The sequence below is a fragment of the Protopterus annectens genome, chromosome 7.part1 (genome assembly GCF_019279795.1).
Source record: "Protopterus annectens isolate FY-2018-M chromosome 7.part1, PAN1.0, whole genome shotgun sequence".
In the NCBI taxonomy this organism is placed as follows: Eukaryota; Metazoa; Chordata; order Ceratodontiformes; family Protopteridae; genus Protopterus; species Protopterus annectens.
This window is the reverse complement of record NC_056740.1, coordinates 473,466,571-473,610,749: the sequence shown is the minus strand read 5'-3', so window position 1 is coordinate 473,610,749 and position 144,179 is coordinate 473,466,571.

Genomic DNA, 144,179 nt, shown 5'->3' with positions numbered 1-144,179 from the left:
ACCTACAAACCTGTTACATTGCATCTATAGGACTTACCTACGAACCTATTACATTGCATCTATAGGACTTACCTACAAACCTATTACATTGCATCTATAGGACTTACCTACAAACCTATTACATTGCATCTATAGGACTTACCTATGAGCCTATTACATTGCATCTGTAGGACTTACCAACGAACCTATTACATTGCATCTATAGGACTTACCTACGAACCTATTACATTGCATCTATAGTACTTACCTACGAACCTATTACATTGCATCTATAGGACTTACCTACGAACCTATTACATTGCATCTATAGGACTTACCTACAAACCTATTACATTGCATCTATAGGACTTACCTACAAACCTATTACATTGCATCTAAAGGACTTACCTACGAACCTATTACATTGCATGTATAGGACTTACCTACGAACCTATTACATTGCATCTATAGGACTTACCTACAAACCTATTACATTGCATCTATAGGACTTACCTACGAACCTATTACATTGCATCTATAGGACTTACCTATGAACCTATTACATTGCATCTATAGGACTTACCTACGAACCTATTACATTGCATCTATAGGACTTACCAACTAACCTATTACATTGCATCTATAGGACTTACCTACGAACCTATTACATTGCATCTATAGGACTTACCTACAAACCTATTACATTGCATCTATAGGACTTACCTACGAACCTATTACATTGCATCTATAGGACTTACCTACGAACCTATTACATTGCATCTATAGGTAGCCCTGAAGCCTAATGAAAAGGTTAACGGACTTCTGAAGTGCATTTTCTGAATAACAGCCCTTATCTTTGTTTGCTCTTTTAAGGCTTACTGAATGCAAGGAACTGTTTTTAATCTGCTAAGTACTTTATGTATTTATTTTGTTTCATTGAATTTGTTAACCGGGAAAGACCACTGGGCCTAAAAGAGCCCATTTTCAGTGGCGGCCTGTGGAGAAAAGCTCCTGCAAAAACATAGATAAAGAAAAAAATAAACATTTATTGGTATAGAAGTAGAAAAAGTGTTACACATAGTAATTACAGTAATATACATACATAGAAGCAGGAATCTAGTTGGTTTGATTACAGCAATATCTACAGAATATATACATAAAAGCAGGAATTTTGTTGGTTGCCAGGTGAATTTAACCAGAGAGGTATAACTAGAGATATATTAATCGGTATTACTGTACCAGTATCAACAAGTGATGAAAAATAATAATTATGGAGAAAATATCATCAGTCAGCAGTAGCAAAAAGCAAAGGAGTTTAGTTATAATATAAGGAGAGGGAAGAGGTTAGGTTATAGAGCAGGTACATAGCCAGGAAGGGTTGTTATAGAGCAGGTACATACCCAGGAAGGGCTGTTATACAGCAGGTACATAGCCAGGAAGGGTTGTTATAGAGCAGGTACATAGCCAGGAAGGGTAGTTATAGAGCAGGTACAGAACCAGGAAGAGCTGAGAGGATTTTTCAGTATTTATTTGAAGGTGGTAGTGCTGCCTGTGTTGCTTGTAGAAGGTGGAAGTGAATTCCATAGTATGGCGATGGTGAAGGAGTAGAGGAGTTGACCAACAGATATGGTAGGCTTTTCTGCTTTTAGAAGTAGATGATTTTCAGATCTTAAGTTGCCTGTTGGGTTGGTATTTGGTAAGTAAAGTCAAGAGAGAAGGACAGTCTGTGGATCTGTAGAATATTTTGCGCAGCGTTGTCAGCTGGGTGAATGAGATATGGTGGGGGAGTTCCAGCCACCCTAATTGTTTCAGTGAGTTACAATGATGTTACGAGAATTTGGCCTTGGTGGCAAATTTGGCTACTCTGTTGTAACACATATCAAGTTTGGATTTTGTAGAATTTTTGATATTAGTAAGGAGGCGGGCACAATAAAGGAGAGAGGGCAATAAAAAAGTGGTTGCAGGGGTTTATCTAGTAGAAAAATAAAAAAAGTGTTGGTGCCTCTACAGCAAACTGAGCTTTTGGTGTGATTTTTGATGTCATTGTTTATGTGTAGGTCAAAGTTAAGGTTTTCATCTATAATAATGCCTAGTAATTTAGCATCTTGAACAACTTCTATAATGGTACAGTCTTGGGCTTGCATAGTAAAGTGTTTTTATCTAGTGGAGTAGTTTTCTTAGTGGAAAAAAGTACTAGTTTAGTTTTTTCAGATTTAGGACAAAATGATTGTTAAGCATCCAAGATTCATTAGAGGTGAGGGCATTCTAGGTAATTTGCTGATGTTCAGAGCTGGAATTTGCAGTAGAGTCATCAGCATACTGGATTACTGAGCACTGTGGCAGAGTGGAGTGAAAGCTGTTAATAAAGATGCTAAATAAGAGAGGACCAAGTGTGGAGTCTTGGGGTACCCCTGTGGAAGTACTGAGGAAGGGAGAGTAAGACTGTTGCCATTTGGTGGATTGCTGCCTATTGGAGAGATAGCTATTAAACCACTGTAAGGTAGGTGGGGAAATGTGGAGGGTGGATAGTTTAGCGAGGAGGATAGTGCGAGAAATGGTATTGAGCACTTTAGAGAGGTCGAGGAACAGAGAAGCGATTATTTTGCCAGAATCCCATGTTCGGCTAACTGCATTAAGGAAGGAGAGGAGGGCGGTAGTGGTGCTGTGTCCTGGTCTGAAACCATGCTGAGTGAGTGATAAAATCTGATTTTCAAGCAGGTGGTTGAGGAGTTGGGCATGGATGCATTTTTCCAACATTTTAATGAGGGGTGAGAGAATTGCTATGGACCAAACATTTGTGGTGTCTGTGTTGGTGCTGCCTTTGTGTAAGGGGAGAATGAATGCTTTTTTCCAGATGTCTGGGACAAGCAATTCTTTAATCGATCTGTTAATGAGTATGCTGATGGGATAAGCTATAGAGTTACTTACTTGGATTCGGCTGCAAAATGAATTTTGATATAGTGAAGTTTACATTCAGCAGAATTCATGTCATCGCCAATAATGTTAAAGCCACTGAACAAGATTGCCTTAACTGGTTCTCCACATTTTGAAGCTGACTCTTTGTAACTAAAAGGTAGGTGTCAGAGAAATATGTATTAATATATATGTTTAGCATTTATTAGAAGCTAAAAGAGTTAACACATTTCATTCTATTTTATGTATAGCTTAATTCTGTATGAAATTATAAGATGCTTTTTCAAACTGCAGTATGCTTTCTGAAATTGCAAGATGCACCCTGACCTAGTATTTGCTAGCACAGCAAAATTCAGGTTTATGCCTTTTGGAAATGTACTGAGAAGCAGGTGATTATCTGCTAGGTCAGGGAAATGAATGAATAGTGTATGAATAGAACAATACTGTTTTCTATAATATGATTGAATATGAACAATCAGCTCTGTTCGTGTTATGAGAACATGCACAGCTGCGGGAAAGAAGAGATACATGAAACAAAAGACTGCTTGAGGAATCTGTACTTACTTTGTGCTCGAATTAGCTATAGTACCTTGAATGGTAACATAACATAGTGAGAAGCTGTTTCTAACCGGTGGTCACCAAGGCCACGTTGTTTTTATTAGGAAGTTTTTCATAAAATTGATAGTGCAAGCAGAAAATCATAGACAAACAGCTGCTATGAAGTAATGATGTTAAAACTTGTGGTCTATTACGCCAGCTTGGTAGGCAATGTCTTGTTAGAAAATGTATAAAGATGATCTTACTTCCTGATTTTAGTTAGACAAACTCTGTATTAGCAAGTTTTTGTCTCCTTGCTGCAAGATTAAAGTGCCTTAACTTGAACCTGCCATGTATTGATCATTTTGAAGTTTATTTTTCCTTTGACAGATTGGTCCTTCGGACTGGAAACTCTCGCTTTAGCTCAGGTCAGATGGGCCCGGTGGCATGAAACAGTACGGGGAAGAGGCCACATCGGTTCTTCTGCTCTGAAAGACCTCCGACTGAATTGTTCAAAAGAGGCCAGCCACTGTTTCTGATCTGCGATTGGAGGACGAGTCAACGGTTCCATCAGTGAGATGGTCAATCACGGAGGCTCAGGTAAGGAGGAATTTACCTTTTCTCTGTTTCAGATCAGGGACTTGTTACAGTATTTGTTTTTGTCAGGGAGATTTTGTATAAATCAGGGACAAAAAAGATTGCTGTCTTGTCATAGATCAGGGAAACAGGATAGGTAGGCAGTTATTCTAGATAAACTGTGAAAAAAGAAAATCTTAACAATTTCTAACTAAGTTAAGACAACATGGGAAATAAGTGCACAAAAAGATCCCGAGATCCACCATTAACCGAAGACGCGAAATATATGCAATTACAATGTGCCGATAACATTAGGTACTATACAAAATGGGTTAATAAATACAAATTTGATGGCAAATTAGACAAACCTTCACTTATCAAACTTGTCAAACAACTTAAAACAGACACAAAAGGTCAGGTGAAAAAGCAACGCCAATTAGGCATTCCCCAGACACACAGGTGGCTTGAGGAAGCAAACCGCAGGGAACAAAAGATTAAAAATTCAAAAGCAATGTTTTTAGACAAAGAAGACAATAACCTAGTAATAGCATCAGCCCCTCCACCCCCTCCGCTTCCCTTACCAGAATATGAAGCGAGTGGACTACATGAAAAGAGACATAGAGGAGCTCTCTGATCATGTAGCCCAGGCTGGTATGACCCTGACCTTGAGCAGCATCTTACCCTCACCTAGAATTATGCCACAGTACAAAGACAAAATGATCGATTTTATCAATTGGCTAAAATTTTGGTGTCATTCAAAGGGGATCCAGGGTCTGTCAGCCTGGGATGACATGCTCGACAAGCCACGTTGCTTTGCTAGGGATGGCTTGCACCTGTCACCACTGGGCTTTCGGATATTGGCAAAGGCTCTTGCCACCCCCATAGTGCCTTTTTTAGGCAAGGCTCAAAAGTCAAACCCACCCCCATAGACAGCACAAGGAACAAGAAACTAAGGGTAATGCTGCTAAACGCCAGAAGTCTTAACCTCAAGATGCATGCACTCGAAGCTCTCCTCAGTATGGAGAATATCGATATCTGTGCAGTGACAGAAACCTGGTTCAAAGCTCCAGAGAGCACCCCAGCACTACCAGGCTATACCTCATATCATGCTTTTCGGCCCCAAAACCCGGACCGAACCACAAAAGGAGGGGAGTTTCCATATTTATCAAGGATATCCACACCTCCAGGTTAGTGGCATTGCACGAAGTATCGGAGACCATCCATGTGCAACTAACAGTGGGCAAGACTGCTTTTCAGTTTATAGCATCCTACAGACCACCCTCTCAAAGTCAGGAATCCCACTCGGCTTTCCTGAAAACATTGGAGAACATGAAGATCTCTCCGAACACCATTATATTGGGTGACTTCAACTACCCAAACATTGACTGGGAGCACTACTCAAGCCCCAGCACCTTAGCCCAAAGCTTCCTGGAAATTATAAACTCAAATGCTATGGAACAACTAGTCACCACTCCCACAAGAGGGACAACATACTAGACCTGATCATTACCAACATGGGGACTCTATGCTCCACACCAGAAGTATATCCCTCATTGGTAAGATCAGACCATAAATTAATTTCACTGGATGTCCACATCCCGACCCCACCCCCAGCCCAGAAAACCACAGTGAAAAACTTCTCAAAAGCAAACTTCTCACTTCTCAAAACCAAAGTGGAATCCTTCAAGGCCCCAGGGCCAGTGGAAACTACGGCCCAAACTGCAGAATCCTATATAAACACATTCTACGGACATCTCCAGGAATGCATGGATCATGCTATCCCAAACAAAACCAAGACCCAATCATCCAAAGGCAGGCATCCAGTCTGGTGGACCCCTGCCATAAATAAACTGTACAACAGGAGGAAGCTACTACATGATAGAGCAAAATCCCTAATAGGGAAGGCATCTCTGATCAGTACTAGCAAAAAATTACAATCCCTCATAAAATCCTCCAAGGCCAGCTTCGAGAGAAAAATTGCACAGGACACCAAAGACAATCATAAGGCTTTTTTCAGTTATGTTAGAAACCTGGGATGCAACTCCCAGACTTGTTCTGAGTTGATTCTAAACGACAAAAAATACACTGAACCCACAGACATCGCCAATATCCTGGCAGACAGGTTCAGTGCAAACTTCTCCACCCCAAAAGAGCAAGTATCTATCCCGGCAGAGGGCTGCCTCCCAAACATCTCTGATGCTCAGGTGAAGGCTGCCCTCTCCAAAGCAAAAAACACTGCTTCCATGGGACCAGATGGCATCCCAGGTTGCGTCCTACATGAACTCCAAGAGGAACTAATCCCTCAAATAAAACAGCTATACAATCTCAGCCTCACTACAGGATATGTGCCCACAGAATGGCGTACAGCAACAGTGGTCCCACTCCACAAAGGTGGAGCCTCTATGGACCCAGGAAACTATCGCCCCATAAGCCTGACTAGCTTAGTCTGCAAGGCTATGGAGAGGATCATCATGGAGCTCATAAACAAAGACATTGGGGACCTACAGACACTAGATCCTACCCAGTTCGGCTTTGTCAAGGGCAGATCCTGCCTTTTGAACCTGGTTGACTTCTTTGAAACAGTCACCAAAGCCATAGATGAAGGGAAGGTAGTCCACACAGCCTATCTGGACCTTGCAAAGGCATTTGACACAATACCCCACTCGGGCATCATAGATAAGCTATCCAACTTAAATATAACCCCCTATGTCACAAGATGGGTCGCAAACTGGCTCAAAGACAGAACCCACAGAGTGAGAGTTGCTGGAGCCATGTCAGACTCGAAACCGGTCACAAGTGGCATCCCACAGGGTTCTGTCCTGGGACCACTCTTGTTCGGTATATACTTTTCCGAGGTACAGGCAAACGTGGGAGGACTATGGCTCACCAAGTTCGCAGATGACTGCAAACTGGGCGCCATAATCAACTCTCCAGCTGACACAAACAGCCTTCAAAAAGGTCTCACAGAGACAGATAACTGGTGCCAGTGCCATGGTTTAAAGCTAAATGCCAAAAAATGTATAGTCATACCCTTTGGCAAAAACAATGTGCCCACAAATTACCACATAGGTGTAAACCCATTAAGTACAGAGAAAGTTATTAGGGACCTGGGGACCCAAGTTGATAGCAATCTCTCCTTTGAAAACCACATTGCCAAAGTGGTTAGAAAGACCTTCTACATAGCCCACCTCATCACAAAGGGTTTCACATTTAGATCAAGAGAGGTAATCGTGCCCCTTTATTCATCCCTCATCAGGCCCATCATTGAATACAATGCCCCTTTTGGGATGTACCTTACCCGACACCTGCAGCAATTAGAAAGACCCCAAAAGTATCTCACCAAGAGGATCAAGGGTCTCAAACAGATGCCATATGCTGCTCGGTTAAAAAAACTCCAGCTCTACTCAGTTGCATACCACCTACTTCGAGGCGATCTATGCCTGACATACAAAGCTATGTCAAATCCAGAATTAATGGACATGCTCCACCTCAGTAAATCTAAATCCCTTAGAGCCACACGCTCGAGGGACTTGAACCTCAGCACAGAAATAAATATAACTTGCTGGAGGGACAGGTTCATAACCCAGAGGCTCCCTTCGCTCTGGAATAGAATTCCAGTTCATGTGAGGCAGAGCACCTCACTGAATCTCTTCAAGAAGAATCTCGATAGGTGGATGGGGGATCGTAGGTTTGTCCCAGGGATTACTCCCGTGTCACTATTAGACAGAGGCACAGTAAACTAAACATTAAAAATGGCACAGTATACTCAAATCAAGGGGTGGCGTAAGCCATACAGAATCGGGCTAGGCTTATAATTGCCCCAGGGCAGATAGCCTAGTACGAACCTATGAACCTATGAACCTATGGACAAGCTGATCCACCTCCGCTATACCCAACTGTCCCTGCGAAATCAAAACCGTTTGTCAGAGATCCTGTCGAGACTAGGTCTCGAACACGTAACTTAAGAGGGGATATTGAACTATATGAAATAAATAAAAATTCACGAGCTATGAGTGAAGAAGAGATATGTCCACTCATAGAAGTACTAAATCCACAGGCAGGACAGGACCCAACTCTTCTAGTGTATAGACCGTGGACACCGGAAGACATCCGGAAAGCCACAGAGGGAATTCCCCATCCGAAAGTTAATTTTAGAAAATTCCTAGAAGACTTACAGGGTATGAGGTTAAGTTACCATTTAAATGGAGAAGAAGTAGAGAAAGTAGTCAGACAAATCATAGGTCCAGATTGGCACATGATCAGTGGCAACTGGTATCCCCGTGACGCAGAATATAGGCCACTCCCACATAGCAACGCAGAACTGGATAACAGAGTGAAAGGTCTGACAGACCGAATCTCTGAGAAATGGAAGCCTAGGGCTGACTGGACTTGCATTAATCAATGCATCCAACAGGAAGGTGAAACTGTTGATAGATATTTTGCTAGATTATTAGAGTGTTTTAATAACCATTGTGGAATGCAGGTACCTGAAGACCAAACACATGATTCCCCATATGAGCAACAACTAAAGAATGCATTTTTGAAGGGTAGTATTTCACCCATAAGTAGTTTCATTACAAAGCACATGGTAGATCACCGTACGAGTAGATTACAGTCATTACTTGAATATGCGAGACATGCCGAAAGGCATTTTAATAGCAAAAAGAAAAAGAAAACTCAAGTATTCGCAGTAGAAGATGGAGCAGAGGTCTTTGTAGTACAGTCCGGGAAAAAGGGTATGAAAAATGCCCAGGGAAACAAACAATCAGATAAGCAATCAGAGGAGTTTGAAGAGAGAAAGATGAGGGGTGAATGTTTTAAATGTGGGAAAAAGGGACATTTGGCAAGGGATTGCAGGCAAAACAAAAAGGTAGCCACGGAAGATAAGGAGGGTGAGGACTGACTATATAATAGTCAAGAATCACTAGAAGAGAATAACCAAGAAAAGACAAATGCAAATGTGATAGAAGGAGTAGAGAATGTGATAGAAGAAATAGAGAAAGTACAAGAAATCACCGATAGTGAAGAAAATGAAATTTTAGACTTGGCATTATTGAGCCTAGAGCTCTATTTAGCAGACACAAAACTGGAAGTTACACTTCTGGTAGAGGGGAGGGAATTTAAATTCTTGTGTGACTCAGGGGCTTCACAGACCCTGATACATCCTTCCAAACTACCAGAAAATTCAGAATCACTCGATTATATATTAGTAAAAGCAGCTAATGGACAGTTGTATCGGGAGCCACTCTCCCATAGCATAGCAATAACTGACCCTGTTTCAGGGAAGACCCAGAAGAGCAAAATTGTTGTTTCTGAAAAATGCCCAGTAAATCTTTTGGGCAGAGACCTTATGCAGATATTTGGCATAGCAGTAGTTCCAACTATGCAGGGTATGGAAGCACAGCGACAAATGGATACTTTTGTGGTGCGACCGGAGGGTGAAACATTTTATTGGTACAGCCAGGACTTAGTTACGACTGGTCCAGGGGTAGTAACCGAAGAACTGATAAACATAGCCATCAGTAAATCCCCCTCCCTTGACACTGATAAACAGCATTTGTTGCATTGTACTCTATATTACTGTAGCATACCAGGACCTGATAAAGAATATGAGCAAGAACTGTTTAGAAACCATGCCAACAGATTAGTATTGCGAAATCTGTACTGGGACACAGAAGGGAACAGTGTAGTTAGCTGTTCATTGCCCCAGGAATTCTTAGCACTTTATAAATCTAATCGATTACCACATGTTAGTTTAACTAAAGACAAGAATGTGAAGCGGGCAGACCTAGGAGAAAAAGTCACAAGGTGGGAAAAACAGACAGAATTGGAACTGTCAGAACAGGGAGTACAAAAGCAGAAGTTGAATTGGATAACCTAGCTGTGCACTGGCAGGCAAGTGAGGACAGCTGAGTAGCACTCTTACTAGAGGAAAAAGAAAAAGCCTTACGAGGCATACCAGAGACTCTCTGGTCAACAGGGAAATCAGATGTAGGACTTATTCGTACAGCAGGACCAGTTACTATCACGCCAAAATCAGCATTTAGACCTCAAAAGAGACAGTATCCCTTAAGAAAGGATGCAGAAGTAGGAATCAAACCTATAATAGCAGCCTTACTTAAGGAAGGAGTATTGATAGAATCTCCCGATTTGCCATGTAATGCACCCTTATTTCCTGTTAGGAAAGCAAATGAAGAATGACGTATGGTCCAAGATTTACAAGCTGTAAATGATGCCGTAATACCTAGAGCACCTACGGTGGCAGATCCACACACCTTATTGAATGATTTAAAGCCTCAACAGAAGTATTTTTCTGTGGTAGATATTAGCAATGCATTTTTCTCGATACTGATACACCCTGACAGCCAACATTGGTTTGCATTCACGTTTCAGGGGAAAAGGTATACATACACGTGACTACCACAGGGATATTGTGAGAGCCTAACAATATTCGCACAGGAAATGGCAAGTAACTTGGCGGGATTTATCCCACCGAAAGGCAGCCAGATTTTACTTTATGTAAATGACATTCTGCTGGCAGCCCCCACCCAGCAAGAATGCAGAGAAGATACCATAGCGTTATTACAATTTCTAGCCACTCAAGGACACAAAGTAAACAAAAACAAACTGCAGCTTTGGAAAAAGCAAGTTAAATACCTGGGATATGTAATATCCAAAGAAGGTAGAATATTAGATGAAGACAGGAAAACAGCAATATTACAAGCACCCAAACCGACTACCAAGAAGGAAACGATGTCCTTGCTAGGTACGACTAATTTTTGTTGGAGTTGGACTCCAAACTATGCCTTGGAGTCTGCTCCACTGACCAACTTAATATACAAGAAGCCTATGGCAGCACAAGATTCATTACAATGGACACCAGAAGCAGAATCAGCTTTCTGCAAATTGAAACAACTGATAGCATCCTCATTAGTTTTAGGATTACTGAACTATCATAAGCGATTTTTCCAAACTGTAGATTGTAAGCAAGGCTATATGACATCAGTGTTAACACAGCAACATGGGGACAAACAACGCCCCATAGCTTACTATTCATCACAACTAGACCCAGTGGTGCGATCCTTGCCCCACTGTGTACAAGCAGTAGTCGCAGCTGCAATGGCAGTACAGGCTTCAGCCTCAGTAGTGTTATTCCACCCTCTCACATTGAGAGTGCCTCATGCAGTCGCGATTATTTTACTGCAAGAAAAAGTGGCATATCTTTCTCCTGCTAGGCATTTTTCCTGTATGACTATACTGTTGAGCCAACCTCATATGACAATTGAACAATGCACAACTTTGAATCCGTCAACCTTGCTCCCAAACCCTGCAGATGGCAAACCACACTGCTGCCTGCAGGAGATTGAGCAAAAGACACTGCCTAGGAAAGATTTCATGGATGTTCCCTTGGATGATGCCGAGGTGACATACTATATGGACGGCTCATGCAAAAAGGGTCCTACAGGACAAAATCTAGTAGGGTATGCAGTAGTTTCTGATACTGGTATTTTAGAAGCAAAATCTTTACCACACAACTTATCTGCACAAGCAGCAGAATTGATTGCTTTAACAAGGGCATGTATCTTGGCAAAGGGTAAATGTCTGAACATTTTTACTGACAGCCAGTATGCTTTTTCTACTGTACATGTTTTTGCGCAGCAGTGGAAAAATAGAGGCATGATAACATCTACTGGTAAACCGATTAATCATGCGCAATTTATTTTAGATTTGTTAGAATCTATTCAGTTACCTCAGAAAGTAGCTATTTGTAAATGCGTAGCTCATACCAAGCAACAGGACAGGATTTCAAAAGGTAATGCGAGAGCTGATACAGCTGCAAAGCAGGCAGCTTCAGCTTCAGAAGTATTTCTTTTAAGTGAGGAATTACAACCTTCTGAGATTTTAGATTTAGAAATGTTAAAAACAATGCAGACACTTACTACAAATGTAGAAAAACAGAAATGGATAAAACGAGGAGCAATTCTTGAGGAAGGGCTGTACATCTCCAAATAAAGAAAACCAATTTTGCCGTCTAACTTGTTTAGATATGCAGCTTTGTTGAGCCATGGGCAGTGCCATGTCTCAACAGGGGGGATGGTACAGTTAGTGAATCAAGTGTTTACAATGTATGGATTTACAAACCACACAAAAAATTTTTGTGCAGCATGCCATGTTTGTAACAGGCATCATGCACAGGGGGCACGGAAGCCTAAGCAAGGGAGTTTCCCTACACCACCGTACCAGTTCCATACTATCTGTATGTATTTCATAGAACTAAACAAATGCGAAAATATAAAGTACTGTTTTGTCATTATAGATATGTTTTCCAAACGGGTGGAAGCTTTTCCGACCAAAAATCCAGATGCAGCTACTGTTGCAAAAGTCCTTGTTAAAGAAATTATTCCTAGATTTGGCATACCGGAAAAGATCTATAGTGACAATGACACACACTTTGTAAATCAAACTATACATCAACTGAGCCGTTATTTTGGGATTTCCTTGAAAAACCATTGTGCATACCACCCCCAATCTGCAGGATTAGTAGAGAGGCATAATGGGGTTCTGAAAAATAAGCTTAGGAAATTGATTAGTGAGACGCAGAAGAACTGGGTGCACTGTCTGCCTCTGGCACTGTTGAGCATGAGAACAGTTCCAAATGCAAAGGGGTTAACTCCTTTTGAAATACTGTTTGGGAGGGCATATTGTATACCTCAGTGGAAACTTCTCATGCCTGCAGACCAGGAGGCCGACAGTTCACTTGCAGTGTATATGAGGAGACTTCTGAATAGCAAACAACTTCTGCAGTTAAATTCTGTTTCAGATAAAGAACAGACCAGACCATCGGAAGCAGTAGTACAACCAGGGTCGTGGATCTGGGTGAAGGTCGTGAAGAAGAAAAATTGGAGTTCTCCGAAGTGGGAAGGACCGTTCCAAGTTTTTCTGGCAACACCCACTGCGGTCAAGATAGCTGAAGGTGTGTCCTGGGTCCATTTGATGCACTGCAAACTGGTCAAGAACTTTGAACTGGACAAAAACCTTGTAATGTTATACAACGAGAACAAAATGACCAGGTATAGAGTAAACAGGGATGCAGAACAACCTCAGAAAAATTGCATTATCATCCTGTTAGCTATACTGGTAACAATAATCTTTTTGCTGTGGCCTTTCCTTTTTCCAGCCACACGAGTTGAACTGAACAAATGTGATGCATTACTCATAGACTGGCACCCAAACTTTAACACTTACCGAGCAATTAAATATGTGCATGCTGAAACTTTTAATGTCTCGAACTGTTGGATTTGCACAGCTATACCAACAGCATACAGGGGATTATTAATGACTGCTGTCCCCCTAGGGGTCAATGAGACCTGGAAAAATTTGATTTTTGATACTACACCTGTAAAATCACAAGACAAAATAGCATTGTACCTACCTGTTACACAAAAAGGAATTGTATGTTTTTATAAAAATGACACTATTCAGGTGGGTTGGAGCAATTGCAATGTGATTGTTTCTTATAAATGTTATATCAAGGCTAATAAGGCAGAAACTATTTGTGATACAAACTATGACTCATATCTTGAGAAAATGCAAACAACTGTTAATGAAATACAGCATAATCTTGTTCTTTTGAAGCAACTTTCTATCATTGATAAGAAAATGTTTCATGCAGGGCAAGCATATATCAATACTAAAGTAGAGAATTGTTATTTTGTTTGTGGGAAAAAGGAATACAAATGGCTACCTGAGAATTGGTCCGGCAGTTGTTTTTTGGGTTACCTGGTTCCAGCCATATGACACACTGCAGCTTTGCCTCGAGGGAAAATTCGAAATGTCAGAGAGGTCAGCAGTAAACCTGGAAATCCATTCAAGAGACCCAAAAATCCAGTGGGACGAATCAAAGCAGGATGGAGAAACCATAATTCCGTAAAAAAAACAATGATAAACTGACACACATGGACTTGAGTGACACTATTATATCATGGGCAGGCATAGCCCCTGCATATAGTGCAGTGAAATCAATTTGGGAGCTGAGAAAACTGTCCAAACTTCTCGAAGTTATGAGCAATGCAACTTTTTCTGCTCTTGAATTAATGACTGATGAACTAAACGCTATGAGAACTGTGGTACTTCAGAACTGCATGGCTCTCGACTTCACCCTAGCAGCGAGAGGTGGTACGTGTGCTTTAATCAAAGAAGAATGCTGTTCGTATATTCCTGACAACCAGCATGAGATAAATGACCATCTTGAGGTGATCCAGCAAGTATCGGCCATGACCAAACCAGGCTCAAACCCTCTGATGGACTTTTTCCAGAATTTGTTTGGGGGTGGGGTTCCATCCAAATGAACATCCTGATTGCCATTTGTGTGGGATTACTCCTATTAGGAGCATGCATCTGTTATGGTATTCCCTGCATGAAAAAATTAATCAAAGATTTTATAGACATGTCAGTTTCTGAGACTTTGTATCAAAGTACTGAAATTGAAGAGTTGTTGAGAACTGAAATGCTTTCATAAGTCTAAACTAAATGACTCTCTTAACTACAAATCCGAAATGGAAGAGGTTAGGAGAAGAAGCAAACTGTTTATGCTTTTGAAAATAGAATAAAAATTATTAACAGGGGGGGAAATGTCAGAGAAATATGTATTAATATATATGTTTAGTATTTATTAGAAGCTAAAAGAGTTAACACATTTCATTCTATTTTATGTATAGCTTAATTCTGTATGAAATTATAAGATGCTGTTTCAAACTGCAGTATGCTTTCTGAAATTGCAAGATGCACCCTGAACTAGTATTTGCTAGCACAGCAAAATTCATGTTTATGCCTTTTGGAAATGTACTGAGAAGCAGGTGATTATCTGCTAGGTCAGGAAAATGAATGAATAGTGTATGAATAGAACAATACTGTTTTCTATAATATGATTGAATATGAACAATCAGCTCTGTTCATGTTATGAGAACATGCACAGCTGCGGGAAAGAAGAGATACATGAAACAAAAGACTGCTTGAAGAATCTGTACTTACTTTGTGCTCGAATTAGCTATAGTACCTTGAATGGTAACATAACATAGTGGGAAGCTGTATCTAACCGGTGGTCACCAAGGCCACGTTGTTTTTCTTAGGAAGTTTTTCATAAAATTGATAGTGCAAGCTGAAAATCATGGACAAACAGCTGCTATGAAGTAATGATGTTAAAACTTGTGATCTGTTACATCAGCTTGGTAGGCAATGTCTTGTTAGAAAATGTATAAAGATGATCTTACTTCCTGATTTTAGTTAGACAAACTCTGTATTAGCACATTTTTGTCTCCTTGCTGCAAGATTAAAGTGCCTAAACCTGAACCTGCCGTGTATTGATCATTTTGAAGTTTATTTTTCCTTTGACAGTAGGTCACCTTTTAAAATAATTAATAATTCTGAAGCCCCACCCACATGTGCTGCTTAATAAATGTTAAGCTATAGTCATACGACGATTTAGGTTTATCATTTATCATAGTTTGAACAGTCCTGATTTGGTTAGTGGAAGGATATTTCTACATTTGCCATACATCTTGCAAAAGCAAATAGTGTGCTTGAAACACTTGTGGTAATAAAGAATTGAAGCAAATAGGATGATATAATGCCATACCATATTTTTAAAATAAAACTGAAGTAAAAAGAAGTGTTAGTGTGCCTTACAGCCTCAGAGCACTCCGTGAGTTGCATTGCCTATCATAGGGGTTGACAGCAGTTCTGCATATGATAAGAGCACAGCAGGACACACTATGGGTCATCACTGTCAGGACAGTATAGGAGAATGTGCAATTCAGAAACATGTAGAACTTTGTTCTTGTTACCAGTTATTGTATAGTTCATATTCATACTTACAATCCTCTGTATGTCAGTGACATTTCTGGGCTGCTGGGAGGATGTATGCAGTGAATTTATGTACGTATATGTGTAAGTATACAAGTATGCATGAATGTAAGTACATATGTATGTATGACTGATTATATATATATATATATATATATATATATATATATATATATATATATATATATATATATACGCACAAGTATATGTTGCTTAGTTCAAAAAGCATCATATAGTACCTAACCTAATCAAGAACAAATGCTGAAAAACAAAAATATTGGGAAAAAAATACTTAATGTTTTTGCAGGTAGGCAAGCTGCTACACCCCCTTACTCCCTGTTAATTATATATCTACCAACTCCAAGATTGCACTACAGTGGGAAAAGGGAAACATTTCCAATCTCTGCTGTTACATGATCACAGGCACACAAAAAAGATATGTTATCAGCTGATTTTTCTCTCACACGTACCAGTTTTTCTCAGGATGAATAAATAAACTTTGACCAAATGCATGTATACAGTATGCACATATGTGGGTATATCACATATATATGTACAAATGCATGTATATGCACACGTGGTTATATCGTACATATAGGCACAGATACATGCATGTATATATTTATATTTATATATATCTAGCTGTCTAACTATGAATATATTTATCTGTCTGCAAAGCTGTCATTCTAATATTGATGTCAAATTTCTACTTGCATTATACTGCAGTGTCACTTGACAACCTTGGTGTTATGCATATTTGTGTCTAATTTGTGGTAATACTTTTAACCATACTATGGTACTTATTTGCCTTTGTGTTTTGTATCAGCTACCATTTGTGTGCCTTATTAATTAATAGAAACTTCACTTTGTATTGCTTATGTCTTTCAATCCCCCTGAATTAATCCAAGTTTGGGAAAGAGCTTCTGTTCAAAGGGACTAGTTTTCTTAACTGGCAATATTATGAAAAGAAAAAGAAAGTAAGAAAGATGAAATAAGGAGGGAATGAATGGAGAAAAAAAAGACAGAAAGACATAAGGAATAAATATGAATTAATTTTAATGTAATTATTTATGTTTCTTGATGATGGCACTCAGCCATCACTCTTTTATCCAATTCAGATTAACCATCAATGCACATGACACAAACCACAAAACTCAATGATTTAATGCTTGAAATTCTTTCAAAGGAAAATCTGTTCTTTCTGAACTTTGATTTATTCATTTGGTATAAAGCTTAGTAGATGCCCTATCATATGTCTCATTCAAATACCATCAGTCTGGTCTTCATAATATGGAGATCATGGCTTTCCAAAAGAGTGCTGGAATCAATCCATCAAAGAGTGAAAGGAAAAATGATTCTGATGAAGTCTAAATGTGCGATGATGCATGAGGATAGAAAAAACACATCATCTGCTCAATTTGGAAGGCGTGAAGGAACAATTGAAACCAAAATAAGTCACAAGTCAGCTGAACCCATGCACTTTAGTTGGACTTTAATAAATAAACACAAAAACTGAGTGCTTTCATCTAAAAAAGACTTCTTCAGGGTGGCAAACCAGAGAAGTCATTTCAAATAAATAAAATTAGTGGACCAATCAAAAGTAAAGCACAGTTAATCAAATCAGTCTGATCCAATTGTGTTAAAACAGGCAAAATCTGAATGTAGGTACTCTGCTCATAGAAAGAACTGCCATCCCAATGAATTATAAATGATAAATAAAAAATAGCAATCAATGTAAAAATGTGAAAATCGTCCATATAAACTTTGTGGAACAATAAGGATAGATCAATAGGTGGACAAAATACATTCAAGTAATCAAAACGTATGTATGCTTACAATCATGTGTAAAAAAATCTATGAAAACTGTCCAACATGTCTAGAAAAAACTAAAATATATACATATATATACACACACACACACACACACACACACACACACACACACACACACACACACACACACACACACACACACACACACACACACACACACACACACACACACACACACACACACACAAACACACACACACACACACACACACACACACACACACACACACACACACACACACACACACACACATATTAAAACAATTAAAACTAATTAAAGCAGGTTATAACAGTGAAACTGTAACATTAGAACTAATGTTAGCTGTTCTTATTCTTAAAAGACGTGAAATAGAAGTAGTCTCATTAATAGCAGGTGCACAGGAAGTATTAAGTTTAATCTGCCAACACAGTTCCTTGAATTCTAATAAAATGTCAGCATCCCCAGAAAAAGGTGTCACAAGGACCTGGCCAACAACAACAAAGTGAACTTATTGAAATCTAAGCACGTTAAAGAATGCCTAAATAAAGCATTTGTGGTTTTCTTCCTTTTAATATCATTTATATATATATATATATAATATGCTTTCTAATGCTATTTCTAGATCTTCTATTGGTTTTACCAATATAAAAATGCATTGTAAGAATTTCACAAAGCCAAATAGACTACATGTCTTGAGTTACAATTAACTTTACCTGAGCAAGGAATTGTCCTCATATATTTATGGACAGCAGCATAAGGCCCCTCATGCATGTACCGGCACCATCTACAAAAGCTACATTTAAACATGTGGCTGTGACTCCAAAAGGCTTTCCTAGACCTGTTTTCTAATATCTCCTTAATACCCTTCCCTCTGGAGTAGGTGATCACGGGTGTATCACTGAGAAGCTTCTTGAGATCATCATTAAAAACTAGCAATGTTGACATAAATATAAGTGGAGTCACTGAAAGTGATGTTAAACATACATAGATTCTTAATGTCAAGTAAATGACCATTGGAGGTGCTGGGAATCACTACAAGTAATGTCAGTGGTGCTGGGGCAACCTACAGAAGAAGACTTACGAAGGATGGGAGCAAACCGATCCTTCCTATGACCTACCACCTCGGCCTTACTATTGTTCAAAAAGTCAATGGCATAACCCCTGTCCAGAAATAAGCACATCTGATGGTGTGATTAATCAAAGATGGAGTCACAAGAGACCGGGAGAGAAAGCCTAAGCATCCATCCCTTGATTACTGACTTCTTCTGGTCTGTTACTCTGAAGAAGTCTTTTTAGACAAAAGTGCTCACTTGTGTTTATTTATTAAAGTCAGACTAAAGTTTACAGGTTCAGTTGACCTGTGAGTTTTTTGTTTTTAGTTGTTCTGTTGAATCTTTGTTTTGATTAAATGTGTGAAGGAAAATTATGGGTGGAGAATATATCATATACTCAGCATCTAAAAGTGTGAAGATGTCTAAAAGATGGAGCAAGATGTCATCTGCTCTACTTTTTAAAGCAGGGAAGCATCTGGGAGATGGAGCAGCATGTCATCTGTGTAACTTTTGAAAGTACATAACTGTTAAAAGAGGTGAAACAGCAAGCAATCTGTTTGATTTCAGAAGGTGTCAGAGCTTCAGGTCCCTATTCTACTGCTGTTCAAAGTGTGCTTTTATTTGTTTTAGCAGCATCGCCAGACCAAAACATAACTGTCACAGAAGTTAAATAAGCCATACAGTTATACTAGAGGTGGTGTGGTTGCCCCTTCTAGAAAGGGCAAAAACTACCAAAAAACATTCTCTTCCTTATCACTTACTCCACCCATTTTGCTAATAAACATACACAACATACACAACATACACAGCTTCTTTTCATAATTACATTGGCTACCAGTGTTATGGAACAGCACAGTGAATAATGTTTTAATGCACTGCTTAAACTATCATGCAAACACTGTACACACCTTAAGAGTTACCCATCCTATGACCAAATGTAATGACTTGAATGAGAATGTTAGGTACCGGTACAGTAATGAGTCTGATATGCCCCTCGGTTCTCCTTTACTTGTCCTGCAGCATAGATGATGTCCTCTCTCGTAGCCTCACATCTTACTCACCCATTTCTGCTTTTCTCAACTGGTTGATAATGGAACCTCACAGCTGACAGCAGATGTGATTCTTTGTTACCAGCTTCTCCCAACTCTCACATGAGTAGAAGGGTCCCAACCAAATTATCGGGTCACTACAGATGCAGACATATGTGGATCCTAATTAAGTTTAGATTGTAAGAGTACTAATGTATCATTGTATTGATGAGAAAGAAAAAAAGTTGTAAAATAGTACCTGCTGGTCTTGTTTTATAAGCAGTATCCAATGATAACTGTAACAAAAGGCAACATCGGTTGAGTATATTTTTAGGTGATGTTAGTATCAACTGGTTGGACATAATCTCTATCTCTCCTGCATTAAGCATGAACGTACACAGTTTCACATGTCTAATTAATAGCCCCGCACATCATAGTAAAGCATCAAGTTCCTTAATAGACTGTATCCTAGTACTGGACCCTAGCAAATTCACCACCACAGGTGCAGTGTCAGACTCTTTCAACAACCATCTCCCAGTCTATACAACCAGGCATTTCACACATCCACTTAAACAGCATCTTTATTAAGCAACACATAACCTAACCAAGTTTAACCCAAAAATATTCATTACTATCCTGTCATCTATTAAATGGAACATCCTAAAAATCCTCCCTTAGATGATGCTGTAAATGAATTCAATACAACTTTCCTAAATATCCTTAATAGCTTTGCACCTCCTAGAAGGAAAACAGTAACTCTGCCTGTCCAAAATGAGTAGAATACTAATGCAGGGTAGAGAAAAACATGGAAAGAATGCCAAAAGTATAAAACAAAACAATTTCTGAAACTTCAGAATACTTAGCAACTGTACTAAAAAGCAAATATATGAAGACAAAAAATAAACAGTAATAGTAATAGTAAACACAACCTTAAAATATTCTGGTCAACCATTAAACAAAACTTACATCCCAGCCAAAAATCCAGTCCTAACCTCTTTCTTGAAAACCAACCATTCCAAATTGCAATAGAATTCCATTCTTATTTCATGGATAGTATAGCTTTCCTAACAAAGGATTCCCCAACATCTAATCCCAGTCCTCCCCAACAGCCACATGTCACCACATCCTATTTCACCTTTAAACCTGTGCCCACATCTTATATAAAATGACCTTTAAACAAACTCAGACTGTGCTCTACTTCAGCTGATGACCTTCAAAGCAAGTACCTTTAAATAGCAGCCAATAGCATTGTCTATGCTCTCTCAAACCTTATTAACAGGTCAAGTCAGGAATTCTACATTCACTGTCTCTGGAAAAACATCAGACATTCCCCATCTACACAAAGGAGGAAATTCAACAGGCATTACTAACTTTAGAACTATAACAATCTTATCTCCCTCTCCAAAAAATTAAAAAATGTATAAAAAATGTTAAAACTATCTCCCGCAGGAAGAATTCCTATCCAACACACACCATGGCTTCTGTCCCTCACACAGTACAAAGACTACAATTGTAACCGTTATTAGACACTGTTAGTGAAGTTAGAGATAATGACAAACTAGAGTCTCCTCCCCATTTCTAAATTATCTAAAACCTTTGATACAGTTTGTCACAGCAAACTTCTACTTCAAATGTCCTCACTACATCTCTCTCAGCCCACCCTTCTATTGTTCAAAAGTTAACTGTCCAATAGGTATCAGTGAGTAAAATAGCACTCTACCTTCTCTACTTACCTCCCAACCACCAGCAGTGTACTATAAGGCTTTATCCTTGGTCCTCTCCTCTTTAACATTCTCAACTCCACACATCCACACAACAGACCTCCTTAATATAGTACACAGAAGACTCCACACTCATTTGCACATCTGACAACATGGCACACCTCCATAAAATCACTCAAAAATCTTTAATTGTTGCTGAGAGAACCGAGTGCATGCATGATTTGGTGAATCCTAGCACTGGACAGGCAGCTGCCTGTGACTTTCTCCTTGTCCAACCTGGTGGTGAGTGGGACACCCATGAGTCTCACTATTGCATTTCCAATTACAAGAAAATTTGTTTTTTGAATGCTGTGCCTTACGGGCTTGGTGGGTGAGACATGGGTGTTGCTATGTGTCATGGGTGCTTGGAGACTGTTGGCTGTAGCAGACTTGTGTTTTGGAGATCTCTTCGTGTTTTGGTAAGTTTTTCGAGAGAACCTTTGCATATGTGGATTAATGTGTTTGTGTACTTTGTGAATGTAGTAGTGGGTGAGTTGGCAACTTTCTCAGTGTTACTGTTTTGAGTGACAGACAGAGCTTAGATTCTAGATTGGTGGTGTAAGTACATCTCTATCAGTCTGTACTAGACTGTGTTAATAGAGGATTGTTTGTGTATATGAGGCAATTGGTGCGCTGCCTCAAAAGACCCAAGTCAACAATATAAAGTGCAACTATACACAGAAGCACATATTATTTAAACAATCTTTGAAGTAATCTAGAGATTACCAGTCTATGACATCACTATGTACAATTGTGAGTTTTGGGAAATGGCTAAAAGGATAACAGTCATCAACCTAGCATTATGGACAGCTGGACTACCCTTGTTTTTCCTGACAACCTTGTTGACTTGGGTCTCTTGAGGCAGCACAACAATTGCCTCGTGTACACACACACCTGGGCAGTTACTTTTTAAATTGATCCTGCATTTGATCCACATAAGCAACAGTGTTCTCAGGGGCTTGAAATTTAGATGTTTGCCTTAGAATAATTCCTAAAAATTCCCTGGTTAGCCAGTGTCCCTGGCTTTAGTTCATAGCTTCATAGTTTCATAGGTTCATAGGTTCATGTTCAACAGTTTTGCTGTTACTTCAAGGGAGATGGCTTTTTGGTCTGACCTGACTTATGTGGACATTGCACTACAGAGGGTGCCATGTTCAGCCTTGTCTGTGCGGACCAGGTTAAGGATGTTTGTGTCCTTAGTGGATGTATGTGCTAAATGGAGTGTAATTATTTTTTTTTTACCCTCCCCCATTGCATTATTGACCGTTAATAGAAGTGAAAGAATTAAAAAACTGTTACTTCAGCATTGTGTAGTTTGTGGGAATTCTGCAGATATTTTCTTGTTAGTTTAGTTAAGTTACTTGGTTGGATAAGATTATTTTCTATTACGAGTGCTGACTAGCACAGTGAAGCTCACTTCTGGGAGGGAGCTTGAGAAGTCTTTCTCTCTCGGCTTGCATCTAAGTGATACCCATACTTCATTTATTTGTACTGTAGAAGTTTAATTAAAGGCTTACAATGTAATGTTTCTGGTTTCTATTAAATTAAGTATTTCTAAACAGAAATTAACATTCATGTTTGAAGTGTGATATTACTGCTGTCTAATGTGCCTAAATGGTAGTAGACTGGTGCTTGCATGGTGAGTGAGTGGTCTCATGTTAAACTCAAGAAGTGGGCTCAGTGAGGGAAAGCAAGAACAGTGTGCATCTCAATGGGAATGTTTAGAGAAACTTATCTTGTCTGAGGTTGCAAAATTGTGGACCATGAATAGCTTTGCAAATTTCCTAGGTTATGGTAGTGCAGTTATCTTGTCTGAGGTTGCAGAATTGTGGACCATGAATAGCTCTGCACAGTTGCCAGGTTACGGTAGTGCAGTTATCTTGTCTGAGGATGCAGAATTGTGGACCATGAATAGCTCTGCACAGTTGCTAGGTTACGGTAGTGCAGTTATCTTGTCTGAAGTTGCAGAACTGTGGACCATGAATAGCTTTGCACATTTGCTAGGTTATGGTAGTGCAGTTATCTTGTCTGAGGTTGCAGAATTGTGGACCGTGAATAGCTCTGCACAGTTGCTAGGTTACGGTAGCGCAATTATCTTGTCTGAGGTTGCAGAATTGTGGACCATGAATAGCTCTGCACAGTTGCTAGGTTACGGTAGTGCAGTTATCTTGTCTGAGGTTGCAGAACTGTGGACCATGAATAGCTCTGCACAGTTGCTAGGTTACGGTAGTGCAAATATCTTGTCTGAGGTTGCAGAATTGTGGACCATGAATAGCTCTGCACAGTTGCTAGGTTACGGTAATGCAGTTATCTTGTTTGAGGTTGCAGAATTGTGGGCCATGAATAGCTCTGCACATTTGCTAGGTTATGGTAGTGCAGTTATCTTGTCTGAGGTTGCAGAATTGTGGACCATGAATAGCTCTGCACAGTTGCTAGGTTACAGTAGTGCAGTTATCTTGTCTGAGGTTGCAGAATTGTGGACCATGAATAGCTCTGCACAGTTGCTAGGTTACGGTAGTGCAGTTATCTTGTCTGAGGTTGTAGAATTGTGGACCATGAATAGGTCTGCACAGTTGCTAGGTTACGGTAGTGCAGTTATCTTGTCTGAGGTTGCAGAATTGTGGACCATGAATAGCTCTGCACAGTTGCTAGGTTACGGTAGTGCAGTTATCTTGCCTGAGGTTGCAGAATTGTGGACCATGAATAGCTCTGCACATTTGCTAGGTTACGGTAGTGCAGTTATCTTGTCTGAGGTTGCAGAATTGTGGAGCGTGAATAGCTCTGCACAGTTGCTAGGTTACGGTAGTGCAGTTATCTTGTCTGAGGTTGCAGAATTGTGGACCATGAATAGCTCTGCACAGTTGCTAGGTTACGGTAGTGCAGTTATCTTGTCTGAGGTTGCAGAATTGTGGACCATGAATAGCTCTGCACAGTTGCTAGGTTAAGGATGTGCAAATATCTTGTCTGAGGTTGCAGAATTGTGGACCATGAATAGCTCTGCACAGTTGCTAGGTTACGGTAATGCAGTTATCTTGTTTGAGGTTGCACAATTGTGGGCCATGAATAGCTCTGCACATTTGCTAGGTTACGGTAGTGCAGTTATCTTGTCTGAGGTTGCAGAATTGTGGACCATGAATAGCTCTGCACAGTTGCTAGGTTACAGTAGTGCAGTTATCTTGTCTGAGGTTGCAGAATTGTGGACCATGAATAGCTCTGACAGCTGCTAGGTTACGGTAGTGCAGTTATCTTGTCTGAGGTTGTAGAATTGTGGACCATGAATAGCTCTGCACAGTTGCTAGGTTACCGTAGTGCAGTTATCTTGTCTGAGGTTGCAGAATTGTGGACCATGAATAGCTCTGCACAGTTGCTAGGTTACTGTAGTGCAGTTATCTTGTTTGAGGTTGCAGAATTGTGGGCCATGAATAGCTCTGCATATTTGCTATGTTATGGTAGTGCCGTTATCTTGTTTGAGGTTACAGAATTGTGGACCATGAATAGCTCTGCACAGTTGCTAGGTTACAGTAGTGCAGTTATCTTGTCTGAGGTTGCAGAACTGCGGACCATGAATAGCTCTGCACATTTGCTAGGTTAATTACGGTAGTGCAGACATTGCTGCTTTTATGGTTTTGCAAAGTCTGTCATCCCTTGTTTGTATTTGGTTTATAGTGCCTGTTGTGCACTGTGGGGAAGGTGACCACCTTCAGGGCTGTTAAATGTTTGAGGAAAATATGCTCATTACAACTTATTTTGGAGTGCTGACAGCTGCACCTTAGGAGCTTGTGGTGTGTGTTTGTAACCTGTAATGTTAAACTGCAGTTTTAAGACCTGTTTTGTAACCATATTCCATGGTAGACCTTGCCACTTTGGCATGAAAGAAACTCTTGGGGTGATTGTCCTGTATGTTGCTGTGACTCTGCTTTGTAGTCCTTGTTTGTCACCATCTGTTGTCAGTACCAGGGTTGACGTTAGCTCTGCAATGGTTGGGGTTGTTAGTTTGTGCAGTAGACATGATGCAAGAGTGTCAGAGGGTCCCACTTCCCAAAATAATTTAGGTTAGTGTATTTTGACAGCATAAGCAGCATTTCTCAATGAGACATGAGCTCCAGGAGATATTTCTACAAGGTGTTGGCCTGACATTTCATCAAAAGGCACAGTTGGGATAACTGGTGCAGAGTTCCTTTGTATGTTTTACATGTGGTGAACATGTGGTTTGGTAGAATTTAAAAGTACTAATCCTTTTGTGGAGATTTTTCCTTTTAACTGCATTATTTTGGTGGGTAGGGTGTCATTGCGAACTGTAAAGATTGCATTGTAGGGTTTTGCAGTGTTACTGTAATGGGGGAAAAACTGCATTGTCAAAAGTAGCACTGTTTATCAGGTTCAACTGGCTATATTTTAGTGGTGGTCTGCTTGGAATGCAGTCCTGTAAAACTCTGGTTTAACTGTAACTTTGGCTGTTTGAATTCATTTAGAATTTGTGGGACTTTGAGGAGAACGTTGGTTCTTGATGTCAGCAGCTCAAGTTTAAATTCTTTCTGTACTGCCTACTGGGTGGTGATCATGGCTGATGCTGTTTGCTAGTAACTGGTACTGAGCCCATTTAGCAGTAGTATTAATTGGTCACTGCCCACACAAGCAGTCAGGAAGACTGTATGAAAGGTGAAGGGCAAATGTGATTTTTGTAGATAATGACTCAGCTGCAAAATGTTTGTATGTATTGGATCAATTCAAAGAAATTTGTCTGCTTGGGTCAGAATGAGAAGGGCTACAGAGTTTTCAAACTCTGCTTGTCTTGAATCAAAGTAAAATGCAGCTGTGCATAAGGATTTTTTTGTTTATTACCAGGTGATGTGTGGTGTTAATGACAACTGCTTCTGGAAGCATGTAATAAAACAACAATCGAAACATGGCTTGGTAAATCACAGCACATGTTCAACCCGCAACCCCCCCCCCCAAAAAAAAAATACTTATTTTTCCACCAAATTCCTCTCTCATGAAAAAACAACATTTAAAATCCTCTCTTAATAATACATACATTGAAGTTACTTCTCTTAGGAAATTATTAGGGATGATAACCAATGATAATAATCTTAAATTTGGGCTTCATATACAGAATTGCATAAATAAACAAAACTGGGGATGCTTTACAAAGCCGAAAACTTTCTCACCAATGTAACTAGAATAGCAGTTGTCCATACGTACCTCTTCCCCTAATAATTTATGGTGCTCCCATTACTATTAACCTTCAGACATTTCAAAAATTAAAACCTGACAATGTTATAATAAAGTGGCTAAATCTGCAGCAAAGGCCCCTTTCAGAAGCCACCACAATATAGTACTAAAATACCTAACTTGGTTAGAGCTACCCCATCAATTAACATATACACAGCTTCTTATTACCTATAAAATTACCCAACATCCATCTTTTTTCATCCATAATCCCTTTTCCCAGTTTTGCACATTGGATCAGGGTGTCACTTCAACAGAGACAATCATTTAGAGCCAAGATTCACACTGCTGAGTGGCTATAGAATCTGTTGTTCCAAACCACACACTCACACACATCCTCACACTTATGGTCAATTTAGAGTGCTCAATCCAACTACTATATGTTTTTGTATTGTGTGAGGAAACCAGAACACTCAGGTAACCCACCTGAACACAGGGAGAACATGCAAACCCTGCACAGAAGGCATTGCAGCTGAGTCAAACCACAGAACCTCATGTTGTGAGGCAACAGAATTATTTCCTGCCCCACTGTCATGGCCCATATCCATCTGCTTGTCAGCACTAAATACCATTCTATGCAACTTTGTGACCAGTCGGTCACTATAATCCAGTGACAAAAAAAAATCCCCTCTGCCCACAAACTTATAAAATTTGATGGGCATGGTATGTACTTATACCATGTTACTAAGGCCTGAAACTCCTTCCCTGTATCCATCAGGTCAATACCTTCCCTCCAGTCCTTTAAAATCATTCTGATAGACTTCCTAGACAAAATACAGCTCTGTTCTTGCTCAACAGGATAAGCTATTCTGCTAAATGTGAGCGATTCATACCTTACACCTTCATACCTTACACCTTCATACCTTACACCTTCATACTCTCCCTTCTTCACTCACATCCTTACTTCAGTCATATTCTTTCCCCGGCTCTCTTTCTAAATATGCCATAACCCTGTTTTCTTTTCTCTCACTTCATATTGCAATTCTTGTTTGTATTATACTAGCTTACCTTTTATTTCCCTATAAAATGGCTAAAACTTTTCTAAATTTTAAGTCATTTTTATATGTTGTATCTATTTTTAACCATGTTTTCACATTATGCTAATTTGATATAATTAAACTGTAGATGTTTTTATATTATTTTTGAAGATTGTAAAACTACTGTTCTTAAAATGTTTTTGTAATACTTTGGAGTTTTTCTCCCCTGGCCGCCACTGAAGATGGGCATCTATCTAGTCGGATTTTCCTGCTAATCAAATGTCACTAAGTAAATAAATAATAGGGTCTTGAAGTGTAATAATACTATCTAAGCAATCTAATAAGTTGTATATCTTGTCAGGAATATGCCCGTTTTTTTGAAACATAGCCATTAAAAATAAATAAATAAATAACATGCACTCTCTGCTATCTTCAATAACTTCTCTTCATTCAGATAAGGAATTGTGAAGTCAGACGTGAACAAGACCCAATGGTATGCATGTTCAGGAAGTTGAATTTTATAAATATATTTATTAGAGTGTTTAACAATATTTTTAAATTTAGTTCTAAAAACTTTTTTCTTTTGTATTCAGTATTTTTATTAAAGGGGAAAAACAGCTTATAATAAATATATATCAGCAAATAGCAAATTTAGATCAATGTTTCATCAGCTAATACTTTGGGTAGGATTCAATAAAATACATGTAGGCTTCATGCGAAGTCTACATGGAGTTCATGTGTTTGCATGCTGGGCAGCAATAGTAATTACATATTCATGTTGCGCACCGTGTTTAAATGTATTAAATGTAAACAAATGCAGTTTTGTGCCTGGCTGTGTAAAGCAACATGGATAGCAAACTTGTTTACCTATAAACAAACTAGGTTAGCGGGATTGCACGGAATGCCACAATGATTTCCAGGGTTTATCATATAGCAATGTATATGGACCAAACACAGTACAGGACAGCATATACAGGGCAGGGTACTGTGGAATCCCATTCCAGGCATTCTGTACAAATGTGCAAATGATCTCTAAGGGTACATGAACTGTCATTTAAAATAAATAGTCAGGGGAAGTTTGTGTATTGAATAATGGCATACAGATGAATTGTAGGAATGAACACAGGGAAAGAGGACAGGTGAAAAATAAAATGTACAGCAGATGAGGGCATGTAAATGGAAGACAGTCATAGCAGGAACACTAATCGCATATCGACATGGGACAGTACGGATTGCACAGTGAAAATATATATTATGTGACTGTCAGACAAGGTGTCATAACACTGGAGAAGATGTCTTTGTGATATAAGCATCCTGACATGAACAATGGAGAGGACATCTATCAGGGATGTTATATGCAATCAGGGTTTGGTGCATATTGTGAAGGTCTGAAAACTGATTTGCCTGAATATGAGCATGATGTCAGCAGAGGTATCCAACAAGTGGGACACAGTTACAGGCTCATGGACAACAGTAAACAGAGGCATGCACAATCATGGACAATATCAGAATAAAACCAACAACAATCCCATGTCTATGACATAACATATGTGATTCTGAGTGATCATAGATGGTTCTGCCTGAACACACTTGTACAACTATTATGACATGTCAACAATCTATGAGGGTAATCAAGCACACCGTCCTGACACTGTAACATCTGCTGGAGGTGTTAGGAGGGACACTGCTATACCTGTATGAGACATTGCGATCAGTACCGGCTAGTTGACTAGTGTGCATGTTTGTCGATGTTGTCAAACAGCTATGTATGTACTGTGTGCATCACTGGAACAGGTATTACATATGCATCTGGTGTGACACCTTGATGGGGTTCTGCACCATCAGACAGTAATGTTTATACAACAAAAAGAATACCTAGGTATGGCAAATACAATGTGTGAGAGCTCAGTGTGGCAAAGGTGGTATACTTCAGTTACACACCACTGGAAGATGTGTAGGGAGGTGCATGAATAAGAGTGCATTGCACTCAGTTATTTGTGTGATGAAGGCTGTGAACTATGGTGATATTATGGCCTCTGATGTGGATGTCATGCACATATTCAGTAGTTGTGCTACATACAAGTAAGTAGTCACCACTGTGGCCACATGCTGGTGGATATTCCACTTACCATCTACCCAGGACACAGGTCACATACCTATTTGCCTGATTATAGGGTGTGATGTCCACATTATATGTAGGTTGTGTGTTTGTTTTCCTGTTGTAACAAATCCCCCCCATATTTTCTTGTCATTGCAGTTGTTGTCATGGCTGTGCCAACAATCTTTGATGTGTCTTGATACTGTCTGTATTATACTAATATAACAGTTGGAGTCAATGAATGCCTACAATCTGCAGCCCTTCAGGCAGCTGTTTGGACATAGGATCTGTTTGTTATTCTTGACGTCTGTGACTTAAATAATGAACAGGAAAGGGCCTATCAGACAGCCCTGATCACCAGACTCAGGCTATAAGTCACTTCACACATTTCAACATATTTAGATGCCACATATGTGATCCAATGGTCTACCCACTTGGTGATATAGGTGTTTATGGCCACATCTGATAGTGTTGTGTGAATACCTTAGTGTGGATTTGTGTCAAATGCCTTGGCCTGGTCAGGATCCATAGGATGATAGTGCTGTCATCATGCATGCCCTTGATGGCCTCTTTGAGGACATCTAACAGATGTAACAGACATAATGTAGCATTAACAACTCACACAGGTCTGTTGCACACAGCTGGCATATTACTAATGTCCATTTAGAAAAGGCCCATGATGACATGTTGGTCTACCTCACAGATGAGGTGAGTCAGGTTGTGTCTCTACATGTACGCATCAGGTGCTGCTCCCCCCACTCTGATGGATGTATGTTGTGGTACACCCTTTTATGGGAACATATTCTGTCTGGTAGGTGTGTTGAAGTTTGTATTCAACCATGTCAGGTACGTATATGTTCTGAGTCATGCTACAGGTGATCTGTGATGTTGCCCCAGCCCATTGATTCTGTGTGATAACCCTGGATGAAGGTAAGACAGTGCATACTGCCTATCTTGATCTGTCTACATCATATACAGCCTTGGCCAGACTATTCCAAGCCACAGATTTGTGCTGGGAGCCAGAATAGTCCCCCTGCAGAAGCCTTTGGCTGTGGTATTTTACCAGGAGACAATAATCTGGACTCCTAAACACCCCACCTCTGTACTCTAAATTGGACACCTTCCCTCTACCACCAACCATGTCTAAACCCAAAGCAGTGTAATAGCAAATAATGATTTCCCACCAATTCCTGTTATCACATTTACTGGTAGTGTACAAACCTGAGCAACAATGCCAACAGCATTTATGTGATGTTAAGCAGAGAGTGACAGTGCCAAACAGAGATGAAAGCAATTTTTTAAATTGAAAGGTTAATCTGACACTTGACATTAGTTTATGGGGTGTCTGTTGCTGTAACTGTTACATGATTTAACTTTGCAGACATGCACTGGGGCATACATTTCATGACCTGACACATTTTTGGCTTTACACACTGCTAAATTTTATTTTTACAGGGTGGGATTCAAACCTATGCAAAAGGGACAAAACATTTTCTTTCACAGTGATGATTTTTTATCTTTGCCAGAGATGGAAGTGCTTGTCAGACATAGTCATGAATCATTCATAAATACGGATGAAAGATCGAGGTGTTAACCATGTATGTGTTCGACCTGACAATGTCCTTGTATATACATTCATTTGTATATGTGTCTTATTAAAGTGTGAAGGTCATGCAAGTCCAGATATCAGAATTATGTTTGCAGAAACATAGTAGAGAGTATACCCTCAGTTATACAGCTGAACCTTCAGAACACAGTAAGGGTGTCTTATCCCTCATACATATAATTCATATCAGCGCCACTATTAATTATTATGTATAAATTGTTATAAGTGATATTTAATATAATGTGAAATGGAACAACAGTAAAAATGTCTGGAATGTCCTGTATTAGAAATCCACAGAATTCCGACAAGTAACTGTGAGCCGATGTACTTGTAAAAATGTACTGTTTTATTCTAGTAAAATGAAGCGCTTTTCGTTGGCACCAGTGTGTCAACTTCTTCAGATACAAACAATTTTCTAAAAACCATTATTTAAAACACACACCGCTTAAATCAACTTGTTCATATCACATGATCAGCATCAGCTGGAACTAAAATTCTAATACCTACATATATTTAAAGTGGTATTACATATAGAGAACAAGTTTGCGTATATCCAATATTTTGCAACATTCAACAAACCATAAAAACTGATTAAACTAACGAAACTAGTTTAGTTCGCTATTTTTAACAAATAATGTTAGTTACTTATAAAAAACAATCAACAATCCAATACGACAAGTGCCTCATCATAGTTCTATTAAGGTAACTGTCCTAAAAAGTCAGAGGTTTTTCATCCACACAGACCCAACCAACTTCTGTGGTGTCAATTAATACTATATAGTGATACGGATAAAACTATTGCATATTAAAATTGTAAAAATGTTAAGCTATTTGGTCCATATTGATAACCAATGCTCTTATCCATTTTGTACCAGAATGTCGGTTAAACAACAATCACGAGAAGTCAGAAATTACCGTCATCTACTCCATTCTTTCAAGAGGTTCTAAATAAAGAAAGTCATTGAAAGTTTACTATTAAAGGCAAGATCACCCAATAGAAGTTAATAATAACTTCTAGTTGTAAAGACTAAACTACTAATAACCAAAATAAAGGCACATAGAACTCTACAGTTCCCTACAAAACGGAGTCTACAGGGCTGCAAACAGTTTCTCTCAGCATTTAAGCAGATTGAACTCTACAGTTCCCTACAAAATGGAGTCTACAGGACTGCAAATAGTTTCTCTCAGCATTTAAGCAGATTGAAATCTACAGTTCTCTACAATACAGAGTCTACAGGACTGCAACCAGTTTCTCTCAGCATTTAAGCAGAGTAGGTTGCACACAAAAAGCATTTGTTAAGCTTTCACTTACAGTGCTGTGTAATTAAGCAGGTCACCATTTTGGTCAGCCATAGGGCTCTTTTTCTACTTGAGTGTTTGCCTCCTTTCCCTGTAACTTAAGTAAACTGACTCTTACATTAAGAACTATAATACTTACCTTATAGCTTTAGGACACCTTAGGAAACCTTGTGAACTGCAATAACCTGACATTTGAACAAGTAACCCTTGTAAAAATTCCCAAAATTGTATACTGTTGGTCTGTCTTTCTTGCTAAGCATAAGTGAAATTACAGTGCTGAGTGGAAGTAATATTAAAATTAAATTACCGAGTGCAAATAACATTATAGTGCTGAGTGCAGATTTTAGGCCCTTACATTCAACGTACCTCTGGTGTGGTGTCTTGAGTCAATCAGGGTATTCCCTGTAACCACTCCTACTGCCTTCTCTTTTCCCCCACACCCCTCTGTCCTTAAACAGGTTAAACTGCTACAGTTCAGTACAGGCATCATTGTCAAATCTAGGTGCCTAGGATTTCACTCTCTCTTCCCCCCTTGGCTGACCTGGTGTGACTCAGTGTAAGTTTCTTCATTGTATGGATATTTTACTGGTTTTTGTGTAACTGAATAACCTGCTGCTAAATTCTGGTTCTGCACAGAATGTTCTCTTTTATTGCAGAGGCTCTATAAGTAGCTAGTGACTTTACTGAATTTCTGTGGTAATATTTGTGTTTAAACTGAACCTGTACCTAGAGAAAGTATATAATCAGAGCTCCTACTTGTTGCATGTGTTTTTAATGTTTAAATTGCACACACACATTGAAGAAGTGCTTTTATGACTTGAATAACTTGGGCTAGCTATACCTGCAGTGCTTTTACTGGCAATTTTCCAGTTGTACAATTGTGAGCAATTGATTTAGTTTTTCTAGTATATCTTTAAAATCTGACAGGTGTTTATTTACTGCATTGCTCTCTTGCTTAGGTTTCTTAGCTATAAATCTTAGTTCATTCTGAAGTATGCTACTTTACCCCCCCCCCCCCACCCTCAAACCTTTCTGAATGTATTATTATAAAATAACTGCCAGTTGTTGCCTTCATGCTTACTCTAGAATCTCTGCTTTTCTCTTTTTCTAGTTGAACTCTACAGTTCCCTACAAAATGGAGTCTACAGGACTGCAATTGGTCACCATAACAAAATCAGTTTCTCTCAGCATTTAAGCAGAGTAGGTTGCACACAAAAAGCATTTGCTAAGCTTTCACTTACAGTGCTGTGTAATTAAGCAGGTCACCATTTTGGTCAGCCATAGGGCTCTTTTTCTACTTGAGTGTTTGTCTCCTTCCCCTGTAACTTAAGTAAACTGACTCCTACATTAAGAACTATAATACTTACCTTATAGCTTTAGAACACCTTAGGAAACCTTGTAAACTGCAATAGCCCCGCTACATTGACCCTGCCTGCACTCAGGCTCTCTTCACTCCCCTCCCTGCCCCCGATTTCCTCCCGCCCCAGTACCTCTAAATTTATAGTACTATAGCCACTCCCCCGCTTTCTAGATCCTATCTGCTTTCATCTGGGATAATTCCTCCCTCCCCCATTCTTCTACCTACATTTCAATAGCACCTATTATCTTTCATCTGGCATTCTCCCATCCCCCTTCCAGTACCTTTACCTCACCACTCTATCTTCTGGTGTTGCATCACCAGGTAAAATAGTTCCTTAACTCACTAGCTGAATCACAGATAATGATATATTCCTCTTTACTACCCCTCTTGTTCACACCATACCTCCTTACCTTGTATGAAAACCAGTTTCTCATGGGATTTCAGGTCCCAAAAGGCCATACTATCACCCCAGCTGTAAATCCTCCCACCTTCAACCATACTTACAGTACCAGGTCCTATCCAACATCTTGCTCAGTCTATCAACATCTCAACCCCAGGCACATTAGCTCTAGATCCAAACACTACCACAAACTAATAAACAAATTCCTGAAGTTCATCACCAAGTATAGTCTTAACCTAATACTTGGTGGTGATATTCACCCCAACCCTGGCCCACCCACTTCAGATACACATACCCCCCCCCTACTTGCAATCTAAGCTACAAACCTACAATTAATAGGTCAACTAACTCTCTCCTAGCCTGTCATATCAATATTAAAAGCATTAATAACAAAGTACATGAATTGCATGCACTTCTGGATGTCCACTCCCCTGAGATTCTCTGTTTATCTGAAACCTGGTTAAAACCTAACACTACAGACAATGAAGTGTTACCACCTGGGTACAACATACACAGGCTGGATCATGCTTCAAGGAAGGGGGGTGGGGTAGCTGTACTCTATAAATCTGAGTTGAATGTCACCATAGATGTAATACAACCATCTCAGATTAATAACTCGGAGATTCTTGCCACCAAATTGCAACTTAATAAAAATAAATGCATTAATATCATCTGTATGTACATACCCCCAGGTAACAATATATCTACACTAGAAGATGTCCTGCACTGACTATGACGTCACTACCCCCAAGAAACCCTACTACTTGGAGACTTTAACATAGACTGGGGCACCTGTTCCTCAGAATCCCCAACCACTCATATTAACCTGCATGCATTTACACAAATCATATCCACCCCTACCAGAATAGGTAAACCCAACCAAAAAGAAAGCATACTTGACTGGGTACTCATAAATAGTCACCCCCAACTGTACACCTCTGGTACCCTCCCTAATGGCCTAAGCGATCACCTTTTCACATATGTAATTAAGCACAAAGCCATTAATTCCCAACAACCCTTACTCAAAAAGATTAGAAACAATATAAACTTTGACCCTGCCAAATTCCAACAAGAACTAAACTCATGTAATTGGTCTATTCTAAAACACCTCCCCTTAGAGGAAGCAGTAGCATACTTTAACAACAAATTCCTTGAGATCCTTGATTTGCATGCACCTGTTCGTTCAAAGAGAACCAAGGCAAAAACTGCACCATGGCTTTCTATAGAGTCTAAACTCAAAATTACCCTTAGACACAAAGCATGGGCTTTATGGCGTTCTTCTAAAGACCCTCAAGATCACATTAAATACAGGCAATCCAGGAACGAAACCAAAAAGTCAATTTTACAAGACAAAAAAACAATACTACTGTAATTTACAGACAGTAAATCAAAATAACCCTCAGAAGTTTTGGGCAGGTTTAAATAATCTACTACATCCTGGACAAACTTCAACCCCAATCCCTGCTGCTACTATTGATAAAACCCCTGAAGATATTTCTGACAGTTTTAACCGATTCTTTACTGAGACAATTCAAGCCCTAGCTAGCCAACTACCTCCTAGCTCCCCTGGTCCTGAAAGTAGCACCCCTAGAAACCTATTCGCATTCAGCTTCCAACCAGTCGCCACTTCAGTTATCTGTACCGTGATCAAAAAATTAAAACCCACTACACTTTCTGCTGATCACCTCCCTGCCGAGTACCTACAAAAATCAGCTGATGCTATTGCTTACCCCGTCTCAATACTAATCAAGCGAACCATAGTAGAAGCTAAAATTCCCAGCATCTGGAAAATATCCTATGTAATCCCACTTCAGAAAGGAGGCAGCTCTACTGAATTATCCAGTTATAGGCCAATAGCTATACTCTCTCCACTTGCAAAGATTATGGAAAAATGTATTCAAAGACAACTCGTGCACTACCTAATCCAGAATCACCTTATGGCAGACACTCAGCATGGCTTCCGTCCTCATCACAGCACTACTTCAGCCCTCCTAGCCTTTACCAACACCATAAACCATAATCACAACAATAATTATATATCCTTAGCCCTCTTCTTGGATCTTTCCAATGCATTCGATATGGTTGATCACCAACTTTTAATTCACTCACTGCAAACATTCTGTCTAGATACTAGAGCCTTTCAGTTGTTTCAATCCTACCTGAATGGTCGACAGCAGGCTGTCCTCTGGCAGAATAAACCCTCTAACCTTCTACCTAACACCCTTGGAGTACCACAAGGCTCTATACTAGGGCCCTTGCTGTTCTCCATCTTCATTAACAACCTTTATACTGTCATCCCAAAAGTCAGCTGTATCCAATATGCTGATGACTCTACTCTGGTTTGCTCGGCCACATCTCCAATAGAGTTATGGTCAACTACTCAGACCACCTTTAATAAATAGAAAACTGGCTTTCTGAATGTTGTCTGATCCTAAATCCCCAAAAAAACAAAAATCCTGTTATTTTCACCAACACGTAGGTCTACCGCTTTCACCTTTACCATAAATTCAAATGATGGCACAATAATTTCCCCGACCCCTCTACAAAACTATTAGGTGTCATCATAGATAATAATCTAAAATTCGACCTACATGTTAACCAAACTATCAAAATCATTAATAAAGAACTAGGGTCACTTTACAGAATAAAAGCCTTCCTAACCCCTCCAGCTAAAATTGCCATAGCTCGCTCTCACCTTCTTTCAACCCTTCTGTATGCATCCCCTCTCCTCTTGAATTTAAACAAGACTGTCCTTAACAAACTCTCAATTTGCTACAACCACATTGCCAGGTTTGCCACTGGGCTGCCATTTAGGACACATCATTGCATCAATCTAAACCAGCTTGGGGGGCTTGAACTACCCAGCCTAATCCAGTATAACCAACTGATTATGGCCTATAAAATCCTCTATAATCCGGACAATACTCCTGCACTTAAAAATATTATCACCCCCTATAACAATCCTAGACCGCTTCGATCCTCTAACAAACTACTAATTCAGACTAGCAAAATTAATAACACAGCTGGTGACTCTCTCTTTGCAAACTCTGTAAGTAGATCCTGGAACTTTCTTCCAGCTGATATTACCTTACTTGCCACCTTAGGTCAATTTAAAACTAGACTCAAACAACATCTGTCACTTAACTGGCTATGTCACTGTATCAAGCCTGGCTAGCTCTCTCTAGAATGTGTAAAAATCTGTTAGCCAGTTTACTGTGTAATTTAATTTAATCCTGATTTACGCTCGGTATTAACTCTAACCTGTGGAACTTGTTTAACTTGCTTACTTATGTAATCTCTGTAAATAGTCTGTTTGTAATATGTAATGCTGGTATTATGTAATGCTGTGTCTGCTTACCCTTGGAGCTTTTCTCCCTGGGCCTTCGCTGAAAATGGACATGCATCCAGTTGGACTATTCCGGTCAACAAATGTAAAATAAAAATAAAAATAAAATAAGCTAATCCTGGAATATTCAGTAAGTACTCTAAGGCTAACTTCCTGCTATTAAGTGATAATCTGTCAACATGTCAAGCCCCATAAACCCTGGGAACACTTCTGCCTATGCAGAACTATTCACAAAAACCCTATACAAGCATGTTAATAGTTGCATAGAAGCAGCAGTACCCACCAGGAAGAAGTACCAAACTAACTCAAAAAAACAAGCCACCCTCGTGGAATCACAAACGAATAAACTGTATAACAGAAGGAAGAAAATCAGGGCAAAAGTTAGGAGGTGCAGCACTCAGTGGAATAAAAAACACTCTTATCAAACTAAACAAACAACTCAGAGGACAAATAAAGTTTACCAAAGGCAAATTTGAGGTAAATTTGGCCTTCCAGGCCAGGGACAACCACAAGGCTTTCTTTAGCTATGTCCACACCCTCAAAGGCAATACACAGTTGTGTACAGAGCTCATTGTAAATGGAGCCACCTATGCTGAGCCAGAAGATATAGCAAACCTACTGGCTGATAGACTCAACTCCAACTTTACCCCTCTCTCCCACTAAACCTTCCCTCAGGAAATACCATCAGATATAACTCCCCCTGCTATCTTTAGGGAACAGGCTGCTGGTGCACTCTCTAAGGCCAAGAACTCTGTATCAATGGGCCCAGACAATATCCTGGGATGCCTTCTAAATCTCATGAAATCCTCTGGGATTGTTATGTAACTGTAGCCTCCAAATAGGCGTTACGCCTCATGAATGGAGAAGAGCAACAGTCATCTACAGATCATGGAAACAACAGACCCATAAGTCTCACAAGTCTTTTATGCAAAGCCATACAAATAATTAGCATGGAAATGATCAGTGATGATATAGTAAATCTCTAGACACTGGACCCAACCCAGTCTGGCTTTGCCAAGGGCAGGTCATGCCTACTCAATGTTGTGGATTTCTTTGAGAAGATCATCAAAGCAATAGCTGAGGGCAAAATGGTTCATACTGCCTACCTTGACCTGGCCAAGCCATTTGGCACAATACCTCACTAGGGTATTGTTGACAAACTCAAGAGACTAGGTACAAACTCATATGTAACCCAGTCGATAACCACCTAGCTCATAGACAGGACCCAAGAAGTTAGAATTGGGGAGTACAACTCTACAAAGAGGCTAGTCACAAGTGGAGTCCCTTGGGGATCGGTCCTTGGACCGCTCCTTTTTCACATTTACTTCTCTAAAGTCAAGGCCAATATCAGTGGCCTCTGGCTGACCAAATTTGCAGATGATTGCAAATTAGGAGCTGTCATTGAATTGCCCACTGACACAAATGTTATGCAGGAAGGGCTGACACAGACAAACAACTGGTGTCAGAGACATGGACTAAAACTAAATGCCAAGAAATGCATAATAGTATCCTTCAGGAAGTCATCCACCCCTGGTAACTATCATGTTGACAACACACCCCTTAGAGTTGACTCAGTAGTCAAGGACTTGGGGACACACATAGACAGTAATCTAGCCTTTGATCATCACTTCTCTACAGTAGTCAAGACATCATTCTATGTTGTGCAACTTATAAACAAACATATGGCATCTAGGTCTAAAGAAGTAATTGTTCCACTGTATTTGACATTCATCAGAGCTATCATTGAGTACAGTGCCCCCTTTGGTATGTACCTAACCAGGCACATCCAACAACTGGAACATCCACAGAGGTTCCTCACTAAAGAAATATAGGGCATAAATAAATTGTCCTATGCTGACCCCCTCAAGGCTGTTGAGGGGGAGATGTATGCCTCGCATACAGGACATTGGCAGATGAAACACTGATGGACCTCCTGCATATCCACAAAACAAACAACACCGGAATTATCCATTCTAAAGGCTTAAACCTTGCCTGTGATATAAATAGGACCTGCTGGAGAGACAGGTATGTGTCCCAAAGACTACCCCATCTGTGTAACAGGCTCCCCATCTATGTGAAGCAGAGTTCCTCCCTAACCCAATTCAAATGTAACTTGGGCAATTGGATGGGACACAGGAAATTCATCCCTGGTTTGGCACCTGTATCCGTAATGGACACAAGTGACCTCTAAATGGTTCATCTGCCAGGCCCCTGCTTGTAAATGTTTCATCTTTCAAGCTCCAGCCTAAACTTATCAAGGATACCAGAACTTGTCAAGATTTGGGATGCATGGCTAGGCTTAAAAAGGCCCTTGTGGTCATCTATGAAACTATGTAGCTATAAGGAGTCTGAAGAAGAATCACTAGAGACAGATGCTTCTGGCAGATGTACATGTGCACAATTTGCCATGGCTATGGCGAGGAGGCAAAGAATACACACACTCTGACTACACAAGTGAAAACTTGCAAATAAAAATATTAAAACTGATGCCTAAAAAACTGCACATTTACTTAACCATGTAATGGTTGCGTTCTGTTAAGATCAAACAGTGAGAACCCCTAATGACACATCTTGTAGCTACAGTATTAACAAGGTAAATCTGGAACCTTTATGAAAAAATAAACAGTATATAATTGATTACTGTCATATGCAAATTCTTATATGTCCCCAAAGTAGAGCATGTTCTTGGTGTGCATTAATGTCAGCAATATTGTATGACTGATGTTTGAAATATACGCCTATGAACTTTGCTCACTAATGTGCATCAGGCATTTCAGTTGATCACTGTATGTAAGCCAGTGAGCAGGTCAATGTCAGCATTATTTGTCCAAGTATACCAATAAGCAATACATACCTCTCAGAATGTCCAGATATTTGCCTCATATTTGTGGTCCAATTGCCATAATATTGGTAGGTTTCCTGCAAATCATTGAGAGTTAAAGTCAGAAAATAATGACAATCGTTTCAATTTCAGACTTCATACGATTCAGAATATTCATGCTAATGCAAAGCCTGTTATTGCATCAATTTTTCTAAGTTTCTAAGAGCAATATTTAAAAAGTGTCCCTATTTTGGGGCCTTTGCCCCCTATTATTGATGGCTTTGTCCAGATTTCTTGCTCCAAGAAGTTGAGAGGTATGAATACTAAAATATGTACTCTGTTTGCATTACTAAGAGTATTAATAGAAATACAATGAGGGGCAAAAGTTTAATAAGCTGATTATGAACAATGAATAAAAGCATTTCTTCTGAGTAAACAAGCATGAGCTATCGGCTATGTACCTTAGACATATATGCACCCCGAAGTTACAAAGAAATGTGCAAAGGGCAGGGCACAGTCATCATCACTTGCACAGGTTGGGGATGGAGTACAATAGGGCAAGCCTAACACTAAAAAGAGGTGAGTGTGCAAGTAAAAAAAAATGTATGCCTTAAGCATAAAATTGTCAGGGCCAGTAGCAAGGTATCTATTACTGTGAATACTACTGCTTAGATTATGTGTGTATTTGAGTGTGTGTGTGTGTGTGTGTGTGTGTGTGTGTGTGTGTGTGTGTGTGTGTGTGTGTGTGTGTGTACGTGTGTGTGTGTGCCTACAAGAACACAATCAACCACTGTGCCAGCACTATATCCTGGCACATTGTACATGTGTGAGCCATGCATGCTAGACTTGTCAGATCAGCATCTTCACTGCTGACCATATCTGCTAGTTCCATGGCCTTGGCTAGAATTTGTGGTGCTACTTGAATAAGAGTGATATCTGCTGGATGAACTGTCATCATGACTATGTCCAGGACCATGATCACATGGACTACCATGGCTGGGTGTGGACACTGCAATCACTGATGGAGCAATGAATGTATTGCCAGTGAGGGAGAAGGATCTTGCATTTTCACATTGGCTAACACCAGAAGATGTTGCAGCTGTCTAGCCACATGGGTGCCCACCCTCTCCCAGAAGAATTTCCATTACAGACACTGCCCGATCCAGTGTGCCATTCTTCCTGTCTAATGATTTGCCCATATCGTTCAGGCAATCCCACACATCAGAATACACACTGTTTAGTATTCACACTAAATCTTCTGAGGCCTTGTGGAACATGTCTGTGTCTCTGTGATGCCCCTACACATGCACTGTGTGGCACCTACTGACACATCAGTAGGATGGTGGCCTGTATGGCACTTCACCCTTATAATGGCTATTAGAAGAATCAACCAGCTCTATAAGCGGAGTAACCACAGTATCCTGATCAACTGTGTTGTCCTCACCCTGTCCTATGTCAGAGGCCCCTGTGTCATTGGTATATGTGGGCATACTGACTGTGTCCGAATAGGGACAGGGAATGGTGAAGGCACAACATCGGTGTCAGACTGACCCTCTGCACCTCCAGACTGGGACTTTTCATTGTTGCCATCATCATCAGAGGCTACTGATGTTCTGACCTCAAGCAGTAGGATTTCCACAGTGCTACAGGCAGGGTCACCTGTGATAACAAGTAATCAGAACAACAGAGAGAGAGAAATGGAATAAAAACTGATCAAACTTATGTTATGTGAAGTTTATAGGAAAAATTAAGAGATGCTAATGCAATGAAACCAAATTACTTTCAGTTACTCATACATCTACCACATGTACATTAATAAGAACACAAAAGGTGTTCTTTCCATGTGCAGATGTTCATGGAAAATGATTACTAGATGTGCCTACATATAAGAAAGGGAGATGAAATACAAATGATAAGCACTATAAATCAAATGACACAAGAAACATAAAACAATTTCCTCCACAGCTGCAGAATAAGACACATCTTATACAAGCGTTTACTGTCTAGCTGACTTCCCATCCCTCCACAACTGCAGAATAAGACACATCTCATACAAACATTTACTATCCAGCTGACTTCCTGTCCCTACACAGCTGTAGAATAAGACGCATCTTATACAACCATTTGCTGTCCAGCTGACTCCCAACCCTCCTCTGCTGCATAATGTTTGTTCTGAATTAATGGTACCACTTACATTTATTCTGCTGACTTAGCCAACCTACTAGCTGATAGGTTCAGTCAAATTTCACCCCCTTATCACTCGCAAAGGCCCAGTCAACATTCCCAATTCTTGTCCCACGCCTCACATCTCCATAGCTCAAGTGTCAAAGGCCCTATTCAAGGCAAAGAACACAGCCTCCATCAGGCCTGCTGGTATCCCAGGCTGTATTCTGCACCATCTCCAGCAAGAACTAGCTTTGCCATTGAGCACCCTGTTCAACTACAGCCTAATTACAGACTTCATTCCAGCAGGGTGGAGAAACACCATTGTCATTCCCTTACACAAAGGTGGTTACTGACCCAGGAAACTATTGTCCCATTAACTTGACGAGTCTGATCTGTAAAGCCATGGAGTGTATTATTATGGATCTCATAAACAAGGACATAGGCAATTTCCAAGCACTTGACCCCACCCAATTCAGATTCATCAGGGGCAGATCTTGCCTATTGAACCTAGTTGACTTCTTTGAGACTGTCACCAAGGCCCTGGATGAGGGGAAAGTCAGTATATAAAGCTTACCTTGACCTGGCCAAGGCCTTTGACACATTCCCCCACTCGGGCATCATCAAAAAGGTAACACAACTTAGTGTTAATCCCTATCTCATCAGATGGGTGGCCAGCTAGCTCACAGATAGGAACCACAAGGTCAAAATAGGTGCCACCACCTCCAACAGCAGACCTGTCACCAGTTGTGTTCTTCAGGGATCAGTCCTGGGACACCTACTATTTGGCATCTTCTTTTCAGAGGTCCAGGCAAAGACAAAGGGCCTCTGGCTGACCAAGTTTGTGGATGACTATAAGTTGGGTGCTGTCATTGACACTCCAAATGATGTTAACATACTGCAAGAGGGTCTCACAGCTACAGATAACTGGTGACAAAGTCGTGGCCTTAAGTTAAATGCAAAAAAATGTATTATCATACCATTCAGCAAAAACACGGGCCCTACTGATTATCACATCAATATTAACCCCCTAAGCACACAACCTGTGGTGAGAGCCCTGGGTACACAAGTTGACAACAATCTCACATTTGACCATCATGTAGCGGCAGTGGTCAGAAAAGCCTTTTATTTGGTTCATCTCATAAGTAAAGGGATTGCATCCAGAACAAAGGAGGTTATTACCTCTCTGTACTCCTCCCTCATTAGACTTGTAACTGAGTATAACGCCCACTTTGGTATGTACCTCTCCAAATACCTGCACCAACTGGAAAGCCCAGAGAAATACCTCACAAACAGAATCCATGGCCTCCAACACCTCTCCTATGTGGACAGGCTCAAATCACTATCACTTTACCCCGTATCATACAGATAGCTCAGAGGTGATTTGTGTCTCACCTACAAGGCAATATCAGACCCTGCCCTACTAGAGATGCTCCATATCCACAAGTCTAACTTCTCATACCTTACCCACTTGACAGGCCTAAATATAATATGAAACATCAACAAAACCTGCTGGAGAGACAGATTTGTCTCCCAGAGGATGCCCCGTCTCTGGAACAGACTTCCCATACATGTTAAAAAGAGTACTTCGCTGACCCTCTTCAAGAGCAACCTTGATGAGTGGATAGGAAGCCACAAATATGTCCCAGGGGTTCCACCTTTATCCCTCACTGACAGGGGTGACAGGTGCTGACTGAGGTTTCTTTTCTGGTGATAAACTCTTGACTAGGCTTGTAAGGGCCCCAGGACCATTAGCCTAGTAACTGCCTATGATAAGACACATCTGATATAAATATTTACTGTCCAGCTAACTTCCCGTTCCTCCTCAGCTGCAGAATAAGAAACAACTCATATAAATGTTTACCATCCACTGGACTTCCTATCCTTCCACATCTGCAGAATAAGACACATATCATACAAACGTTTACTGTCCAGTGGACTTCCTGTCCCTCCTCAGCTGCAGAATAAGACACATGTGATACAATCATTTACTGCCCAGCTTACTTCCTGTTTCTCCTTCTTTCTCTCTCCCTCCCTCCCTCCCTCAGTGTTTCTCCTATCCAACACTTTCTGCTGGGTCTCTCTCTCTCTCTCTCTGTATATATATATATATATATACACACACATATATATATATATATATATATATATATATATATATATATAAAAATAACATGATATATATATATATATATATATATATATATATATATATATATATATATATATATATATTCACACACAATGAGAATTATTTAATTATATTGCATAACTGAAAGTTCTGCATTCGACACTCTTTGACATCAGTCCCAACATCAATGATTCTGTTTGAAACCTGTGCTGAACTGTCTGGACAGAAGCCCCTCTGTTTTAGTCAGTGGTGGTTCATTAGCAGGACATCCCCCATAGCCCTACATTCCTGGGCAATTGCAGCTGCCCTCTGTCTCACCTGTGTGATAATATTATTGCCCTATGTCTTATTTTTGAATATGTATGTCCATGACCTCTAACTACATTAATGTCATTGACCACCTACTCCTAGAAAAGGTCACTGGAGGACTTGTCACCGCTGAATCTCTCTAAGAGGAATGACCCATGGCGATGTACAGCCTGAAGGATCACTTAATTCTCAACATCACTGTATGGTGGTTTACTGAGTGCAGATGTCTTGGGTGCCATAGCCCTGTATGAGAGGAAACATAAAAGAAAAAAATGTACAAGTAACACCAAAAAAATTATTGTTAACAAAAAAATGCCTGTGAATGTATCCATCCATTATGCACAAAATAAATGAAAAAGTAAGGTTCCATATGGATACACATGACTTAATACAGATTACCCCACCCCAGCAAACAAAGAAAGCAATTAAAAAATGCTAAAAGAACAAGTATTTGAGTAACTCTGTTGTACATTGCAGCATTAGCAAAAATAATGTACACCTTCGGAGAAAAATGGATAAAACTTTTGTGAGATATCTACTTCCATGGAAGACAGACAGGTATACATCACAGGCTTAACACAATTTTGTGTGCTAATAACACAAAATCTCTGACATTGCTAATAAGAAATACCACACTCTTTAGCACTAGCAGGTTAGCTTCCAAGATTAAACTTTCCAGTATATGTCAGATAACATTGTTTAGAAGTATTCTGCTGGTCAAGAAATAACTGATATACGTGGCTATGGCAACAGTTAGTAAGAAAAATGCAGACAGTAAACCAATAGGTGTATTGTGAAATGCAATCCATCAGTAAGGTTAAAATACACCAATCTATAAAAATAGTGTAACAAAAGGAGATACTGCCAGCACGGCTATCTGCAATTTTGTAAATAATTAGATGTAATTTGTGAATATCAACATGATTTATATACTTGTGTTACAAATGTATTAGAACTGTATGTTATATGTATATATCAACTCATTCCCTCCAGTACAGCTCTTTTGAGTGCGTACCTTTAACTCTCAGTGGGGGTAGCTTGAGCCTTTAAAAAATAAAGTTACCACCTTACAATCCTAACAAATACTCCCTGACAGAGGTTAAATATCAATAGAATTGTGTTTGCCATCATTCAAGATAAAATATCCTGATATCATGTATGTAGCATGGTTTTGGAATTATTAATGCAAATATGAACTAGCAATATTTGATGTCTGTAGGCTCAGTAGGAGGTAACTGCAGGAATGCTTGGAGGTGTACACAGCTGCAATGAGTTAATTTAGGAACTTTCTGAGAGAGACTGAGTATTCTGTATTTTTCTTTGACCTGACAATATCAGCTGGAAGACCCACTCACCACATCTGCCTTGCTTGCTCTGTAAGTAAGTTAGCTAGGATACAATAATTCTCTAGATATAGTCAGGAAAATATTTTTCTTTATTTATTTGAAACTGTCCTGCAATGTTTTTAAATATTTCCTGTGATTTTGAACTCTGATGTTACTGTGATTACATACGGAGTTTTAGTCTTGTTCTTTTATTATTTGTTATCAGATGTATTTAAACCTTTCATTGTGGCTGATATTTGTGAGACATATTTAAGTTCTGAGAGTACTTGCATATTTATTTGGTGACACTGTGTAGGCCACTCCATAGCCTTCTTTTGGTTAAAGTACCATTTGTATAGTAACATTACACAGTAAGATTGGACACCCTTTGTTAAGGGCCTTAAAGTAGTTGATAGAGTTGGCTGATGGCAGGAATGACTACCTTATAGTGTGGGCAGAAGGGAGGCATAGCTAGTAAACCTATGCCAGCCTTTCTGAGGTGCTTGTGTATAAAACAAACCTCAAAGAGTGTGTGCGTAAGCTACTAGGGCAGGAACAAGAAGCACCGGTTGGACATAGAGGGTGCTGGATGACCACTCAGTTGAGATCTCAACTCTATAGCTGTGCCAGTGGGGAGTCTTACTTGGGATCTGGAGAAAAAGGGAGAAACCAGCCCCGACTGACTGTGGTCTATGTGTGCTCTTAAGGGGAATTTCACTTGATGCAGAGAGCTGCATCTGGAAATACTGTGTGTGTACTTGTCATCCTCCCAATGTATGTCACCCACTGGTGCTAGTGGTGAGGATTGAGGCTCCATGATTACTGTTGCAAGAGGTAGGGGGGGTCAAATATATTGGTGGCAGTGGTGGGATATCCACATCACATATATTCGTGGGCAGTGATGGGATATCCGCATCACATCTATTAGTGGGCAGTGGTGGGATATCCACATCACATATATTGGTTGGAAGTGGTGGGAAATCCACATATTAGGATTCAGTAGTGTGGATATTGAATTCCTGTAACATGTAAACAGTGGTCACTAAGGAAGGTGTTTGTACTCTCAATCAGCCACACAGTGAACATTCAGAGTTTCATATCACAATATTTTTTTGTTTTTTTTGTTAGCTTAGTTAGTCAGGGAGACCAAGCAAGGATGCCAGCAGAGGAGTATGGCAAGCTGACAAGGAGCCAGTTGGCTGAGATGTGCCAAGACTAAGGATTGGTGCATGCCAACCTGACTAAAGCAGAAATTATTACAGCTTTAGTCACAGCTGCATCACAAACCAGCAACCTGGAGGACAGTCAGACTGGCCTTGGGAATATACAACTCTGAGAAAATGGACAATTCAACCTTTCCACAGAGGACTTAAAAATACAATTGGAGTTAAAGAGACTTGAACTGGAGGCCAAGCATTTTGAAACAGAATCAGCAGAGAGACTGAAACATCTGGAGGCTGAAGAAAAGGAGAAAAAGAAAGAAATGTAATTAGAATCACCAGAGAGACTGAGACATCATGAAGCTGAAGAAAATGAGAGGAAGATGCAACATGAAAAGGAAATGCTGACTCTTCACCCGGGTCATGGAGGTAATGGGGGAGGGAGTAAATGAACCCCGGAAGCAAAAAAGGTCAGTACATTTCTTTCACAATTTACAGAGGGTGAAAATGTTGATAGTTTTATTCATATATTGGAATGGGTATGTAAACCGTATAATGCAAGGGCTCTGAATACAGTTCCTGACCCCTTATTTCATGGTAAAGCTTAGGGTGGGAGGGTGGCATAATGGTTAAGGCGGTTACCTTACATGCACAAGGTGCAGGGTTTGATTCTCACATGGGGTAATTGGCTAGGTTTAAAATGGCCCACAAGGGCAATTAGCCTAGTAGTAATCTATGAACCTATGAACTGCTATTTCTAAATTGTCGATACTGATTGGTTAAACTACAATACTGTTAAAATTGTTTATTAGAGTGTTTTAAGTTAACACCTCAAGCTTATAAGAAAAAGTTTTGTGAGCACAGACGCAAGGCAGATGAAAGTGTGTATGAATATATTGTTGAGTTTTCATAGATAGGTGAGTGGTTGTCAGGTCACCACTTTTGAAGGGCTGACAGACCTTTTGGTGAGGGAATAAGGCCTTATCACTTTGTCTGAGGACCTGCAAATCTTGTTGGCAGATAGGCAATGTAATACTGCAGAAGAGTTGAGGAAAAAGGGAGACCTATACCTAGCAAGCATGGCACCACTGCACAGGAAAGGGATACCCAGTGCTACTCATGGGTCTAAGGGAAGCTATGGTGGGCAGCCTAAACCACCCCAACAAAATCCACCAGTAGTAGAAGAAGCCACTAGTCCAGGTACATGGCCAGGACCAAGGGTTAAAGGTTTTAAATGCAACCAGTGGGACCCGGTAGCATATAGATGTCCACAGAGTCAAGGTGGAGAACAAAAGGTGGGAGAGCCAGTAAATGGGAGTGACAGAATGCCAGCAGTAAGTTGTCTGGAGACAACAAGAGTAACAAACTACCACAAGAGGCTACATCCTATCTTAGTTCATGGGAAACAGGCCACTGCTAAGACAGACACAGACTCTGACCTAACCATTGGGAAGCCTGCAATGGTTAAAAAGGAGCATTACTTGCTTGGGCAATCTACTCCAGTCAGAGCTTTAGGAGGGACCCCATGACAAAAACATTTGGCTAGGGGTCACATTGACTTGGGGGGTGGAAAAAGAAGCAAGCAAGTAAGTGTGTTTGAGAATATCCTTGCAGATGTCGTGATAGGGAATGATTTTGATAATGCAGTACCTTGTGTGCATGCAGTTACAGGCAGTCAGGCTTGCAGACAAGCACGTGGGTCTGATAGCTGGGGAGGATCCAGACAGACCACACGCTTGAAGCCAGGACTGGTGTGGTGGTTACTTCAGGGAGGGACCTACCCTGTTGCAGTGAGACTGAAAGTGAGCCACAGCTGCTTGTGGGTACTGATGTTCCCTTGGACAGAGTGACTGCAAGGGCAGAGATGAGTAGTAGTAACCAAGCTGACAGTGAGACACCACTGTCAGTGAATGCCAGACTTCCTGTGAAAGGGGAGCTGGGAAGGGTTTCAAAGAGGGAGTTGAGACAGGCTCAGCTCTCAGACTCTACATTACAAGGCTTGACGGAGGTAGCCAGTGAGGCACCTGATTGTCAAGGAAAAGGGGAATGTGTATACTGGGACAAAGGGTTACTGTATAGAGAGTGGACCCCAGAGGGAGGGCTAGAGGATGTGAGAATACAGCAGTTGGTCGTGTTCAGAGCCTACCATCTGGCACTTTTAGCCATTGCCCATGTCAATCCCTTTGCAGGTCATATGGGCATAAAGTGTACAAAGAGACGTAGTATGCAGAACTTTTAATGGCCTGTGAATTTCCAGAGGTGTAACAAGGTACTGCAGGACCTGTGAGCAGTGCCAAAAAGATAAGGTCAAGGCTCCTTTGATGCCTTTGCCTTTGACTGAGGAGCCATTTCAGAGGATAGCTATTCATATTGTGGGATCTCTGAGTACCCCAAGTTCCACAGGGAAAAAGTATATCCTAGTAGTAGAAGATTATGCTATCAGACACCCTGAGGGGGTGGCTCTGTCCGCCATCAAGGCAGAAAAGGTGGTACATGCTTTGTTAGAGATTTTCATCAGGGTATGTTTCCCAAAAGAAATACTGACAGACATGTCAGACCTGCTGGCTTGTCTGTGGAAGGACTGTGGGGTGAAGCACCTAAAGACCACCCCTACCTTCCCAGACTAATGGTCTGGTTGAGAGGTTAAACTCTACACTAAAGGACATGCTACAGGCATTTACAGACCATTTTAAGAGGGAGTGGAACAAATATTTGCCCCAAGAATCCACAGGATTTTCATCCTTTGAGTTGCTATATGGGCATAGGGTGAGGGGACCTCTAGATTTGATTCATGGTGAGTGGGAGGGTGAGTGTGAATCCCACAAGGAATCTGTTGTGGAATATGTCCTAAATCTCAGGACAAGGTTCAGGGAACTCATGGGTTTGGCCCAGGAGAACATGGCAGAAGCCCATCAGCAGAACAAGGTCTGGTATGATAGGATTGCTTGTACTAGAGAGTATGCTGTAGGGCAGGAGGTAATGGTTCTCACTACTTCAGACACAGCAAGCTGCAAGCAGCTTGGGAGGGAGCCTTCAAAGTGGTAAGGAAGGTAAGTGATGTTAACTACATGTTAGAACAGCTAGGTAGGAGGCAAGGGCACAAATTGTACCATGTTAACATGATGAAATGTTACCATGATAAGGAGGCTCTGGTGCTAAGTAATTGCAGTAAGATGCAGGAGGAGTCTCAGGGGGATCTATTGCTATAGAAAGCCAGCCAGTAATGCCCCACATTACTATGGTGGAGCCTAGCGTTCCAGGCATATGATAGAACAGTGCAGCATTGTACTGGGGTCAGCAATGCCAAGGCAGCTGGAATCTCAAGAAAGGGAATGGAGTAATGTATTCCCAAATGGGCCCATCCCTCTCAAGCAATATTTCTCAAGGGTCACTTGAAAAACAAGCTTGGGTCTTCAAGGGGGGAGAAATGTCACAAAAGGAAATCCTGCCAGCTCAGCTATCTGGAATTTTGTAAATAATTATATGTCATTTGTGAATATCAACATGATTTATACAGAAGTGTGACAAAGAGAGATACTGCCAGCAAAGATGTCTGGAATTTTGTAAAGGGACATGTGTCATTTGTGAATGTCAACATGTTTCATGTAAGATGTTTGTGTTACAAACATATTAGATCTGTATGTTATGTGTAAATCAAACTACTGGTACAGAAGTGTGTGTTGTAAAGGGTGGTAAAGTACTGAGCTTTAAAATGTATCCACAGTGTACCCTACGGGAACAGAATAGAAATGTACATATACTATTGTAACTGTTTATGTATATATTTTAAAAGGGCAAACTGGAATACAGAATATTAACTTGCAAAACTTCAGAAACATAGTTGAAATTAAATTACTTTATAGCCACACCATAAAAAAGGATGTTATCTTTCAGTTTCTGTGAAGTTACAGACACAATGTCTAGAACTATAGGTTCAGTGTATTGTCTTGAAGTGTTTTTATTATTTTATGACTTCCAGGATCTGCCTTAGAGCTAAGAAAAGCCTGGTTTATGTATTTTCACAGGTAGATGCTAAATGCTACCAGCTGAATCAGTGAGGGGTTTACCTGGAATAGAGTCAGATGACAAGAAGTAATGTCATCCTGCAAGCAATCCCAGCAGTAATATTTGAGATATTAATTTAAAAACTCTCTGAGAGCGACTGAATATTCTGTATTTTTCTTTGACCTGACAACATCAGCTGGAAGATCCACTCACCACATCTGCCTCATTTGCTCTGTAATTAAGTTAACTAGGATATAGTAATTCTCTAGATTTAGTCAGGAATATAGCAAAGCTTAATTCTGACGCTTTTCTTTATTGATTTGAGATTGTCCTGCAATGCTGTTCTAAATATTTCCTGTGATATTAAACTGTGATGTTACTTTGAGTATATACTTAGTTTTTCTTGTTCTTTTATTATTCATTATTAAATAATATTATTTTACATTAAGAAGGTTCGTGGTCTGCACTCTTGTGGGAGGAGAGGCTGGACTCTGCCCTTCTGAGCTGGAAATTTCTGGTTAAAGGCTTATAGTGCCTGCATATTTGAACTGTTTCTTACTGAAATTGGTAGACCTTGTTTGCTGCAGCATAGACTAGATCCAGGCCTGCTGAATCTAGCTTTGTTTGTATGCTTGTTGTTTGTTTGCTTGTTATTTCCCTGAAACGCTAATTCCACCTAAACGCGGCTTTTCAGCCCATCTGTGGATCCCTAGTGATATCTGCATTGCTTACTGTACTTATTTCCTTGTTTCACTTGAAAGAAAGTTACTGTTTGTCATTTTTGCATTTAAGTTACCTGTAGCACATTGCGTTTAAGTTACCTGGCACTTGCTCACTAAGTTAGCACTACAAAATTAAAAGCACTACACCCTCACAAACTCTCCTTGAGGACCTTGTTCCCCATTGGCCCTTTTTTTCAATTATAAAGGAATTCCCAATTCTATTCTAGCATGTACAAAGGTCAGTTGTCAATCTCCTCTCAGGTCCAGCTGGTGAATCTGGGAATCTTGAGGCAATGTTACAACTGCCTCATGTACACAGACAACCCTCTACTCCTCCCAACAAATTCCAACACATGTGAGAGATGCAACCATATAGCCAAACTGGAGGCTAAGCTCTCTCAACTCAGTACTGGCGTAACCAGTTAGGAGGAGAAGGAAACCACACTCACTACAATTCCAGTCTCACATAGACCTACCATGACAGCAAACCAAACACATAAACACACAAAAACATACTCAGAGGCTCTAAATAAAAATCTGCCTAAGCAGCAGAGACCTCCAAAGCAGACACCCAAGCAACCACTACCACAAAACAAAACAAGTGCAACACATAGCTCACAAAGCCAGTGTGCTGAACAGTCACAGCCCTTAAGGCTAAACACCACACCTGATACACTTGTAAGAGGTGACTCTATCATCAGGCACACTGACGTCCCGCTCACCAGGCTGAACAAGGAGAAGGTCACGGTGAGCTGCTTGTCGGGTGCTAGGATCCGCCACATAACACAAGCACTCAGGTCACTCCAAGGCAAGTACAAATATGACTCAGTCATTGTCCATGCTGGTGTGAATGACCTGAGACATACCTCCCTGGACTACATGAAGAGAGACATAGAGGAGCTGTCTGAGCATGTAGCCCAGGCCGTTATGACCCCGACCTTGAGTAGCATCTTACTCTCACCAAGCATGATGCCACAATATGAAGACAAGATGATCAATTTCAACAATTGGCTTAAGTACTGGTGTCATTCAAAGGGGATCCAATGCCTGTCAGCCTGGGATGACATGCTCGACAAGCCAAGATGCTTCGCTAGGGACAGCTTGCACCTGTCACCCCTGGGCTTTCGGATATTGGCAAAGGCTCTTGCTACCCCCATAGTGCCTTTTTTAGGCAAGGCTCAGAAGACAAACCCACCTCCATAGGTATCACAAGGGATAAGAAACTAAGAGTAATGCTACTCAATGCCAGAAGTCTAAATCTCAAGATGCACGCACTCGAAACTCTCCTTAGCATGGAGAACATCAATATCTGTACAGTAACAGAAACCTGGTTCAAGGCTCCCAAGAGCACCCCAGCACTACCAGGTTATACCTCATACCATGCTTTTCGGACCCAAAACTTGGTCCGAACCACAAAACGTGGGGGAGTATCAATATTCGTCAAAGATACTCACACCTCCAGGTTGGTGGCACAGCACGAAGCATCAGAGACTATCCATGTGCAACTAACAGTGGGTAAAACTGCCTTCCAGTTTATAGCCTGCTACAGACCACCCTCCCAAACCCAGGAACCTCACTCAGCCTTCCTGAGAAAACTGGAAAATATGAAGGTCTCTCCAAACACCATTATATTGGGCGACTTCAACTACCCAAACATAGACTGGGAGCATTACTCTAGCTCCAACACCCTAGCCCAAAGGTTCCTAGAATTTATAAACTCAAATGCTATGGAACAACTTGTTACCACTCCAACAAGAGGGGAAAACATACTGGACCTGATCATCACCAACATGGGGACTCTATGCTCCAGACCAGAAGTGTATCCCTCACTGGTAAGATCAGACCATAAACTAATCTCACTGGATATTCACATCCCGACCCCACCCCCTGCCCAGAAAACCACAGTGAAAAACTTCTCTAAAGCAAATTTCACACACCTCAAAACTGAGGTGGAATCCTTCGAAGCTCCCAGGCCTGTGGAAAATACGGCCCAGACCGCAGAATCCTTTATAAACGCATTCTATGAACACCTTCAGGAATGCATGGATCATACAATCCCAAATAAAACCAAGACCCAATCCTCCAAAGGCAGACGTCCTGTCTGATGGACCCCAGCCATAAACAAACTATACAGTAGAAGGAGGAAGCTACTACATGATAGAGCAAAATCCCAAAAAGTGAAGGCATCTCTGATCAGTATTAGCAAAAAACTACGGGCACTCATAAAATCGTCTAAGGCCAGCTTCGAGAGAAAAATTGCACAGGACACTAAGGATAATCACAAGGCTTTCTTTAGTTATGCTAGGAACCTGGGTGGGAATTCCCAGATATGCTCAGAATTAGTCCAAAATGACAAAAAAAATACACTGAACCCACAGACATTGCCAACATCCTAGCTGACAGGTTCAGCGCAAACTTCTCCCCCCATCCCCACCAAAAGGGCAAATATCTATCCCAGCAGAGTGCTGTCCCCCTGACATCTCAGATGCTCAGGTAAGAGCCGCCCTCTCCAAAGCAAAAAAGACAGCATCAATGGGACCAGACGGTGTCCCGGGCTGCGTCCTACATGAACTCCAAGATGAGCTAAACCCAAACATAAAACTACTGTTCAATCTCAGCCTTACTACAGGATATGTACCCAAAGAGTGGCGTACAGCAACAGTGGTCTCTCTCCACAAAGGTGGTGCCTCAACGGATCCTGGAAACTATCGCCCCATAAGCCTGACTAGCTTGGTCTGCAAAGCTATGGAAATAATCATCATGGACCTCATAAATAAAGATATTGGGGACCTACAGACACTGGATTCTACCCAATTCGGCTTTGTTAAGGGCAGATCCTGCCTCTTAAACCTGGTCGATTTCTTTGAAACAGTCACCAAGGCCATTGACGAGGGGAAGGAGGTCCACACAGCCTACCTGGACCTCGCAAAAGCCTTTGATACCATACCCCACTCGGGCATTATAGATAAGCTCACCAGCTTAAATATAAACCCCTATGTCACTAGATGGATTGCAAACTGGCTCAAGGACAGAACCCACATGGTTAGAATTGCTGTAGCAATGTCAGACTCCAAACCAGTTACAAGTGGCGTCCCACAAGGCTCAGTCCTGGGACCTCTCTTGTTCGGTATATATTTCTCGGAGGTACAGGCCAACACGGAAGGACTGTGGCTGACCAAGTTCGCAGATGACTGCAAACTGGGCGCCATAATCGACTCTTCAGCCGACACAAGCATCCTCCAAAAGGGCCTCATAGAAACAGACAACTGGTGCCAGAGCCATGGCCTCAAGCTAAACGCCAAAAAGTGTATAGTCATCCACTTTGGCAAAAACAAAGTGCCCACAAATTACCACATAGGTGGTAATCCATTAAGTACAGAAGAAGTAATTAGGGACCTGGGGACCCAAGTTGATAGCAATCTCTCATTTGACAACCACGTGGCCAAAGTGGTTAGAAAAACATTTTATATAGCCCACCTAATCATGAAGGGATTCACATCTAGATCAGGGGAGGTCATCGTTCCTCTTTACTCATCCCTCATCAGGCCCATAATTGAGTACAATTCCCCTTTTGGGATGTACCTTACCAGACACCTGCAGCAACTAGAAAGACCCCAAAAGTACCTCACCAGGAGGATCAAAGGGCTCAAACAGATGCCATATGCTGCCCAGTTAAGGAAACTCCAGCTCTACTCAGTGGCATACCACCTGCTCAGAGGCGATCTGTGCATGACGTATAAAGCCATGTCCAACCCGGAATTAATGGACATGCTGCACCTCAGAAAATCCAAATCCCATCGAGCTACGCGCTCGAGAGACTTGAACCTCAGCACTGAATTAAATAGGACATGCTGGAGGGACAGATTCATAACCCAGAGACTCCCTTCACTCTGGAATAAAATCCCAGTCCAGGTTAGGCAGAGTCCCTCATTGACTCTCTTCAAGAGGAATCTTGATGAGTGGATGGGAGATCATAGGTTTACCCCGGGTATCACTTCTGTGTCACTGTTAGACAGAGGCACAGTATACTAACCTCGAAAAAGGGCATAGCAAAATTCATTTAAAATGGGTAGCGAAAGCCAAACACACTCTGGCTAGGCTTATAAATGCCCTAGGGCAGATAACCTAGTATGAACCTATGAGCCTATATATTAAAATCTTTCATTGTGGCTGATATTTGTGAGACATATTTAAGTTCCGAGAGTACTTGCATATTTATTTGTGACACTGTGTAGGCCACTCCTAATAGCCTTGGTTTTGGTCAAACTACCATTAGTATTAACAGTAACATTATACAGCAAGATTGGAACCCTTTGTTAAGAGCCTTAAAGTACCAGATAAATAGTTGGCTGGTGGCAGTAATACTATGTATAGCCTGGGCAGAAGGGAGGCATAGCTAGTAAACCTGTGCCAGCCTTTCCCATGTGTGTGTGTGTGTGTGTGTGTGTGTGTGTGTGTGTGTGTGTGTGTGTGTGTGTGTGTGTGTGTGTGTGTGTGCAAAACAAACCTCAAAGAGTGTGTATGTATCAGCTACTTGGGCAGGGACTCAAAGCACTGGTTGGACAGAGAGGGTGCTGAAGGTCTTGGTTTGGCCACTCAGGTGAGATATCTACTCTATAGCTGTGCCAGTGGGGAGTCTTATTTGGGATCTGGAGAAAGAGGGAAAAAACAGTCCCAGACTGACTTTGTGCTCTGTGTGCTCCTAAGGGAAATTGCACTTGTTGCAGAGAGCTGCATCTGGAAATACTGTGTGTGTACTTATCCTCCTAATGTACATCCCCCGCTGGTGCTAATGGTGAGGATTGGGGCTCTTTGATTACAGTTGCTAGTGGTGGGGCGTCACATACAGCAACATATTTTTGCAATTGTTAGTTGCTACACTAGAAACAAGTCTTTAAAGTAATTAGCAGTATCAAGCTCTCTGGATCCAGACAGTGTTTCTTGCTATGATATAAGTTCCTTACCTACATGATTCCCTTTATATACTACAGAATCAGCACTCTGAGCATGGTAAATTTGTAAATAAAAAGTGAACACATGATCATTTATGTATTCCACAATCTGTACTAAGTGCAGGTTAGGTAAACATGGTGCAATGACCAACATGGTTGTATGCACACACCATAGCAGGGTAGGGTTGCCACCTTTTAAGCAGGCCAAAGTGGGACATGGGAGTGTGGCCAATATGACACTTGTCACACCTTCTACCATGACATTACCACAAGAGTGGTGAAGAAGACGGCAGTTATGGTTACAACAGTGTGCAATTATTACAGCATATTGAAATCTCACAAACCATTTAAATTATGCAACTTTAACATTAAAATTGAAGCATTACTGCAGACTCACACATTACTCAGTTGTAACAGTAAGTAAATGTTACAGAAAAACAATGCTCATATTAAACAGACAATTATGTTAAAAAAGCAAAAAAAAACACTATAAAAATACCCAAATAGTTACAGCCTAACTTCTTGAAGACATTATTAAAAATAAATTACACAGGTCTCCACCCAAAAAGTGCAAACTGTACCAAAACATTTCTATCTGTAAATGCAATGTACCCTAAAACAGTCACAATAAAATTAGAAATATATCAAGAACTCTACATTTATTTGTGAAGATTGCCCCTAGAAATAAAAAAAAAACACTTCTATACACTCATTTTAACCTTCAAAACTACTACTTCGAAATCATCACAATATCACAACAAAGAACTATAAATTAAAATAAAGTATATATATATATATATATATATATATATATATATATATATATATATATATTATATACATGCACAAACACACACACACACACACATACATTTTTGTGCCTTTAAAAACTACAACTTGCAAATCTCAAAATAACCACTAGACACATTTAAATACTGCACAGTGTAGGCATTTACTTCTAAACATTAAAAAGTTAAAAATTGAAATAAAACACAACATTCCAATTTTTTGAAAGAGCTAGAGCCATAAAATACTATTTCATCTTACTTACTACAACAATCACAGTCTTTGCTGGGCTGGCTTCTCTGATGGAGTGGCTGGCTGGCTGGATGGATGCTGAAGTGGTTAGCAAGCTGACTGATTGGCTGGCTGCTGAAATGGCTAGCCAGCTAGCTGGATGGCTGCTAGCATGTCTAGCTGGCTGGCCACTGGAGTGGCTAACTGGCTTGCTGGCTGGCAAACCACAGAGTCTTGTTAGAGAAACATAGATAAGAAAATTATGCTCAATAAACAGAAGAAAAGAACTGCAGGTCACTTTTTCTGTTTTATACATTATGAGGAAAGATCAGCTTAACATTTTCCAATATCACAGTCATCCACACATCTAACTGCAAACAGCAACTTTCAGAACTTGTTTTTTCTTCCTGAAAAAAAAAAAAAAAAAATATATATATATATATATATATATATATATATATATATATATATATATATATATGTGTGTGTGTGTGTGTGTGTGTGTGTGTGTGTATGGGTCTACTTCAGAATGTCGACCATTCAGAATGCAGACTTTCATATTGCTGACATCATATGATCGACATTCCGAAAGACCGACATCCTGAAATAGCACCATTTACCTACCTGTAAACACAGTAAAACTGTGTTATGCAGGGGGGCAAGCCCCCCTGCACCCCCCACAAGCAGGGCTGCACCCCCACACCCCCTGATACTTAAATATTCTCACTGTGAGATCACACTACAGTGCAAGAAAGGGAAATCTCCCAGTCCCGCACTGTAGCGGGATCTACGCTATCATTTGTCAGCCTTTCAAACGTTCGCTCATATGGTGTCGGCCATATGAGTTTTGAACATTTGAAAGTTTGAACAAATAAAGGGCTCCTATATATATATATATATATATATATATATATATATATATATATATATATATATCTACATGTGTGTCTGTGTGTGTCTGTGGAAAATACTGATAATAATATCAGGTGTGGGTTGTAAATGCCTGGATATCAAGGGGTTCAAATGCAAAGAGGGTGGTGTCTGTGTGTATATACTGATGTTTCAGGAGCGTATGTTCATTTTGCAAGGCAACTAAGTCCTGGAAACATCAATACTGTACATTTTAACAACTTGTTTCATAATGTTTTCTCTTTTTAAGCATTGTTTCCTTTCTCTTCATCATTTGCAAACTGTTTGACATTACACAGTTTTTATTGGCAGCAATGCCTAGAAATGAGCAAAAGTTCACTTCCTATGGAAAAAAAGTGAAAAATGTAACTTGTATTGCCTTCTGTAGCACAAATGAGCCTAGCACTGCCTCCTGCACCCTGGATATTACTGAGTGTGGAACATACACCTATCAGGTAACTTTTTCTGCAGCACAATGTGTAAGTGCACTGATCAGAGAAAGAAGACAACTGATGCAGAGTTCTAATCTAGTAAACAGATAGTTTTACAGAATGTGGTATGAATATATATTGACATACACTTTTCGTCATTGTGTTGCTGTTTGAATCTCAACGATTCTCAGTATTGCTTACATGTTAGCTGTTATCTGTCCCCTTTCCCATTAATTGGAATTACCTAAAGTCTGGACAATGCGTGCCAGAAAGTAAAGTTCTATTGTGACATGGAGACTTGAGAAGGATTAATGTGTCACTATAATGCACTTCGTGCTCTGGTCATTGCTAGATATACCCTTTCAGTGATTTAATTTGCCTTTAATTTTTTTTTCTTTTTTTATATTTGCATTTTCACTCCTCTCAGCAGAACACAAACATGGTTCACTTTCTAAAGAAAAAGTAAAACATTTAATTTGGGCCACCTTTTGTAGAGTAAATTAGCCTTGACTTTCAGCAGCCATCAGCACTTGGGATAGTACTCAGTGAATGAATTCCACTTGTCAGGTAACTTTCCCTATGGCAAAAAATGTAGCACAGTGATCTTAGATAACAAAGAGAGGTGATTCAGGGAACCATTACAATTCAGGGATACTTTTACAGAGAGGGTCAGATTGCCATTTGTCAGAGCCTTTTGGTTAGGAATGTAATAATAAATGCAAACAAGTATCATAACTATGTTTATTGCAACAAATGTATCATCACTTGCTAACGAAGGTCAATATAACATGTGTAAATTATGTTAAACATGGCAATGATAATATTTAATTGTTAGTACACTTATCCAGGTATGATGTGCACAATATTTTGGTTGAAGTTATTATGAGTTATCACATATCATAAGTATGTGTTTAGGCCAGTATGTCTTGTAAAGTATATATGTAACATAACCCATAATGTATTATTACAGAGGTCATGCATCTGAAATGTATTTACAAATAAAAATATTGCCTTTTACATAGACATGCAGTCTCATGATTAAGTAAAGTCACAGACATATAGGCATCTCTTAAGTATATCTCCATTCATGTTTAAATTAGTATACCTCTAATTACCTTGTTAAAAAATAAGTTTTTCTGTGGCACTAACAATTAATAAGCAAAGTATATTATTGTATCCTTTTTTCTCATAGGTTTGATTCTCAGGTGGTACTACTCAATATTACTTGTTCATAGGTTCATAGGTTGGTACTAGGCTATCGGCCCTAGGGCCTATACAAGCCTAGCCATAACAATTTCCGGGCTATTTCTTCCCACACTATTTACTTCCCTGGACCCCTGTCTTGCAGGGCAACTGACATGATCCTCGGGGTGAATTTCCTTTCTCCCATCCAATCGTCAAGGTTCCTTTTGAAGAGGGCCAAAGAGGCGCTCTGCTTGACATGTAAAGGCAGTCTATTCCAAAGTCTGGGGAGTCTCTTGGTCAGGAACCTATCCCTCCAGCATGTTTTGTTTCTTGTGATGATAAGGTTTAGATCCCTGGAGCGTATGGCTCTGAGGGATACAGATTTCTTTAAGTGTAGCATGTCCAACAGCTCTGGGTTTGACATGGCCTTGTATGTTAAGCAGACATTGCCTCTGAGTAGACGATATGTGACAGAGTATTGCTGGAGGTTTTTTAAGGCGTAGGGCATCTGCTTTAGGCCTGTGATTCTTTTAGTGAGGTATTTCTGTGAACTTTCCAGTTGTTGCAAATGTCTTGAGAGGTACATACCAAATGGGGCATTGTATTCTATAATGGGTCTAATGAGGGATGAGTACAGTGGGAAAATGACCTCCTTTTTTTCCTGGATGAAAAGCCCTTAGTGATGAGGTGTGCCACATAGAAGGATTTCCTGACTGTTGTGGTGATGTGGCTATCAAAAGTGAGACCACTGTCCATCTGAGTCCTTAAGTCTCTTATCACACTTTTAGTGTTTAGTGTACTGTCACCTATGTGGTAATTCATGGGTACATGATTTTTCCCAAAGGGGATAACTATACATTTCTTGGCATTGAGCTTGAGCCCATAGCTCTGGCACCAAGCATCTGTTTCTGTAAGGCCCTTTTGTAGAGTATCTACATTATTTGGGGATTCAATAATGGCTCCCAGTTTGCAGTCATCTGCGAACTTTGTTAGCCAGAGTCCCTTAGTGTTGGCCTGTACTTCAGAGAAGTAGATGCCAAACAAGAACGGTCCCAGGACTGAACCCTGAGGTACTCCACTTATCACTTGTCTGGAGCTGGATTTGGAGTCAGCTACTTTTACAGTGTGGGTTCTGTCAGTAAGCCAAATGGCAACCCATTGAGTGACGTAGGGATTAATGTTCAGCTTAGTACGTTTATCTATGATTCCAGAGTGGGGATGGTGTCAAAGGCCTTCTCGAGGTCCAGATAGGCTGTGTGGACTGCCTTACCCTTGTCCACAGCTCTGGCGACTGATTTGAAGAAGTCAGTCAGGTTCAGGAGACAAGATCAGCCCTTCATGAACCCAAACTGGGTGGGGTCCAGTGTTTGAAGGTTGCCAATGTCATTATTTATAAGTTCCATGATAATACGTTCCATGGCCTTGCAGATCAGGCTCGTCAGACTGATGGGGCGGTAGTTACCATGATCCAAGGTGGATCCCCCCTTGTGGAGTGGGATAACTGTAGCTGTGTGCCACTCAGTGGGCATGAAACCTGAGGTGAGGGCATGATTAAACATGACACTTAGGTGAGGTGCCAGTTCATTTTGTAGTTCATGTTGTACACAGCCCAGGATGTCATATGATCCCATGGATGCTGTATTCTTAGCTTTGGAGAGTGCTTTTTTACCTGTGTGGCTATTATTACTGGAATTTGGCAAACTTCCGGTATTGAGATGTGCAGTTTAGGGGGTGAGAGGGGGTGAAGTTGACACTGAATCGATCTGCCAGGATATTGGCAATATCCTTGGGATCAGTATATTTAATGCCATTCTTTGTAGCTCAGAGCAGATCTGAGCATTGCCATTTAGATTCTTGATATAGATATAGAATGCCTTGTGGTTGTCTTTGGAATTTTTGGCAATTTTATTTTCATAACTAGCTTTGGAGGAGTTTATGAGGGATCTCAGCTTCTTACTGAGGCTGGTAAGGCTGTTTTTTGCATCCTGGGATTTTCCTCTTTTCTGCAACAGTTTCTTCCTTTTGTTGTAAAGTTTGTTTATGGCAAGGGATCACCAGATTGGCTTCCTTTTTTGGAGGAGAGCAGCTTGGTTCTATTTGGGATGGCATGATTCATGCATGAGTGGATGTGCTCGTACAGTGCCTTAGTGTAGAACTCAGCAGTTGATCTTTCAGTTCCCGTCTGCATGGGTGTCATGAAGTTTGTCACTTCTGACTTGAGTAGCATGAAGTTTGCTTTGGAGAAGTTTTTTATGGAGGTTTTCTAACTGGGGGGAGGACTGTGGATGTTAAGGGTGATTAACTTATCATCTGACCTGACCAATGAGGGGGTGACCATAGGTGTGGAGCATTGATCTCCCATGTTGCTATTGACCAGATCTGTAATATTGGAGCCCCTGGTGGGACTATGGATTAGATGATCCAGGGCGTTGGAATTTATGAATTCCAAGAACTGTTGGGCAAAGGTGTAGGTACATGAGTAGTTTTCCCAGTTAATGGCAGGGTAGTTGAAATCACCCAGTATTGGGTTGTATCTTAATATTTTCCAGTATGTTTAGAAAGGTGTAGTGAGAATCTTGGGGCATGGTGGGGGATCTGTAGCAAGCTACAATTTGGACTGTAGGCTTACCTAGTGATAGTTGCACCTGGAGAATTTCAGCCGCATTGTGTTGGGCAACTAGCCTGTTGGTGTGAATATCCTTGGTGAATATGGACACTCCTCCACTTTAGTGTTTAGATCCTGGTTTGGTGGCCAAAAAGTGTGGTAAGAGTTGTAGCCTGGTATTGTAGGGGTGCTCTCTGGAGCCTTGAACCTGGTCTCAGTTACTGCACAGATATCGATGTTCTCCATTTTTACGAGTGCCTCAAGAGAGTGCACTTTGAGGTTTAGACTTCTAGCACTGAGTAGCATCACCTTCAGATTTTGGATGCTTGTACCTGTTACAGTGGTGGTTTTGTCCTTTGAACTTTGCCTAAAAAGGCCCTATAAAAGTGGCAAGTCCCAGGGGCGATAGGTGCAGACCATCTCTGTTAAAGCATCGTGGTCTGTTGATCATGTTGTCCCAGGCAGACAGATACTGGATCCCCTTTGAATGACACCAGAAGCTTAGCCAATTGTTGAAGTCAATCATTCTGTCCTTATATTGTGGTATCATTCTGGGTGAAGGCAGGATGCTACTCAGGGCTAGGGTCATACCTGCCTTGGCCACATGATCCGAGAGCTCTTCCATGTCTCTTTTCATGTAGTCCAGGGAGGTACATCTCAAGTCGTTCACTCCAACATGGACAATGACAGAGTCATATTTGTACTTGTTGTGGATTGACTTGAGTGCATGTGTTATGTGGTGGATCCTGCCACCCGACAGGCAGCTGCCTGTAATTTTCTCTTTGTTCAGCCAGGTGAGTGGGACATCAGTATGCCTGACTATAGAGTCACCTATGACTAAAGTGTTAGGTACATTGTCTTGCTTAGGGGCTGTTACTGGTGGAACACTGGTGTTGTGAGCTATGTGACACTGGTTGCGATTGGTGTTTGCATTTCAGCTTCGGAGGTCCTTGTTGCTTGGGCAGATTACAGTTAAGGACCTCCGCATATGTGGATTTAGTGTTGCTATGTGTGGGTGTTGGTGGTGTAGGTTTAGAATATCTATGTGTTGCTTGAGGTGTAGTGTGGGTTTTAACCTTCTCCTCTTGACTGTCTAGCACAAGCTTGGGTGGAGAGAGCTTTGCTTCCAGTTTGGCTATGTAAGTGCATCTCTCACAGGTTGTAGTCTTGGGTGGCAGTATGGTTGTCTGTGTACATGAGGCAATTGCTGCATTGCCCCAGTATGTCCAGATTCACCAGGTGGACAGGAGAAATCATTGGAAGCTGACCCTTGGACATGCCTGGTTTGGTGCTTTTTTGTAAAGTACAGGAGCTGTTTTACTTTGCCTTAGCAAGGAAATTTGCAGTTATAGGCTGTTTTGTGCCTATGATTAATTTCTCCTTATTAACAAGGAGACTTGAGTGCTTGTATCAATTTAAGGATTCATAGTGCTTTCCAGCAGGTATTAGAGCAAGTGCTAGTCACAGAGATGCTTAAAGGTAAAATGAAAAAAATGGTTTATCCTAAACACTGCAGTGTGCACTAGAGAAGTTAGATGTGAAAGTAGGTAACTTAAGTTTTACCTGTCTAACAAGTTAAGTTTTAGTGGAGAGTCACTATTTTTAAAACAGCCCAATAGCCCAATATGTCACAAGTCATACCATTTTTCCTGCAACCAACCATGACAATAACAAATATGATAAAGCATTTCAATGCTTAACATTGGAACAGGTGTCAATAGTTTAAGCATCACGCATGGCAAAATCTTGATGCCATATTTCATACCTTCTGTGTTTTTGATGTAATCAAAGCCATCGCTGTGGTTTCATTTGTGCAAATGCAGCTGGCAAGGAGGTGCATCTTTGTGCATTAGCTGCTACATGCAAGATCTGAATTGAGCGCCAGTTCAGACACATATGTCTAGCTTGACTTCTGCAGACATGACTGGCAAAGGTGAGGATGATGTTCCATTTAAAGCACAAAGGTGGACTGTTGAAGAGTTCATGATTTTTGAGGCACTTTTCATGAAGTGCTAGAGCCTGAGGCTATTGCAGGGGGATTATACTGGGGTCTCAGTATAAGAATTAGGCTTGGAATAGCTTGGAAATAGTTGTCTCCAGTGTAATTGGCATCCCATGTACTGGGAGGCAATGTTGTCACCACTACAGTGACATGAAGAGACACAAGGGGAACATCCTGAGCCCATGAGAGGATGAATTTAAGACTGCAAACTCTCCTCAGTTGTCTAGGTATACTGACCCATCACATGTCTTTGATATCGCATTACACAGTAACAACAAACCACAAACTGGTAAAAACAAAAAAGGTGAGCAGACTTGTGAAACTAACTCCTTTAATGGTAAGTGCTTTTGTTGGCATATAATAAGCCAACTTCTTCAGAGCTTTGGCTACATAAACATAATAGGCTGTACTGAATTAATAGTTACATTGCCTTCTAATAAATAACTTTTTACATTTGAAGATATAAGGATTATGAATTTTAAAGCTTATTTGGGGTGTTTTTTTAAGGATACTTGAATTTTTAATATTGTATTAGAATGGTGTAAAAGAGATAAATATTTATGGATTTATGCAACTTAATATAAGATACATTCTTGGGTCCAGTAGTAAAATGTTTATGTGTGCCTTTAACATTGCAACAGTTGAGTGGATTTTATTTAATTAATTGATTGCTTGATTGGAAGAGCACAAGCTATAAAATGTATTCTTGGTTTTTAAATTTGTATGTTTTTTATGGTCTGAAGAAGTTGGCTTATTATATGCCAACGAAAGCGCTTACCATTAAAGGAGTTAGTTTCACAAGTCTGCTCACCTTTTTTGATATCGCATTACTTAGCCAGCCAATGCAGTTATTCATTATGCTGTCATGTATTTTTTCTCTATTGTACTGCTCAGCGCGGATAACAGAAATCCATCAGGTGCATCAGGAGAGACTAACTCACCTCAGAGAGGCATGGGGTAAGTATGCATCAGTCCTGAATGCAAGGCATTTTCACTAGATCACTGTAAATCATCTTGAGTGGGCATACCTCAACTTTTTTTTTATATCTAGCATGCTTGCTCCAATAGCTCTTGGTTACTGCATCAGGCAATCAGTGCATCAACTTAATTGTGTGTTGTTTCAATGCCCTGACACAGACATTAGATTTTTACAGGATAGTATTTATGAGAAATTAACTACAATATTGCATGACTTTAATGATACATTTTTTCAAGTACAAATATTAACTTTAAAATCATATATCTGATGTAGCATAGTTGAATATATATTTCTGTTTATCACATCATACCACTGAGACTGATTAATTGTATGACACAGTAATGCCTCTCCATTATATCAAGATGTGGCAAAGATGTACATATTTATTTCTCATATTGGTTTATGTATTGAAATACAAAAATAATGTGATATGTCTTTGATCTAATTTTTTCTTTTTGCCTCTCAACCCCTCTCTCTCTCTCTCTCTCTCTGTTTGTTTTTTTTTGGTTATTAATATTTTTGTTTTGATACATTGTTGCTGGAAAAAAATTACTATCAGCACAGGGAACTAGACTGATGACAGCAGTTCAGCCCTCTGTACCTCTACAGGTAGCTGCAGTGGTACCACCACAGACAGCAGAGAGACACACAGCACATCTGTGTCATGACTTGTCAGTTTTGCCTCCTCTGTTTGATCTACATGCATCAGTTAGCTCTGTCCCAGCTGCTTGTGCATTGGTAACCTCCAGGAACAGTAGTAGTAGTGGTGGAGGTGATGATTTTGTCACTCATCAGGAGCTGACAAGGATGGTAGAGGGCATAATGGAGAGGAACCTTGGTGCCCAAATTAGCAGGGTTGAAAAGGCTCTGCATCATATTGCCAAATGGATGTAACGTCCTGCACTGACCCAGACACCTGATACAGGAGATAGTGAAGACAACTCTGGGGAAGTGGACCCGATTCTTACTGTTCTCAAGCTGGACATGGATACACTTCTGAGGTCCCCTACATATGCCCAGTCATGGTGTCCACCAATCTTTTCTGTCCATCACCATCCTTGTCCCTCTTATATGTTCTGCATGTCTGTGCCTGCTACTTAACCTACCCCACCTACCCAGCCCTCTTATTCCTAAAAAAACTTTCCCCAACATCCCTCTCTTTCCAAAAATATAAATAAATAAATAAAATGAGCACCTGTCTCATGAAATAAATTATATCCCATACATAGCGCTTCACTTTGCCTACGTGGCATCTTGACACAACTGATTTCAATTGGCCATACAGCATTATTCTGTTGCAATCATCCATCCCTGGTGTGGTGACTCTCCAAAGTCATGAAATTGTATGTATCATTCTACATTTATGATGCAAAGAAGTGGATTAATATGGTGCTCTCCCACTAACATCCTTCAAATTCCTGTATTCTTTCCCATGTCTTACACTCTGCTGCTACCCTTTTCACCACTGTCCTATCAACCCCTTATTCACATGTTTAATGCGGTCAAAAATTAAAATCACACAACACAAATGGCCAGAAATGACCCATCAAAAAGCATGCACTTTTTGTCCTCGGCATTTGTGCAGACTGGCACCATGCGCCACTGCTGAGTGACATTGAATGGCATTTCATTTCCTATGTTGCCTCAGCATTTGTGCAGAGATTGGAATTATGCACCACTGCTGAGTGACACTGAATGGTGTTTCATTTCTTATGTTGTCCTCAGCATTTATGTATCTTAGGAGCTCCAAATATAGTTGGAATTTTTGGATTTTTCCACACTTAGGAAATTATACTGAGTGATACTCATCTGATCATTCAACACTAATTCTTCCAATATTATGTCCACAATTTTCTATAAGTTGTATTCTTCTCATTCGAGGTTACCTCACAACAGGTATCTGTATATAGTAAGGTAAATTACCTCACAACAAGTATCTGTATATAGTAAAGTAAATTACCTCACAACAGGTTTATATATATAGTAAGGTAAATTACCTCACAACAGGTATCTGTATATAGTAAGGTAAATTACCTCACAACAGGTATCTATATATAGTAAGGTAAATTACCTCACAACAGGTATCTGTATATAGTAAGGTAAATTACCTCACAACAAGTATCTGTATATAGTAAAGTAAATTACCTCACAACAGGTTTCTATATATAGTAAGGTAAATTACCTCACAACAGGTATCTGTATATAGTAAGGCAATTTACCTCACAACAGGTATAAGTATATAGTAAAAATTACCTCACAACAGGTATATGTATATAGTAAGGTAAATTACCTCACAACAAGTATCTGTATATAGTAAAGTAAATTACCTCACAACAGGTATCTTTATATAGTAAGGTAAATTACCTCACAACAGGTATCTGTATATAGTTAGGTAAACATTTTATTGTTATAATCATTTAAGTTCATGACCACAAGTCCACCGCCTTTATCAGGTTTCATAATTCTCAGTTTACTCTTATTACAAATGTCATATAACAAATTAGTTTCATCTCTACTCATGTTAGTCACCTTATCCATTCTATTATTTGTTTTCTGAAGCATGGTCCTAATACCATTCTCACACATTATTTAAATATCTGTACGATAGGATGTAATGTAGGGTTGAAAACACTTGTCTTGTGACATACATTGCCAATGGATATTTGTGTATTTGTATCTTTAAAATAAAAATCAAAGTTTAATTTCCTAGTGTATAGCTTAAGATTTATCAGCACTTCCTCTAATAATGCATTTCGAGTTGGAACAAATGACAATCCTTTTTCAAATAAGTCAGCAATAGAATCATCCAAGAGAACATAATCAAAACTCCTAACGATGTGGACATCCTACAAAAGGGCCTCACTGAGACAGATGCCTGGTGTCAAAGCCATGGCCTCATGCTCAATGCCAAAAAGTGCATTGTCATCCCCTTTGGTAAAAACTCTTTAACCATGAACTGAAACATAGGTGGTAGTATACTTAACACCGAAAGTGTGATGAGAGACCTTGGGACACAGGTGGACAGTAGTCTCTCTTTTGATAATCAAATTGCCACAGTAGTCAGGAAATCCTTCTGCGTGGCACACCTCATCACAAAAGGTTTCTCATCCAGAAAAAAAGAGGTCATTGTTCCCCACTACTCAGCACTCATTAGACCCATTATAGAGTACAACGCCCCTTTTGATATGTACGTCACAAGACATCTACAACAACTGGAAAGGCCGCAGAAATACCTCACAAAGAGGATTACTGGCCTCAAACAGATGCTGTATGCAGACCATCTCAAAAAACTCCAGCTTTACTCCGTCGCATATTGCCTACTCAGAGGTGATCTCTGCCTAACATACAGAGCTATGTCAAACCCAGAGCTGTTAGACATGCTCCACTTAAAGAAATCCCAATCCCTCCGAGCTACACACTCTAGGGACCTAAATCTCGTCACCACAATAAACAGAACATGCTGGAGGGATAGATTCCTGTCCCAGAGACTTCTCATACTCTGGAATAAACTACTTATCTATATCAAACAAAGCTCCTCATTAGCAGTCTTCAAGAAAAATCTTGATGATTGGATGGGAAATAGGAAATTCACCCCAGGGATCACCTCTGTGGCTCTGCTCGACAGTGGCACAGGAAAATAATTTTCTTGGGTGGCAAAAGCCAGGGTACCTTTTTGGCTGGGCTTATATAGGCCCTAGGGCCGATAGCCTAGTACCTACCTATGAACCTATGAACCTACAAACATTTGCTATAATTATAGATTTTAAAATCACCACAACTATTACATACAATAGCATAAGGAACAGTAGATACATTTAACTCCTCCCATTGTTGTAGGTTCCCCCTCTTCTCCTCCCTTTCTCTTCATTTTTGTTGGTTAGAACATGGTGACTGTCATGAAATGCAAGTTGATAATAGCAATTATCATGATAATGGTGAACTGGAAAATACCCCTGACCCTTTAGAATACTTCCTCTGAGGAGGACCGAGAGACTGAGGAGCCAGACATGTGAGCAATATTACAACAACTACAGATATTCAACGAGAATGAGAGGAAAGGGAGGATGAGAGGGGGAACCTACAACAATGGGAGGAGTTAAATGTATCTACTGTTCCTTATACTATTGTATGTAATAGTTGTGGTGAATTTAAAATCTATAATTATAATAAATGTTCTCTTGGATGATTCTATTGCTGACTTATTTGAAAAAGGATTGTCATTTGTTCCAGCTAGAAATGCATTATTAGAGGAAGTGCTGATAAATCTTAAGCTATACACTAGGAAATTAAACTTTGATTTTTATTTGAAAGATACAAATACACAAATATCCAATGGCAATGTATGTCACAAGACAAGTGTTTTCAACCCTACATTACATCCTATCGTACAGGTATTTAAATAATGTGTGAGAATGGTATTTTAGGACCATGCTTCAGAAAACAAATAATAGAATGGATAAGGTGACTAACATGAGTAGAGATTAAACTAATTAGTTATATGATATTTGCAATAAGAGTGAAATGAGAATTATGAAACCTGATAAAGGCTGTGGCCTTGTGGTCATATACTTAAATGATTATAACAATACAATGTTTACCTTACTATATACAGATACCTGCTGTGAGATAATTTACCTTACTATATACAGATACCTGTTGTGAGGTAATTTATCTTACTATATACCGATACCTGTTGTGAGGTAATTTACCTTACTATATACCGATACCTGTTGTGAGGTAATTTACCTTACTATATACAGATACCTGTTGTGTGGTAATTTACCTTACTATATACAGATACATGTTGTGAGGTAATTTACCTTACTATATACAAATACCTGTTGTGAGGTAATTTACATTACTGTATACAAATAAGTAATTTACCTTACTATATACAGATACCTGTTGTGAGGTAATTTACCTTACTATATACAGATACCTGTTGTGAGATAACCTCGAATGAGAAGAATACAACTTATAGAAAAGTGGAGATAATATTGGAAGAATTAGTGTTGAATGATCAGATGAGTATCACTGATTATAATTTCCTAAGTGTGAAAAATCCAAGAATTCCAACTATATTTGGAGCTCCAAAGATATATAAAGATCTTAATGACCCCCCACTAAGATCTATAGTTGATGCCAAAGCATCCAATACCTTTGCAATAGCTAAGTTGATAGATTCACAGTTGAAGAATGTTTTGAGGGACAATTCGTGCATACTAAAGGATTCTTGGGATTTTCTGAGTAAAATTTCCAATGAAATGTATTTAGAGGATTTAATTTTTGTTACTATCAATATCAGAGATTTATTCTCTGTAATACCACATGAACTGGGTATTGAATGGTTCTAGCTGTACTTTTGTCACCATACACATATAGGACACGACCATATACTTATCATTAGAACCTTAATGGAGTTAGTGTTAGATAGTAATATTATCACATTTGAAGAGCAATTATACAAACAATGCAGGGTGGTAGCTATGGGGGCAGCTTATGTCCCCATATTTACCAATATTGTACTTGCATATTGAGAAATTGAATTTATAATAAATGGTCCACATTCTGGTTATTGGTCATATTACAGTCATTATCTGGATGACATAATTATTTTTTTGGAAAGGGAACAGAGAAGAATTTAAGAGGTTTTTTTATATGAAAGAAAGTATTGACTTTCTGGAATTTACTATTACAAAAAATGAGGATATATTCAACTATTTGGATATTACTATAAGTAAAGATAGAGAAAATAGTTTAAATCAACAATATATAGAAAACCTACTTATTCGAAAACACTTCTACATTTTAACAGTTGGCACCCCCTCCACCAAAAGAAGTCTCTTGTCAAAGGCAAGGGGGTACGGTTAGCCAGAATGATTTCGGACTCGGATGAGTTCTTGAAGAAATTGAGGTTTTGATAGATATGTTATATAAGAGAGGCTACTCAAAAATATATGTATCTGAAATATTGCAAGAGGTAATAAAAGAAATAAGGGTCATTCTGTTCCCCTTATAGGGACAGGTTACACTGTACAAGCAAGTAACGAGGCTGAGATACCTGATTTCAAAAAAGCTGCAGTACTTACTTATAATAATCAGTTTTTTGATATCAGAGAAATTATTAATCATAATTGGAGTATTTTTAGTGTAGATCAAGAGTATCTTAATGTGTAGCAACATCTCCAAGAATTGTATATAAGAAGGATGTTAGTTTTAAAACTATGTTGGACAGGGTCAAACATACAGGACAAAAAGCTGGGGTGATAAAATGTGGTTATTGTCTACAATGCAAATACATGATAGAAACCAATCAGATTCCTATTCAAAATTATGGTAAACATGTTTTATATACAAAATTCAATTGTAGTAGTAAGGCTGTTGTATAATTAGCCCTATGTACAGGCTGTCTAAGTTTCTACATAGGCAAAATTATTAACAAGTTCAATACAAACAGCCAGCACCAAAGTGTAGCAAGCACACATATAGTTTATTTAACTATAAATAAGTAATATCACCAACATCATACCGGTTTTGGCATAGTTACCTTCTTCAGTGATAGAATTCCATGTTATTCCATCACTGAAGAAGACAAGTATGCCAAAACCGGTATGATGTTGGTGATATTACTTATTTATAGTTAAATAAACTATATTGTGTGCTTGCTACACGTTGGTGCTGGCTGCTTGTTTTGAACTTTTGAATTGAAGTTTGGCCATTTACACCTGCCGTACTTGCGAGCATTCTTTTGGTAAAATTATTAACACCCTTAGAAGTCAGGTATACCAGCACTATTATGATATTTCAAAAGACAACATCAAAAATGTCTTAGTAGCACATATTGCACTACATGAAGGACATGGTTTTAAATATATAATTATTGATCTGGTGTCCCTAGGAGGAAGAGGAGGAAGAGGAGGACCATTGAATGATTATCTGGGATTAAAAGAATCGAGATGGCAACTTCAAACTAATGCTGCAAATTGTCATGAGATGAATAGTGCCATCTCAATTAGCTCTATCTTAAGATTAAGAGCAAAATTGTTATGTAATAATTACTATTATTATTCATTATTACCATCATTATTATTATTATGATAATAGTTAGGCGTGTTTTATTCTGTACAAATGTATGTACATTTGCATAGATGTGTCTTTTATATATTTTTGGGTTGTAAGATTCTACAATGCTTATTCACCTTTAAGAAGGTAGAGTTTTTAACATAGATAATTAATTATGAAGAGTATAAAACGATGTGTTGGGTTTTAATAGTTATTCTGAAGAAGTTTCTATTTGAAATGAAAGCACTCAATAAAACATCCTGGAGTGGATCTCTGACTTGGTTCCTTTCATTTTTGTTATTTATTGTTATGAGTAAAGCTTTTCCTTTGATACTGGAGGTATAATCCATGAACTTGCCCCAAGCCATTCCTTCATTAGTTTGCCTAAGTACACACAAGCACTTCCCTGACACTCAAATGAATTGTTTTCCTCCAGCAGCCCAACCCCTTCATTAGTTTGTCTTAGGTATGCACAAACACTAAAATGACACAAAATAAATTATTTTGCCCAGCAATCACTTCAGCTGTCTGACCACATATGCACTAACACTTCCCTGACACACAAATGGATTATATCCCCAGCAACCCCTTCAAGACTGAGTCCAAGTATTCATAAGGTCCAAAATGAAACATTTTCCCAGGCGACCATTTCAGTAATATGCCCAAGTGTGCACAAGCACCAAAATGAAACATTTCCAGCAATGACTCCAAAATGAAACATTTCTCACAAGGACCCTTTCTGTACTTTGTCTAAGTATGCACAAGCAGTAAAGTACAATAAAAAATAATTTCTTCAATAAAGTCAACAACTGTACCTCCTTTTAAGATGTATGACATAACAAACTCCTTTTTCCTATTCCCCTTGCATCTCTGTATTCTTCTGGTAAACTGCTGCTTACTGGCATAAGTTCAGGGCCATTTACATGCTTAGTATGCAATTGACCTCATTATAGATTCATCTCTATGGATTGTGCTCATACACAAACATCTAAGGCCCCTTATCTGCATATTAGCTGTCCCCCTATTGCTTGTGCATTAAGCATGTTACACTTTTTCAATAGTGGGGTGTTTATAAAAAGTCTTCTGCATTTCTGTATACATACTAAAAGTCCAGGATTTGCATATTCATGGTGCACCACTGTTTTTGGGCTACCAGTATGAAAATGTGAAGCTCCAGACTATGAATACTGGAGTAACTTCGGAGATAGCTCCCTCTGATCTTTAGCCCACATTTATCACAACACACTGATGAGGTCATCGTGTAAAAAATGCAACCTCCCCAGAATTCCATGGTGCTTGAGATTCATACTCTGCACTGTAGGTGTTGTAACTAGTCAGACAGATGGTTCACATCTGACGATGATGAACTTGTGTATGTGTGTATGTGTTTATGTGTTTGTGTGTGTGTACCCATGCCTGTGCATGTTTGGTTCTAGGTAAATAAAGCCTCAGCAATAGATGTGGTATGTCCACTTCCATTCAGGGAAAATAATTAACTTTGGACACAGCTCCCTCTGTACTTCCTTTCATAAGTGCACACTCTTCCCTTTCAAGTTTGACTTTTCCTGTGCTGCTTGTGACTAATACTGCACTCTATAGATTGTGTAGCTAGATAGGTAGAAGATTCAAATCTCCTTGTAGTGAACTTCTGTGTGTGGTTTCAATATCATGTTGGTATAGCTTCCTGGACAGAAGTGTTGCATCTACTTCCACTACTCAAGAGAAGAATGTAACCTGGGGGGCAACCCCTCCATTCCCTTATCCCACTTTTACCACAAACATCTTTTCTGCAACACACTGATGAGGTCATCCTTTCTTAAGTGGGCTCTCTCACTATAAAAGTCAGACTTCTGTGGTACTTGTGGCTAATACTGTGTTCTCTAGGTTCTGAAACTAGATAGGTAGGTGTTTCAAATCCCACATTACTTAAATAATGTGATTGCATGTGGTGTAATGTACATTTGGCTCTGGGACAGCACCCCTTATGTAAACTGTCATTTAGGAGACATACTTTCTCTGGTAGAGGGTGTCTCTATACATTTCTATTAAACCCAGACAATATTCAGTCTTGGAAACACAATGGTTATATCATGCTTTCAAAAATGAACTACATCGGATTTGCAGTATGACCTATCCTATGGTACTGGCTGTTGATACTTTGCTCTCTAGAAAGGGTCTATATCAGTCTGTCGAAATGGCTGAATATCGAATATCAGATGTTCGAACTGTGAAGTTCAAACACTGATTATTGCGAAGCCACAGAACATCAAATTCTTTCCCAGGGAAAGAATTTGGTGGGCCGTTTCTGTGGCTTTGTGATTATCAGGACTGTGGTGGGAAGTTACAGGTCGGGTTCATGTAAGTATGCGATTGTGTGGACGTTAGGGTTAGGGCGCAGGTTAGGTGAGTTAGGGTTAGGGCACGGGTCAGGTGGGTGTGCGATAATGACAGACTTTAGGGTTAGGGTGGGATAGGTGAGTTAGGGTTAGGGCACGGGTCAGGTGAGTGTGTGATAGTGACAGACCTTTGGGTTAGGGTTTGGGTTAAGGTAAGTGGATAGGTAGTAGTGTATGTACAGTTTAATGTAGGGTTAGATGTAGGATTTTAAGTGTATGTGTGTGGATTGATTTTTTTTTGGTGTGCTTGTGTTGTGTGTGTGTTTTTTGGAACAGCGATTTTTTTCCCTGGAAAAAAAATCGCTGTTATAAGACTTCTATTGTTGTGCAATTCGTTGTTTGAAGTTGGAACTTATGGTGTTTGAACTTCAGCCATTTTGGTGAACTGATATAGACCCTTCTAGAAATAGGTAGGAAGTTTGAATCAAGCAATGACTGAGTTCTGTGGCTGTGTGTTTCCATGTCGTGTTGTGTAGAGAAGGCTTCCTAATGCATATAGGATGCGTAACTCTGTACTGTTACTGTGATCTTCACCTTCTTTCCTTTTTAGAAAAAAAATCACCATAGTAAACAATGGTGATGTCATCCATTCAAATGTGCACTGTCACGACTGTAAACCAACATCTGGTGTGGCACATGTGATTCAGGCAGTGTTCTGCACCTTGTGATCGTAGGGTGTCTGTTCAAATCCAGACATTACCCCTTAGACTCAAGTATGCAGTATGAATGTGAATGTACATAATGTTGTCACTCAGCTATCTGCTATGAACACATATAACCGAGGACTCCTATTACAAACATTTCTACTCATTTTTCACACGGAAATGCTGTAGTGGATAATGATGATGACATGGGATGACATCTGGCTTTCCCAAGAGAATTCCTTAGGCTTTTCCTGCGGTATGATGAAATAAGACAATGTTCTGTATGCTATTGCCTTAGGAAGGCATGTGTTCAAATCCATGATTATCAACACATTATGCATGATTGTCATTCGCACATCACAGTGATGACTGCATTACTCATCACATGCGTTTGGGTATACTTAGAAACAGGTAATGCTGTGTCAGAAATAGATATCTACCAACCATATTTTAAAGTAATTACAGACACACACATATCCCTTGCAGGAATAATATGATGTCATGGCTTCAGAAACCCAAATATCTCACAATTTTAGCAACACTTGTGGCACAGTCATTCTCCTCAGTATCATGTACCTTCTGTCGTCACATAGTCAGGTGTTCAAAACACACATTGACTGTAGCATTTTGTGTCTTGAAACTGTTATGCATGAATGACATCTACCACAGTTATAAAATGTACAATTACAGTGACAGAAGCCTCTTCCATCCCGTTTATCTCTTAGAAATTTCTTGCAACACAATCATATGATGCAATTACTTTACTTACATGGAGTCTCACTGTGTCACATATGATTCATACACATGTTGCTAGCAGGTGGGCTTACATAGCTTAATGTTCACTTTCTAGCAATGGGCAACAGTATAGGAATGTATTGATGTTACACAAGCAACACTTCATGAAGTCTTTATTATGATTTTGTGTTCATTTTGTAATTTTCTGGCAGTGAAACAGTTGTTCCGTAAATGTCATAGCATGAGTGCTCCTGTGGCACGTATATTGAGCAATGACTTATATGGCATATCTATACAGATACAGTCTGGTTCAATTCTGGGATAGTGTGTGTACAAAACTGATGAAACAGCTTCTTTGGCCAACAAATATTGATACTACCCTACTCACAGTTATGTGAACATTAATGTTGTTACCTCATTCTCATCATTCAGACAAAATAATACTGCAAAATTATCAACAAATGTCCTTTCTTACTTCTATATTAATTTCAGTTATTTGTGACAAGCTCCATTGCCATGTCCTGTGGCTGATGCAATCAATACTCAGCTCTGTATAATGTGTAGTCTGATAGGTAGGGGTTTGAATCTGGTAACCTCTGTCTGTCACATAACTGTGTCAGACAGGAGTGACTCAGGCAGAGGAAGTATCTTGTGGCACAGTCAGGGGGCAACAGTTTTAAGTCATCACCCTCCAAAGCAGGGGATCCACACCTGTTATAATAAGTAAGTGCTGTAAGCCCTTCAAGTGTGTTTGTCATGACCAAACCTATTTCTGTATTGTCAAAGGATGATATGCATCTTTCTGATATCTGTCCTAGCATGTGTTCGAGTCTGGCAAGACGGAAGTGTTAAGTATTGCATTGATTGTTCACAGGCATTACTTAATTTCCAGATAATAATGCTCTGTATTGCATGTCTTCATCCAAACATTTATGTATGACTAATTTCATCCAAACATTTAGGTATGACTAATTTCATCCAAACATTTACGTATGACTAACAGTTTTCTTCACACTGTACAGCGTTATAGGACACGATGACTTGTATAACATTTTTTACTGCATGCCATGATGAGAGATCATGATAAAGCATGATTCAGGCGGTGTTAGGACATTCTTGTTTGTTTGTGTTGTTTACATGCTGTTATGGCAGTGTTCGCTGTAATTTCTTGTGAGCATGCCCAGTATAATTATGTAGTACATGCTCTACATTTATGAACGGAGTCATTGAACTACTGAAATGTCATCAGATTTGTGTTGTCATTTGTCACTTATTTTTTTTAAGTGTTACTATATTAGTCTTTAGGATGTACATGAATAAACAACACAGGCTTGTCTAATACATGTTTCAAGGTAATATTCCCCTTTTGTATGGCAAATCCTGTCATGTTGTAACATGCATGAGTTAACAGCTGTAGGGCTCATTTCTTCCCATTTATTATATATCATGAAGGGGAGAATGCAGCATTACTGTCAGTTTTCACACATACATTCCATGTATATATATGATGCACTCAGTAACTGCAGTCTATACTTATAGCCCATAATGCATCTATTGTGTTTGCTAACTGCTATCACAACTCAGCATGTTATCAGCATTCATATCACATTTACTGTCCTTTCTTGCAATGTGGCATTGTATCCATCTCACATCCATTGTTAGCATGTCCATTTTAGTTATTACAGTATTTCCAATTTTGTAGTTGTTTTAGTATTGAACTGTTATGGGAGTTTTTCTGTTTATCTTTCCTTATGGAGTGTTTAAAACAGACTGATAAAAATATGTATTGCCTTCTGTAGGCAATGCAATTTCTAAGAAAAAGAAAGTATAATACATGTGGAGAGAAATTCTGCTGCTGAGAATTTTACTGGTGTTTATAGATCTTTTATCTGTTTATAGGCATTGCCTTTATAGTCATTGTGAAGATTACCTTGTACATGTGAATAATGGAATTATTTTGCTTCAGGCATTTATGTACTGGGGGGGTTATTGATGTGTATGGAGTTGTGTCGTTTACCATTAATCTGCCATTATCAGAACAGCATGGCTACTGTTCCAGTATTACTGGCTCATTGCACCCTTGATAATATTGACCATCAAAGCAACTATAAATGCATAAACAGATAAACTGCTGTTATGCTGATGTAAAATCTAATATCAGACAAGGCAGCATATTATATCTACATCACAGTACCTTCTCCCTGCCTTTAGGTGAAATAATAGTACAATGAGAAATGCAGTTGTCTTATGGCAAATACTGCTCAAAAAATGTTACAAAGAGATGTGTCTGGAGCATTTCTCCCCAGGCCTCTGCTGAAAATTGGCTTTGTTCCAAGTCAGACTTTCCCAGTAAACAAATGTTAAATAAAAAATAAAAAATAAAAAAAAGTGACAATACTGGAAGTCAAAAATATATGACATTTATGAAGAAATTTAGAATATAGGTTTCAGATATGGTAGCATAATGCAGCTTGCCTCAGATTTCATACAAATAAGTAATTTTCAAGTAGGTGTCCTTCAAAAAGAAAGGGACAGCTGCCACTGCAGTGCAGACATCTAGTACTGGGACTGTCCTGTTACTATTCAGCTAGGGAGCCATAATCAGATTGTTACTCATCACATTCATGAGTGATATGTCTACAGAGTTTTATTCCAAGACCTAGCACAAGGGTATATTTTCCCTGCTTAACAGTTTTTAAGCACCCCCATATTCACACACACACACACACACACACACACACACACACACACACACACACACACACACACACACACACACACACACACACACACGACAGGCACACCACATACACACATGCACATACACACATGCACTTTAATATAATTTTAAGTAATCATTAAATATATTTCTCTCTCTTTTACAGCTGCTTTATTGGTCTTTGCAATAATGTAACTATAGGTACAATCTGAAATTTCAGTGAACAGAAAAATGAGTGGGAAAGGAATTGGTAACCAACAAAGAATTTACTTGTACAACTCAGATCTCATAGCCTGCATCATTTTCTTCAGTGTCATCTGACTATCATCCTCACATTTACTGTGCCCACCACTGTCCATGCTATTGCCTACTGTGATGGGTAACTGTTTTAGCTGAATCTACAGTGCTACAGTGTGCATGATGATTTCAAGGAATTAACCTTGTGTTCCATGCAGATGTTTTACTCTTTTAAAGGTATAACTTTAGGAACATACATTAGAGAACACATTTTGTAAAACAATGCCCTTTGTACAATGTGTTAGCTGGAAGGCAACCCCCTCAGACTATCAGCTACTTACTACTTTTGCATATTTTGCAGCTATAGTCCTTTCAGAGATCCATTTTTAAGATCACCAGATTGCTATAGAGAAGCAGAGTGCTAACAGTGACTTGCTTTCTTGTTGTTTGCTTTTGTTACTCTCAATGTTCTCTCTCTCTCTCTTTTTTTTTTTTTTTTTTTGAATAGGCAGGCATGAAAGTGTCCTTTTTTAAGAGTTTGTTTTATAGGGGTAATTTCACTGAAGGCATCTCTAAAGTGTACAAGTGGGTTTAGTTTTGAAGCTCAAAGTTTCAAAACTTTGAACTTCATATGGTCGAGACCATAAGATTGAAGTTTTGAAACTTTGAATGGTTTAAATGGAGATCACTGTACAGCGCAGAACAGGAAAGTTAGTGTTCTCTTCACTGTAGTGCAATCTTGGAGTTGGCATATTTAATTAGCAGGGTATGTGGGGAGTGCAGGTGGGGGGGGTTGCCTCCCTGCATAAACATAAAAAAAATGTTTTTATTTTTTTATTGAAGTTTCAATCTTTCAAAACTTCGATGTTATGGTCTCGACCATATGAAGTTTGAACTTTTGAAAGTTCAACCTTCCAAAGTAGATCTGTACAAACTGCCAAATAACTCAACCAATTGATAAAATGATCAATTGAAAGCACAAATCCTGGATTGAATTTTTCATTGCCTCCTGTATGGTAATAAATGAAGGCTTTGACTCATATGGTTTGAATGAGGATAGTGCCACATTTACTAGCTATTAAGACCCATAGCTGTTCATCTATTCCTACTGCTTCAACTTTGTTTTATTTTATTTATTTATTTATTTATTTATTTATTTATTTATCAATTGTGTAAGCCCACTGGGAACAACTGTCCTCTTTCAGGGATGACACAGGATTCTGGTTAACAGACTTGCTAAGAGTCACATAGTAAGCAAGTGGATCCTGACAGAATCAAACCCAAGCTTTCAATGAATTTAACTGCTATATCCAGTCATAAGTTTGATTATTGTCACTTGAGGCTGTAGTGATAAGAAGGTGGGGATTGGTGTAATGGTTAAGGTGTTTATCTTACAAACACAAGATGCAGGGATTGATTCTTACGTTCAAGTCATTGTTTGGTTATTGAGTAGACATGTAATAGTCTTCAGCCTGATTGCCTAGCATTCATTTATGAACATTGTCTCTCAGTTGGTCACTAAATAAGAATATACATTTTACATGAGATACCTGGCTAGGTTTATGAAGGTGACAGTGGTCGTTAGCCTAGTCTACACCTATAAACTAACTTTTAATTGTAGTTATCCTGTGACTAGGTTTTCCTTGACTATACTTACATAATTTATTTTTATTTATTTTATTTTATTTTACATTTGTTGACCGGGCTAGTCTAGCTGGATATATGTCCATTTTCAGTAGAGGCCCGGGGAGATAAGCTCCAAACAGTTCAAAATAATTTCTCATCAAAAGTAATACATGTTTATAATGCAAATACATTCACAGTAAAGGAGATACATGAACTTTAACTGGTCACATATTAATCATGTATTAAAATGCAGAGTATTAGACTTGACTTAGTACAAATAAGCATTCAGAAAGAATAATAGCATAATGTACAGTAAGTGTCGATACAAAGAAAGTAAAGAGAAGTAGCAGTTACGTAATACATCTAGTAGTAAAACGTCCAATCATTTTTTTTTTTTTTTTTTATGATACAGTAGTAAGTAATACTATGATGGAGAAGTGGATCAGTAGATGTTAAGATGAAGTAAAAGCAGGGTTGAGAAGGTAGGGTTGAATCAAGTATCAAGAGCTAGTTGGTCAGTCAGGGTTCGTACATGGGCACATCCAATGTGTTTTGAGGAAGAACTTTAGGTTCTTTTTAAAAAGAGTTATAGAGGGAAGTGTAGAAAGTTCAGAAGGAAGCAGGTTCCAGGTTTTTCCGACAGTATTAGAGAAGAGAGAGTCTCCGGCCTTATTGTTTGCTTTGTCGATATTTACAATAAGATTTTGTGAGGATCTAAGAGACTTCAGGTTTTGGTAGGGGTGAATGAGTAGATAGTATGGGTGTTTTGGCAGGTTGATAAAGTATCTTATGGGCAATGGCTAGTTGATTAAATTTCAGCTGCTGCTGTAATTCAAGCCACCCGAGTTGCTTTAGATTAATACAGTTGTGGGTTCTGAAAGGGTTACCTGTGGCAAACCTGGCTATATTATTGTAGGAATGTTCTACTTTCCTAAGGTTGTTTTTTGAGAGATTAGTGAATATGGGTGAGGCATAGAGAAGGGTATAGATTAGGTGGGAGTGGGCAATAGTTATTCTAGTTGCAGGAGTGAGGAAGGGTTTGATTCTGTAAAGAGAGACTATTTTTTTATTAATAGTTTTCAAAGTGTTGCTGATGTGGGTGTTGAAGTTAAGGTTGTTGTCTATGGTGATACCTAGCAGTTTGGTAGTAAGACCTTGGGATATAGGCGTACCATTTTTAGATGATACAGTGAAGTCTATTTGGGGGGATTTACTAGTAGGTGTGAAAAGGAGGAGTTTAGTTTTTTTTGGGTTAAGTAAGAGACAGCGCTGTGTAAAACATTATTCTACAGAGTTAAATGCGTGCTGTGTCAGGGAGTGAAGTTCAGATACAGATGTGGATGAGCAAATAAGTGTGGAGTCATCTGCGTATTGTATGCATGTAGCTTGGGGAACTACTTGGTGAAGGTCATTGATGAATAAAGTAAACAGGAGAGGGCCCAGTATGGACCCTTGAGGGACACCAATGTTAACAGGTAGATGGGTAGAGAGAGTGGAGTTCCAGAGTACAGCTTGATGTCTGTTATTTAAATAGGACTGGAACCATTTTATAGCTAGTGTGTCAAGTGTCAGAGATTTAAGAATATGTATGTATGAGTATTTGGTGATTAACCATGTCGAAAGCCTTGGACAGGTCTAAGAAAAGTGCAGAGGAAAGCATGTTAAGGTTACGTTTTTTGTTGATGGTGTCCGTAAAGGAAAGGAGGGCACTGGTAGTACTATGGGAAGGTCTGAAACCATGTTGGGTATTGGTAAGCAAGTTATTTCAGAGAAGGTGGTCAAGCAGTTGCTTGTGGATACACCTTTCCATAATCTTAGATAAGGGAGAGAGCAGGGCTATGGGACGATAGTTGGAGAGTTCAGTGGAATTTCCACCCTTATGAAGGGGAATAATATGGGAAACTTTGCAAAGTTTAGGGACATATCCTTCAGTGATGGTTGTATTGATTAGTATAGAGATAGGGTAAGCTATGGATTTGGCTGCTAACTGTAAGTATTCTGTGGGTAGTAAGTCAGAAAAGAGAGTGCATGGTTTGAGTTTTTGGATAAGGGAGAGAATATAACCTGTTGGGATAGATTGGAAGAGAAATGGAGGTGGTGGGTTTGAGTTAGAATTGGATATAATTGTGTTTTGACTAGAGAGCTGACTGGCAAGTGTTTGAATTGCTTTGGTGAAAAAGGTATTAAAGACATTAGCCATTTGCTTGGGATTCTCCTTGTCAGTCCCTTGTGGGTTGGGTGTGATAGATTGACCGGGCTGTAGTAATTGCTTAATACTTGCCCAGAACTTTTGTGGATTATTATGATGGGTTTGCTGAGATTGTAGGTAATAGTTTTGTTTATCGGACAATATTGCTTTTTTAGTCACATTTCTCAGTTGGTTGTAGTGTTGGTGATCAACAGGGTTTTTAGTTAAGCGTGATTTATTCCAGATTTTGTTTCTGAGATGGATTTTTTGCTTAGTTTCTTTACAGAGCCAAGGAGCAGATTTAGTTCTTATCCTAATAGAGGTGTAGGAGCATGGTGGTTGAGTATGGCTAAAAACTTAGCATTAAAGAAATCAACAGCTTCATCGAGAGAAAGGTGTTTTAAGGGGAACCAATTACATGCTTTCAGTTCACTCTGGAATAGATCCAATTTGAAGTTTTTCTTGGTTCTAATTGTTCTAGTAATAGGTTGAATGGGTGAACTGGCTTTGAGCCTGATAATGTAGGTTAGTGAGTGGTCACTTACATCATCAGGGAGGGTTCCAGCTTCATAAGTGTGGGGTTGGTAATTAATGAATAATGAATATCCAATCTAAGGTGCTCTCTTTTTTATTTGTCTTGTTTATTCTAGTAGGGGAGGTAATAGTTTGAGTAAACTCATATAGTTTAATATGGCTAGTAGGGTATTTGTTGCTGCAAGACTTCCAATCTATGTTAAAAACACCTAGGATTATGGTTTTTTGGGGTAGGGTTTGAGATAACCAACACAGGATGTTTTCGATGGTAGTAATGTTATTTCCTGGAGGAACATAGATGCAGATAATATAGATAGATTTGACTGAGTTTAACTGAAGTTTGGTAATAAGAATCTCAGCATTAGAGTCCTGAGGTGGTTTCTAGTTGAAGGTGGTTATTTGAAAGACAGATTTGAATAAGACAGCTACTCCAACACCTTTCTTGGCTACTCGGTCAAGACGTAAGATAGTGCAACCAGGTTGGATAACTTTGTTGTCTTTAGTTGAAGGCTTTAGCCAAGTCTCTGTTAGACAAATAATATCAAATGAGTGGAGCTCCAAGAGAGCATGGAGTTGTGTTATTTTGTTATTAATGCTACGTGTGTTGAGGTGAGCTATTAAGATTGAGTTGGTTGTTTTTTAAGTAGGGGGATGGCAGAGGGGTTTGGGTTGAACAGTTGAGTGATAGTGGAGGTGTTTGGGCCTGGGTTTGGGTGAATATCTCCATCCTTTAGGGAGAGGAGTAGTATTAGATATCTAGTGTTAGTATATTTACTTAGAAGAAATAGATGTCTTCTGGAATTGAGGAAGTCATATCTAATGTGGGCTGTCCTATGGTATTTAGGTAGAAGATAGCTAGGTGAGGAAGTAATGTTGACATGGTCAGTGTGAGAGGCTGGAATTGAAGAGGTAGATTGTTTAGTAGGGTAGGGAAGATGTGAATATACTGGGTGTTCATATGAGGTTAGCAGGTATGCCAGTATTAAAGGAGGAAGAAGTGAGAGCATGAGTAAGGTTTGTAGGAGGACTAGGGTTGGTAGTTTGTTCATTGCAATGGTGGATATTAAGGTCTTGCAATAGGCACAGAGGTAAAGGAGGTGTGGTGATGTAAGGCAAAAGGGTGTGGTGGGAGAGATAGGGAGTGGTATAATAAATGGAGGGACAATAGAGAAGATTAGTTAATGGTAATGTGGTTGTGATAGGTGGAATGGAGAAGGGGTGTGATTTGGTAGGTATAAGTGTAGGACCTCTGGGGGTGGGTGGAATTTGGGGGTAGGGTAGGGGAGTGAATCTGTTCTGAGATCTCTTCCAACAGCAGCCAAGCTTCATTTAAAACTCACATGAACTACAAAATGAACTGGCACCTCACCTAAGTGTCATATTTAATCATAGCCTCACATCAGGCTTCATGCCCACTGAGTGGTGCACAACTACAGTTATCCCACTCCACAAGGGGGATCCACCTTGGATCCCGGGAACTACCATCCCATCAGTTTGATGAGCCTGATCTGCAAGGGCATGGAATGCATTAATCATGGAACTTATAAACAAAGACATTGCAACCTTCAAACACTGGAGCCCACCCAGTTTGGGTTTGTGAAGGGCTAATCTTGTCTCCCGAATCTGATTGACTTATTTGAATCAGTCTCCAGAGTTGTGGATGAGGGTAAGGCAGTCCACACACCCTATCTGGAACTTGCCAAGGCCTTCAACACCATCCCCCACTCTGGAACCATAGATAAACTTGCTAAGCTGGGCATTAATCTCTACATCACTCAATGGGTTGTCAACTGGCTTACTGACAGAACCCAGGCTGTAAAAGTAGCCGACTCCAAATCCAGCTCCAGACAAGTGATAAGTGGAGTACCTCAGAGTTCAGTCTTCAGACCACTCTTGTTTGGCATCTACTTCTCTGAAGTACAGGCCAACACTAAGGGACTCTGGCTAACAAAGTTTGCAGATGACTGCAAACTGGGAGCCATTATTGAATCCCCAAATGATGTGCATATTCTACAAAAGGGCAGACAGAAACAGATGCCTGGTGCTAGAGCCATAGGCTCAAGCTTAATGCCAAGAAATGTATAGTTATCCCCTTTGGAAAAACATGTACCCATGAATTACCACATAGGTGGCAGTACACTAAACATCGAAAGTGTGATGAGAGACTTAGGAACACAGGTGGACAGTGGTCTCACTTTCGATAATCACATCACCACAATAGTCAGGAAATCCTTCTATGTGGCACACCTCATCATTAAGGGCTTTTCATCCAGAAAAAAGGAGGTCATTGTCCCACTGTACTCATCCCTCATTAGACCCATTATAGAGTATAATGCCCTGTTTGGTATGTACCTCACAAGACATCTGCAACAGCTGGAAAGGCCACAGAAATACCTCACTAAAAGAATCACAGGCCTAAAGCAGATGCCATATGCTGACCATCTAAAAAAATTCCAGCTCTGTGGCATATTGTCTACTCAGAGGCGATCTCTGCTTAACATACAAGGCCATGTCAAACCCTGAGCTGTTTGACATGCTCCACTTAAAGAAATCCCAATCCCTCAGAGCCACATGCTCCAGGGATCTAAACCTTGTCATCACAATGAACAAAATATGCTGGAGGAATAGGTTCCTGACCCAGAGACTCCCCATACTCTGGAATAGACTACCCATACATGTCAAGCAGAGTGCCTGTTTGGCCCTCTTCAAAAGGAACCTTGATGATTGGATGGGAGAAAGGAAATTCACCCCAGGGATCATGTCAGCTGCCCTGCTAGATAGGGGTCCAGAGAAGTAAATATTGTGGGAAGAAATATCCAGGGACTTGTTATGGCTAGGCTTGTATAGGCCCTAGGGCCGATAGCCTAGTACCAACCTATGAACCTATGAACCTTAGCATTGGCATCATTGTCTATATACTTATTTATTAATTTGCTTATTTAGTTTCTTACTTATTGTACTTCATACTAAATAAATACTTCAGTTTATGGATTTTCAGCCACAACCCCAGCAAAATGGTGTTTGTATTTGTCATTTATATTTTATTTGTTTTTATGTGTTGACAGGGATAGAATACCTGTCCTCCTGCATTATTTAATGATTTAGACAGGGGGTTACAAAGATATCTGTTCAATGTAAAAGAACTAGTAGGGCTGACGATATATGAATATGATAATAGTGCACAAATGAGATATCATTGGGGTGGGAGGATGGCATAATGGTTAAGGTGTTTGCCTTACAAACAGAAGGTGCAGGGTTTGATTCTCACATGGGGTAAGTGGCTAGGTTTAAAATGGCCTGCAAAGGCAGTTAGCCTAGTACCAGCCTATGAACCTATGAACCTATGAACCTAATCAAAACTAAACACTAAATTTATGCAGATTATTTACAAATAGAACAAATGTATTGATGCTGACACTAAACTAATCTATGCTGTTAATTTCAAAAAGAAATACAGTACATGATACGATATAAATGTAATGAAATGCTCAGATATACAGAGTAAAATACATATATGCGCTACTTAAAAATCAGTGAGATGCTGCAATAACTGAACATTGAAAATAATGTACTAAGATATTCTGGTTGCAAAGGATATTGAGTAATATAATCCACTTGTGGGGGTGTCTGTAGGTATAAGGTATCTTCTTCTTCTTCTTTTTTTTGCCCCCCATTGCCATAATCTGTTGAGCTTAATACCTAACTATACTGTATTATCATAAACTAGAGATTACATGCCACTCTCAGTATCTAAGTGTATACATGGTTAATATTTAGATTTTAAATATTACATTAATATAGTTTATTAACAATTGGTAAAATTAACAGCTGATTCTTCTGACATGCCTTTTCTATCACTGCCAAAGTACAATGGCTACATGCAAAACAGAGATCCCAGCTAACGGTAGGAAACCTTATTTTCAAACTGTTAAAACTGGAGTTGTTCCCCTTCCTAATTGTTTGTCTCCTACTCCGATCCTCAGATTATCAGTTCAGATCAATTTCTTCTTGGAGACCCTATACTGCCAGCATCATTAGCAAAATTATGTATTACAGATGATAGCTTCTATTTCACTGCCCCACTTTTTGGGATTATGTCCCTCGTGCATACCCCCCCTCCCCAAAAAAAAATAATCTTTACGCTGAATCTAAATGAACATTTAAAAAATAAATCTCTTTTCAGTGATGCAAATGTACTATTACCTGTCCGCTACTTTCTCAAAGCCCACCCACAGTTTATCATTTCTTTACATTAACATAACAAGCAACAGAACAACAGCACCCCTTTCTTGAAATATATCCTGTTTCCCAAACCCTATTTCTTTCCAAATTATTTTCATAGTAAGTACTGTATATGGTTTCTCCAAAGTACTGTTTTCAGTATATTATATTGCTCTGTTTTGTTCTTCATTTGCACACAGAAACATGTCCCCAGACAAAGCACATACAACTATGATTGGTTATCATGTACACATAGAAACATGTCCCCACACAAGGAACATACAACTATGATTGGTTATCATGTACACATAGAAACATGTCCCCAGACAAAGCACATACAACTATGATTGGTTATCATGTACACATAGAAACATGTCCTCACACAAAGCACATACAACTATGATTGGTTATCATGTACACATAGAAACATGTCCCCAGACAAAGCACATACAACTATGATTGATTATCATGTACACATAGAAACATGTCCCCAGACAAAGCACATACAACTATGATTGGTTATCATTTACACATAGAAACATGTCCCCACACAAAGCACATACAACTATGATTGGTTATCATGTACACATAGAAACATGTCCCACACAACGAACATACAACTATGATTGGTTATCATGTACACATAGAAACATGTCCCCACACAAAGCACATACAACTATGATTGGTTATCATGTACACATAGAAACATGTCCCCACACAAAGCACATACAACTATGATTGGTTATCATGTACACATAGAAACATGTCCCCACACAAAGAACATACAACTGTGATTGGTTATCATGTACACAGAAACATGTCCCCACACAAAGCACATACAACTATGATTGGTTATCATGTACACATAGAAACATGTCCCCACACAAAGCACATAGAGCTATGATTGGTTATCATGTACACATAGAAACATGTCCCCACACAAAGAACATACAACTATGATTGGTTATAATGTACACATAGAAACATGTCCCCAGACAAAGCACATACAACTATGATTGGTTATCATGTACACATAGAAACATGTCCCCATACAAAGCACATACAACTATGGTTGGTTATCATGTACACATAGAAACATATCCCCACACAAAGCATATACAACTATGATTGGTTATCATGTAGACATAGAAACATGTCCCCAGACAAAGCACATACAACTATGATTGGTTATCATGTACACAAAGAAACATGTCCCCACACAAAGCACATACAACTATGATTGGTTATCATTTACACAGAGAAACATGTCCCCACACAAAGCACATAAAACTATGATTGGTTATCATGTACATGTAGAAATATGTCCCCACAAAAAGAACATACAACTATGATTGGTTGTAATGTACACATAGAAACATGTCCCCAGACAAAGCACATACAACTATGATTTGTTATCATGTACACATAGAAACATGTCCCCACACAAAGCACATACAACTATGACTGGATATCATGTACACATAGAAACATGTCCCCAGACAAAGCACATACAACTATGGCTGGTTATCATGTACACATAGAAACATATCCCCACACAAAGCACATACAACTATGATTGGTTATCATGTACACATAGAAACATGTCCCCACACAAAGCACATACAACTATGATTGGTTATCATGTACACATAGAAACATGTCCCCACACAAAGCACATACAACTATGATTGGTTATCATGTACACATAGAAACATGTCCCCACACAAAGCACATACAACTATGATTGGTTATCATGTACATATAGAAAAATGTCCCCACACAAAGAACATACAACTATGCTTGGTTGTAATGTACACATAGAAACATGTCCCCAGACAAAGCACATACAACTATGATTGGTTATCATGTACACATAGAAACATGTCCCCACACAAAGAACATACAACTATGACTGGATATCATGTACACATAGAAACATGTCCCCAGACAAAGCACATACAACTATGGTTGGTTATCATGTACACATAGAAACATATCCCCACACAAAGCACATACAACTATGATTGGTTATCATGTACACATAGAAACATGTCCCCACACAAAGCACATACAACTATGATTGGCTATCATGTACACATAGAAACATGTCTCCACACAAAGCACATACAACTATGATTGGTTATCATGTACACATAGAAACATGTCCCCACACAAAGCACATACAACTATGATTGGTTATCATGCACACATAGAAACATGTCCCCACACAAAGCACATACGACTATGATTGGTTATCATGTACACATAGAAACATGTCCCCACACAAAGCACATACAACTATGACCGGATATCATGTACACATAGAAACATGTCCCCAGACAAAGCACATACAACTATGGTTGGTTATCATGTACACATAGAAACATGTCCCCACACAAAGCACATACAGCTATGATTGGTTATCATGTACACATAGAAACATGTCCCCACACAAAGCACATACAACTATGATTAGTTATCATGAACATATAGAAACATGTCCCCACACAAAGCACATACAACTATGATTGGTTATCATGTACACATAGAAACATGTCCCCACACAAAGCACATACAACTATGATTGGTTATCATGTACACATAGAAACATGTCCCACACAAAGCACATACAACTATGATTGGTTATCATGTACACATAGAAACATGTCCCCAGACAAAGCACATACAACTATGATTGGTTATCATTTACACATAGAAACATGTCCCCACACAAAGCACATACAACTATGATTGCTTCTTTTACTCTAAATCTGCATTACATGAATGTTTGTCTACTGTATGATTGCAGTGGTGATTGCACTGTTTTGTGAAACCTCTTGAAAATTCTCATTCTTTGCACAGAATTCATAACTTCTCCTTCCAAAAGCCCAAATGTTGAATATTTCCTCTTCATTTCTATGCATTACTTCTGTGCTTGTGAAACATTCAGACAGTTTTTGTTGATTGGACTGGCCTGAAAATGGTTTAATTGGGTCTGTGCTCTACAGGGAAAAATTCAAATAAAATAAATAAATAACAAATGGTTTATTTACTAAAATAGCATCTTCTGTTCCTCATCCAAGTTAGAGAACACAGAATGTTTTTAATAATATCTATCCACAGGCAGTGTACTTATACCTTAATCCATATTTTGCTGATGCTATTAGCTGATGTTTTCTCTCTCTCTCTCATTTTACCTCTCATCAGTAGATAAGTGCTATGCAAATCTGTGTATCTTTCTCTTCAAAACCAATTCTGCTAACACCTGTGATTCCATTATTACCACATCTGAACACTGGTTCCATGACCCCCGAGCCAGTCATGGTATTTATTGCTTAATTATTGTGATAATTACAAATATCATAAAGATGATAACAGATTCAATGTTTTCAAGCCATTCCAATATTAATTTTGTCCTTTTTGACTACGGCTGTAGTCAAGCCTAAATTTATTTGCTGGTGTCTGTATGTATTTTGGATCGTTTATCTTTATTTTATCTTTGATGCAGGTCAAGGCTGAGAAGGGTGTTTCGATCAGTTTGCTTATCAATTCACCAAACAATAAACAGATAAAATAAATCAGGTAGTAACAATGTACAGTACTTCTTCAATTTTCTATTACTTGTGTGGGTGTTGCACTAGTCATACACATTGACACTGAAATGTGACACATTACTATAATCCTCAACAAATCAACTGACAAGAAACACTGCCTGATGTAGGCAGTTGTCATCTGTTTTTTTGTATAAAGTATAAAAGTACATTTTTCGGTCTGGCTACCTTAAAAGCAGAACTAACGGGTCTAGGCTGTTTGTATAGAGGACAAAAACATAAATGCTGAAGCAAACAGCAAAAAAAAAAAAATCATTTACATCAACCTGTCAGATGTTTCCTGCAGAGGGCAAAATGTTACAAGCCCATTGCGCTGTGTTCTTTTCCTCTGCACCCTGTCAGGTAATATTAACAGCCACATGCTTGCTGCACATTGGTAACAAGAGATCCCCCCTTACAATGCAGCCTCCTTTTTCATGAACGTATTACCATATGTAATGGATGTAATGGACTCCTTTCGTGTCTGAAAAAATATATTAACTAGAATAGTATTCAGGCAAATTTGTGAATAATAAGAGAAAAGACAGAACTCCTAATTTCATACAGATGTATTATTCCTAGTCATTTTATTTACTCGTTCTGATGATTTCCGGAAAGGTATTCTATTACCCATGAACTAGAGCCCACCAAAAAGTATACAATAATGCCAGGACAAACAGAGGATGGGATCAGAATTCTTAGAATTAACGTATGTACATTTTCATTTCATGCAGTCTCTATTCAGGAAATGATCTTTTTTATCATACATTGGAGTTCTAGACTTTAGAAGTTGTTGGTGAACTGCCTATATTTCTCATGTATTCTGTCTGGAGATTGGGGCAGTTTTATTCTGGTGCTGTGGTTTTTGGTACAGTTTATTGACAGGATCTCCTTAAATAAATCCTAGCTAATCTTTAGAAGTCACTGCAGACAGTGATCAGAGATAAAGGGGGATACAGTTACCTACCTGTTTTAATATTTCCTTAAGATAGTAAGGTGTACTGCAAAGATCTGAGGGTCCATCCTGAGAAGGATAAATTGTAATTTTACCTTTATGAAGAATATAATAATATAATCCTCCATGAATTGCAGCTATTAAGATAACACACTCCTCTGTTCATGTAGAGAGAAGGTATTTGAAAGATATGATATAAATGTAAATTTGTGTGTATATGTGTGTGAGTGTGTGTGCATGTGTATGTGTGTGTATGTGTCTGTCTCTGTGTGTCTGTGTGTGCACTTACAACTGTTAGCTAGAATCAAAATATAGAATATACACTTTTGCACATACTTAAATGGATTTAACAATAATTTCTTTTCCATTAAAATGTGATAAATATACATAAACTCATTAGCATCTGAATCATCAGTCTGAATTGCTCAAATGAAGCAGTAAATATTGCAGGGGTCATTTCTTGTTTATCAGACTAAGCTGCTTTAGAGTTTGTATTGATATCCATCCTTCCTCATGCAGGGCAAACCCTATTTGGTCAGTGTAGTCTTGAGAAAAACCATGAAAAACAGAAACTGTCCTGAGATTTTAGGACAACAAAATGTCATAAGTTTAATTTAATAGTTTCATAAAACAGTTTGCATCTAGAACGCTGTAATATGATATGTTGCAACATAAACACTCCTGTAAATCTGACCTTTTATTTTGTCAACAAAGTGAAATGCACTCCTTTGCACTGTCCTGCCAAATTATGCTTTCATAAAAAACTGTTCTCCTGCACGTACATGAAAAGATGGCAGTTCTGTAAGATTAAAATTTCATCCAATTTGTCAAAAGTCAAAGTCAAAGTCAAAGTAAACTTTATTGTCATTCAGAAATCACACAAGTGCAAAAACTGAATGAAATTCCGTATCTCCAGACTCAATGTGCAGACAACATATAGACTATTTTCACAGACATTTTCATATGTAACACCTGGCTATTACATCATAGACATGCAGGTAGACAGACTACCTGCATCCCTTGTGCAGTCCCCTGTAGTTTGTGATCTTAGATAAAATAAAAGTAAGTGTGCAAGAAGGCAGTCTTCCTATGTGTTTTCGCAGCAGTTAAGCAAGTTCATCTATAACTGGCATTAATATAATGTCATTCCTGAGATGATCCAATAGACAGGAAAATGTGAAATTAAACATCTCTCTCATCCAATTTCCTAACATATATGTCGAAATAAAAAAAATGCAAACAGTAAAAAGCAAATCTGTGGCATAGATATATCAGCTCTGCCTCTTGGGGAGGCACTCAAGAGGAATGGCAGTGATTGGTCAGTGATGGCCCACCCTCTCTGTGATGTGGAATTTGGTAGAATTATGCCAGCTAGGAGCCGTCTAAGGGAAAGACATAGAAATAAATGTTATGTTTTTCAGTACTAACTCTAAAGCTTGTAAGACAGCAAAGGATTTTATAGTTCTTCATCTGAGCATACAGGGTGCTTGGAAGCATTTACCCATGCTTCCTCAGCATAGCAAGCATTGCACTGTGTTGTCCAGCTAAGAGGGTAGTGTGCTAGGAGCATACAGAAAATCTACCAACACCTTTGATGGTGGCCATGATTTATGGCTCTCACATCAATCTTCTGGGACTCTAGAACACCAGGAAATGAGGGCAACGAATGGGCCATTAGTGGAAGGATGCTTAATGGTCACTGAAACACAGTGGCCCAAACATTAATGGAAAGGAGAACTTTATTAAAAGAAAAACAGCCCTTCTTTCCTTGCCTTTGTTTATTCCAGCAATGATGAGTTCCACAATCCCCTATTTGATATTGTCATTTCTGTGATGACCTGTGCTGGAAAAATAATAATTCACATTTGATATTTTCCTTCTGAAAGAAAAATCAGTCAAAAATATGTAGTAAAGGTCGAATGAAATCCAACACATAACAGATCATGTAGCATTTCTATACCTATGATAAGAGCATTGCCCAACATTGCATAAATGTAGACCAAAACAGTTGTAAGTCCTGACCAAGTTTATATCACTGATCATGACGGTGGTCCTTATGTATATAACAATACATTTCCTTACTCCAGTCTGCTGTGGGCTGCTTCCAATATTTATTCATCTCATAAATTTTCCCCACTAGCCAAAAGGTGCCATTGGCCAAGATGTGTAGAGTATACCTTAGGTCCAGACCACTGAATGATAACGAATAACCCATGTCACCCTAAATACTGGGCATCCCCAAATCATGTGTCAGTAGTCTGCTTTGGACTCCTCAGATTTCCATCATTTTCATGTCTGATTCAGTGCCCTGTACCAAAGTCTGCCTGGTGAGTGCTGCTATGAGTTAAGTCATTTGAAGAATGTAATGATTCTTTTGGTAGAGGTTTAGAGGTGTTGATCCATGTAAATACCTCTTGTCAAAATATGTCATTCATATCTGTCTCAGTCCACTCTGCCCACTTAGTGGTTACCCCTGACCAGTCATCATTAGGTACGGCATTTAATGATCTGTAAATCCTACTAATAATATAATTAGAAATTATATGTTTTATTTTGTCTCCTTGGGCAGTCAAATGACTACTCCTTTGCAATCATTTATTTACTGTTTATTTACTGACATTTATTTACCAGGAACGTCTGACTGGCACAGGTGCCCTGGTTCAGTGGAAGCCCAATAAGAAAAGCTCCAAGATAATTTAAATCAATCAATATTTACAATAACAAATTTTGTAATGAAGTTTCAGTGAATACATAGCATAGTAGTTAGTATAATAAAACGTGTAATATATAATCCAAGCAGGCAAAAGACAAGCATGGTATAAAAAAATTAACATTTATTCATTAAAAAATGTATGCAAGAGCTTTTGCATAGTAGTCCTACGCTTCATCAGACATAAAATTCTGTTGAACAGCAAACCATTTAAAAACATCAGAACCAATCACTGCTTACAACCTTTTAGCCATTAACTGACTAATTAATGGAAGCCAAGTAAGTTAAAGTAACATATCACATTTTCAATTGAATTTTCCCTCTATATGTATTAGAAAAAACAATAAACATATGCAGAACGCATTTCAGCATATATGCTAATGGTATTCTGAAGCTCTACATCAATATATTAGAATGTTACAGTCTTGATGAATTCCACCCCATCAGTATACAAAGCGTACATTTCTCATACAATTTTCCTTATCTAATGAACTACTCTGAATGCCATCTAATTAGAACTCGTGATAAATCGAAAATAATTACTTCACAAAAATATGAAAAATAGAGAAAATACATGCTGCGAGTTGTCAAAGCCCCCAAAGCACACCATTTGCTATCCGTCTTCTCTCACCCCAATGCTCGTGAGATAATGAACATTATGCAAGATTAAACTCGCTAGCATGACAGCAAAACACTATTACCTTCTGCCATGTTACATAGAAGGCGACTTCAAATGAAACTTACAAAATGCACCCTAAACTACTTGATATTATATATTCTAAAAACAAAATACTAGACTACATGCCACTTAACTGCCATCTAAGAAAATAATCTATACTTGTCATATCTATCTCAAACTCTAGCACTGAAAGGAAAACAAAACCAAAAAAACAAAAACCACCACAATATCAATAAACTAAATCATAATTAAAAATAAAAATAAAAATAATAATACAATGTAAGAAATGAACCTATGAAAAATGTAAAATATATAAAAAATACTAAAGAACATAACCATTAACCATGACAAATACATCATAAACGAAGCTGATATATCTTGGATAAACTAACAACACATATAAACACTATATAAATATCATAATGAAGCCAATACAAGTCTAGATGCTGCTTCTACTAAACATGAATCAGAGAATCATACAAAACAGGATATCTGACTTACGTGGCTCAGAGTTACACTGCCCAGCATACTTCTCAACTGTCCAGATTTACGCAGAATGCCCAGATTTTTGCTTCATATTCTGGGTCTATTCCTCATAAAACGTGGAGTCTTCTGGCAAATCATTGAGGATTTAAGTCACTAAATAATACTAAATAATGGCAGACATTTGAGTTACAGACTTCATATCCTTTAGAAAATTCATAATAATCCAAAACCTGTTACTTTAACATCTTCCTCATCCCTTTTTTACTCACCACTCCCTTACCACATAAACCCTCTCCTTTTTAACTCACCACTCCCTTACTACATAAACCCTCCCCATTTTTACTCACCACTCCCTTACCACATAAACCCTCCCTTTTTTACTCACCACTCCCTTACCACATAAACACTCCCCTTTTTTACTCACCACTTCCTTATCACATACTCCTCCTACTGCCTTTTAGCTCTGTAGCACAAATCAGTTACCCTCCCCCACCACTGCATTACCCTATTTTTAAAACCTACTCTTCTTTCTTTTCCCTCCTCTATCTACTCCTCCATACACCTTTTTATGTCACACTGTCCCCACTAATTCATTAACTTCAATCTCCTTATATGACTAATTCATCCACAAAATATTAACAGCATGTTTCTGCACCTTCTCTTATCTACTATTCTGGTACTTTTCTCCAGGTTAACATTTTTTCACTCCAACCTACTATACCCTCCCCTATCACCCACTCTTTCCCAAACTTCATCCTCCTTCACTAATCATCTAAACTTCCCTATTTCACCCTCTCTTTACAATGCCTCCTACATTCATTATCACAAAATGAAACACTTCAATCAGTTTCTCTCTTCCCCTAAATCCAAATTCAAACCCTCTAATTTCTACTTCTACTCCTCTTAACCTAAATTAACTCCTATTACTCTCCTACCATATGGGAACATCCACTCCAGTACTGGTCCATCCTCTTACTCCAACCCTACAACCTCCACCTCTATAAAGAGGCACCAACCCTCCTCCTCCTCTCAAACTGAACACTTATCTATTTACTTTATAAACCTACAAAGCCTCACTAACAAAATCTCTGACCCACAAGCATGGATTGCCCACCACTCTCCCCACATCCCTACTGTCTCAGAAACCTGGCTCAAACCACATAGGCTGTAACATATTCTGGCAAGACAGACTCTCCAAAACAGGGGGAGGTGTTGCTATTATGTACCATGATCAACTGAACCACCCCCCCTCTCCCTTCCCCTCCATGACTCCTCTCCTGCTGAACTCATATTACTCACATGCCACCTTAACCCACACAAGAAATCCATAATAGCATCTATCTACATACCTCCTGGTAACAGTATTCCTATTCTTGAATCAGTTCTATCCTGGATCTCCCAACATATATCTTATGAACAATCTTACTAGGTGATGTCAACATCAATTAGAATAAACTCTCTCACAGCTCCCCTAGCCTTAGTATAAACCTTTTTGGTTTCAGTCAACTTATCTCAGCCCCCACCCATATCAATAGAACCTCCAGCTCTATTCTCAACTGGATCTTAACTTCTAACCCAAATCAGTACTATAATCCAACTACCCTTCCAGACTCCTTAAATGATCACCTCCCTATATCAATACTTAGAGCACCATCTCATACCTCTAAACCTCACTTATATAGAAACTGCCAAAACCTATCCAATTTCAACATAGAAACTTTCAACTACCAACTCTCCCTAATTAACTGGTCTAACCTGTTCAACCTTCCTCTAAATGATGCTGTTCTTGAATTTCACAATACCTTCCTTAGCATACTAAACACCCTAGCACCCATCAGAAAAGTTAGGGTAAAATCTAATCCAGCACCCTGGCTCTCCAAAGCTACCCTTTCCAATATGAAACTATGAGACACTACCTGAAAACAATCAACACAATCTAAATCATCCTCTCTCCTCCTTAAATTCAAAGAACTAAGAAATCTTACCAAAAAACTTATTATCCAAGACAAGAAAAATTTATATCATGAAGCTCAAGCTACCCACACTTCAAACCCCAAAACATTCTGGCACACCATGAACAATATTCTCCATCCTGGGAAACCTTCTACCCCCAACTCCTTCCCAATAAAACACCACTTGAGATGGAAAGCCTTTTAAACAGCTACTTCATTGACTCTATCCACAAACTAACCTGTCGAGACACTAACCAATCACAACCTCCTGCCCCCTTCACCACCTACCTCCACTCAGCCTTCTCCCTGAAACCTGTTTCTACTACTTATATTAATTCCCTTCTGCTGAAACTTAAATCTTGCTGTCACTCATTTGATAAATTACCCCCTCACAAACCTGCAGCCAATACTATAACATATCCTGTCTCAATCCTTATCAACCATTCTATCAAATAATCCTCAATTCCAGATATTTGGAAATCCTTTTATACAATTCCACTTTGCAAAGGAGGCAACTCTACTGACCCATCCAATTTCCAACCCATAGCCATCCTGTCTCCTTTCTCAAAATGTTTAGAGAAATGTATACATAGACAACTTCTTAAATCTCTACTTCATGAAAATCTGCTCATCCCCTGTCAACATGGATTTAGGCCACACCACATCACTTCCACGGCCCTCCTATCCTTCACCCAGACTGTAACCAAGGCAAGAGATAACAACAAACTGGTGTCATACCTGTTCCCTGACCTCTCCAAGGCATTTGACACTGTCTCCTACCCCAAGCTTTTCACTAAACGTACCAAGCTCGGTGTCTTTGCTCCCTCTATTCTGTGGTTATCCAGTTATCTTACTAATAGACAGCAATCTGTCAGATGGCAGACCTCCTGCTCACCTATCAAATCAGGTGTACCCCAGGGATCCATTCTCAGCCCCCTTCTCTTTAATATCTTTACAAACAATCTACCTGCTGCACCTCTTCTCTGATAAAATACGTTGATGACTTGACTCTTATTACCCTCTCTGGCAACACTTTCGACCTTCACTCCCTCACACAGACTTTGTTAACACCATTGAACAATAGTTAATCAATAACCAACTAATTATTAACCCAAGGAGAACCAAGCTTCTTCTTCTCCTTCCAAAACCTGTGTCCCACCTTAAGTCCTCCTTTAGTCTCTCGTCCTTTGACAACACAATTCATACTGACTCCCATAGTAAACTTCTAGGTATCACAATTGATGAACAGCTGAAATTTGATATTTACATCCACCAGTCCATCAAAAAGACCAATCAAAAACGTAGTCTTTGTATAGAAACAAACAATTTTTATCCATCACCTCAAAGACTTCACTAGCTCAAGTCTACCTCATCCCTTGCCTTCTTTATGCCTCCCCTATATTTACTCACCTGCAAGCTAATCATTTAACCACACTTGAGCAAACATATAACCAGGTAGCCAGGTTTGCCTTTAACTTCCCTTACAAATCCCATCACTGCCTATCCCTCAAACAACTACAGTGGCTTGAATTCCCTCAACTACTCCAACTTTCTCACCTGCAGATGACACAATCCCTACTGTACAAACCTGCAAACTGTCCCTCTCTGTCTACCCCCCTATATCTATACAAACCATCACAATCACTCCATAGCAGTCACCAACAGCAATTTGATACCTATAGGCCTAACAAGACAGTAAGCAGATTACATTTCAAATGTACTTTATCTTAATTTGGAGCAAACCCCCTCCCAATATATGCTCTATCCAACCTTCTCTTCACTTCAAAAAAGAATTAAAGAGCTACCTTGCCAACTCCCCCTCCTACACGTGCCACCACCCCACCTAACTCTCTCACATTTTTGGCTTGCCATAATTTTCATCCTCCACTGACTGGAGTGTAACTTTCATATACCAATGCTGAGACCACTGAGCTACACTGTAACTCCGTCTCATCAGATCTTCTTCTCTGTACCATCCTACTCCCCTTCCTATAGCTGCATTTCTCTGGTCTCTAGACTCTCCTTCAACTTTACTTCATATAACTGCTTACTTTCCTCCCCTACACGATCCTAGAAATTACTCCCCCCCCCACACTTTCTCCCCTATTCTAAATACTTATTAATTACCATGTTTTGGAGTTCTTCACTATTTTTTTGTCTTATCTGGATGACATTTTGTACATCAGATTTTTTTATTTTTACTACAGTTTTCTACCTCTTCTTTTTTGCCACAATGTTATTGTTGAATCTTTTTTAATGCTAATTTATTTTTCATTATTTGTACTTAATTTTCTGCTGTTCTTTATTCATAAATGTTTGTAGTTTTTGTTTTATATATTTGTGTGTAGCCTTTCTCCTCAGGTTTCCACTGAACCCAGTTAACAAAAGACAAATAAATAATTAATTCTAAATTTATCGGCACAATATTTAAAATTTGTCCCCCCCCCCATTATTTCTGGCTTTGTCCAGATTTTTTGCACTGAGAGGTTGAGAGGTATGCTGCCCTGATATACTTGTGGTCACTGAAACATGGCTCAAACAGGATGCGAACGACCAGGAAAACCTTCCCCCAGGCTACAATATAATCATAACTGATGGAAAACATAAAAAGGCTAGCAGTGTGGCAATTATTTATAAAAACACCCTACAGCAACTTCTTACACCCAATCCCATCCTAAATTTTCCATGCAGATACATGTAATATGCTGTCCTTGAAATAAACATCGTAAAGAGCATATGAATCATATCACTATACATTCTAAATAGAAATAACACTGTTACTACTGAAGATATTCTGCTTTGTTGTGTCTATGACTATACATTCTAACTGGAAATAACACTGTTACTACTGAAGATATCCTGTTTTGTTGTGTCTATGACTATACATTCTAACTGGGAATAACACTGTTACTACTGAAGATATCCTGCTTTGTTGTGTCTATAACTATACATTCTAACTGGGAATAACACTGTTACTACTGAAGATATCCTGTTTTGTTGTGTCTATGACTATACATTCTAACTGGGAATAACACTGTTACTACTGAAGATATCCTGTTTTGTTGTGTCTATGACTATACATTCTAACTGGGAATAACACTGTTACTACTGAAGATATCCTGCTTTGTTGTGTCTATAACTATACATTCTAACTGGAAATAACACTGTTACTACTGAAGATATCCCGCTTTGTTGTGTCTATGACTATACATTCTAACTGGGAATAACACTGTTACTACTGAAGATATCCCGCTTTGTTGTGTCTATGACTATACATTCTAACTGGGAATAACACTGTTACTACTGAAGATATCCTGCTTTGTTGTGTCTATGACTATACATTCTAACTGGGAATAACACTGTTACTACTGAAGATATCCTGTTTTGTTGTGTCTATAACTATACATTCTAACTGGGAATAACACTGTTACTACTGAAGATATCCCACTTTGTTGTGTCTATAACTATACATTCTAACTGGGAATAACACTGTTACTACTGAAGATATCCCGCTTTGTTGTGTCTATGACTATACATTCTAACTGGGAATAACACTGTTACTACTGAAGATATCCTGTTTTGTTGTGTCTATGACTATACATTCTAACTGGGAATAACACTGTTACTACTGAAGATATCCCGCTTTGTTGTGTCTATGACTATACATTCTAACTGGGAATAACACTGTTACTACTGAAGATATCCCGCTTTGTTGTGTCTATGACTATGCATTCTAACTGGGAATAACACTGTTACTACTGAAGATATCTTGCTTTGTTGTGTCTATGACTATACATTCTAACTGGGAATAATACTGTTACTACTGAAGATATCCTGCTTTGTTGTGTCTATGACTATACATTCTAACTGGGAATAACACTGTTACTACTGAAGATATCCTACTTTGTTGCATCTATGATATTCACCATGGAACTATAGTAATAGGGGGCCTAAATATCAGTTGATGACTCACTAATTCTTGCATCTCCACTCTGTCTTTGAACCTGTTTGGCTTCACCCAACTCATAACTGCACCAACAAGAATAATCAAGCATAGATAGGCAGTCTGCTGTTGACTGCATCTTGACTAATACCGCTGGACAGAATTAGCACTGATGGTTGTGTACCAGACACCATCAGTGACCACCTGACAACATTTGCAGTACAGCAAATAAATCATATAGTCAAACATACCCATGTCAACCAAGTCCATAGCTTATCTCTATTCACAACCATAACTTTATCTTCTACCTCTACAAATACAATTGGAGCACACTAAAAACATGCCCATAAACAGTGCTGTATCAACTCCACATTCCTAGCCATAGTACATGAAGTAACTTAAATAAAAACAAGAATAAAATCAAACACAGCACCTTGGCTAACAAAAGAGACTGGGCAACTAATGCTGCAAAGAGCCAAATCCTAGGAACTATATTCCAACAACAAAACACATCAAAATTGGAAGAACTTTGAATACCAAAGAAATGTATCCAAGCAAAAGAAATTAGAACAGACACCAAAGCCTCTTGCACCCAGTCTGCAAGATAAGCACCTATATAATCCCAAACATTTCTGGCCAACTATAAATAATCTTTTCCACCATGGCCAAACCTCAACACCATCTCCTTCCAGCAATAGCACTTCAGACTCTGGACTCATTCAACTCTATATCTTTATACCCAGTCAGCTCTGTCTCAACTCAAACGCAGCCCTATCAAAAATCAAACTGTCCCTTCTACTCCAGAGAAAGAGTCATTCTCCTTCTTCTTTCTATCCATCTATATCTCAACTGCCTGGAAACACCTTCAAAAGCTAAAAACTACAGCTCCCTGCAGCTGATAATCTCCCATCTTAAGTTCATAAGCTTGGCTTTTCATCCCCTTGCATTATGTTATTTCCATGCTGATAAACCACTGTTACATAAAACTATGTCCCCTGTGTGTGGAAGAAATCACACATAATCCCACTTGATAAAGGAGGCACTTCTGTGGATGTTTCAGACTACCACCCCATCACCATTCTATCACCCTCTTTAAAATATTAGAAAAATGCATTCACTCCAAACTCTTGGATCACTGAACTGAACAGAACATTCTATATATTGTCCAACATAGTGTTAAACCCTATCTCAGTACCACCGCAGCTCTCCTTAGCTTTACTAATACCATAAATTCAGTAGAAATTCAGATAACCTGGTCTACTCTACCTTTCTAGATATGTCAAATGCTTCTGATACAGTCCCACACCACAAATTACTTTTCACACTCTCCTCTATAGGGCTCCTCAATCTGTGATCTCATGGTTTCATAGCTACCTATCCAACAGGGTCTAAGCTATAAAATGGAAACACATTCACTCTCCCTTCATACCTGTCTCTGCCAATGTACTACAGGGTTCAGTTTTTGCCCCATTACTCTTTAACATCTTCATGCAACAGACTGACACATCCACCAAACACACAACCCTTGTTCAATGCACAGACAACACCACTCTTATATGCACAACACCAAATCTTTTGCGGCTGCTTCGAAAGACCCAAGAATTCTTATTTTTTTCCATTGAGACCTGGACATAGAGCTGTAATTTATTGTTAAATTCTAAGAAAAGAAAACCAATGCTTTTCACACCTAAGCATATATTAGCACAGAAACAATCTTTCAAAACTGTCTTAGCTAACAACACCACTACAGAAGCAGTCGCCAAAACAAAACTTCTTGGTGTCACTTTTGATGACAACCTAAAATACAAGCAACACATTTCCATAGTCATCAAAAAAAAAAAAAAAAAAAAACTTGGTCTCCTCTACCCTGCTAAACCTTTTTCACACTGACTCTTCTAGGAGGACCATAACATCAGCATATGTTATCCCAACTCTTCTTTAAACAGCTCCCATTCTTATAAATGTGCATACTACCCTTAAAAACAAAATATGACTCTTGCTACAATGAAATCTCAAGATTTGCATCAAACATTCCACATAGATCCCAGCACTGCCAGGCTATAACATATCTGGACTGGATAGAATTATGTAATCATCTTACCTACAATCAAATAGTCATGGCTCACAAATGTATATACAAGCCAGAGAACTGACCCCTGTAAACAATTCCCTCCAGTTCTACTCTCCACACAGAGATCTCCACTCCACCAACAAATCCTCTCTCAGTGTCTCCAAATCTAACAACTCATTAGAGGCTGTTTACACTCCAGTTATGTAGCAGAACCCTGAAACTCAGTTCCTGTCACCTGTAAACAAACTGAGAAAGGGATCACTTTTAAGCAGGCCCCAATGCAACACATAAGTAATTCCTGGCTATGCTTCTGCTCTCACCCAGGATAAACCCTCTAAATCTGTTTCCTCTCACTACACCTTACCTTACATTACCTCCAGTCCTATTCTCTGCTTTTCCTTCACAAATATCTGCTTTTTTCTTACTGTCTTACTCGTAACCCCCCTCTGCACCCAGCTTCTCTCTCTCCTCTTTTTCCACACTAATTCACCTCCTCATATGTAATTTCACCCTCTTTCTTGCCTTCAACTTTCTTTCACTATTCTCTCATCCTGCATCTCCCTTTCTCCTTTTCACATCTATACTACTCCAACTTACACCCTTCCCAATCCATCTCAAACTCTTTAACTTTGCACAACTCTGATGATGTCTCCTCTTTATCCTCTGCACAGTTTGATACAGCCTATCCTACTCCTGATTTTTTCTGTTTTTTTTTACCTTTCTTGTCACTCAACAACTCCTAACTATATGCTTCTGGTCATATAGTATTCAATACCGACTATCTAAATTGATGTTATACTTTCTGCACCAAATCTGTTATTACTTTCTTTCACTTAACATGAAACATCAGCTTTCACAACTTAATTTCCTTGTGTAACTGTCTGTTACCTCCTGGAAGTGTGTTGTTGTAATTTATGCACATGCATTTGAATATTGCTGAATATAACTTGTTTGTAATCTAAGTGTGATAGTCACAGTGCTGGGTTTTGGTTCAGTGTAGTGGTAATGCAAATAAGGTCAGTGGTGGTCATTCACTCTGACTACGGAAACATGCAGGCATTGTGATAAACATGCCTACCCATGCAAAAGAGTAGAGTACCTGAGGATAGCCATTAAGTGAGGACCTATTACGTGGACAAGGTGACACAGCCACTGTTGCATTACTGTGATACAGAGAAATAAATGTAAAAGGACCTCACTTGCATACAAAAATGCATATTAAGGGCCCTGAACTTACATGAATAGATTTAACAGCATCATATTAACTGGAGATTACTGGAGTTAATTTCTAAATTACTTAGCAAACTGCAGACTTTTTAAAGTGAGAAAAAATAATAGAAACATGGGAAATTAATATGAAACAGTTCAAAGTGAGGTATGATTATTACTTCAAGAAATGTTTGTTTTTTTACATATAATGGGCATATTACAATATTGTAAGCTGTCATTTATAAATGGGAAATCATTACAGCAGCAGTAGAAATGATTAGTGTTCAGTGAGAAAATGTACTTTTGTGTTTTTCAGTGATTGTGCATACATAACAGCAGTGGCAAGGATGTGTTGTTGACTGCGCGTGTGTCTTTATTGTAAGACTCCTGAGTGTCACTGACATTGTTATTTTGCAGTGACAATAGATGGAGATGAAGGGATAGCATTTACTGAAACTGCACAGAAGCACACGAAGTGGAAGTACTCACTGAAGGAAAGTAATTCTCATCAGCATGTACATTGTACTTAGCCACTGCTGGTAAGCAACCCTGTGTAGGTGTAATAAAAGGACAGATGTCTTAACAAACTGCACAGAAGCATACGAAGTGGAAGTACTCACTGAAGGAAAGTAATTCTCATCAGCATGTACATTGTACTTAGCCACTGCTGGTAAGCAACCCTGTGCAGGTGTAATAAAAGGACAGATGTCTTAACAAACTGCACAGAAGCATACGAAGTGGAAGTACTCACTGAAGGAAAGTAATTCTCATCAGCATGTACATTGTACTTAGCCACTGCTGGTAAGCAACCCTGTGTAGGTGTAATAAAAGGACAGATGTCTTAACGAACTGCACAGAAGCATACGAAGTGGAAGTACTCACTGAAGGAAAGTAATTCTCATCAGCATGTACATTGTACTTAGCCACTGCTGGTAAGCAACCCTGTGCAGGTGTAATAAAAGGACAGATGTCTTAACAAACTGCACAGAAGCATACGAAGTGGAAGTACTCACTGAAGGAAAGTAATTCTCATCAGCATGTACATTGTACTTAGCCACTGCTGGTAAGCAACCCTGTGTAGGTGTAATAAAAGGACAGATGTCTTAACGAACTGCACAGAAGCATACGAAGTGCAAGTACTCACTGAAGGAAAGTAATTCTCATCAGCATGTACATTGTACTTAGCCACTGCTGGTAAGCAACCCTGTGTAGGTGTAATAAAAGGACAGATGTCTTAACAAACTGCACAGAAGCATACGAAGTGCAAGTACTCACTGAAGGAAAGTAATTCTCATCAGCATGTGCATTGTACTTAGCCACTGCTGGTAAGCAACCCTGTGTAGGTGTAATAAAAGGACAGATGTCTTAACAAACTGCACAGAAGCATGAAGTGCAAGTACTCACTGAAGGAAAGTAATTCTCATCAGCATGTACATTGTACTTAGCCACTGCTGGTAAGCAACCCTGTTTAGGTGTAATAAAAGGACAGATGTCTTAACAAACTGCACAGAAGCATACGAAGTGGAAGTACTCACTGAAGGAAAGTAATTCTCATCAGCATGTACATTGTACTTAGCCACTGCTGGTAAGCAACCCTGTGTAGGTGTAATAAAAGGACAGATGTCTTAACAAACTGCACAGAAGCATACGAAGTGGAAGTACTCACTGAAGGAAAGTAATTCTCATCAGCATGTGCATTGTACTTAGCCACTGCTGGTAAGCAACCCTGTGTAGGTGTAATAAAAGGACAGATGTCTTAACAAACTGCACAGAAGCATACGAAGTGCAAGTACTCACTGAAGGAAAGTAATTCTCATCAGCATGTACATTGTACTTAGCCACTGCTGGTAAGCAACCCTGTGTAGGTGTAATAAAAGGACAGATGTCTTAACAAACTGCACAGAAGCATACGAAATGGAAGTACTCACTGAAGGAAAGTAATTCTCATCAGCATGTACATTGTACTTAGCCACTGCTGGTAAGCAACCCTGTGTAGGTGTAATAAAAGGACAGATGTCTTAACAAACTGCACAGAAGCATACGAAGTGGAAGTACTCACTGAAGGAAAGTAATTCTCATCAGCATGTACATTGTACTTAGCCACTGCTGGTAAGCAACCCTGTTTAGGTGTAATAAAAGGACAGATGTCTTAACAAACTGCACAGAAGCATACGAAGTGGAAGTACTCACTGAAGGAAAGTAATTCTCATCAGCATGTACATTGTACTTAGCCACTGCTGGTAAGCAACCCTGTGTAGGTGTAATAAAAGGACAGATGTCTTAACAAACTGCACAGAAGCATACGAAGTGGAAGTACTCACTGAAGGAAAGTAATTCTCATCAGCATGTACATTGTACTTAGCCACTGCTGGTAAGCAACCCTGTGTAGGTGTAATAAAAGGACAGATGTCTTAACGAACTGCACAGAAGCATACGAAGTGGAAGTACTCACTGAAGGAAAGTAATTCTCATCAGCATGTACATTGTACTTAGCCACTGCTGGTAAGCAACCCTGTGTAGGTGTAATAAAAGGACAGATGTCTTAACAAACTGCACAGAAGCATACGAAGTGCAAGTACTCACTGAAGGAAAGTAATTCTCATCAGCATGTGCATTGTACTTAGCCACTGCTGGTAAGCAACCCTGTGTAGGTGTAATAAAAGGACAGATGTCTTAACAAACTGCACAGAAGCATACGAAGTGCAAGTACTCACTGAAGGAAAGTAATTCTCATCAGCATGTACATTGTACTTAGCCACTGCTGGTAAGCAACCCTGTTTAGGTGTAATAAAAGGACAGATGTCTTAACAAACTGCACAGAAGCATACAAAGTGGAAGTACTCACTGAAGGAAAGTAATTCTCATCAGCATGTACATTGTACTTAGCCACTGCTGGTAAGCAACCCTGTGTAGGTGTAATAAAAGGACAGATGTCTTAACAAACTGCTTTCTTAACTTGGCTGGACTCTGCATCTATATATAATGGGATTTGTGTCACATAACCATCTTTTTCCTAGGTTGGCAAGTGTTGTTTGACTAATGATTATATATAAAATATTTGTGTATGACTGTGGCATTTTTCTTTTAGGGTCAGCAAGGCAAACAGCTAAGCTAACAGTAGGTACATGGATTGCAAAGTAGATATAATGGGGCAGCTATACTTTTAACAACAGATGCGCAGATGGCACCAAAACTTTCCTATGAAGCACAAGTAGGCTTCATTAGCATATGCTGGGTTACATCATTTCTCATTTACATCTCATTATGAGGTTATTTGCTTATGTTTATTAGTGGTCATCATGCGATAATGTAAATGGCCTCCATGAATTGCGGCTTAGCTATGCTCATTTGCAGACTGCATGGATACCCATAATGCAATCACTCAATGACTATGAATACTAGCTTAAGTATTTTGTTAATATATGCATGTGCACTTTTTATGAGTATTGCTGCATTTTTATGTGTTTGTAATCTTAGTACTTTTGTTAATGTATACGTGTGAAGTTTTTTTTTCCAGACCTCTGTTAAAAAGTTTTCATAGCCCATTCAGACTTTCCAGGTCAACAAAGGCAATGCATAAATAAATAAATTAAATAAATGTGTTCCAAAGGCAGAAGAGCCTTACGACTGGGAGATTGTTTTAAGATACTTCTGGCATTGTGAACAGCAGCTTTAAAGTCGTCCAGTTTTGGGTTAGATATATTTGTCACAATTGAATGTCCATTGGCTTGTTTATTAATAAAAAAACACTGTGGGTGCAACAATTAATAAAAAAACACTGTGGGTGCAACAATTAATAAAAAAACACTGTGGGTGCAACAATTAATAAAAAACACTGTGGGTGCAACAATTAATAAAAAACACTGTGGGTGCAACAATTAATAAAAAACACTGTGGGTGCAACAATTAATAAAAAACACTGTGGCTGCAACAAAGGCTTTAGCCAGTAAGCAGAGGCCTTGAAACGAGAGATGCTGTCCATCACTTTTGAACCAGATGAACTGATGAGAATCTCATCTCATTGCAATGCTTACTGCCCCCCCCCCCCCGGAATGACACCAACTATTCAAATAATTTTTGAAGCCAGTTATCTTCTCTCTGTATCCAACAATCATTCTTTAAGAAGGAAGGCATCCACTCAGGACCATTGGCATGCATGTCTTTATCACATGCATGCAGAGTGTTAATATGTCTCTCTCCATGTCCTCAGGGTTTTGCATCTCAAAGCATTCACTCCCACTTGGACCACCAAAATGTTATTGTCGTATTTGTCAGGTATAAGTATCTTTTGAGTCTTTGTGATGTCAAAGATCCTTGCACCTGAAAGACACCTCACTGTACCCCTATCTTTGCCCAGCCTTGTAATTCGAGAGAGACAGAGATGACTTGCTGACCCCAGAATGTCCTTATAGATGGTAGAATTTAACGGGTTACTATTATCAGATTGAAAGACCGTAATCGTGAATACGAAATGAGTGACACATATTGCGCGAAATATGGAAATGCTGAACATCCAAAAAAGCGAAAATTTAAATGTTGAAGTGTAATGGTTGGCCCGTCTGTGGTATAGCTCCGTAAGGTAAGTGTGCGACAGATAGGACTTTAGGGTTAGGATGTCGGTTAAGGTAAGTGAATAGATAGGTAATGTATGTAAGATTTAGTGTAGTGTTAGAAGTAGGGTTTTATTTAACTGTATGTATGTGTATTATTTTTTTTTTTTGGGTGTATGTCTGTAGGGGAAGTGTACGGTAGTTACGGACCTTAGGGTTAGGGAGGGGTTAAGGATAGTGCATAGATGGTTGTGTATGTGGGGTTTAGTGTAGTGTTGGAAGTAGGGTTTTGTTAAATGTATGTTTGTGTATTATTTATTTTTTTGGGTGTATGCCTGTAGGGGACGTGTGCAGTACTTACGGACCTTAGGGTTAGGGAGGGGTTAAGGATAGTGCATAGTTAGTTGTGTATGTGGGGTTTAGTGTAGGGTTAGAAGTAGAGTTTTGGTGCTTTACTTTAGGTTAGAAGTAGGGTTTGGTTAGTGTATGTATGTTGTTTATTTATTTTGTTTGGGTAGGTAGTATGTAGCAGGTGGTGGGGTTGGCCTCTATGACAGTTCTATATTTTATTTTTCACTGTTTAGTGCATTTGGGATTTTTGCGGTTCGTGTTATAGGTGTCGACGTTTAGGAAGTCGCATAAAGGTTTTTTCGATTTGCTAATATAGACCCAGTCATAACTGCTGATTCAGATAAGTAGAGGACCACAAGAGTTAGGACATCCCTAAAGTCAGATGTGCCTATGGTCTGAACAGCAAGTCCCTGGCAGCAGAAATGACTAGCCATCTTCTCTGTAACTGCCTCATTGTAGTGATTGTTTCAGAATTATAACCTATTTTTTGATTTGCTTATTTATATAACTTTGTTTATCATGGCAGAGCACTGATCCTAAGGGACTGGTTTGAGGTTTATCTCATGAGACCAGGAAGACACATATGTGAGTAGATGATATAGTAGAAAAATCAGACCAATAGAAAAAGGCAGCGAAATATAATGTTTGTAAAATAATATATGTCATCATTGCTCATATGACAGCCTTACTGTTAAGGTAGGATAGCATTTCTAATGTCTGTTTTGCCTTTTTAATTTATTATGTTGCAAGTAAGTTCTGTTAGTGAAGTATGGATTACTGTTGTGGCTTAATGGAAAGAGAGAAAGCTCTGATGTTCATTTGTTCTATAAAGAGAGGAAGTGAGCTGAAGTGAGCTGAAGTGAGCTGAAGTGAGCTGTTTTTTTTTTTTTTGCCCATAGGATATATGGGATATAGTTATACAGTAGGTGTAAATTGCCAGAGAGGTTTGGTTTTATGATTTGTGTCGCTGTGATTGCTAACAGTGAATGGCTAGTTACATGCAGTAAAACTGGACATGGACTGTGGTAAATGGAAAAAGCACCAAGTGAAGTTTAATGTCACAAAGAGTGAGTGGACTGAAATGGAGACGTCATCTAGAAGCAGGTTATAGTATAACCCTCAAGGAGAACAATGTAACTGTTATGACATATATTAAACTTCTATCCAAATGTGGGGGATGTTAAAAGTTACAATATAATCCTGCAGAAAGGCTACTCCAACGTTTTGACTTATTGGGCAACTTGTGGAGAAGAAATTTTTGGTGAGAAAATTATAAATGCAGCATTTTTATAACTTCACGAACCCCTTGATTTTCTGTCATTTCAAAGCTTGCAGCAGCTGTTAGAAAAACAAGTAGTGGGTCACTAATTGCAGCTATCGTGTAGGTTAGACAGAGCAGTGCGCATGATACTGTTTGGTATTCATTAAATGGCTTTACACTCGGTGAATGCTAAATAAAGCATATGTAGCTGAATTACATGTTAATTACCAATCCTACCTGATGGAACTATTCATGAAGCTATAAAGTAATCGTATGCACTCAGTGCAGCCATTTGTCCTAAAATTCAAACTCGCCAGATTACAGCCATAATTATACTTAGAAAAAAAGGAGGTTAGCAGTTGCAGTTGCCATCATTAACCTGTATGAGTAACAGGCTTTAATTCACAGTGCAGCTGCTGGGAAACTTTGGCCAAGAAGAAGGGAGGTGTTTAGACCCCATTTGACTTATCATGGACTTCATGACACAGAAACTGTAGAGCAATACTGGGTGGGCAGGTAAACACTAGACAAAATATGGAACCCCTATTCCCACACTTGAGGCACCAGGGAAATCACTGAAAACCCATCCCAGTAGAAACATAGGCATGTGTAGCATTATGTATATTAGCTACAGGTACATTTCAGAGACCCACAGGGGATATATTAGGGGTGTCAGAGGCCTCAGCTTCCAGAATATCACATCAATTTCAACATGCTATGCTACAATATGCAAGGAAGCATATCTGTTTCCTACACACCCCACAGAAGAGAACAAAAACATGCAGGACTTTTATGCAGTAGCACATTTCCTTGAAGTTTCGGGGAATCATAGATTGTGTGCACGTGCGTGCGTGCACACACACACACACACACACACACACACACACACACACACACACACACACACACACACACACACACACACATGAACAAAAATCCCACACAGTGAACAGGAAAAGAGGTGTATCAATAGAAAAGGAGTCTACTCTATAAATTGTCAGGTTGTTTGTAATGTCCAAGCAATCATCTACAATCTCTGTGCAGGAACCCAGGCAGTTTTTAAGACTCACATATATGGCACGGTTTACTATCAAAATTTAGATCAACAGTTGTGCAAAGGTGGGAAGGTTGAAAGACTGTTTATCAAGTTTTCATTATACCGATCCAGAAAATGTTCAAATACACATTAGTGAATGGTGGTGTGCATTCACTAATGTGGAATCAATATTCTGATAGATCACACTATCAGGAAATGTACCCTTTTCTCACTGTAGTGCGATCTCGGATTTGGAATATATAATATACAGGGGGTTTGGGGTGGGGCCTGCAGAAAGGTTACTGGTAACATGGACTTTCGACACTGGAACTTCCAATGCTCACATGTCGATTCTGTTACCATTTCTGAAATGTTGGTAATTCATTATTACTAATTTCAGCAAACTGGTTTGATCAAAAGCTGAAAAATTGTTCTGATTTTCAATATTTTGATAGTAAACTATATGGCACACCTGTGAGTTATACACAAGGTTTGCTGTGGATGACTTTCCACAAGGGGATCTAGTAGGGAATATAGGTTATGCCCTGGAACTGTGGCTCACAACACCCACGAGAAGCCCACACAACCCCACCGAGCAGAGATACAGTGATACCCAACATCAAACTAGAAATGTCATAGAACATGTATTTGTCTTGCTCAACTCAAGGTTCTTGTATCTACATTACTCAGGGGCTGCCCTGCAGTATGACACAACAACCTCTGCTGAAATAATTATCTATTCCCTTTTGCACAATTCCATTCTCAGGAGACAGCTTCAACAAGGACAGCTAGGGGCAGAACCACAGTTCCCTACACCACTGGCAGGACAGCAGCTCTAGCAGATGCATCTATATCACATTATCAAAAGTTTACTTAATCAAATCAATAAAGGTCGAACTTTATTGATCGATTAAGTAAAACATCGAATAACGTAAAAAAAAAAAATTTAAAAAAAAACTAAATGGCATAGAAAGGGGGGCAAGCCCTCCTGCACCCCCACACCCCCCTACTTAAATATACCAACTCCGAGACCACACTACATTGAGGTAAATGAAAATCTCCCCTTATGGAGATTTCCGGTTACTTGCACAATGTTCTTCACTTTCAATATTGTTGTGGCGAAAATATCAGACTTGATATTGTCAGCTTACGACAACGTGAAGTAGACCCCTAGCAGATACAGATAAGGTGTCTGAGGAAGACCCACCAGCCTTAGATACTACTGGCAGACATAGACATGCAGAATATGCCATGCCTCTGGCTAAGAGGCAAAGGACAGCACACACATACTGAATACCTGAAAGAAAGAATAACAGCCTTAGCACATTCAATATTAAAAAATGATCTCTGACAAAATGTACAACCTTTACTTAACCATGCAGTGGTTGTATTCGATTAGCATAAGACACAGTCACATGGGAACCCCCCCTAAGGAGGAATCTGTATAGAAGAAACAATACAGTGTATAAATGATTACTGTTCTATGCAAATTCTCATATATCCCTAAGGTGATACATGTCTTAGGTGTACAGTAATGTCAATAACACCTTATGGTTGATGACTGATGTTTATAATACGCATCTATGTTTTTTGCCCATTAATGTGCATCCATTTCAATTTCTCACTGTATATAAACCAGTGAGCGGGTCAGAGGTAGAATCAATTGGACAAATATAACTGTAAGCAAGATTTAAACATCTACTTTGACTGCATGAGTAACAACAGTGACACAAATACAGTGAGGGCAACAATTACAGAAACAATTATTCACAACTGATTATGAACTATGAATAAAAGCATTTATTCTGTGATACATTAAGGAGGGTTCTGAGTAAGCAAGCATTAACTATCTAATCAGTACATCAGACATATATGCAACCTGAAGTCACAAGGAAATGTGCAAAGGGCAGGGCAAAGTCATCATCAATGAGTGTAGGGGGCAGGAGAGCAAGCCTGAAACCAAAGAAGTGAGTCTGTGTGAGTAAAACAAAAATATATTCCTTATGTATCCAATTTGGAGGGCCAATAGCAAGATATGTTTAGTAGAGAAAAGTACTGCTCAGATACCTAGAGAGTGTACGTGTGTGTGTGTGTGTGTGTGTGTGTGTGTGTGTGTGTGTGTGTGTGTGTGTGTGTGTGTGTGTGTGTATGTACACTTGAGCAGTGAATGGTAGAGTAGTCAGCTCAGCATTACTTTTCCTGTCCAAAAGAACTACCCCGCCTGGAGTTGCACTGCTAGTTCCACGGCCCTGGCTAGCATTTGAGGTGCTACCTGACTGGGACTGATGCCTGCCTGATGGGCTCTTATCACAACTATGTCCAGGATCATCACCACTTGCCTTCCATGTCTTAGTGCAGACACGACAATCACTGATAGAGCAGTGGAAGTACTGTTACTATAGGCATGGATCTTGCACAGCCCCTTTGGCTAATACAGGGCAATGCAGCAGCTCCACAGACAGATGGATGCTGACCCTTCTCCAGCAGACATTCCTTGATACAATGTGTCATTCATCCTGTCCAAGGAAACACCCACATGGTTCAGGCAGTCCCTTATGTCAGAATGCTCGAAATCTAGCACTCACACTATCTCTTCTGAGACCCTTTTGGAACATGCCTGTTCCTCTGTGATCACCTACACATATACCGTTAGACACCTACTGACATTCCAATATCAGGTGAAGGGTGGACAGCAAGCCTCTGCTGAGCACCACTAACAACCCCCTGTTTGTCAACTAACCCTCACAATGGCTATGAGGAGAATCAACCAGTTCTACAACTGGAGTGACCATACCATTGTGATCAATTGTGTCACCCTGAGCCTGTCCTATATGTGAGGTATCTGTGTCATGGATATGTGTAGGCATACTCACTAAGTCCAATATAGGGACAGGAGATGGAGGCACAACTTCAATGTCATTTTGATGATCTGCACCCCCAGACTGTGCCTCTTCATCACAATGTCATCATCATCATCATCATCATCAGAGGCTACTGATACTCTCACATTAGGTGGCAGGAGTTCAACGGTGCCACTGGCAGGATCAGCTATTGTAACAAGTAAGCAAAAACAACAGAAAAGGTCATCCAGGTAGACATCAGAAAGTCTTAACAAACTTGTTGCTGCTACTAATACAAGAATCCATGACCTTGATAATGATTAATACAGGTTCATAGGTTGGCACTAGGCTATTGGCCCTAGGGCCTATACAAGCCTAGCCATAACAATTGCCTGGCTATTTCTTCCCAGAATATTTACTTCCCTGGTCCCCTGTCTAGCAGGGTGACTGACGTGATCCCCGGGATGAATTTCCTATCTCCCATCCAGTCGTCAAGGTTCCTTTTGAAGAGGGCCAAAGAGGCACTCAGCTTGACATGTATGAGCAGTCTATTCCAGAGTATGGGGAGTCCCTGGGTCAAGAACCTATCCCTCCATCATATTTTGTTCATTGTGATGACCAGGTTTAGATCTCTGGAGCATGTAGCTCTGAGGGATTGGGATTTCTTTAAGTGTAGCATGTCCAACAGCACTGAGTTTGACATGGCCTTGTATGTTAAGCAGAGATCGCCTCTGAGTAGGCGATATGTGACAGAGTATAGCTGGAGTTTTTTTAGATGGTCAGCATAGGGCATCAGCGTTAGGCCTGTGATTCTTTTAGTGAGGTATTTCTGTGGCCTTTCCAGTTGTTGCAGATGTCTTGAGAGGTACATACCAAATGGGGCATTGTACTCTATAATAGGTCTAATGAGGGATGAGTACAGTGGGACAATGACCTCCTTTTTTCCTGGATGAAAAGCCCTTAGTTATGAGGTGTGCCACATAGAAGGATTTCCTGACTGTTGTGGCTATGTGGTTATCGAAAGTGAGACCACTGTCCACCTGTGTCCCTAAGTCCCTTATCACACTTTCAGTGTTTAGTGTACTGCCACTTATGTGGTAATTCATGGGTACATGTTTTTTCCCAAAGGGGATAATTATACATTTCTTGGCATTGAGCTTGAGCCCATGGCTCTGGCACTAAGCATCTGTTTCTGTAAGGCCCTTTTGCAGAATATCCACATCATTTGGCAGTGACGGCTGGTGACTTCAAATCAAAGGGGGCTGCAGGAGACAGCTGAATGGGTGGAGCCAATGGGAAGAGGTGCAGACAACTAGAAAGGGGAGGAGTTATGCTCAAAACCACAAAAACTAGAACTTTAATTAAATACGCTGCCCTGGGTGACAAACCGTCATTATGACAGTCCAATCAAGACAAAATGAAGTGTAGAAGAAAAAAAATATTTCAATGCCCTGGCTGCATGACAGCTTATTTAATATCTAGATGGAAACAAAAAGGTTGTGAGGCATGAAAAAATAAATTACTTTTTAAATACATTAGTGGAACGCCAGTCAAAATCAATTATTAGAAAAACAAGCAGCACTCAACTCAAACCACTTCTCCTTGCACTGCAATTCTAATTATAATTTATATTCAGCTTTATTAAAGTACCAAGTAACATGCTGAAAGTAGCAATCTCTGATACCCCCACTTGTAAAAATGTTTCTTATCCAAAAAAGACCTGCTGCCTGACAACAACTATCTACTTGTTTCATGGGGAAAACATGATCAAAGTAAAAAATGAAACGCAAACAAGAAACAAGCTCAAGATACATTGCTTAAAGGATTATTGTACAGGTAATGGACCACACATGATAGATTGGCATTCTGTTTGGTTTACAGGTAAAGCCTGCAAAGATGACTGCAAGTCTCCAACAAATGTAATGAGCTTCTTAAAATAATGTAATCCTGTCCTTTATTGCAAATACTGTCATATGCATTTCAATACCCAAGGCTTATACATTATTTAGTTATGTAAGTATTCTCTGCATGGCAACAACAGAAAGGCTTTCAATGTTGGGAATTCTTTAACAGTATGCTTATTAAACCTTACTTGCATCTTACAATCTCAGACAAGCTTACCTGATGGTCATTAAAGCATTGTTACTTAAACAGAGAGCAACAGGCACTTTCTGAGTAATAATAAGCATAAATCAACAGTATAAAAATATGACAGAAACCAGAAAATTCTGCAAAATCAAGGATAGAATAAAAGTAGTACTTGTGTCTACCTTGGATGGGGGGATACTCTGCACATTTACACTGCATAACTGCTTCTTGCCTTGCTTGGACACATCCAGAGTCACTACATGGAGGAGTGGGGTGCAACAAGTATGTCACAATTTGAAATGTCTCTGGCTGACTGTGATGGCCCTGACACATTTTTCATACCTCTCAACCTCAGAGCAAGAAATCTGGACAAAGCCATACATAGAAGTGGGAAAAAGGACCAAAAATAATGACACTTTTTAAATATTGCTCTTATAAACTTAGAAAGATAATAGAATAGTAGGTCTTGCATTAGTATGAATTTTCTGAAGTGTATGAAATCTGAAACTCAAATGTCTGTCATTATTTTCTAACTTCAGTCTTTAATGATTTGCCACTAATTTGCCAAAAAAACACAATTTTATGAAAAATGGAGCAAAAATGTGTTGCAAAAATATAAAATAGCCACACAATACAGCTAGGAACCTGTCAAAGAAGGGCCGCTTTTTTAATATTAGTACTGCTAACTTGAGCAGCAGACAAAATAAAAGAATATACATACATTTTTGAAATAAAAGTAATCTATAACTCTGATTATTACAGTTATTTCTTAATTGTAAATCCTCCACATTTTCTTCCAAAATTGCCATTTTGTGGTGGTATTATTAAGGGAAGAGCAACATTTTGAGCCAAAATTGGGGACAGTTGAGAGGTTTGTATATGCCTAATTCTATAAAGCAATTTATTTGCATGTACCTCTCAACCTGTTAATGCAGGAAATCTGGACAAGGCCAAATATACTGGGGGAACATATAAACAGTACTAAAAATTGTTGTATAAACTGAAACAGTTGATAGAATAACAGGTCTTGCTTTAGCATGCATTTTTCTGAATGTTATGAAGTCTGGAACTCAGTGTCTGTCATTATTTAGTGACTTAATTTCTAAATTATTTGCCAGAAAACCACACATTTTATGAGGAACAAACCGAAAATAAGAAGCAAAAATCTATTCATTCTGTGAAAATCTGGACAGTTGAGAGGTATAGTTCAGCCGGGGCTGCCTATGAGTTTGCCGCCCTTCCCCCTCACAAAATCATGGTCGAATGGAGCCTCCCCCCTGCAGCCATTCCAATGAACCACTACTTGGCTATTTCACCCCATTTACCATAAACACTAATGTGCATACTGCTTTACTTCCGCGATGATTTGGACTTCACTTGAAAGTTTTATTTTGCATTTTACAGCACAAACACTAAAACATCTGCTAAACAAAGTGATGCAATCTCACAATGAAAACAGACTTATTAGCATTAAAACTTCTCTGCCCTTGAAACTCATATTCATTGAAACAGCATTGAAACCCACATTCAAAGAAAATACATTTTGCCAGTGGCAGATAAAGATTAACTCTGGGCTGTTTTCAAATCATAGGCCCCTTGCAAACGATACATACACATGCTCTTTGATACACCTTACTGATTGTATTAAATTACATTCCTTGTACAATATAGTACAGTTGTTAGAGGGCATTTTAAATTTGTTGTTTTGAACATTTTTCCAGTAAACAATGAAACAAAATGCATGCACCAATAATGACAAAACTGCCCAATTCAGAACATTTCTACCATAAAAGTCTACTCAAACTTCTACAGTCCACCAGTATCAGTAAATATGCACAATCTCTGAAGAAGTAAAAGTCATCTAAATAATTCCACATTAAAAAAATCTGTAATTAATAAAGTGGTTGCTGCTAGCAAACAACTTTATATTTCATTGTTTCATCTACAAATAAAGTGCCTGTTGTCCTTGAGAAATAAATTGCCTATGTTGCATTAAAAAATGATAAGCTAGTAATATTGCAATAGGGAATGGCTGGCAGACTGATAACAGGTTCATATAGTTACTACGTATCTTCACCAAAATGGACTGCAGCATCCACCCCCACTTTACAATATGATAAGCTAGTAATATTGCAATAGGGAATGGATGGCAAACTGATAACAGGTTCATATAGTTACTAGGTATCTTCACCAAAAGGGATTGTAGCATCCACCCCCTTTATAATACAGTATAGTATCAGCAATGCATCTGCCTATTGTGGGAGTAGAACCCACAACCTTCTGCATCAAAAGTAAGCACACTACCTGTTATGCTATTAACAATGCAAGCAAATTTAGCATAAGCAGCACTAAACTTTTGTTCCCCTGCAGCTCTCAGCTTTTTGTAAAATCTACTTGACACTCAGCTGAATCTCTGAACTTTGCAGCACAAGAAATCTGGAAAAAGTCAACATTTAGGGTGTGGGGGCAAAAGACCAAAAAACAGGGACACATTTTAAACATTGCTAATATAATGTTGGAAAGTTGCTAGAATAAAATGATGTGTTACCACCATACATTTCACTGCCAAGTATTGAACACAGGACCCTGTGCAAAATAGTCAGAGTAACATACCACTATGCCAAACCATATGCTTTATGAAAGAGAGGAAGACTGAAACTTAAATGACTACCATTTAGTGAATTCAGTTCTCACAATAGCTGTCAACATCTTAGCACAAAATACCTGAACAAAGCTAATAATGGGAGAATGCAGCCCCCAAACATATTCAGTGAATTCAGTTCTCACCATAGCTCTCAACCTTGGCACAAAAAACCTGGACGAAGCCAATAATGTGGGAATACAGTCCCAAAAATAGGGACAAATTTCAAATATCCATCTTATAAGCTTAGGAAATTGCTATAATAATAGGTTTTGTGTTACCATACTTTCTGAAGAATATGAAGTCTGAAATTCAAATGCTTGTCATTTTTATTTATTTAACATTTATTAACCAGGAAAGTCTGAATTGGAACAAAAGCCCATTTTCAGCAGAAACATTCTAGGCTCATTTCTTTGTAAGATGGGAGGACACCACAGCCAACATGCAGACTCCACAAAAAAGGCACCCCAACCAAGAATCAAACCAAGCAACCTGTAGCTGTCAGGCAACAATGCTACCACTGCACTACTGACTGTGTTAAGAAACAAAAATGCAGAAAGCACAGATTTTATGAGGAACAGGACAAATATGAGGCAAAAAAATCTGTAAATTTTTATAAATGTGGATGGGTAGGGAATTCGATCTGCCAGGATGTTGACAATATCCTTGGGGTCAGTATATTTAATGCCATCCTGTTGTAGCTCAGAGCATATCTGAGCATTGCCATTTAGATTCTTGACATAACTATACAATGCCTTGTGGTTGTCCTTGGAATCTTTGGCAATTTTATTTTCGTAACTAGCTTTGGAGGATTTTATGAGAGATCTCAGCTTCTTACTGAGGCTGGTAAGGGAGTTTTTTGCATCCTGGGATTTTCCTCTTTTCTGCAACAGTTTCTTCCTTCTATTGTATAGTTTGTTTATGGTAGGGGACCACCAGATTGGGTTCCTTGTTTTGGAGGAGACCATCTTGGTTCTGTTACAGTAGTCTTCTGAAAAAAGTGATCAGCTTTCAATATTGAATTTCCCATTAAACTGTCATCACTATGTACAGAAATATTGAATAGTCAAGAAATAACCGTGGTATACATGCCCATGGCAGCAACTACTGACAATAATGCAGACAGTACAGCAATACTTGTATTGTAAAATGCAAACCATAGCTAAGGTTCAATTACATAACTACATTCATAACAGCAGCCTACTTTTGCAGAAAATCACTTGTGAAAATAGAAAATGGTTTGCAAAGCAAATAGCAGTAAGTAACAGTGTTGAGTTCTCTGTATCCAAACAGTCTAATCTATGTCGAACATACTATGATACAAGTTCTTTAGCTAGATGATTAACTTTATATAGTGCAGATCCAGCCCTCTCAGCACTGTAAATATGCAAATGTGATGTGAACTCATTAGCATTCATGAATTTCATAATCTACACTAAATACAAGGAATGTAAACATGGTCTAAGGACCAACATGATTGCATATACACATCCTACCTCTACAAGGATGACCATTGAGAAGTGTTACCTGCTAAGTTTTTGCAGGTGTGAATGATTAGTCTGACTACAGTATCAATTAGTTTTTCATAGTCAGTCTTCTTTGATGTTCACATACCGAGAGTGTATCAGGGAGATTGAATGTTTTGATTACCATTGACTAATTTATGAGAGGAACATGCCTGGAATTGATATGAATTGTTTCTGACAAGAGTTTCTGCAATTCTAAGGAAGTAGATTACTCATTGAAGCATATAACAACTGCAAGGCAAAGCACAGAGCAGCCTTGTTAGAGAATCATATATATGGGAATGATGTGCACAAAATAAAGAGAAGCAACTGGGTGCAGAATCTTTATTTTTTTTTTCAGTTTGTCATGTACATGCTGTTCGGCATTGCCTAAGCTGTACTGGCAGCAGTGCATAGGATTGAAGTACAGTTCACTTCCTATGGGGAAAAAGTGGAAAATTGAATTTGGGCTGCCTTCTGTAGCACAAACAAGCCTGGTGTCAGTGTGCAACTGTCAGCACTCTGAACAGTACTTAGTGAAGAAAGTCCACCTTTCAGGTAACTTTTTGTGTGACACAAGAAGTAAGTGTAGTGAGCTTAGAGAAAAGGGGCTTCTTATGCTGGGTTTGAATCCAGTTAACTGACAATTTTACAAAGGGAGGTCTGAATACATATTTATACACGTTGCAATATTATTGTGTTGTTTAAAGATCAACTATACTCTTTATTGATTACATGTGAGCTGTTGCCTGCCCACTTTCATATTGTTTGGCTTAAAATGCAGTTCTGATAATTTATGCCAGAATTTAAATTGGTGATGTGTCAAGGAGATGTGAGAGGGATGACACTGTCACTCAAAATGTACTTCTTGCTAGGTGTACCCTATGCTTGAGTTAAGCTTTCCTTTCAGTTTCTTTTTTGTCTCTGTCAATTATATATTTTTTTCTAATGCCTTTTGCATTTCTTTCCACTCCACAGCATGCAAACACAGTTTACCTGCTGAGGAAGAAAGTGAAACATTTGATTTGGGTTGATTGTTTATCACAAACAAGCTAGGTGCAGTGTGCAGCCATCAGTGCTCTGGATAATACTTAGTAAATAAATTCCACCTCCCAAATAACTCTCGCTGTGGCAGGTGAAGTGAACTGAAAAAAACAAGATAGGTAATGCAGGGCTCCAATCCTGTTAATAGATAATTCTACAAAGGGGCATCTAAGTGCGTGTTTAATCAATTTTTTTAGATCACTGTATTGTTCTGTAAAATTCAACTATTCTCAGTATTGCTAACAGCATGTGAGCTGTTGTCTGTCCACTTTCATATTATTTCTCACTAACTAGAAGTCTGATAATGTGTGCCACAAACTACATTTCTGATGTTGTGGGGACATGTGAGAAGGATGAATATGTCACTTGAATCCACTTTTCACTTTGGTCATTGATAGGTATGTCTATTATTGAATTCATTTTACTGCCAGTTTGTTTCACTCTCATATTTTTTCTTAAGTCTTTTACATTTGCACTCCACTCAGCAGCTTTCAAACACACCACACTGCCTAAGGAAAAAAGTGAAACATTTAATGTAGGCTGTCTTCTGTAGTACAAACAAGCTTGGCAGCAGTGGGTGGCAATCAGCACTCTGGATAGTATTTAATGAATAAATTCAAGGTGGCAGGTAGTTTTTCCTGTGGCACAAGGTATAGGTGCAGTGATCATAAAGAACAAAGGTTGCTGATGGAGGGTTTGAATCTAGATGACAGATGCTTTTACAGAGGGAGTCAGAATGCCATTTGTTACAACATTTTGCTCAGGAATGTCACAATAAATGCACATCATTATCATTAGACTGTTTATTGCAATAAATGTGTAATTACTGATTGCTATAGAAGCCCAATTTAAATGTAAAACCATGACACTGGTGATATTTAATTTAGAATGCACATACATAGCTATGATGTGCACAGTATTTTTGTTGTAACTATTGAGTTCTCACATATCGTATGTGTTTATGACAGTATGTGTTGTGAAGTATGCATGTAACCTAAACCATCATGTTTTACTTGGGCCGTGCAACTGCATGCATCAGAGATGTATTTACAAACACAAGCAATGCCTTTCATATAGGAATGCAGTCCCACAGCTAAGTGATGTCACAGACATACAGGCTTCTCGTATATGTACAGTCAGTCTTAAATTACTATACCTCTAATTACGATGTTAGCAAGCATGTTCTGTGGAACTGAAAGTTAATCAGCAATGTTTAGAATTTTATCCTGTTTTTCACTTAAGCTCGATTCCCAGGTGGTACTACTAAATCCTACCAGTTTGTAACTCCCAACATGCCAATATCATACCATTTATCCTCCAAACCATTATTATAACCAACAGCCTAAACTATATCAGGGTTTCACACTGGAACATGTCTCAGGATTTTGAGCATCACACCTAGCTGAATCTCAATACTAGTTTAATACTTTCTTTGTTCCTTGATGTACTTATTGTCAATGTGTCTGGCAAGTGATTGCTCTGTTTCCAAATGTGCAAATCCAGTCTGTAAGGCTGTGCATCTTTGCGGACAAGCTGTTACACATGAGATCTGAACTGGACCCATAATTCTGGCTTCACTGCTGCAGACATGGCTGGCAATGGTAGAAATGGTGTTCTATTTTGAGCACAAAGGTCAAGTGTTGAGGAGCAAAGGATTTGTCTTGTACTTCTCATGACACACCACAGCATGAGACTACTGCAGGGGGAATATACTGGGTCTCAGTACAAGGCTGAGACTTGGAATAGGTTGGCTAAGGCTATTTCAGTGCAAATTGCATCCCACACACTGGGAAGCAATGTAGTCCCCACTACAGTGACATGAATAAAACAACAGGGACTTGCTATACCAAAGGGGGATGAATTTAGGACTGCAAATACCCTCAGTTGTGTAAATATATGGACCCATAACTACATTAATTATCTAGCAGCCAACACAGTTACTCATTATAGGTTCATAGATTAGTACTAGGCTAACTACCCTTGTGGGCCAATTTAAGCCTAGCCAACTAACCCATGTGAGATCAAACACTGCACCTTGTGTCTGTAAGGCAAATATCTTAACCATTATTCCAACCTCCCTATTATGCTTTCATATTTCATATATCTTTATATATGTGTGTATGTATATATATATATATATATATATATATATATATATATATATATATATATATATATATGTATATATATATATATATATATATATATGTATATATATATATATATATATATATAGGTCTACTTCTGTTGTGCGAAAACACACTTTTTTGAACAACAGAAACCTGAGACACACTTAAGCAAAAGTGCATCTTCACATAAATCAGTTAAATGAAGCACGGTACAATGGGGATAAGGAAATATACCCTTTTCCCCACTGTAGTGAGATCTCTGAGTTAGTTTATATAAGTAGCAGAAGTGTGTCTGGCAAAGTGAAGCACATTTTTGCTGAGGGGCAAGCCCCTCTGCACCCCAACACTACTAATATATGCTAACTCCAAGATCGCCATTCAGAGGGGTAAAGGATATATTTCCTTATCCTCACTGCACCGTGCTTCAGTTAACTGATTTACTGGAAAGTGCACTTTCACTCAAGTGGATCTCGGCTTTCTGTTGTTCAAAAAGGTGTGTTATTTTTTTTTCTTTTTCTACTGAAAAACTGCATCACTGATAGTAGAAAATTGAGAGGCACATCAGGAGAGACTAACTCACTTCTGAGAGGCATGGAGTAAGTATGCATGTGTTCTGATTGTAAAGCACAGACATTTTCTCAGTCCACCACAGTATACCATCTTGAGCAGGCACACCTTATCTTTCATATCAAGTCTACATGTTTGCTGCAATAGGTTGTGGCTGTTGCATTAGGCAATGATACATTGGATTAACTGTGTGTGGGTTCAGTACCCACAAACAGATATTACATTTTTCATGGGCTAATATTTACTTAACATGGTATTAATTCAGTATATTTGCAAATGCAGTTATTACCTTAGAAAGCAGATGTCTGTCATGACACAGTGAAATACATGATTGTATTAGTCGTATTATACCGACCTTGCGGTGGTGAAGCTGTGGTAGCATTGTCGCCTCACAGTAAGACGCTGTTCGGTTCGATTCTCAGCTAGAGCGTCTTCTGCGTGGAGACATGCGTGAATGGGCATACCTTCGTTGAAGGTTGTGCGTCAGGCCTGGCAAGCTGGTACGTAAAAATCAACTGCCAATCATTAGCGGATCGGAGTTCTGCTGTGGTGACCCCTAACCGGGAAAAGCCGAAAGACACAAAAATTAGTCGTATTATACCATTGTGATTGATTTTATGACACATTCATGCTTTCCCATCATATCTAGAAGTGGCCAAGGTGTCCTTACATATTTCTCATATTATCTATTGAAATAATTAAGTAATGTGCTATGCCATTGATCTAATTATCTCTTTTTTGTCTCACCCACCATTTATGTGTCTTTTTTACTTGTTATTTTTCTCTTATACACTGCTACTGAAAATAAAATGACCATAAGTACCCCCTTATTCTTCTTATGTCAGTCTTGTTTCTACTCTCCAACCCCTGTTTGCTCCCTATAGCAATTGTTTTATTGAAAAGAACATAACAGAGTAATAATGAGAAAACTGCAAAGAGCAACACACTGCAAAGATGGTTCTGAATGTCCCATAAACAAAACTTGTGCACAGTGAGGCTAATCTTTTCCTGAAGAGACTAAGGAGCTGAATGTGCACCGTATAAGATGTTCCAATTTCAAATATATGTGGAAGCATTCAACATTCGATCATTTAGTGTACAACTAATGTAATGTTACAATGGTCATTACTGTGATGAAACCTGATACCTAGATTTACATTTGTGTCATTGTTTTCTGACTGTCCCTTCAAATCTGTACAGTTATGGTTGGGAAGTAACATTTCCTGTGTGGCATGATGACATTATTCACATGTCTGCAAATCGCATTTAGCATCATGTCAAGGGTTCAAATACTGAAATATGTGAAAGTCATATTTAATATTTTATTCATATTACTGAAGTGTGTGTGTGTGTGTGTGTGTGTGTGTGTGTGTGTGTGTGTGTGTGTGTGTGGTGTGTCTGTGCACATGTGTGCATGCATGTGTGTGTGTGTGTGTGTGTGTGTGTGTGTGTGTGTGTGTGTGTGGTGTGTCTGTGCACATGTGTGCGTGCATGTGTGTGTGTGCACTCGTGCGTGTGTGCGTGTGTGTATGCGCATGTGTGTGCGTGTGTGCATATGAGTGTGTGTGTGTCTGTGTGTGTGCATGTGTGTGCGCGCATGTGTGCACGCATGTGCATGCATGTGTGTGCATGTGTGCACGTGTGTGCGTGTGTGTGCGTGTGTGTATGCGCATGTGTGCGCGCGTGTTCTTGCATGTGTGTGTGTGTGTGTGTGTGTGTGTGTGTGTGTGTGTGTGTGTGTGTGTGTGTAAGTGTCATCTACTTGCCTTACTAATCCATCATTATCCTGCTTATGGACCAATCATGTTTCTACTTTTCAATCCCTGCTTTTTCCCTTTTGGAAATACTTGATTGTACACAGCATGTCAGATTACATATCAAGGCAAGCATAATAGTAACAGCATTAGAAACACTGTGTTATACATATCTTGTCTAAATAATTATGATGATAAACCAAAGAGTAGCACAACATAAATATGTGCAGAAATGAATGGTAAACTAATCCCTTAGTATGTCTGTATGCGTATGCCTGTCATCAACTGTCCGCCTTTTCCAATCCCTTCCGTGTCATCAAATAAACCTCCTTGATTCACAACTGTTTCCATACACCATGTTTCCTCCAGCTAACATGCTTTGTCCATCAGGTGATTAATAATACACTTGCATCATACCTATCATGAGTGAAGGACTGCAACTGTCATGACAAATGTGTAAATCATGACACCTGAAACATAACCATAGCATATATCTTTTCTGTTTTCCACCAGATTTAAACATGGTTGTATGTGTTACTGCTTAATTTACTCAAAGGTTGACATAAAGCACCACAGTGTACTGCAAACCCCCATTCCAAGTTCAACACCTTAAGATACGATTACACATGCTCTAATACTTTCCAGCAGCAGCACAAGTGAGCTTGTCAGTGTTGTGTTTCATGGAGAAAGTTAAAAAATAATTACAACAAATAATTATGTGGGTGGATTATTGAACTTTGTCATGTGTTACTGGAATTTCGAAGCCAAGGTATCTGGATTTCACAGTGATGTTGACTCTATTAATTCAGTCTGTTAATGTGTGTCTGTAGCCCAGTGGTTACACTTGCAACTTTATTACAGTGGTGTGTAACCTTTTCCCACATAACAAATCACTGTTATTCAGATGTGCACTGTCCTAGTTAGGCAGTGTCTGCTTATAATGTCAATGCACATTGGGGAAGCATATGTCAAGACAGCTGAAAGTGAGACAATAAATGGTTACTATTTGAAGGCAATCATACCGGGATGAACTGTCATGAATGTTAGCTTGACAATCCACTTTTTTACAATTGTGATTGTTGCTGACACCCCATATTGTGAATCAGGTACATGTCCCTCACAGTAACACAATCTGCATTAATGACTATATAGATGTTAGCAGAGAAATATCTAATTACATGGGACAAGCACATTGCTGTTACATTGGCCTGCTCAGATACATGGATTTGTACCAAAATCTATGATGTACAGTAGCTGATGTTCGAAATGGTGAAACTATAATACTAATGAATGTGCATTTTCACATCAAGTCAGACATCTCCTGCAATGCTTATGATTTAAACTGTGCTTTTTTGATTGTTGTCACCCAGGTATCTGCTCTGTACATGCATAGCTGGGGAGTCATATTACAAACATTTTGCTAATTTTTCACACAGAAATGGCTTATTGTATAATGATGATGCCACCAAATGAAATTTGGCTTTCCTAAAAGAACCACTACGGCTTTTCCTGTAGTGTGAAGAAATGAAAAATGTTCTGTATGCTGTTGCCTTATTAAACCATGCATTCAAATCTGTGATTACCTACATATTGTGCATGATTATCATTCTACCATCACAGCGACAACTGTACTACACATCATATGTGCTTGGGTAAACCTAGCAGCAGACAATGTTGTGTGAGAAATAAACATATAGGCAAAAGTCTTTTGAATATATTATAGATGCACATATCTCTCACAGTAATAACATCATGTCATGGCTTCAGATACCCAAATATCTCACAATTTTAGCAGCAATTGCACCATGGCATGTTCACTCTTCCCAATATGATGTAGCTTATGTTGTCACACAGTCAGGTGTTCAAAACCCAAGCATTGTGTGTCCTTAAGCTGGTATACATGAATGACATGTATAACTGTTATGTGTACAATTACAGTGGGAGAAACCTTCCTCATCCCTTTTATCTTATAGAAATTGCAACAAAATCATATAATGTAGCGACTTCACATAGGTGGAGTTTCATAGCTGTGTCATTAATCAGTGGATTTGTATAGCTTGCTGTTCAATTCCAGGAAGAAGCAGCGTAATGTGAATGTACTGATGTTAGACAAACACTTCATGAAGTTATTATTCGCAATTTCCAAACAGTGAAGCAATTGTTTTGTGATTGTCTTGGTGTGAATGGTACTGCAGCACATGCATTGAGTAACAATGTATATAGCATATCTACATAGAGTGTAGTTCAATTCTCAGTCAGTATTGTTGTACAATACAACAGGATCCTTGGTCAAGAAGTGTTGATATTGTACTGCTAACAGTTGTGTGAACATTAACATAGGCACCTCCTTGTCATCCTTCTGACAAAAAGCATATTGTATAAATCATCCTCAAAGGTCCTTTATTACATTAATTTCAGTTATAGGTTCATAGGTTCATAGTTAGGTACTAGTCTATCGGCCCAAGGGCCTACATAAGTCTAGCCAATAAGGTTCCCTTGCTTACGCCACCCAAACCAGGCTCATCAGGCTAATAGGTTGATAGTTCCCGGGATCAGTGGTGGCTCCCCCTTTGCAGAGTGGGATAACTGTTGCTGTGCACCATTCAGTGGGCACAAAGCCTGATGCGAGGCTGTTATTGAACATGGTGCTTAAGTGGTGAGCCAGTTCGTTCTGAAGTTCATGTAAAACACAGCCTGGGATGTTGTCCGGTCCCATGGATGCTGTGTTTTTGGCTTTAGAGAATGCAGCTTTTACCTGCGTAGTTCTGATTACAGGGACTCTGCATTCTTCCTGTATAGATATGGGCCCTTTAGGGGGTGGGGGGGGTAAAGTTAGCACTGAACCATTCTGCCAGGATGTTGGCAATATCAGTTGGTTCTCTAATTTTCATGCCGTTGTGCTGTGACTCAGAGCAGATTTGGGTGCTGCCATCGAGATTCTTGACATAGCTATAGAATGCTTTGTGGTTGTCTTTAGAATTAGTGGTGATTTTATTTTCGTAGCTAGCTTTGGAGGATCTTATAAGGGATCTCAACTTCTTACTGAGGCTGACCAGGGAGCTCCTCCACTCATGAGAGTTTACTCTCTTTTGTAACAGTTTCTTCCTTCTGTTGTACAGTTTGTTTATGGCAGCGGACCACCAGATTGGCTTCCTTTTTTTGGAGGATAGTGTCTTGGCTCTGTTTGGGATAGCACGATCCATGCAGTCATGTAAGTGCTTATAGCATGCATTTGTGTTGGATTCAGCAGGTCTAACTTTATTGTCCATCTGCATTGGTGTCATGAAGTTCACCACTTCTGTCTTAAGAAGCATGAAGTTGGCTTTGGAGAAATTTTTTACTGTGGTTTCCTTAATGGGGGGTGGGGGCGGGATGTGGATATCAAGAATGATTAGCTTATGGTCATATCAGACCAACGAGGAGTTGACTTCAGGTCTGGAACACTGGTCACTCATGTTGGTAATGACTAGGTCTATGATATTGTTTCCCCTGTTGGGGGTGTGGCTAAGTTGATCCAGGGCATTAGAGTTTATGAATTCCAGAAAGCGTTGAACTAAGGAGTTGGTACATGAGTAGTTTTCCCAGTTAATGGTGGGGTAGTTGAAGTCGCCCATTATTAGGGTGTTTGGTTGAACCCTAATATTTTCCAGTACATCATGAAAAGAGGAGTGGGAATCCTGGGGCATGGTGGGGGATCTGTAGCAAGCTACAATTTGGATTGCAGTTTTGCCCAGAATTAGTTGCACTTGGATAACCTTGGATGCATTATGCTGAGCAATTAGCCTGGAGGTGTGGATATCCTTAATGAATATGGACACACCTCCGCCTTTGGTGTTTCGGTCCAGGTTACATGGCCGAAAAGTGTGGTATGAGTTATAGCCTGGTAGTGCAGGGGTGCTCTCTGGAGCCTTGAACCAGGTCTCAGTCACTGCACAGAGCTGTAGAGGTATTGAAGAAAATGGAAGACAAAGCCAAATCTATGCAGACGGTTAAGGATTTTCTACAGGTACAACCTCCTAGATTTAGCAGACACTGGCCAGCTAAATCTTGGTCCTTTCTGGGCTCGGACAGGTCTCAGAGAGGCAGATTCTGGTGTTCCAGAGGTAGGGGACAGGCACAGACCCATTTTAGGAATAGGCAGTGGAGTGCCCCCTCTCCCAAGGGAGGTGAAGATAAGTCTCAACCTTACCGAAGACAGTCTTTATGACTCTCCCTTTCTGGTCCCAGGGGCTCCTCTCCTGGAAGCACCTTTGGGGGGAAGGATTTCTCTTTTTTATCAAAATTGGAGCCACATAACCCGGGACAAGTGGGTTCTGGACATAGTCTCAGGAGGTTACAGATTTCATTTCCACACCTTGCCAACACTGAACAGTTGGCCAGACCTGCCAAATCATCAGTGGGCAGAGGCACAATGGCAGGTTCAGTCCCTCCTGGCTATGAGGGCCATAGAATTGGTGCCAAATTTAGAAATAGGGCAAGGTTTTTATTCCAGACTTTTCCTGGTTCCCAGGAAGGAAAATTCGTGGAGACCAATCCTGACCTCTCTGTACTAAACACCTTCCTAGATATACCAAAATTCAAGATGCTCACTCTGCAGCAGCTGCTGCCTATGTTGGGCAAGAATGCCTGGATGGTGACTTTGGACTTAAAAGAAGCTTACCTGCATATTCCTATACGGCAAGAGTGCAGAAGGTATTTGCGTTTCAAAGCGGGCTCGAAACATTACCAGTTCTCTGTGCTGTCCTTTGGCTTATCTACTGTGCCCAGGGTCTTTACGAAGTGCCTAGCACCAGTAATGGCATTTTGCAGACAGAAGGGGATTTAAATTTACCCTTATCTAGATGACTGTCTTATTCAAGCGGACAACAAAGACACTCTACTTCGGCATCTAGCTTTTGTGTAGCATCTTCTTCAGTGCCTCGGTTTCACAGTGAATCTAAAGAAATAAAATCTGGTACCCTCACAACAAATTACTTTCCTGGGTGCTCCTCTGAGTACTTCCACCCAGATGGCTTCCTTGACACCAGACAAAAAAGTGTAACTGGCTTCTTTTTTCCGACACCTGGCTTTAGTGAAACAGCTGACTGCAAGAAAAATTCTGCAGGCTTTGGGTTACATGGCCTTCTGCATTCTGCTAATACCATATGCAAGGTTGCATATGAGGAAACTGCAGTGGTACCTCAAGAGTGTCTGGTCTCAGCATTACCACAGTTTGGAAACAGTGGTCACGATTTTGCCTTGTATCCAGTGAGAGTTTCTTTGGTGGGCCGAAGCCTGTCTACAGAACAAGGGTAAGCCTTTTTGTCCTCCGCCGACCAACCAAGTTCTGGCAACGGATGCTTCAGATTATGCCTGGGGAGCCCACATGCATGGGAGATGTCTTCAGGGTGTTTGGACAAAGGAGCAAACGCACCTGCACATTGATTTGAAGGAGATGCTAGCTGTGCAGAATGCCCTGATAGCCTTCAGGGACCTTCTTCTACCAGGTCAATTGTTGATACGGACAGACACTACAGTGATGTGGTACATCAACAAGCAGGGGGGCTCTCATTCTTACCCCCTGTGCAGATTAGCCATGAATCTCTGGTACACTGCTCTGACCTGCAATGTCGACTTACAGGCTCAATTCCTGCCAGGGAAAGACAACACTCTGGCAGACGCATTGAGCAGACGCATTTCAGATCCACATGAATGGATGTTGGATGTTCGGATATTCAGGATGATTATAAAGGCTTGGGGATGTCCAGACTTAGATCGCTTTGCATCCCCTCAGAATCATCAACTTCCAACATTTTGCACAAGGACCTACCACAAACTAGCATGAAAAGTGGATGCCCTCTCATTCAGTTGGAAACACCTCTAAGTTTATGCTTTTCATCTCTTTCCTCTTCTACCTCGGGTACTTCTGAAGATTCTGAAGATAAAACAGGACAGACCGCAAATGATTCTACTGGCTCCCAATTGGCCTCGGCAATTCTGGTACTCCACTCTGATTAACTTGGTTCAGGAGCATCCCTGGATTCTGCCTCAAATCCCTCATCTACTGTCTCAATGGGATGGCCGGATACTGCATGGTCATGTCAAGACTCTGCATCTAGCTGCCTGGCGGATCCAGGGTCTATAAACACCTCTGCCCTTTCCAAACAGGTTTTGGATGTAATCCTTGAAGCTAGACGGCCCAGCACTAGAAAATCTTATGCGGGAAAATGGAAAAGATTTTGCTCCTGGAGTCAAGTCCAGGGTGGTGATTCTTCTGTCCCGAACATTCCTCTGATTTTACAGTATCTGACAGAGTTATTTCATACCAGCCTATCTTTTTTGTCTGTTAAGCTTCACGCTTCCGCTATTTCTGCACATAACGATATGATCCTCTGATTTATTTCTCATCCATTACTTAAACAATTTTTTAGAGGGGCTAAGAATATTCGGCCCCCTATAAGGGCTCCTGTTCCCACTTGGGATCTTAACTATGTTTTGGAGAAATTAACTTTGTCTCCTTTTGAACCTGCAGCTTCCACTGATTTAAAATTTTTGTCTTGGAAAATTGCTTTTCTTTTAGCTATTACCTCTGCTAGAAGAATTTCGGAATTGCAAGCACTCATGGCTGTGGAACCCTTCCTTATTTTACATCAGGACAGGGTATCTCTACGAACTAACCCCACAGTTATGCCCAAGGTGGTTTTGGCAGTGGCCTTGAATCAGTCTATTTATTTGCCTACCTTTTATCCTAATCCTCAAAGTGAGGAAGAAAGTCTTTTGCACTCTCTAGACGTGCACAGACAGCTTCATCTATACCTGGACAGGACCAAGATATTCCGGAAATCTGATCAGTTGTTTGTCGCTTATGCTCCTACAGTTCAGGGGAAAGCAATCACTAAGCAAACTATTTCCAAGTGGATTGCCCATTGCATCAAGTTCTGTTACTCTTATCATGGCAATCCAGTTCCTGTTAATGTTAGGACTCATTCTACCCGGGCTACTGCTACTTCAGCAGCTTTTCTTTGTGGGGTTCCTACCAAGGATATTTAGGAAGCTGCTACTTGGAGTTCTGTACATACTTTTTCTACTCATTACAACCTCCCTCTCTATTCTAAGTCCAGGGCAGGTTTTTCTTCTGCGGTTTTGCAAGGTTTTGTGACCGCTCCCTCTGTTTCTCCTCCAGCCACCCTTTCTTAGCTTTGGGACTCAACCCTACAGTCATGACTGCAACAGTGAACCACAAAGGACATAGTACAGTTGTGTACTCTTACCATAAATGTAGATGTTTGAGTGTGTTCACTGTTGCAGTCTGGGTTACCCTCCCTCCTATCCCCTCTTTTGTTTGTTTCTTTGAGTATTGTCTGTTATGAGGTATTTTGGCTGATGAGGTTTTGGGCATGATTTCTTTTTTAGCCTTTTCTTTCTGGGCACCTGACATCTGGGGCAAGAAAAACTGGGGAAATGGCGTCAACTGAGGTCTTTGTACCTTCCAGCGCATTGACATCAGGATAAAAGTGACCTCAGCTGACGCCCGTTCCAGACTTTGGGATTCTGGCCGATCGGGGGCTGCTGCTGGCAGGAAGAACCCTACAGTCATGACTGCAACAGTGAACCACAAAGGACATCAGGCTTACAGTTTTTTTTTTAATTTTTACAGAAAAGTAGCAAAAACAGTAGTAAAAACAATTCACATGCAGTGCAAGCTAGTACACTTGAGTATGTAGCAATATTAGACCAAACACAGTTTAAAAAATGCAATTAAATTAAAAAGGACTAAAAGCAAGTGCAGAAAGAGTTTATTAGGTAGAATGTGGTAAAGAGATGGGACGGGGGAGTGCCCGAGATCAAATCTACAGTGGGGCGGGCAACTGCAAAAGCCACCAAATTTAAACTACAAGACAAAAATAGGAAGGGTGGGTGGGACAAAACAGTTTCAACAGAGATCTAAGCAACAACTAACAGTACAAACTCTAAAACCAAAAAAGTATACTCAGCTCTGTATATTTGCAGATAGATTGGAAAGCAGTCTCTCAGAACAGGAAGACAACAGTTTCAACAGAGATCTAAGCAACAATTAAACTCTAAAACCAAGAAATATATACTCAGCGTGACAAACTCCATTGCTATGTCCTGTGGTTGATGCAGTCAATACTCAGCTCTGTAGAGTGTGTAGTCTGACAAGCAGGAGGTTGAATCTGGTAACATCTGTCTGTCACATGACTGTGTCAAACAGGAGTGGCTCAGGTAAAGGAAGTATTTATGGCACAGTCAGAGGGCAACAGTTTTAAGGCATCACCGTCCACGATAGGGGATCCATACCCATTACAACAGAGAAGTGCTGTAAGCCTTTCTAATGTGCTCATCATGACACACCCAGGATACCTATTTCTGTGGTGTCAGAGGTTGATACACAGCTTTCTGATATCTGTCCTGTCATGTGTTCTAGTGTGGTAAGATGCTGATTGAACTGGTCTGATGCCTCTGAAATGCCAAATTTAAATCCCTCTCAAAATCAGGATCCCTGGATGGTTGAATGGGGATGTAAGGACCAGCGTTACTCATAATCTAGGTTTCCATCCTGTAAACAACTACCTGAACAATGAATCTAGCTATAACCACCAACTCAGGTGTAAACAGAGTATGAGACTGTTGTCATGTGACATGGTAGGTCTTCTGTCTCTTTTTTGTATGTGTTAACTATTGGGAGAATCCCTGGGGGAGGTGCATCAACACTGACAGCACATTCTGCACCCCTGACTTCTCCTGCACCTAAAGAGTTTGGTTGTCTCTTACCTGAATCAGGCACTGATACAGCCCAGAAGGATATGTTTGACCCTCGTGTCACTCAGATTTGTGGTATTAACTCCACACCAGGGGACTGGAAGCAAAAGAAAGCAAGTGGTCTGATACCCTGCTTGAGCCTGCTGTGGAGCACAAGCCATAGGCTTAGGCATATTTCTTGACTTATTTCTATGTTGTTTATGTGCCCAAGGGGCCATCAAATCATGGGACAAGAAACTAGCCAGCTCAATATGAAATGCTGGCTGCACAGTCAACCCAGTAAAAAAATGGGCAAATCCCACTACTATTCTTCTAAATAGCAATCTAAACACGGCTTCTATAGAAAAATTATTCTGCATACTCTGTACTAAAAAAGTAACAGTAATTTCAGTAACACAGTTCAAAGTGCAAAATACAGCTTAGAATATTTCCCAGTTTAGCTAGTAAAGGTTAGTATCAGCACCAAATGATTAAAACAACATAAAACAACCTTAGACAAGAAACAAAGTATAAACTTATGAAAAATTCCTGAAATGTTTAGCAAACAAAATGGAGTGAAAATAATGATTTAATAAAAAATGTATTTAAAAGGCTATAAACCTACTTAATATCCTCAAATAATCATACCTCCAAAGAAAAAAAAAGCTGCAAAACCGGAAAGTTTTCCTATAAAAACTTTCAAATGAATCTTTTAATCAATGGAAAAAAAAAGACAGGATTAGGTCTGGGCTTTGGAAACATGAAGCAATGACGGAAACTGTACTAAAATGGCTGTAAACACAATATCAGGGTTAAAACCCCCACAAAAAAACAAGAAATAACTAAAATATGTGGTATAAATCTTATACCATAGGAAAAGTAAAATCGCAAACACATAACCACTCCCAATCAGGAAAAAACAGTCAAAGCAGCAGACAGCACTATTTAAGTACTGAGAGGGAAAAAGGCAAAAGGAAGAAATAAAACCCCAAAAGGTTTCCTTATCTGAACTCAGCAACTGAAGAGAGCCAGTACAAGGAGCAGTCTTCCAAGAGATCATTCTCTTACTATGGTAATAGAAAACTGAAAGGGTCCTGTCTGTGGGTTTGTAAGGCACACCCTGCGAGGAGATTGGTCACACCCACAGACAGGAAGTGGGAGGGACTCTGAGATTTAGTAGACTGTCAGAGGAGGGTAGCAGGGCACTACTACCCTCATTCCAGTAAGGCAAGGTATATGTTGAACATCAGTCATACAAAGAACTTCCTTTTTGCAGTACTGACAAATGCCCAAGTCAGATACAGAATATCATATCTGTCAGGACGCACTCAGTAAATTACAACATGAAATGAATGGTATACTGAGCTCCTTTCATCCGAATGGTTTACTGCACCCCCTTCATTCACATACCAATTTTGCATCACTGGGAAAGAAGCTATACTTTGGGGAGTAGCAGTAGATAGGCTGCATAGTATAGTGACATTGCACATTCTGCAGTTACAGAAAGCATAGGGTATCATAGGTCATGTTCTCATGTGTCACCACAGGAAATGCTAGGGGAGGGGGTCATCTATTTTACTGGAGAAATAGCACATAAGACGTCTGTTATAAAACAATGATTATATTTTTACTTTTCCATTTCTGGGCCGTTGTGCATTAAATCAGCCAGAAAATGGACATTTTCAGTGTTGACTAGTGGTCTCAGCAGTAGCACACAATAAGACACAATATAATGACTTCTTCTTCTTTTGACTTTTTCCTGGTTAGGGGTCACCACAGTGGATCACCTGTCCGCTCATGACTGGCAGTGGAGTTTTATGGTGTCGTGTTGCCAGCCCGGCACCCAACCTTCAGAATTACAGCATTTAGTTATTTTATTTATTGTATGCTTTGTTTATTGACAATTGTTTACTGGGAAAATCTGACTGGGCACAGGTTCCCTTATTCTGCAGATTCCTGGAGAAAAAAGCTCTAAAATGTGGTGCTTTTGTGAAAATGTGATGGAAATCTCCAAAAATATGAAGAAAGGTAATTAGCATAATGCAGGTGTTATACTGTGTGGGTGGCTACTGTGGTGCAGAACACACATGCACGCACTCTAGGGTGAATTTAGAGTATCCAATCCACCTACAGCATGTCTTTGGGATGTGGGAGGAAACCGGAGCAGCCATGGGAAACCCACATGACCACAGGGAGGACATGCAGATTCCACGCAGAAGACACCCCAGCTGCGGATCGAACCGGAGAACCTCTTGCTGTGAGGTGGCAACACTAACTGCTATAAACTGGAAGGCAGTTTTACCCACTGTTAGTTGCACATGGATAGTCTCTGATGCTTTGTGCTGTGCCACCAACCTGGAGGTGTGGGTATCTTTGACGCATATTGATACTCCCCCTCCTTTTGTGGTTCGGTCCAAGTTTTGGGGCCAAAAAGCATGGTATGAGGTATAACCTGGTAGTGCTGGGGTGCTCTCGTGAGCCTTAAACCTGGTTTCTGTTACTGCACAGATATCGATGTTCTCCATGCTAAGGAGAGTTTCGAGTGTGTGCATCTTGAGGTTTAGACTTCTGGCGTTGAGTAGCATTACTCTTAGTTTCTTATCCCTTGTGATACCTATGGAGGTGGGTTTGTCTTTTGAGCCTTGCCTAAAAAAGGCACTATGGGGGTAGCAAGAGCCTTTGCCAATATCCGAAAGTCCAGCAGTGACAGGTACAAGCCGTCCCTAGCGAAGCATCGTGGCTTGTCGAGCATGTCATCCCAGGCTGACAGGCATTGGATCCCCTTTGAATGACACCAATACTTAAGCCAATTGTTGAAATTGATCATCTTGTCTTCATATTGTGGCATCATTCTTGGTGAGGGTAAGATGCTACTCAAGGTCAGGGTCATACCGGCCTGGGCTACATGCTCAGAGAGCTCCTCTATGTCTCTTTTCATGTAGTCCAGGGAGTTACGTCTCAGGTCATTCACACCAGCATGGACAATGACTGAGTCATATTTGTACTTGCCTTGGAGTGACCTGAGTGCTTGTGTTATGTGGCGGATCCTAGCGCCCAACAGGCAGCTCACCGTGACCTTCTCCTTGTTCAGCCTGGTAAGCGGGATGTCAGTGTGCCTGACGATAGAGTTACCTATTACAAGTGTATCAGGTGTGTTGTTTAGCCTTAAGGGCTGTGACTGTTTGGCACACTGGCTTTGTAAGCTATGTGTTGCACGTGTTTTGTTTTGGGGTAGCGGTTGCTTGGGTGTCTGCTTTGGAGGTCTCTGCTGCTTAGGCAGATTTTTATTTAGAGCCTCCGAGTATGTTTTTGTGTGTTTATGTGTTTGGTTTTCTGTCGTGGTAGGTCTATGTGAGACTGGAATTGTAGTGAGTGTGGTTTCCTTCTCCTCCTGACTGGTTTCGCCAGTACTGAGTTGAGATTGCTTTGCCTCCAGTATGGCTATATGGTTGCATCTCTCACATGTGTTGGAATTTGTTGGGAGGAGTAGAGGGTTGTCTGTCTACATGAGGCAGTTGTAACATTGCCTCAAGATTCCCAGATTCACCAGCTGGACCGGAGAGGAGATTGACAACTGACCTTTGGACATGCTAGAATAGTATTGGGAATTCCTTTATAATTGAAGAAAAGGGCCAATGGGGAACAAGGTACTCAAGGGGAGTTTATGAGGGTGTAGTGATTTTAATTTTTTAGTGCTGACTTATATAATTGCTTTAGTGAGCAAGTGCCAGGTATCTTAAATGCAATGTGTTACAGGTAACTTAAATGCAAAAACGACAAACGGTAACTTTCTTTCTAGTGAAACAAGGAAATAAGTACAGTGAGCAATGCAGATATCACTAGGGACCCACAGAAGTGCTGAAAAGCCGCATTTTAGGTGGAATTAGCGTTTCAGGGAAATAACAAGCAAACAAACAACAAGCATACAAACAAAGCTAGATTCAGAGTGCAGACCACAAACCTTCTTAATGTAAAATAACTGGCCTGAAGCCCAAGTGCTTAAACCAGAACTAATACACTTTTAGAATAACATACACTGAGCCCTCAGTCAGCAGTTCCCAACTTAGAAGGATGTAAGCTACCTGTCCTGCCACCACAGTGCAGGCCACAAACCTTCCTAATGTAAAACAACTGGTTTGAAGCCCAAGTGCTTAATCCAAAAGACTTAGAATGATAGCTACACTTTAATCAAGTTACTACCAAGCAGTAATAAATACAATTGAATACTTTAAAGAATGCCTGGATTAGTGCTCAAGTTATACAAACAAAGCTAGATTCAGCAGGCCTGGATCTAGTCTATGCTACAGCAAACAAGGTGTACCAATTTTAGTGAGAAGCAGTTCAGATATGCTGGCACTATAAGCCTTTAACCAGAAATTCCCAGCTCAGAAGGGCAGAGTCCAGCCTCTCCTCCCACAAGAGTGCAGACCACGAACCCTTTTAATGTAAAATAACTGGCCTGAAGCCCAAGTGCTTAAACCAGAATTAATACACTTTTAGAATAACAGAATAAGCAGTCTTTAGCAGACAGAGTAAGCAAAAATCATACAACAAAATCTAGTACACGTGTTAATAAATGCGCATTCTGCAACTGTGACACATGTTCATTTTCATTAACATGATTGGTGAACTTATATAAGTATCACAACACGTTTAAAATCTATTATCAGTTATACATCACATATTACATGATTGTAACCATATTAACAGTATTTCCTAATGTTTGTTTTCATTTTCTTCTATCTTCAGCATTGTCTTGAAGCTGCTGGCGATGATAATTAATGAAAACACTCCTTAAATAAAGAAGTGTAAAGCATTTCCTTACTGTCCTCTATTACTACCCATTCATAATTTGGTCTAAACTGGACTGCGTTTAGTCTTTTGCATCATTTTTCCTATATTAGGCATTCTGACATAATATGTAAACTATCTTCCATTTTTGTTTTTTTTTGTTGTTGTTTGTTTGTTTTTTGGGTACTTACGTATTCTCCCTAACTGGTGAAGTTATAGTGACACGTAAGTACCCCATTTTTCTACAACTTTTTTGCACTCCCTTCAGTTCCCATCACCCTTCTTAATGTTTCAAATTACTTGTCTTAAAAAGAAGTAGAAATACACCTATTAAATACAGTTTCAGTTTCAAACATCTGATATGGAAGGCTAGATCTTCAAAAGCAGAATCGTTTCATCAGCATTTACTTTTTCTAGGCATGAGATACCCTACCTGTAAAACAAGTAATGTTGCTTGTCGTGGTGATATTATTAAGTGTATATGGCATTAAAAAGCCAGGCAGCCCATTGCATCGTAGCAGAAAAGATTTTGGTATGACATGCACACTCAAACAGCACTCCAAATAAGATACATAAAAGTAAGTAGCTGCCAGAGTTATTAAATACATTTACAGCTGTAATACAGAACTCTGGCCTCTTCTCATCTTTGGACTGTTGTCAATATCTATCTTCCAGTGCAGACCATCTGCTAATTTCCAGTCTTCCTACTCTTACAGTATGCAACCGTAACCTTAAACTACATATGAAATAACAGCATTGTAAATGAAACTCACTCACCTAGAAAAAGTATGGCATAGTTATGTACAATAACTACAAAAACGTTAATAAGCAAAACAATTTTACATTCACTCACGGCGGTAAAGGGCGCTACCCAGGAAGAGGCATTTTTCCATTATTCCTGGTCTGTTTCAGAAGCTAAGTGATATAAAAAAGTATTCTGCAGTTCACACACCCCATTTCACTGTAAGATGAAGTACTATTGCTATAACTTCACTAGTTGGGGCACCTTCAAAATCTGGTTGCGATAATACATAAGTGCTATTTTTTGCATGTGTTGGATACATTTTCTCCTGTAGTCATAGTAAGGGTATCCAGCCACGACATTCAAACTTAAATAAAGAGCATGTAAGCTATACTCAGTTCTCTTGGGGGAAGATCGTATAGGTATGTTCTGTTAATATTGGTAAACAATGTTTGATTACAGCCAGCTGAGTATGTGCTATAAGGTATCTGGTGCAAATCTTTTTGTTTGTAAAAGGAACTGGTTACTGTTTACAAATACTGAATATTACAGTATCTTAGTATAATCTTTCACAAATAATATAGTGGATGGATATATGGAAATAGTTTTGCATAACTTTGTTTTTTTTTTTTTTTTTTGAAGAGGAATATTATAAACAAATATGCAGGTGGCAATGACTGCAGCAGCAAACATCATCCTATGGATACGGAAGAAGACATTTATTTTAATTTAATTTAGTACACACATATTGCCTAATATTTATGATACATGAATGACATATTTTTAATATGGACTGGTAATGAGCAAGACTTAGAAGACTTCTAGAGGTATATCAACAGTGCTGCTGAATTTTTACAATCTATGGCAGATGTCAACAAAGTTAATTTCTTGGTCGTCACAATTTCTAAGAGCTGTGAGGGTCAGTGCTATCTATATATCTAACATATACAGAAAAGCCACTGACTGTAACAGTTGTTTATATTGCTAGAGTGCCCACCCCCTTTGGCAAAAGAAAAATGTCATAAAAGGCCAGATGGTATGACTCTCAGTATTATTTTCGAATGGTGAACAATGTATTAGGGAACTTGAGATTCTTAACAAAATGTTTGAAGAACAATGCTGCCGTTATGATTTGATAGTAACTTGTGTCACTGAGTTTTTAATGAAAGTGGTACTAATTTTAAACCTCTCTTAAATCATTCTGACAGTCTTGGTACCAAAGAGGTTGATGAGAAGGATTTCTTCAAAGTTATGATTTTAAGTTACAACATCCGCACATGGAATGTTAACAAAAATTTTATGAATAAGAGTTGGGGCAGTGTGTTTGGTTTTTTGATTTATTAGGTAGAATTGAGATCAGTCCAAGTTTTACCAACAAAAAAGGGAGAAACTTGAAGTAATTATTTGAGAGTGAGAGTGATGAGGTCACTATGGCTCCCGATCTGAGGAGGACGAAGAAGTGTGGTAGTTGCTGGCAATGAAGACTTATTTTTGAAGCCGTTAACATTACTGTTGGCAACTATTATTGGGTTATTTCCTACTGTACTTATTTTACATTATTTTCAAAAACAGTACGGTGAATTTATTACTTGTAAAATTTAACCTGTGAATTTCTGTATTACTTGTATTATTT